General features: G+C 44.0%; 3 protein-coding genes, 1 non-coding gene and 1 pseudogene across 4 annotated transcripts; 2 read left to right on the top strand and 3 right to left on the bottom strand.

Annotated features, from left to right (window-relative positions):
• The first annotated feature begins 5865 nt into the window (after positions 1-5865).
• LOC128579670 (josephin-1-like) lies at positions 5866-6743 on the top strand (annotated as a pseudogene).
• Positions 6744-40828: 34085 nt separating this feature from the next.
• Positions 40829-49652, bottom strand: LOC128579671 (high mobility group protein B3-like; the record flags this gene model as incomplete). Its single annotated transcript, XM_053581662.1, has 2 exons — positions 49087-49652; positions 40829-40869 (listed from the first exon to the last, which is right to left on the bottom strand). Coding segments are annotated over exons 1-2 (576 nt in total), but the record flags the coding sequence as incomplete, so codon positions are not given.
• An 8452-nt stretch (positions 49653-58104) lies between these two features.
• On the top strand, positions 58105-116105 carry TICRR (TOPBP1 interacting checkpoint and replication regulator). The gene is made up of 22 exons (XM_053581663.1): positions 58105-58822; positions 63849-64128; positions 65642-65880; positions 67212-67446; positions 69090-69219; positions 77244-77383; positions 78573-78791; positions 86205-86356; positions 88026-88126; positions 89012-89105; positions 89198-89277; positions 89449-89688; positions 90489-90585; positions 102266-102323; positions 102639-102785; positions 106408-106498; positions 108019-108077; positions 108909-109043; positions 109649-109806; positions 111979-114076; positions 114225-114350; positions 115264-116105. Exons 1-22 carry the CDS (start codon positions 58169-58171, stop codon positions 115374-115376), a joined length of 5646 nt encoding a protein of 1881 aa, XP_053437638.1. The 5' UTR covers positions 58105-58168; the 3' UTR covers positions 115377-116105.
• On the bottom strand, positions 78871-78977 carry LOC128579972 (U6 spliceosomal RNA). The gene has a single exon (XR_008378338.1). It is a non-coding gene; the product is annotated as a U6 spliceosomal RNA (small nuclear RNA).
• A 226-nt stretch (positions 116106-116331) lies between the features above and the next one.
• Positions 116332-136435, bottom strand: KIF7 (kinesin family member 7). Its single transcript, XM_053581657.1, has 19 exons — positions 136172-136435; positions 134713-135064; positions 131658-131858; positions 130946-131336; positions 130263-130785; positions 129610-129726; positions 128942-129166; positions 127445-127557; positions 126892-127007; positions 126572-126724; positions 123597-123799; positions 121737-121934; positions 121224-121349; positions 120936-121112; positions 119761-119976; positions 118602-118808; positions 117679-117877; positions 117437-117583; positions 116332-117212 (listed from the first exon to the last, which is right to left on the bottom strand). The coding sequence occupies exons 1-19, from the start codon at positions 136244-136246 to the stop codon at positions 116884-116886; spliced, it is 4068 nt and encodes a 1355-aa protein (XP_053437632.1). The 5' UTR covers positions 136247-136435; the 3' UTR covers positions 116332-116883.
• Positions 136436-143527: the final 7092 nt, after the last annotated feature.

The raw sequence follows: 143527 nt of genomic DNA, 5'->3' as shown, positions 1-143527 counted from the left end.
CAAATCCAACCCAGGCCCACCAAACAACAATGATGGCTGCAACCAAAAAAAAAAAAGAAAAAATGCTACTGGAACAACTAGAGGAAATGCAATAAGAATGGTATGTTAGCTAATGGGATTTATCAACGTGCCAGCTTTCTGAGAGTCATCGTAATACTGTGGTTATATAGATGACTGTTCTTGTCCTTATGAGATGCCTGGTTTAAGGGTAAAATGCCAATGTCTCCACTACACACAGCATATATAGGAAGGAGATGAAACAAAAGTGCATCCAGGTTCTGTTGGTTGAAAAATTTGTAAAACAAAAAGTTGTGGAGCTGTCAGCTGAAGTTTCTGATACCTACTAGGAAATATCTGACTTCCCAAGGCCTGGGGCAGAAGCCACAGAATCATAATCCCAAGGAGAATGCTGCATACTCTCTGCCTGATTACAGTTCAAACCCAGCAAGGCCCTCTGTGTTCCATACAGCACAGACCCAGCACATCCCAGGCGCTCAGCACCTACCCCATGCTCAGCATGGTACACTGTACAAGCCACCCAGACATCAAGATGTGGCCTCTGCTCTTTCAGTGCACCTGGGTCATGGGAACCTTCTTTTACTTCTTCCTGCCACTGCAGAGTTTGCTGCACACTCACAGTAGTCCAAAAACTCACAACAAACCTGAGGGCTCCCAGGGGAAAGTGGATGCAGAAAGTCGTAACCAGTAACCTCCAACAACTGTTCCTAGGAGCCAAGCACAAAGCTAGGCCTCTCTGGCCAACACTGTGTCTTCTCCACACCAGCTGACCGTGCAGGGAAGGATTTTCTTTCCCCACAAGGTGGAAACTCTGGTTAAGAAAGGTCAAATCACTTGCCTAAATTCACAAAGCTAGCAGCATATCTGGAAAAGGACGTAACAGCGTAACATGACCTCAGCTGTGGAGAGGTTTGAAAGCTGGCTGAGTGGGAAGGGCAAGCCAGGCAGACAAAACCACTTGAATAAAGATGTGAGGGAAAGAAGGTATAGGGCAGGGTCTCTCAGTTTCAGCACTTGTGACACTTGGGGCCTGACGATCTATGGTGGAGACTGTCCTCTGTATTGTCAGCACCCCTGCCTCTACCCACTGTATTGAGTGGTCAGCAGCACTGCCACCCAGGTTGTGACAACTAAAAATGTCTCCAGACATCGCCAAATGTCTCCTGGGGGTTAAAATCATGCCAACTGAGAGGCACTGGGGAAGAGCATCTACATTCTGCTCTAAGTAGAAGGGCAGCTCCTGCCTGGCACAGCCCTGCTCTGCCCCGAGGGTGAGAAGGTGGACAGGGCCTAGCGTGAGCTCTGTACTACTTCCGCGGGTTTTTCCTGCAGGAGCAGAGCCAGCTCTGTATGAGACCATACAGTCTCACCTCCATTTCTGACTTAGGCTACCATGATGGGTAATTTGATGTGTCATCTTAACTGGGCCACAGGGTGCCCAAACATTTAGTCAAGTGTTATTCTTTCTGAGCATGTGTATAAGGGTGTTTCTGGATGAGATCAACAATTATATCAGTAGACTTGGTAAAACAGAGCACCTTCCCCAATGTGAGTGAGCCTCATCCAATCAGTTGAAAGCCTGAATAGAACAAAAAGTTTGACCCTCTGTCAAGTAAGAGGGAATTCCTTCTGCCCAAGTGCCTTCAAGCTATGCTGTCAGAGTTTTTCCTTCCTTCAATCTCAAACTAAAGCCTGGGCTCTTCCTGGGTCTTGAGCCTTATGGTATACTCAGACCAGAACTGCACCATCAGTTCTCCTGGGTCTCCAGCAGTGCTGACTACAGGATCTCAGGACTGGTCAGTCTCCATAATTGTGTGAGCCAATACCTTAGAATGAATTTCTCTCTCTCTCTCATGTATAGTTGGCCCTTAAACAACACATGTTTTAACAGCAGGGGCCCATTTATATGTGGATTTTTCAACAAAAGTTACACCAAGCGTGCCTGCCTCTCCTACCTCTCCTCCCACCACCTCCACACCTTCTGCCTCTGACACTCCTGGAACAGCAAGACCAACCCCTTATCCTCCTCGTCAGCCGAATCTGAAGATGATCAGGATGAAGACCTTTATGATGACGTATTTCCATTTAATGAATAGTAAATACATTTTCTCTTCCTTACTATTTTCTTCGTAACGTTTTCTCTAGCTTACTTTATTGTAAGAATACAGTATATAATATATATATAACAGACAAATGTGGTCAACAATAGACTATTAGGAGTCGTGTTTTGGGAGAGCCAGAAGTTACATGAATTACATGCATTTTTTTTCAAGACAGAGTCTCACTCTGTCACCCAGGCTGTATGCAGTGGTACGATCATAGCTCGTGAGCTCAAAAGATCTTCCCACTCCAGCATCCAAAGTAATTGGGACTACAAAATGTCCTCCCACACCTGGCTGATTTAAAAAAAATTTTTGTTTTAGAAATGAGATCTTGCTATAATGCTCAGGCTGGTCTTAAACACCTGGGCTCAAGCAATCCTTTTGCCTTGGCCTCCCAAAGTGCTAGAATTACAGGTGTGAGCTACTGAACCCAGTCTAAAGTTATATGAATTTTTTTTTTTTTTTTTTTTTAATTTGGCCGGGGCTGGGTTTGAACCCACCACCTCCGGCATATGGGACCGGCGCCCTTACCCGCTGAGCCACAGGCGCCGCCCAAGTTATATGAATTTTTGACTGTGCAGTTGGTCAATGTCTCTAATCACCATATTCTTCAAGGGTCAACTGTTTATATATTATAAACACACACACATATATACGTATATATGCGTGCTATTGTTTGAACATGCCCACCAAAACTTATGCTGAAATTCAATTGCCATTGACAGTACTGGGAGATGGAGTCTTTTTTTTTTTTTTTTGTCTCATTTTGTCACCCTTGGTAGAGCGCTGAGGTGTCACAGCTCACAGCAACCTCCAGTTCTTGGGCTTAGGCAATTCTCTTGCCTCAGCCTCCCAAGTGGCTGGGACTACAGGCACCTGCCACAACACCCGGCTATCTTTTGTTGCAGTTTGGCCAGGGCCAGTTCAAACCTGCCACCCTCAGTATATGGGGCCGGTGCCCTACTCACTGAGCCACAGGCACCGCCTGGGAGATGGAGTCTTAAGAGGTGATGGAGTCATGAGGGCAGAGCCCTTGTGAATGGATTAACACTGCTATCCCAGAAGTGAGTGAGTTCTGGTAAGCAAGTGAGTTCTCACGAGGGCAGCTTAATATAAAAGTGAACTCAATTTGTCCTTGTACTGTCTGCCATTTTCAGACACAGTGTGAAAGCTTTGTCATATGGTCAGGCAGGCCATTTCTCAGCCCCAGAACTGTAAGATTAAGATGTAAACCTCTTTTTATTTTTTATAAACTTTATTCAAATTAATATGAGGGTACAATATTTAGGCTACATTGTTCTCACTTCCAGGGCAAAGTTCCACTTGTAGAAGAGCCTCTCACCCTGGGGAGTGCACTATACACACTCACAATGTGCACATTAGGCAAGATCAGGCTTCAGCTTACCTCCACCCCCAAATAGGACTATAACAACGTTTTATTGTTCTTAAGAACATGCAATTGTTCATACATTGATTTCATATTAGTATGAAGTACACTGGACATCCATTTTTCTTGCAACACTTTACTAAGAAGAATATATTTCTTTTTCTTTTTTTTTTTTTTGAGACAGAGCCTCAAGCTCTCGCACTGGGTAGAGTGCTGTGGCATCACAGCTCACAGCAACCTCCAACTCCTGGGCTCAAGTGATTCTCCTGCCTCTGCCTCTCAAGTAGCTGGTACTACAGGTGCCTGCCACAATGCCCAACTATTTTTTTGGTTGCAGCCATCATTGTTGTTTGGCAGGCCCAGGCTGGATTCAAACCCGCCACCTCAGGTGTATGTGGCTGGCTCCTTAGCCGCTTGAGTCACAGGCACCAACCCAAGAAGAATATATTTCAACTCCACTCAGATAAATGTAAAGTCTCCATCTTTTTGATGGCTGAATAATATTCCATGGTATACATATACAACAGTTTGCTGATCCATTCATGAATTGATGGGCACTTAGGGCGTTCCACGACTTGGCAATTATGAACTGAGCTGCAATAAACATTCTAGCGCAAATGTCTTTGTGGCAAAATGATTTTTGTTCTTCTGGGTAGATACCTAGTAATGGGATTGCAGGATCGAATGGAAGATCTACTTTTAGATCTTTGAGGATTCTCTATACTTCTCTCCCAAAGGACTGTATTAGTTTGCAATCCTACCAGCAGTGTAGAAGTATTCCCTTTTCTCTACATCCATGCCAGCATCTGGTGTTTTGGGACTTTGTGATGTGGGCTAATCTTGCTGGGGTTAGGTGATATCTTAGAGTAGTTTGGATTTGCATTTCTCTGATGATTAAAGACAATGAGCATTTATTCATGTGTTTGCTGGCCATTGTCTATCATGTAAACCTCTTTTTAAAATAAATTACCTCATCTGTGGCATCCTGTTATAGCAACAGAAAACTGACTCAGACTACACACACATACATGTATATACACACACAGCAGAACCTCTATAAATTGACCACCCAAGGGACTGTAACTAACGTGTCAACATATGGAAATGGTCAATGTAAGGAACTAGGCCTACTGTACTGACATGTACATGTGGTGCATGTCTGGTCTATGAAAATTAGGTCAACTTAAGGAGGTAGTCAATGTACGGAGATGGTCAGCTATGGGCAAAAAACTTGAACAAGGACTTCGCAAAGGAGGGATCTAAAGGGCTAGTAAGCATCTGAAAAGGCATTCAACACCATTAGTCATCAGAGAAATGCCAAATAAAATCTCGTGAGATTCTACCATGCTCTTATCAGAATGGCTTAAAATGATAAAAGACTGACGGGAGGGTTGATGACATGGGGCTAAGGTGAGGCCATGCCCACCCACCCACCGGCCTTCCAGCGGGGTAGGTGTCAGCTCTCAGCTCCTGGTGGCAGCCAGCCATGGGCAGTGGTGAGAGGGGGAGAGTCTGTGCCTTCAAGGGAACCATGCCCTGTGGGGCCCTGCCACACTGAGGGGATGGAGGACTGACCCGAGGCCCTGGCACGGCTCGCTATCCCACCCTGGTCAGCCCTTGCTAGCTGCTCGGATCGTCCGCTTTATCCACCACCATCCTAGGCCTTGTCTTCCAAGTTGGTGGCATCATAGTTCAAAAGGAATGGAAGAAAAGGAATGATGTGACCGATTCTGTTCAGTACCCCTGTGTTGGGGCCTAGTTGGCATTTATAAAGAGGAAAATAGTGTTTTTTCGGAAGGGGGGATGGGGCGGAAGGGAAATAAGGTCTTATGTTTTATATGTTTTTTTAAGAAATGCTGCACTTAGTGGTGACGAAATACCTGTAAACAATGCTAAGGGTTATTTTTCTTTTGAGAAGAGAGAAAACATGGATTTCCCCCCCCCTTTTGATGCCAACCTTTTCTAAATTATGGACACCAGAGAATAAGGTGGACTTCAGGAATTTTGGAAGGACTGAGAAACTTACATTCTTCCTCAGGAGGGAAGAGTGTGGTGTTTATTAGCCCTCTCTGGAAGCTAACATGAAAGGGCCAGGTGCAGTGGCTCATGTCTGCAATCCCAGCACTCTGGGAGGCTGAGTGGGGATGGATTGCCTGAGCTCAGGAGTTCTAGACCAGTCTGAGCTAGAGCAAGACCCCTGTCTCTAAAACTACCCAGGAGTTGTGGTGGGTGCCTGTAATCTTAGCTACTCAGGAGGCTGAGGCAGGAGAATAGCTCAAGCCCAAGAGTTTGAGATTGCTGTGAGCTGTGAGGGTGACAAAGTGAGACTCTGTCTAAATAAATAAATAAACAAAAAACATGAATTGCGTGCCATGGAAAGGAGACAAGTCCAAATCAGAACTGTTGGAGCTGCTCAGGGCAGCACCCCCAACTACCACGAGAAACAGCTCAGGGAGTCTTTTTTTTTTTTTTTTTTTTTTGAGACAGAGTCTCACTTTATCGCTCTCAGTAGAGTGCGATGGCGTTACAGCTCACAGCAACCTCCAACTCCTGGGCTTAGGTGATTTTCTTGCCTCAGCATCCTGAGTAGCTGGGACTACAGGCACCCACCACAATGCCTGCCATTTTTTGTTGCAGTTTGGCTGGGGCCGGGTTCGAACCCACCACCCTCAGCATATGGGGCTGGCACCCCACCCACTGAAGCACAGGTGCCACCCAAGCTCAAGGGAGCTTTGTGCTCTCCATGCCCTCAATGACATCTTCCAGGACAGCAATGCCTTCACCCAGGAAGCATGTCAAGAGATTTTCCAGAGGTTGCCTCCAAACACCAGGGTGACAACTCGCAAAAAGAGCATGCTGGAAAATAAAACTATGATGTGAGTGTCATTATGGCAGCACTTCAAACCAAAGGCTACAAAGCTATTTGGTGGGACAATCTCAGGGATGTTGGTGTCGTTGTTCTCACTAACATCATGGACTTCATTATGAATCTGCCCTCCAGCCTATGCTGGGGTCCCCTGAAGTTACCTCTCAAAAGTCAGCACTGGACTTGTGTTCAAGAAGTAGGAGGGGCCTACTGTAACCTTGACTGTAAACTTTAGACGCCTGAGTGGATTGGGGGCGAAAGCAAGCTTAGGAAATTTCTAAAACATCATTTTCCAGGAAAGAATTGTGAACTCCTGCTGGTGGTACCAGAAGTGGTGGAGGCCCATCAGAGTTGGAGGACTGATGTGTAACACGGTTCTGCCCAACCTTGCCCTTGCCTCAGCCTCTTCGGCCCTCTGTAGTGTGCTGTGGCCTCTGCTGTGGGTCTGCCCTTGCCTCTTCCCCAAACATTTCATTAGGTTTTTCCCCTTCAGATCTGACGGTGCAATAGGACAGATACATGGACTGTTACAAGAACCACCCAGTGTTTTGTTCCTGAGAAAGGAAGGAGGGAGCTCTGTACATTAAGGGCAGTGATCACAAACCCCTGTTTTATTTAAGAAAGAGAAAGCAAGGCAGGTAGGAGTCCTAGCTTGTTTCCCCTTTCTGTGAGGCCTTGACACAGACTCTGCTGGAGTGTCACTGCTGCTCCCGACTCACCTGGAGATGCCGCCTCCCCTTTCCCTCCTGTCACATCACCTGAAGACACAGTATGCACAAACCCCGTGTGGCTGGCTTGTAGGACTCAGAGTAAAAAGTGTCTCTCAGGAAACCATCTCCAAAATCTGGCAATGGCACATGCCGTCTCCTCTTACCCCCAGTTTTAAGGGTGATTTATAGCCAACCTGGGTGTTCAAATGAAAAGTTCTCTAATCAAAGCTATGTGGTTGAATCCCACAACATTCTAGTGTGACAAGTGAGATGGATGCCTAAGAGGATGTGGCTAAAGCCACATTGGGACAGGCCTGGGGCAGCTTCTTCACTCTAGTTTTGTCTCTACTATTTCACTACATTGATTTTGGGAGGTTCTGGGGAAAAGGAGTAGTTTTCCAGTTGACCCCAGTCCATCTTTGACATGAAACTCTGCTGGTTTGGGATAGAGTTGGGGAAGGAAAGTATTGTGAAGATAAGCTTCTCAGAGTTTAACAGCAGTCCGAGTCACCGTCGTGACAAGCAGAGCCCTCAAATTGGGTGGTTATGTGCATTGTTGTAGGACCTGGGCTTCTCACGTTCATGTCGCTTCCTTTACAAATCTGCTGGGGATTGACCCGCCCCTCTTGAAACAGGTGTAGGCCACTTTTCTCCTGTAACTTTGGAAAATAGGAGAAAGGGAGGAAAAAGTATCATACTTAGAAAGTAGGGTGGGGGGGGGAGTAGTATACCACACACATGTCACCAACATGGTTGTGGTTGTGTCAAGGCAGGTAGGCAGGCAGGGAGGACCCACTAGCCCTTAGAGGTCAGTGGTCTTGGCAGGTCTGAGATCTGCCCCACTGGCTAGACATATCTCCAGCAGCAAGCCCAGCTTAGGACTTGCATGTCAGTCCTGAGCAAGCTCAATGGCATGACGCTGAGGCTTTCTCCCCACTGTGACTGGAGCGCATGTTTACACCAGCACTTTCTGCACATGTATCTTCAATCCAACAAGGCCATCTTTTATGCTGAGTAACAGAAGTCACCAAGCGGCTATTGCATTATTCCCTCTCAACACCTGGCCATTTTCTACACCATTTTCTACACCAGACCTGCTTGACACCACAGGAAGCTCTTTACCCCTGCAAAGTGACATTCCAACCACCACCAGCCAAAAGTTACAGCCAACCTTGCTGACTGTCACAGCAGGTCCTTGGGTCTATTGGCACTGCCTTGTAGCAAGCCATTTCCTGGGAAAGGGAGCCTCCTCTCCACAGGCTTGGGCCCGTGAAAATGGCACTTCAAAAGGAGTCCTGTTCACTTGGAGTCCATGAGCCAATGGGATATGCAAAGATGCTTAAACACGTCAGGGCTGGTTTCTCTGTTCATATCCAATTCTGGTGCCTAGGACTAGGGACCAGTGCTGATGCCCAAGGGCAGAAAGCCTCACTTTAGGAAGGGAGCACACCTGACCCTGATGCCCAGGCTTTTTGTTTGTCTTGCTTTTATTCCCCTTTTTCGTTGGCCTTGTGCTGGGTTTGTTTATAAAAGATGTATTTTGTTTAACCAAAATTAAAAATGGAAGACTCTGTATATATTTTTTTAAAAAGACTGACAATAACGAAAGTTGTTTAAGACGGAGCAACTGGAGTCCTCATACTAGTAAAAGCCAAGCATACACTCTGGGAGGCTGAGGGAGGTAGATTGCTTGAGCTCAGGAGATTGAGACCAGCCTGAGCAAGAGCAAGACCCCTGTCTCTACTGAAAGAAAAAAAAAAAGAAAAAGAAAAAGAAAGGAAACCAGCCAGGTGTTGTGCCAGGGCCTGTAGTACAGCTACTCAGGAGGCTGAGGCAAGAGGATCACTTGAGTCCAAGAGTTTGAGGTTGCTGTGAGCTGTGATGCTACAGCACTTTACCCAGGGTGACAAAGTGAGACTCTGTCTGAAAAGGAAAAAAAAAGAAAAAGCATATTCCATCCTAATTCACAGCTATTCCACCCTAGGCATTTATCTAGGATGTGGTGGTAGTTACAGTTTAAACAGTATGCAGGCAGCAAGGGGATAGTCTGTGGAGTATTTAATACAGTAATAAAAATGACTAAAAGTCAATCTTCTTTTTTCTTTTTAATCTATTGCTGCATAACAAATCACCCCAAAATGTAATGGCTAAAATAGCAATAATTTTTTTAACTTGTCATAATTTTTGTGGATTTGCAAGTGTCTTGTCAGGCAGCTCTTGCTTGAGATCTCTCATGCCTTGATAGTTGTAGTCATGTATCATCTAAAGGCTTGGTTGTGCCTAGAGGTCCATTTCTAGGGTGACTCACTCAAGTGGCTGCAAAATTGATGCTGGCTGAGCACCCCCAGGGGACTCAGTTCCTCTGAATATGGGTCTGTCAACAGAGCTGCTTGAATGTCTTCTGGCCTTCCCTAAATGAACCATTTAAGAGAGCAAGGTGGAAACTACAATGGCTTTTCTTACCTTGCCTTGGACCATAATCAATTGGTAAGTCCAGCCCTGATTTGACAAACCAGTGGAGAAGTCCAGGAAAGAAGAATACAAGGATGTGGGGAAGGGTTATCATGGAGGCTGGCTACTATACATGGTGTCTTATTTAACCCTGTATCCTCAGCCAGTGTCAGACAGCCTTGCACACTGGAGACTCTGAGTGCTTGCTGGATTAACATGCAGTAGAATAGGAGGATGGGCCTTGTCTGCGTGGCTCCTGCTGGGAGGACCAGGGAAGTGTAGCTCACACGGAAAGAAGGACCCACAGACTCCTGCAGGCCCTCCTGCCTGGATTGCGGGTTGTGGGGGTGAGGGAGTTGGGACACAGGCCGCCTCTTACCTGTAAGAACAGAAGCCCTGAGAGGAGTCTCAGCTTGCTCTGCCCCTAGGACCAATAGCCAGAGGTGTGCCCCATGGTGTTGTGCCCCCCCAAACCTGGCACCCCTCTGTGCTGAACTGAGGAAGACACCAAAACATGCCCTGGGCACAGGCAGATGAAGCCAGCAGATGTAGGATGAATCAGAGGTTGAAAGCACAGGAGAGGGTGAAAGTCAAGTGGGTGCCATGTCCCACTTTGTTTTTCCCACTTCCTTCATAGGAACTTAAGGTGGGCAGGGCGTGGAGCTATGGAGCATTCAGGATGCATTCAGAGGCTTTGCTGGATGGACACAGAATAGAATAGAAGGATGAGACTTGCCTGTGTGGCCACTCCATTGGTGACAATGACAGAGTATGGGAAGGAGACAAAGGCCTATGCAGCCATGCTGATTCCAAAGTCCTTAGCATCCCCCAACCTTAGGGTCCTCTTTCCCTAATGGCTCTGGTGTGTGCTTCCCAGCAGCTCTTCCAGATTCTGCTTCATCCTAGCAAGATCCCCACCTTATTCCAGTTCTTTCCAACCAGCTTCCCCACTGGCTGCTCCCTTACGATTGCTTCCCTCCAACCCCAAATCCATCTTCATCTCTCCTTTTTTGAATATAACATATTAAAGCACTTTTATATTACACAATACAGGCTTATGTGTTCTGTCTTTACACAGTTGCAATGGGTCTCCTTGCCCTTGCTCCAGTCCTCTTATCCTGATCTCCAGCTCCCACATCCAACCTCAGGTTGACTCATCCTGAAACCGACTGTCTAAGGTCTATCTTCCCATGGGATACCTTTTGGAACAGTTACCGGGAGCAAGTTCAAGCGGATGGGATTTATCCACAGAGGCAATCAATGTTCCTTATGAGCTAATAACCTCTGAATGGGTATTTAGTCAAATTATGATCCCAAAACAGAAAGTAGGCAGTGACCGTAGCTCAGTGGGTAGGGCACCAGCAACATACACCCAAGTTGGCAGGTTCGAACCCGACCTGGGCCAGCTAAACAACAATGACAACTGCAACAACAACAAAAAAAGGCTGGGTGTTGTGGTGGGTGCCTGTAGTCCCAGCTAGTTGGGAGGCTGAGGCAAGAGGATTGCTTAAGCCTAAGAGGTTGAGGTTGCTGTGAGCTGTGATGCCACTCTGTCTCAAACAAACAAACAAACAAAAATGGAAAGTAGATCAGAGTGCCCATGAGGGTCCACGGTAGAGGAGGGAAAGATTCCAAAACACATCCCTGCTTAAAGGTGTGAAGTCAGATTTAAAGGGCCTACAAAAGAAGGGACAAACCTAAGTACAGCTTTCTAGCAGAAGAAGAGCTGTCCTCCTACAGAGCAAGAAGGCAAGTTTTTCTGCATTTTTTAAAACCTTGGGGATAAAAGAAAAGACACTGGATTAAACACAACAGGAAGGACCTGGACTCAAAATAAGGAAGAATTGCCAACCTAATGGTGAGAACTAAAGAACCAGGGCATGACCTGGCAGGAGAAGCTGTGCACGCACCTCAGAGAAGTCTTGAGCACGGAAACAGGCCCTGACTCACTTGCATCTACGGGGTGAGCCAAGGCCTGCACTCAGGACTACTGCCATTCATCACGGGGTCAGGTGAGCCAGGCTGCCATGAGGGAGTGGCATGAGAGGGTCAGGGAGCCCACCCCAGCCAAGGAGGGCTTCTGGCCAGAGTTGGTTTTATGGAGCAGGAGGGCTAGTTGGGAACTTGATGCACGAACCCACTTGCCCCTGAAGATCGGGATCTTGTCCATCTTCTTTCCTGACCAATTCTGTCTTGTGCTTCAGGATTTAGTGCAGATATCACCTCCCCCAGAAGGCCCTCCTTCAGGGCTTTGAGCACACAGCATGAACTCTGGGACTCACCGGCTTCCCTCTCTGACCACAGGTCCTTTGAGGAAGACTGTGGGTGCCTGGCAGGTGCTTGGGAGATGTGGAGGGAATGAGGGAGGAAGGGAAAGAGAAAGGGAAGAGGAAGGAAAATAGTAAAGAAAGGAGAGAAACTTCTGTGCTCAGAGGTTACACAGACTCCCAAGGATCACTCCTGCTCAGTGGACACTGGCTTCACCAACAGCAACACCGGCTCTTGGCAGCTGGGACTCTGGGCTGCAGCCCTGCAGGCCCAACTCAGAGACAGGCTCAGTCCAGGGTGGTGGGGCGCTGAGCATGGGAGCGGGGGTTATGGAGGGTGTGATGCACAGGCCGACAAGTGAGGACAGACAGCCCTGGGGGCCAAGGGAGAGCCGGGCAACAGGTAAGTGTGTGAAAGCCTATATTAGATCAAGCTCTTGATTGTATCTGCTTGATTCACATTATAACTCCAGAGCTGTGTTCTTAGAGGGAAATTTAATTTAATGCTCTTCACGAAATGACAATAGTATAATTGCTTCTCCTGATCATAAATAAAACCCATTGCAACAAATACAAAGAATACAAAAATGACCTGAAATCCTAGGGATAACTTTTGTCAACATTTTGTTGCATAGCGTTGTAGAATGTATATATATTTTATGTATTTACATATTAATTTTTTAATGTATAAAAGACTTTTTTTTGAGACAGAGTCTCACTATGTCGCCCTTGGTAGAATACCGTGGCGTCATAGCTCACAGCAACCTCAAACTCTTGGGCTTAAGCCATTCTTTTGCCTCAGCCTCCCAAATAGCTGGGACTACAGGTGCCCACCACAAAGCCCAGCTATTTTTGTCATTGTAGTTGTCATTGTTTGGCAAGCCCAGGCCAGTTTCGAACCTGCCAGCCCTGATGTATGTGGCTGGTGCCCTAGCGCTGAGCTATAGGTGCCACCCTATAAAAGACTTGTTTAAATAAAAAAATGGAATCATACTATGCATACAACACCTAGTGGGTTCGGTTTTTTTTTGAGATAGGGTCTCACTCTATAGCCCAGGCTAGAGTGCAGTGGCATCATCACAGCTCACTGCAGCCCAGGCTATTCTCTAACTCCTGGCCTCAAGCAATCCTTCTGCCTTGGTCTCTCAAAGTCCTGTGATTACAGGTGTGAGCCACCATGCCCAGGCCATTTTTATTTTGAGACAGGGTGTCACTCTGTTACCCTGGCTGGAGTACAGCAGAGCTATGATAGTTCACTGAAGCCTCAAACTTCTGGGGTCAATTGATCCTCCTGCCTCATCTTCTCAAGTATCTGGTACTAGAGGCATGCACCACCAAGCCCAGATAAATTTTCTTCTCTTTTATAGAGAAAGGCTCTCACTATATTGCCTAGGCTGGTCTTGAACCTTTGGCCTCAAGTGATCTTCCTGCATTAGCCTTCCAAAGTGCTGGGATTATAGTCAGGAGCCACCACGCCCAGTTTACACAGTGTTATAACCTGCTTTTTTCCCCACCCAGTAATGCTTTATGCACAATTTTCCATACCAGTAAACAAAATTTCACATTATTATAGTGGCTGTGAATATTTTGCTTAATAAAGGTACCATCATTTGTTTAACCTCTTTGGCCTAAATGGATTCTCCCCTAGTTTTTAGCTATTAAAAACAACTTTTGGAAAAACTTAACCTCGAGAACATCATTAAAAACAAAAACAAAGGGCGGCGCCTGTGGCTCAGTCGGTAAGGCGCCGGCCCCATATACCGAGGGTGGCGGGTTCAAACCCGGCCCCGGCCAAACTGCAACCAAAAAATAGCTGGGCGTTGTGGCGGGCGCCTGTAGTCCCAGCTACTCGGGAGGCTGAGGCAAGAGAATCGCTTAAGCCCAGGAGTTGGAGGTTGCTGTGAGCTGTGTGAGGCCATGGCACTCTACTGAGGGCCATAAAGTGAGACTCTGTCTCTACAAAAAAAAAAAAAAAAAAAAAAAAAAAAAACAAATATCCTATAAAAGTTAGATGAAAAAAATCAGATGTGATTTTGAACAATAAGTTTTGGAAATAACTTCTTTGTAAATAATCAACCACATCATTCATTAAGTCAAAATATTATGGGGGAAACAAAGAATTGGGCAATGTCTGAGACTGAGGTCACCGAGGTTTCATTTTGAAAGGAATGCTGGGATATTGTTTTGCAAAACAGACTTCTCTAAATGCAGTTGTTTTGAACAATCTGCTCTTGGAATCTTTGGTCTGTCAACAAACACTAGGGATCTTTCTATCCTCAGGCACTATGCTAGGCTCTGGGAATGCAGCAATGAATGAGACCCATACCTTACCCTCTTCACTATTAGCTTTAGTGGAGAGGCATAGGGGGTGGTCATACCTTCAATAAAGACAGTCATCTGGGTCTGTAAGAGCCAGCCTTCTTCCTTCCTTCTGTGTCCCTGGGCACTGACTCCCTGAAGTCTCATTCCCAGGAATGGGAGGATACTTTAAACAATCAGAATGCTGGAATCCTTGGCTTCCTATTAGCAGCTTCTTCATGATAACCTGTTCCTCCCTGAACACAGGTATAAACCTGCCATCAGACCATTTGGGCACATTGTGTTTTCACTACCATTCTTGAGATCAGACAACTTTCAGATTTGTTTTCATGAGGCTAAAAGAGAGCATAAAAGTCACCTTGTCCAATTAACCTGGACTGCTGAAGCTTGACTCTTCTGTCAACCTGAAATAATCAAAAAGATCAGAATACAGGGTTGGTTGGTTGGTTGTCTTGTTTGTTTATGAGACAGAATCTTTTTTTTTTTTTTTTGAAGTTTTTGGCCAGGGCTGGGTTTGAACCCACCACCTCTGGCACATGGGGCCAGCGCCCTACTCCTTTGAGCCACAGGTGCTGCCCTATGAGATAGAATCTTGCTCTGTCACCCAGGCTGAGTGCAGTGGGTGATAAGCTCACTGCAGCTTCAAACTCCAAATCTCAAGAGATTCTCCCACTTTAGTCTCTCAAGTACCTGAGATTACAGGTGTGAGTCACCACACCCAGCCTCAGAATACAGTATCAAGAATTTATTCAAAAGTAAAATAAAATAAAATATCTTATTCAAACGAAGATCTGCCATCTGGAAGGCAAAGACTCCAAAGAAATGAGGTCAGTGCTCCCAAGTTAAAAGTTAAGTTCCTGCGTGTATAGGCAGAAAACAAAAAAATTAAACAGGATTACACATTTTCTATACACAACTGGTTTAAGAGTTACAACAAATTAGTTATAGTCTGTTTTCTTTCTCTAGGGCTTGTTTTCTTTTCTTTATTGCTGGTTTTCATTTTCTTTCTAGTTTAAAAGAGTGTTTTTAACATTCATTCCCTCATAAGACAACACAGAGGTCTCTGTGTAAGAGAGGTGAGAAGGAAGTTTCTATGACGAAGATCAGCAGTGAAGTGGGAAGGGCTCTTCCCTGGCACCCATAGTCATTTAAACATTTTATAAAATAATGAAGGTAAGGAAGAAGGCTTAATCTATAACACAGAAACAAAGTTCACAGCCTTAGTCACAGCCGTCTATCACAGGACTCAGGCTCCATAATAACATTCTTTCAAGGCTCAACATAATTTCAATTTCAACAGCTTAGATTTTTTTTTTTTTTTTTTTTGTGGTTTTTGGCCGGGGCTGGGTTTGAACCCGCCACCTCTGGCATACGGGACCGGCGCCCTACTCACTGAGCCACAGGCGCCGCCCCGATTTTTTTTTTTTTTTAATTTGGGTTAATATGAGAGTACGTACGTTTAGGTTACATTATTTGCATTTGTAAGGCAAAATCCAAAGTCTGAGTTGTAGCTGAGTTCTTCATCCAGGAAGTGTGCCATGTACCCCTACACTGTACTTGATAGGTGGGAACTTACCAGATCCTTTCTTCCCCCTTCTTGAATTTAATTGTTTTTCTCTTGTGTAAGCCTGTAGTTGTTGATTTACTGGTTTCAGCTTAGTACTGAGTACATGAGATGCTTGCTTTTCCATTCTTGAGATACTTTATTTAGGAGAATGTTCTCCAAATCCACCCAGGTAAATAAAAAAGATGTAAAGTCTCCATCTTTTTATGGCTGAATAAAAATACATACTCCATGGTATGTATATACCTCTTATTAATCCACTTATGGGTTGATGGGCACTTGAGTTGTTTCCATGTCTTTGCAATTGCGAATTGAGCTACAAATGTCCTTATGGTAAAATGATTTTTTTTCTTCTAGTAATGGGATTGTGAGATCACATGGGAGGTTTACTTTAGGTTCTTTGAGGATTCTCCATACTTCTTTCCAAAAAGGGTGTACTAGGGCAGTGCCTGTGGCTCAGTCGGTAAGGCGCCGGCCCCATATACTGAGGGTGACGGGTTCAAACCCGGCCCCAGCCAAACTGCAACCAAAAAATAGCCGGGCGTTGTGGCGGACGCCTGTAGTCCCAGCTACTCAGGAGGCTGAGGCAAGAGAATCGCTTAAGCCCTGGAGTTGGAGGTTGCTGTGAGCTGTGTGAGGCCACAGCACTCTACCGAGGGCCATAAAATGAGACTCTGTCTCTATAAAAAAAAAAAAAAAAAGAACCAAAAAGGCTGTACTAGTTTGCAATCCCACCAACTGTGCATAAGTATGCCCCCTCTCCGCACCCATGCAGCTTTTGGACCTTGTGATGTGAGCTATTCTCACTGGTGTTAGGCGCTACCTCAAAGTAATTTTGATTTGCATTTCTCTGATGATTAAGGATTATGAGCAATTTTTCATGTGCTTGTTGGCCATTTGTCTTCTTGGGAAAAGTTTCTGTTTATGTCACTTGCCCATTGATTGATGAGTGGTTTGCTTTTTTCTTGTTGATTTGCTTAAGTTTTCGTATATTCTCGTCACTATTTGTCCAATTCATAACATATGAATATCTTCTCCTATTATGAAGATTGTCTATTTGCTTTGCTGATTGTATCCTTAGCTGTGCAGAAGCTTTTTTATTTTTTTTATTTTCTTGAGGCAGAGTTTTGATGTCATTAGAGGGCCATGATGTCACAGATCACAGCCACCTCTAACTCTTGGGCTTAAGCGATTCTCTTGCCTCAGCCTCCCAAGTAGCTGGGACTACTGGCGCCCACCACAACGCCCAGCTATTTTTGTTGTTGTTGCAGTTGTCATTGTTGTTTAGCAGGCCCGAGCTGGTTTCGACCCCCCCAACTTCAGTGTATGTGGCCAGTGCCCTACTTGCTGAACTATGGACACCACCTATGTGGAAGCTTTTTAACTTGATCAGGCCACATTTATTTATTTTTGTTGCTGCTGCAGTTGCCAGTGGGGTCTTCTTCATGAATTCTTTCCCAAGGTTGATATCCTTAAGAGTTTTCCCATACTTTCCTCTAGGTTTTTTTTATCATTCCATGTCATAGATGTAAATCTTTTACCCAGCATGAGTTAATTTTTGTAAGTGGTCAGAGGTACATGTCCAGTTTCAGTCTTTTGCATGTGGCTAACCAGTTCTCCCAGTATCATTTTATTAAATAGGAATTCTTTTCCCTAGTTTATGCTTTTGTTTGGATTGTTGAAGAACAGATGGTGATATGAGCACGGTTCCATCTCTAGGTTCTCAATTCTGTTCCATACATCTATGTCTCTATTTTCATGCCAGTGCCATGCTGTTTTGATCACTATAAACTTGTAGTATGACCTGAAGTCTGTAATAAGATGCCTCCAGATTTGTTTTTATTTCATAGAATTGTGTTGGCTATTCAAGGCTTTATTTGTTTGTTTTGTTTTGGGTTCTTAACAGCCTAGATTTTGAATTACTTATTTTCCTATATCTGATCCCCATCCTGCCCCTCTAGAGGTGAGAAGTACTTTATCTTTAAGGTAGCCCAATTAATTATTCATTGGATACTTCTGAATATTTACTGACCTATTCTATAAAACAGTATGTATTGAGTGCTTACTATATGCCTAGAAATAAATCAGTGAATAAAAGAGATAAAACTGGGCAGCGCCTGTGGCTCAGTGAGTAGAGTGCCAGCCCCATATACTGAGGGTGGTGGGTTCGAACTGCAACAAAAAAATAGCCAGGCGTTGTGGCAGGTGCCTGTAGTCCCAGCTACTCGGGAGGGTGAGGCAAGAGAATCGCCTAAGCCCAAAAGCTGGAGGTTGCTGTGAGCTGTGATGTCACAGCACTCTACCGAGTGTGACAAAGTGAGACTCTGTATCTTTTAAAAAAAATTCTTACATTGTAAATCTCTCCTTTATTTATTTATTTATTTATTATTTTTTAAGACAGAGTCTCAAGCTGTCGCCCTAGGTAGAGTGCCATGGCTCACAGCAACCTCAAACTCTTGGGCTTAAGTGATTCACTTGCCTCAGCCTCCCAAGTAGCTGGGACTACAGGCACCCGCCTGGCTATTTTTTGGTTGTCATTGTCATTACTGTTTGGCAAGGCCGGGCTGGATTCGAACCCTCCAGCTCTAGTGTATGGGGCTGGTGCCCCAGCTACTGAGCCCATAGGTGCTGAGCCAAATCTTACCTTTTAATAGCATGAGGCAGAGAGGACAAACATTAAGCAAAATGCATAACTTATGGAATGCTAGAAGTTAATAAATGCAAAAAAAGAAGAAAAAAGGAGTAGACTAAAAGGGATCAGGAATGGCAGGGATTGAGCTGCAAAATTAAATAACACATTAGCAAGTGTTATTAAGTGTTAACTAATAAGCTAAGTTTATAAGGTCACAGAATTCCAGGTCAGTGTAAAAAAATGAAATATACTTCTTTATATTAGCAATAAACAATTGGAAATTGGAAAAAAGTAAACATTATTTATAATAGAACCGGGAAACATGAAATACTTAAGTATAAATCTACCAAAATATGTCAAGGTCTGTTTGCTTAAAATTATAAAACTCTAATGAAATAAAGAAACATTTTTTAAAATGAAGAAATGTACCATGTTCATGGATTAGAAGATTCAATATTGCTAAAATATAAATTCTCCCCACACTAATTTAGATTCAATGCAATTCTAATGAAAAATTCCAGCACATTTTTTTGTTGTTGTTAACAGTTAACAAGCTCATTTTTTTCTTTTGAGACAGAGTTTCACTCTGTCACCTGGACTAGAGTACTATGACATCATAGCTCACAGCAACCTCAATCTCTTGGGCTCAAGCAATCCTCTTGCCTCAGCCTTCTGAATATCTGGGACTACAGGTATGCATCACTATGCCCCCCCTAGTTTTTCTATTTCTTAGTAGAGGTGGGGTCTCACTCTTGCTCAGGCTGGTCTCAAACTCCTGAGCTCAAGCAATCTACCTGCCTCAGCCTCCCAAAGTGCTAAGATCACAGTTACCATGCCTGGCCTAACAAGCTGATTCTAAAATTTATATGGAAAAGCAATGGAACTAGCATGAGCCAAATAATTTTGAACAAGAATAACAAAGTTGGAGTATTTACACTACTTAACTACTTACTTTAAAGCTATAACAGTGAAGACAGTTTGCTAATGCTGAAAGGATAGTATAGATCAATGAAACAAAATAGAGTCCAGAAATAGACCCACACATATACAGTTAACTGAATTTTGACAAAGGTACAAAGGCATTTCAATGAAGAAAAGAATAAACTTTTAGTCCATCCATGGTGGCTCACTCCTGTAATCCTAGCACTCTGGAAGGCCAAGCTGGGTGGATCACCAGAGCTCATGAGTTTAAGACTAGCCTGAGCCAGAGCAAGACCTCATCTCTAAAAATAGCTGGGTATGTGGCCGGTGTCTATAGTCCCAGCTACTCGGGAAGCTGAGTCCAAGAGTTTGAGGTTGCTGTGATCTGTGACACCACAGCACTTTACTGAGGGCAATAAAGTGAGACTCTGTCTCAGAAAAGAAAAAGAATGAACTTTTCAACAAACAGTGCTGGAATAATGTACATCTTTATGAAATAAAACAAACATCTCATATTACTTACAACATTTAACTCAAAATGGATAGACTTAAATGTAAAATCTAAAATTATAAAAATTCTCAAAGGAAACAGGAAAAAAATCTTTGTGACCTTGGGTTATGCAAAGATTTCTTAGACAGGACACCCAAAACATGATTCATACATTTTTGTTTTGATAAATTGTATCTCATCAGCTCAGCGCCTATGGCTCAAGCGGCTAAGGTGCCAGCCACATACACCTGAGCTGGCAGGTTCAAATCCAGCCCAGGCCCACCAAACAACAATGACGGCTGCAACCAAAAATAGCTGGGCATTGTGGCGGGTGCCTGTAATCCCAGCTACTTAGGAAGCGGACAGGAGAATCACTTGAGCCCAGGAGTTGGAGGTTGCTGTGAGCTGTGATGGCACAGTACTCTACCCAGGCTGACAGCTTGAGGCTCTGTCTCAAAAAAAAAAAAAAAATTGTATCTCATCATATTAAGAATTTATGACTCTCAAAAGACCCTGTTAAGAGAATGAAAACATAAATGACAGCCTGGAAGAAAATATTTGCATGTTACATATATGATAAGGGATATAGTACATATCTGATAAGGTTTTTTTCTATATCTAAAATATAGAAAGAAAAACTCAATAACATAGTTCCTCAAAAAATTAAAAAGAGAATTACGATATAATCCAGTAATTCTATTTCTGGGTATATAATGGAAAGAATTGGAAGCAGGGTCTTGAAGAGGTATTTGTACATCCATGTTCATCACAGCATTATTCACGACAGCCAAGAGGTGGAAGCAACCAAATGTCCAATGATGAATGAATGAAGGAAAATGTAGTATATACACGTAATCATCTATCATTCAACCTTAAAAAATAAGGAAATTCTGACATATGAGACAACATGGATGAACCTTGAAGACGCAATGCTCAGTGAAATAATCCAGTCACAAAAGAACAAATAACTGTGTCATCTCACTTATATGGGGTACCTAGAGCATGCAGATTCACAGAGACAGAAAGTATGACGGTGGTTGCCAGGGGGAGGCAAAATGGAGAGTTATCGTTTCATGTGTATAGAGTTTCAGTTTTGGAAGATGAAAAAAGTTCTGGCTTGATGGAGGTGATGGTTGTAAAACGATGTGAAAGCATTTAATATCACTGAACTATATACTTAAAAATGGTTAAATTGGTAAATTTTATGTTATGTATATTTTACTTCCATTTAAAAACTCAAAAGGAAAACATCTGTGGGAGCAAAGACAGGCACTGTTAAAATTAGTATTGGGAGTGAAGTTGGGGAATTAAGTGGGGGGCAGGTAGGTGAGAAACAGTAGTGGAGAGGTGACTTTCACTGTGTTCCTTTTATTGTCTTTTCAATTCAAAACATTAAAAATATAATAAATCCCAGCTACTTGGGAGGCTGAGGCAGGAGAATCGCTTAAGCCCAGGAGTTGGAGGTTGCTGTGAGCTGTGTGAGGCCACGGCACTCTACTGAGGGCCATAAAGTGAGACTCTGTCTCTACAAAATAATAATAATAATAATAATAATAATAATAAAAATGTTTAACGTTATTCCTGGAATTGAGCAAAAAAAAAAACCTGTCCTACAAGTGTGTTGAACAAGTTAAATCTCTTCTTTAAGTGTCATTCCTTGAACACTTTGAGATAATATTCTGCTCTCTCTGAGCTTCCCCTGCAGCAGCAAGGCACTGAGCACTGAGGGAGTGTCTGTTTGTGGGCTCTCTGGTGGATGTTTGTAGTTTGGGACTATCAAGCATCTATTCCATATGTAAGAAATCCAACTAGCCCAAACTGTCACACTACAGAGGCACACGAAGGTGCCTTCAGATAATGACAGACTCATCCAACACCTGACTACAACTGCATGAGAAGTGCCCAGATGACCTGCCCAAACATATGACCCCAAAATGATGGCTTCAAACAGCCATGTGTGGAGATCATTTTTTATGTAGCAATAGAAAGTAGGAAAAAGAAACTCTTGCTCGCTTGATTTCTTATCTTGCCCCACAGAAAACTGTATATTTTCATCAATCAGAAAGATAACAGGGTAAAAGGCAAGGAAACCTACATTTATTGAGGCCTACCACAGAACAGAACCTCTTCTTTTCTTTCTTTCTTTTTTTTTTTTTTTTTTTATAGAGACAGAGTCTTACTTTATCACCCTCGGTAGAGTGCTGTGGTGTGACAGCTCAGAGCAGCCTCCAACTCCTGGGCCTAGGCGATTCTGTTGCCTCAGCCTCTTGAGTAGCTGGGACTACAGGTGCCCACCACAACGCCTGGCTATTTTTTTGTTGCAGTTTGGCTCGGGCCAGGTTCAAACCCGCTACCCTCAGTATGTGGGGCCGGCGCCCTTCCCACGGAGCCACAGATGCTGCCCAGAACAGAACCTTTTCAAATCCCATCTGGTATAACCCTCAGGATTCAGTGAGTTAAGGATAATTATTCACCTCTTTTTATTTTTGAGACAGTCTCACTCTGTTGCCCCAGGCTAAAGTGCCGTAACATCATAGCTCACAGCAACCTCAAAATCCTGGGTTCAAACAATTCTCTCACTTCAGCCTGCCCAAGTAGCTGAGACTACAGATGTGCATCACTATGTCCCTCTAGTTTTTCTACTTTTTAGTAGAAACAGGGTCTCACTCTTGCTCAGGCTGGTCTTGAACTCTTGAGCTGAGGTTCCACTGGCCTCAGCCTCCCAGAGTGCTAGGATTACAGGCATGAGCCACCACCCCCGGCCTCAATTATTCACTTTCTAAAAAGACGAAGTTGTGGTTCAGAGAGGACAAGGCTGTCAGACTGCAGAGACAGTGCTCTTTCCGCTAGATCAAAGCACCCAAAAGCAAGACTAAAGGAGCAATAGGCAGGCAGGAAAGTTTGCTTTAACAACACGGTATGGCTAGGATAAAGATTACCAGAGCTATGTGATAATTTTAAAGGGATAAATCATCCATATTGCTTCACCCACACATTAGTCAAGTGGCAGTTGGAATGTGCAGTCCATGAAAAGGTGCTGAGGAATCGGCGGCACCCATAGCTCAGTGGGTAGGGTGTCGGCCACATACACCGAGGCCAGCAGTTTCGAACCCAGCCCAGGCCGGCTAAACAGCAATGACAACTGCAACAAAAAATAACCAGGCGTTGTGTACTACAGCAGGCGCCTGTAGTCCCAGCTACTTGGGAGGCTGAGGCAAGAGAATCACTTAAGCCCAGGAGTTTGAGATTGCTGTGAGATGTGACGCCACAGCACTCTACCAAGGGCGACGTAGTGAGACTCCGTCTCAAAAAAAAAAAAAAAACAACTCAGTGGAAAAGGTGCTGAGGAATGAGAGCTTTCCTAGAACCTTCCTGGAAATTTCCAGTGCTTTGATCCTTGCAAATCACCTCCATTAGTTCTCAGAAACTCTGGGAAGACCTGGGCTGAGCCCTTTGGGTGGTTAACTGTGAGATACTGGGTGAATTCCTGCCACGAGCCCAAGTGCTTTCTGTATGTTATCCATGATCCTGCGAGATTGACATCATTATCCCCGTGACAGGTGGAGAACCAGTCACAGGTGTTGAAGTTGTTTGTCCCAAATGTTACACAATGAAGGAGTGCAGGGCAAAGAAGTGACCAAGTGGAGCAGAGTAGGGTGGAGAAGGCAGACCCCAGGCAGTGGGGCCCTGCTGGCATGGAGCCCTACAGCAGAGCCTCAGTGATCCCCTCAGAGAGCTCCTGCAAACTGGCCAGAGGAAGGGGAACTATCAGAATGTGGGGTCCCCTGAAGATATGGAATCAAAGACACTGGAGAAGGAGTGGTGTCCTCATCAACCCATGGTGGGACAGAATCCCCAGGGATAATGTCTTGCCTACATTTACTCCTCGGCTAGGAGGGACTGTCTGATCTAACCCCTGGATTCAGACTCAGATGTAAGGCAACTGCAGCCAGAGAGAAAAAGGGACATGCCCAAGGTTACCCAGCTTGTCAGGACCAAGATGAGACAAGAGTTCCTATCCCCAACTCTGGGGCCAGTGCTCTTTCAGAGTCACCTTGCTGTGCTCTGGGATTAAACTTGGGCTTTAACTAGGGTGACCTTTTAAATTATCATCCAAACCAGAATGAGAACAGGCATTATTAATAATTATACCAGGACATCAGGCATCAACAGGTCTGCCCCAGGCAAATGTGACATATAGTCACCCTAGCATGACAGCTGAATGCCACCCACTTGCCCACCAGGAAACCGTCTCTGTAGCCTTATGGGGAAAGACCCTGACAACCTGTCATCACCCTCCACACCAAATGAGGGACCAAAGATCAAGCAGCCCTGAGGATCTGGCTTTTCCAGGGGCTCTCAGGGTGCCCAGAACTGGCTGCTCCCTAACTGTCCTTTGTCTCTGCCTAGAACTGTGTATGCATAAACAAAGGCCTCATTTGTACTATCCCCACCTATGTGGGGTGCTGGGGTGCTGCCCACTATGCAGCAAAGCTATCCTCATTGTAAAGCTGTGAACAGGGCCCTCCTGCATAGTGCAAGACAGTGGGGGAAGCTCTCTTCTGGCCTGTTAGCCAGGTGACAGCAGAAACTTCTAGGATGTAAGAAGTACATCCAGTGGCTTGGGCTAGCTATTCTATTTCCTTCCCCACACTTCGGCCCTCTCAATAGTCACCATATTCTCAAATTTTACTGTATGCACAGAAACACCAGAGACCTTGTTCAATTGCATATTTTGATTTAGAAGGCCTGTACAGCCTGAGATCCATTCATCCTTCCTTCCTTCCCAGTTCCCTTCCCTTCCTTTTTTCCTTCTCTCTTTTTAAGTGATGTGGTCTCACTCTGTCACCTAGGCTGGAGTACAGTGACATGATCATAGCTCACTATAGGCTGAAACTCCTGGCTGAAGCAATCCTTCCACCTCAGCCTCCTGAGTAGCTAGGACTATAAGTAGCTATGCCTGGCTAATTTTCTTTTAATTTTTTTCTAGAGACAAAGTCTCACTTGTCTTGGACTCCTGTTTTCAAGTGATCCTCCCTACTCAGCCTCCAGAAACGCTGGGGTTACAGGCATGAACCATTGTGCCCGGCCCTAGATACTGCCTTTCTAACAAGTTCCAGGTGATACCAACACTGCTGGCCCTCCTTGCATTCATGTGGCTGCGTCTTCTTCTTCTTTTCTTTTCTTTTTCTTTTTGAGACAGGGTCTCACTCTGTTGCCCCAGGCAAGAGTGCATGGTGTCATAGCTCACAGCAACCTCAAACTCCTGGGCTCAAGTGATCCTCTTGCCTCAGCCTTGCCAAGTAGCTGGGACTATAGGTGCCTGCCACAATGCTTAGCATAAAAGGAAAATGACAACTTATGATTACAGTTCTGAAGGAATAAAGTAGAATGCTATAGGAGAGGTAGATAAGAGGGACCTCTTTTACTTATCTATTTGTTTATTATTTTTGAGACAGAGCCCAGCCCTAATTGCTAATCCAGCAATGGTGAACAAATAAAACTTTCATGGTTTTACGTCACTAAGTTCTGGGGTTGTTCGTTATACAGTGATAGATAACTGATACACTGAAGTATGTCTCTGTTAGAGCTGGGAGGAGGACTCTTTTTTTGGTAACTTATACCCAATATTTAATTAATAATTAATTTTTTGAGACCAAGTCTCACTTTGTTGCCCTTGGTAGAGTGCCATGGCATCACAGCTCACAGCAACCTCAAACTCCTGGGCTTGAACAATCCTCTTGCCTCAGCCTTTTGAGTAGCTGGGACTACCGGCACCTGCCACAACACCCATCTATTTTTAGAGATGGGGTCTCACTCTTACTCAGCCTGGTCTCAAACTCCTGAGCTCAGGCAATCTACCTGCCTTGGCCTCCCAGAGGGCTAGGATTACAGGTGTGAGCCATCGCACCTGGCCTAATCCAAAGCTCTTTACTCCTTTTTTGTCTTATCCACACCCAGCCTGTATACCTAGTATTTTAAATTTGTGAATGAATAAACTAACCTGGATCTGTCTGATTGTAAAGCCCATAAATCTCTGCTCCACCACCCTGTTCCTGAACAAGTTGCTCACCTTGGTATAGACAGGTCAAGGTAGGACATGTAATCCAGCCTAGGCTAATCAGTGCTTTCTAGTCCACAGTGACTAATGAAGGGATGAGTATGTGACCTATGCTAATCCAATCAGATTGAAACTCAGGACTTTCACTGAGAATTCTGGGAAAACATCTTCTCTTCCCAGTCGATACAAAGGATAAATATACTTAGCAATGACTTTCAAAATTTGACTAATCAGAATAGACCAGTGCAGGAAGAAAGGACTTACAGGCCTGCAGCTATTCTGGGCCTTACTCATTAGTTGCATTTCGAAATGGTCCAGGGTGGCTTTTGGATATTCTAGGACTGTGGCTATTTACTGATGAGTACAGAGGTTTTCTAACATTATAACTATTGGTATCAGTATAACAGTGTGTAATTCCATCAGTCCTGTGTGTAGTCCTGAGAGCTGCTGGACCATGCAAGTGGTCCTGGGAAATACACAGAAAGAAACCAGGCCCTGGTCAGAACATTTAAGCCATGGTTTATCTAACACTTAAACTACTGTTGAGGTTTTCAGTCACATGAGCCCAGAAATGTCATTTTTGTGTTAGCCCATGGGGTTGGGCATTCTGTTGATTGTAATTATCAGGATCCTAACTGACAGGCCTTCTTTCTTTTGGAAATATAACTGTCCTTGAAGGGCAATTAGATGATCCAGATACTCTTAAAACGAACCCAAGTTTAAACTAGACCAAGAGAGGACTGAGTCCCTGGGCTGACTCACATCACTCCCTGCAGAATTGCTTTTACTCTCCCATGCTGTAAAGAAATGCTTTATGAAACTCATTACTGAGACTATCAGAAAGATGTTCTTGACTACGCAGGGGTCCTCAAACTGTGGCCTGCGGGCCACAGGAGGCGGTGTGATTGTATTTGTTCCCGTTTTGTTTTTTTACTTCAAAGTAAGGTATGTGCAGTGTGCATAGGAATTTGTTCACAGTTTTTTTTTTAAACTATAGTCCGGCCCTCCAGCGGTCTGAGGGACAGTGAACTGGCCCCCTGTTTAAAAAGTTTGAGGACCTCTGTGAGGGTGGGGCTCCCCATTTCACACAGCATCTTTCTGGACTTTTAGCTGTGTATCTCCTAAGCTGCAGATAAATTTTCTACCACATGGGCGCTATAAACTATAACTAAATAGTTTTTCCTTTTCATCTTGGCTGCCAGGAAGCGTCACACCAAATATGTAGCCACTTGCAACAAAAATGTACAACTCCATGGCATATCTTTTTATAGTAGCTTCATTCCTGATTCTATTTTATGTCCTTATCCTTGTTTTACCCTATCATAGTCTTATATAGTCACTTACTTTTGACTTATATAATCTTGCTGCATTTTATGTATCCCTATATGGAAATAGAAGCTATAATCTTAAAAAATCACTTTGATTTAGGTTTGGTTAAAATGAAAGGAAACTACAGGGAGGTGTACTGTTATGTCAATTATTATACTTTGAATTTCAGTAAAGAAAAAGGAAAGGGGGCATGGAAGAATATTAAATTCCAAGCATCTCAACAGCATAAAGAATCAAGACATCAGACAGGTGGGAGGAAGCTCTTTTTTTAAATTTTAAGCCACTGACTCATTTAGGCTCTGCCAAGAGGAAGCAAGAAGTCTGGTGAGCAAATTTATACAGAGTTACTCCTGAAGTGGTTATTTAGTGTTAAGTACAGACTCTGCATACCTAGGAAGCCCTTAAAACAATGTATATTATTCATTTAATATAAAAAATGTTTGTGGAAGGAATTGGAATTTGCTCACTCAGGTTATAAATGAACTACAGGTTCTCGTGTTAGAAAAATCTCCTAGATATAGTTTTTCTCTTTAGTGGCTTTGCAAGTTGAAAAAAAAAAAAAAAAAAGTGACTCCAGCAGATTCAAACTGAAATGTAACATAGAGCTTGAGTTCTTGGATAATCTTAGACTAATTTAAGTTCTTTCTAAAACCAGATCTAATACAAATATTAAAATACAAACCAAAAATAATTAAATGAGCACAATTCTCTGTTGACTTAGAAAGTGTTGAAAACTTGAGAGAAATAGCCAATAAAAACAGAGAAGGGGAATCAATGAAGTGTTCCAGAAGAAAGGGAGGGGTTTTCCTTGGGGAAGGGGGCATTGGTCGGGACCTAACAGGAAGAGGAGTGAAGAGACAGGAAAGGAAAAGAGAATTAGGGAAGAAGAGGTTAGAATGTTATGGAATAGGGAGAGAGAAAGGGAACAATGCAGGTGATAGCTACCAAATGGTAGAAGTCTGAAGAGACATGAAAACCTTTTTTTTTTTTTGTGAGACAGAGTCTTACTATGTCGCCCTCGGTAGAGTGCTGTGGCATCACAGCCCACAGCAACCTCCAACTCCTGGGCTCAAGCGATTCTCTTGCCTCTGCCTCCCAAGTAGCTGGGACTACAGGCACCCACCACAACACCCTGCTATTTTTTGGTTGCAGTTGTTTAGCTGGCCCAGCCTGGGTTTGAATCCCCCACCCTCGGTGTATGTGGCTGGCGCTGTAATCACTGTGCTATGGGCACTGAGCCAAGAGATGAAACTTTTGAGCACCTCCAGACATGTGCAAAGTGATGCCTTTGAAAAACCATATCATGGCCTCTGTCTTCATAAAGTCCCATTTGAAGCATCCCACACCTTTGAAGAAAAAGATTTCATAATCCTCCATCCTGCCTGTAACTCATATCTATTGACCCAGCAGGCTCCCACCTGAAGGGAGATTTCCCCACATGTCACAACCAAAGGGAATATTGCTCTTACCCTGCATGTCTTGTTTCTACATTTCCTGGGCATGGAGTAGAAATAGAAAAGGGGAAATCCTATCAGCTAACATTACCTAAAATCCTCCTTATCTATTTCTACTCCTGGAGACTGACTTCTCAGGGAAGCTATGACTCATTTGGATCACTGTAAATGGTAGTTCTCAAAGCATGGTCCCTGGACCAGCAACACCATCATCACCTAGAGGCATGTTAGAACTTAAATTCTTAGGCCCCATGGCTAGGAATAATGTCCCCACCTCCCACCCCCACCAAAGACGTCCTGTCCATATCCTAGTCCCCAGAATCTGTGACTATGTTACTTTGTGACTATGGCACTTTGCAGATGTGGTTAAGAATCTTGACAATGAACAATTATCCTAAATATTTAGGTGGGCCCAGCATAATTGCAAGTGAAAGAGAAGGCAGCAGAATTGGGGACAAAGATATGATGATGGAAACAGAACTCGGCATGATGCAATTGCTGACTATGGAGCTGGAGGAAGGGGCCACAAGCTGAGGAATGCAGGTGCCCCAGAAGCTGGGGCAAGCAAGGAAACAGGTTCTCCCATGGAGCCTCTAAAAGGAACATAGATTGGCCAACACCTGAATTTTAGCCCAGAGAGACTCGTTTTGAATTCTACACTTCTAGAACTGTAAGGTAATAGATTTGTGTGATTTAAATCACAAAGTTTGTAGTGAGTTGGTACAGCAGCCATGGAAAAGTGATACAGGTCCCAACTCAGACCTACTAAGTGGGAGACTCTGCAGATGGGACCCAGCACCCTGTGTTTAACAACCCCCTCAGGGAATTCAGAGGCAAGGTAAAGCTTGAGACCCATTCTTCTCAAATGCTGGTTCTTTTTTTTTTTTTTTATTAAGTCATAGCTGTGTACATTAATGCAATCATGGGGCACCATACACTGGTTTTATATACCATTTGACATATTTTCATCACACCGTTAATATAGCCTTCCTGGCATTTTCTTAGTTATTGTGTTAAGACATTTATATTCTACATTTAGTAAGTTTCACATGTACCCTTGTAAGATGCACCGTAGGTGTGATCCCACCAATCACCCCCCCTCCGCCCATCCTCCCTCAAATGCTGGTTCTTGACCTTCATTGCACATCACACTCATCTGGGTTTTTTGTTTTGTTGGTTTTTTTTAAAACACCAATACCCAATTCTACTCCCAGAAATTCTGGCTTAATTGGTCTGGAGTAGGGTTTAGGCATCCCATTTTCAGTTTGGGGTTTTTTTGTTTGTTTTTGAGACAGAGTCTCACTCTGTCACCCTGGGTACAGTGCTGTGCCATCATAGCTCAGCAACCTCAAATTCTTGGGCTTGAGCAATCCTCTTGCCACAGCCTCCTGGGTAGCTAGGACTTCAGGCACCTGTCACAACGCCCAGCTAGTTTTTCTATTTTTAGTAGAGACAGAGTCTCACTCTTGCTCAGGCTGGTCTTGATCCACCCACCTGGGCCTCCCAGAGTGCTAGAATTATAGCAGACATTCCATTTTCTTTCTTTCTTTCTTTCTTTTTTTTTTTTTTTTTGAGACAGAATCTCATTATGTCACCCTCAGTAGAGTGCTTTGGCATCACAGCTCACAGCAACCTCAAACTCTTGGGCTTAAGTGAGTCTCTTGCCTCAGCCTCCCAAGTAGCTGGGACTATAGGCGCCCACCACAACACCTGGCTATTTTTTTTGTTGTAGGTGTTGTTGTTTGGCAGGCCCAATCTGGGTTTGAGCCCACCAGCCCCCGTGTGTGTGGCCAGCACCCTAGCTGCTGAGCTACAGGCACCTCGCCCAACTATCCCATTTGCAAAAGTTCTACAAAAGATTGTACCACACTGCCCAGCACCTGCTTCCCTTCCGCTTCCTGCTTCTGCCTGTGCTCCCCTCTTCTCCCCTAGATATTGGGTCCCTGATGGTCTTCTTCTTGGCTTAACAGTCAGGGGGGTTTCTTCCTGAAGTGGCAGGGGATGGGTTTGCCAATAGTTCTAATTCAAGAAAAAAATTACATATAATATATAAGAACATATATAAACATTTTAACTAAAATACATAAAAAAATCTAATTAAATAAAATTATATATAATATATTTTAAATATATATACGGGGGTACCAAAAACGTATACATGTAGTATTAAAATTGTAAAACTCAAGTCACATTTGACTTCTGCAATTATAAGAGGTGCTCAAATGTGACTTGTATTCAGCTTGTGTCATTGGTATATATTGAATACATTTTTTCCTTTCTTAAAATGTGTACTTTTTTTGGCATCCTCTGTATATGCACACACGTGTGTGTGTGTATATTTATACATGTATCTGTCATAAACCCAACACTCCAGTGCAGAGGACAGATTTAGTCACACACTCCTAGAAGACAAGGATGTTGGAGAGTGTCCAATCCCACCGCTCCCTTTCCAGCTGGGGAACTGAGGCCCCAAAAGAGGAAGAGTCTAGGCCAAGGTTATAGGAGTGAGGCAGAGAGCCTGGGACAAAACCCAGCACTTTGGTATAAAGCTTGCTGTCCTTTCACCTCCCAACTTCACTCTGATTCTGTTCTCTGTGGTGGAAAATGGAAGACTCCGGACAAGAACCTGGCTTGTTAAACAACAACAAAAATCAAACCACTGCTCACTACACCCTCATTTTCACGCAAGGCAGGATTGTGCTTATGCAGTGAGCAGGTACTGGAACCCTCTGGAGGTGACCTTGAGCTGGGGCCCCAGGGCAGGAAAGATTCTGATCACCCAAGATAAGCAAGATCAGCAGGTAAGGAGAGGCAGCCAGCTGAGACTATCGCACCTGGAACTGGAAAGCAACCAGCCAGGCTCCCACCTGCCTAAGGCAGAGGCGAGGCAGAGAGAGGGAAGGTGAGGAGGGGAGGGCAGCCTGGTGCAAAGACTTGCAAATAGCCCCCTCTCCACTCTTAGCCCCCCCTGGGCTAAGAGAGGCAGGGAACCAGGGGGAGATCAGGTTTCCTGGTCCCCAGTTGCCCTTCTTCACTCTCCCCAAACAGGCATAGGACACTCCCACCATCTTGGAACCCAAGTGGGAATGGGAACTTGGCCTCGCTATAAATGAAAGATTTGGGGAGGAGCAGTAGTGTGGAGTCCTTAAAAGCACAGGCAGTGTTTAGAGTCGCACAGAATTCACCATTTTTAACTGTGTGACCTGGGGCAAGTCTCTGAACCTCTCTTAGCTGGTTTCTTCTGTAAAACCAAGCCAGCCCAGCCTACTGAGGGGCCTGTGGTCCCAGCTACTCCAGAGGCTGAAGTGGGTGGATCGCTCGACCTATCACTCCTTCCTGCCTTAAAAAAATGAGGGTAATTCTATTTTTTGAGTTTTCGTGAGGAGTCTGAGAAATCCACATAGAAGTATGTACTAAGAAAAGGCCTTTTTTTTTTTTGAGATAGAGTCTCACTCTGTTGCCCTAAGTAGAGTGCTGTGGCATCATAGCTTACAGCAACCTCAAACTCTTGAGCTCAAGCCTTAGCCTCCAGAGTAGCTGGAATTACAAGCACCCACCACAACGCCTGGCTATTTATTTTTTTATTTATTTTTATTTTTATTTTATTTATTTATTTTATTATTATTATTTTTTTTTTTTGGTTTTTGGCCGGGGCTAGGTTTGAACTTGCCACCTCCGGCATATGGGACCAGTGCCCTACTCCTTGAGCCACAGGCGCCGCCCATTTATTTTTATTTTAAATGGAGACGAAGGTCTTGCTTTTTGCTCAGGCTGGTCTTGAATCCATGAATTCAAGCTATCCACCCACCTCGGCCTTCCAGAGTGCTAGTATTACAGGCATAGCCACTGCGCCCAGCCCTGGCTATTTTTTTAGAGACAGGTCTCGCTCTTGCTCAGGCTGGTCTCGAACCCCTGAGCTCAAGCAATCCACCTGCCTCAGCCTCTTAGAGTGCTAGGATTACAGGCACGAGCCATCTGCCCAGGTAGAAAACACCATTGTTAAACCAGTCCCACCTTTTTGTACCTGGCCTATGACTGTGCTATGCCCATTTCCTCTCCTGGAAAATGGGGTGGCAGCACCTCCCTGATAGGAGTAAGTGAATTAACAGATCTGAAATGCTCAGGACAGGGGACTGCCCAGAGAGGGCTTCAAAATGTCATTTTGTTTTGGTTGCTGCTGTCATTATTGCTCTTGTTCTGTCTGCCCGTACCCTCAGGAACTCTAGACATAGCACTAGGGCCAGAGAGGTTTTAATCCCCAGAGACATTTAAGATTTGAGAAAACATTATTAGCCTCAAAATATAAAAGGAAAACTGCAAAATGAAAATTAGTGACTATTTTCTCTGTAAAGTACAGATACGTGTATTTCTCCCTATGTGCTATAGGGTGGGTTAGACACATGCAGTTGTGTGAAAGCAGGACTTCCATATGATTTACATTTACTCTGTGCTAAAAGATTTCTATGGATTAGCTGAGTCTTCAAAAGTCCTCTGTGGGGTTGGTACTGTCATCATCCCCATGTTAAGAATAAGAAAACTGGGCGGCGCCTGTGGCTCAGTCGGTAAGGCGCCGGCCCCATATACCGAGGGTGGCGGGTTCAAACCCGGCCCCGGCCAAACTGCAACCAAAAAATAGCCGGGCGTTGTGGCGGGCGCCTGTAGTCCCAGCTACTTGGGAGGCTGAGGCAAGAGAATCGCTTAAGCCCAGGAGTTGGAGGTTGCTGTGAGCTGTGTGAGGCCACGGCACTCTACCGAGGGCCATAAAGTGAGACTCTTGTCTCTACAAAAAAAAAAGAATAAGAAAACTGAAGGTCAAGGAGGTGCCTGTGACTCAAGGAGTAGGGCTCCAGCCCCATATACCAGAGGTGGGGGGTTCAAACCCAGCTCCAGCCAAAAACTGAAAAAAGAAAACAAAAACAAAAACAAAAAAGAAAACTGAGAGTCAGAGAGGGAAGCACATTTCCTTTGGCCACACAGCTGGTATGTGGTAAAGTGTCCCAACTAACCACAGAACCTCCCTCTTAACCACTACACTATCCTACATGCTGATGCTCAAGTGCATCAATTTCTGATGTCCAGGGTAGAACTCCAGATCTCAGGCCCTTCTCCCATTCTCTGCACATCATGAAAGTTTCCAGTAGTACTGTGTGAGCAGAGAGAGAGAGAGAAGGAAGGAAGGCCCCAGTAAGGACTGAAATGAAAATTCTTTATAGCAGCGGTTCTCAACCTGTGAGTCGTGACCCATAGGAACTGTATTAAAGGGCTGTGGCATTAGGAAGGTTGAGAACCACTGCTCTACAGCCTGCTGGAATCAGATTTAATCTGGTTCAAAGAAAATTAGGCTAACAAATGCAATCAGTGTAAACTGGCTTATTGTACCCTCAATGAATCCCCAACAATAAAAAGTTAAAAAAAATAAAAAGAAAATTAGGAATTATGATGTTTCTAGCACATCTGTGTTATGGCTACGAAGTCCTGCAACCATACTTCCTTTATCTTATTTAATTAACAAAAGAAACATGTTTCCATTTTACAAACGAGAGAAGCAGGGTGGCGCCTGGGCTCAGTGAGTAGGGCACTGGCCCCATATACTGAGGGTGGCAGGTTCAAACCCGGCCCCAGCCAAACTGCAACAAAAAATAGCCAGATGTTGTGGCAGGCGCCTATAGTCCCAGTTACTTGGGAGGCTGAGGCAAGAGAATCGCCTAAGCCCAAGAGCTGGAGGTTGCTGTGAGCTGTGACACAACGGCACTCTACCAAGGGTGAGAAAGTGAGACTCTGTACAAAAAAAATAAAAAATAAAAAATAAACAAATGAGAGAAGCAAAATTCCTAGAAATTCAGAGACTCATTCACAGAGCTGGGAAGAGGTAGAATGTGTCAGATCCTGAGCTACCTTCCTAATATCATGATTGTTTAGAAGACATTTTCAAGTGAAAGCCCCCCACTCTGCCCTGAGCGATGACGACCCCAATCAACCGCAAGAGACGGTGCTTGATGCAAACAGCAAGAGGATTTTATTCCAGCATGCTGGGGCTTGACTCGCAACTCTTTTAGGAGCCGAGGAGTCAAGCCCTGAACAGCAGTTTTTACAAGCTTATAAAGGCAAAAACCACAAAGTAGGGAGGAGTAGCAGACATAGCAGGGGCTTTAGGGAGCGGTAGCAGACATAGCAGGGGCTTTAGGGAGGGGTAGCAGATATAGGGGCTTTTCCAGATAAGAAGAACTCTGGTTCATTACTCATCTGTCTTAAGACAAGATCGGCAGTTAAACATTTGCTTAGCTTTTTTCTTTCAGAACCAGTTACCAGTTATCTGCTTCAGCTCGGGGCTATTTCCTAGGACAGTTACAAAAGGTCACATTCTTATGGTAGGGGGCGAGGGGTGCTGCTACATATCTGGTTCCCCCCCCCTTTTTGGATTTGGTAGTACTTTCCTTCATTCCCCCATTTGTTTTTTGGGAAGTTCTAATCATGGAACTTCTGGCTCTATGCATTCATTCTCATGGCTATCGTCCCGGCGGAGAGACTGGTAATGCTGTCTGAGCATTAACACTTGTACAGCATTTACTCTCTCCTGGACGAAGGTGACTATATGGTTGAAAATGCAGGGCCCAAAGGTAAGAATTAGAAGCAGTATGATAAGGGGACCTATTAAACTTGAAACGAGAGTGGTGAACCAAGGGGACTGGTTGTACCAACTTTCAAACCACCCTTGATGGGCCTCCTGGTCTCGTTGCCTTTTTTCCAGTCTCTCCCTGAGTTTAGACATGGAGTCTTTTACCATGCCATAGTGATCTATATAGAAACAGCATTCTTCTCTCAGTGCAGCGCATAACCCTCCATCTTTTAGGAACAGGAGATCGAGTCCCCGTCTATTCTGCAATACTACTTCAGATAAGGAGGACAGTGACTCTTCTAGTTTTGTGATTGATTGTTCTATGGCTTTTAGGTCCTCATCTACGGCTGCTCGCAGTTCTTTGAGATACTGTGGGGTCTGGACAAGCGCAGCCGTTCCTGTTCCTACTCCGGCCGCCACCCCTATACCCATCAGGACAGCTAGGGTGATAGAGACTGATCAGACCCTCTTCTGTCTACGGGGTCGGAGATCGAATTCTACCTTGAAGGAACTCGCCTCGTGGTAGATAACTCTAGGTATTAACTGTATGAGGATACAGTAGTCTGCAGTGGAGTTAAACACTGATGAGGAAATGCACGGGGTTAGCCCTGTGCTGCAAGCCCACCATCCTCCTTTAGGGGGCACTAGATAATAATTGGTAGTGGTTGACGGGCTTTTAATGGTCTGATTACACAGATGCTGGAGATTTTCGGGGATCGTGCCTAGGCAAATGCCTTGCCCAGAGACTGCTGTAAGGGTGATCTTGGATCCCCAGTCACAGGAATTATGGGAGGTGGTATTTTGGAAGATACCTGAGAAGGCGATCCCTTCATAATAGGGCGGGCCTGAGGCTAGACACAACCAGCAAGATTCGGTAAGATTAGGGTTGGAAGTATTAAGGACATTGAAAGCCCCCTGTATTAAGTTAAGGAGTCTCTGCCCGGTGCTTGGAGTCTCCGGGGATGTTACCTGGGGAGACAGTTCCGCAGGCGATGGGGCTGTGCTGGCCCCAGTTAATTGGGTGCTCCCTGGGGTCTGGGGCATACGGGGGGAAATAGGCGGCCTGGCTGGCGGCTGCTGTCCTGAGAGTATGATGTTGGGTCCTATCTGGACAGTGACGGGGGTTTCTATTTTTAATTTGATAAAGAAGGTAAATCCTTTATCCCACCCTGACATATAGAAACGGAATCCCCATGTTCTTCCTTTTAACCAATCTCGGGCTTGCTTCCCTCTCTCCGTGAAGGAAATATTTAGGGGGTTTGACCCTGCCCCGGTACTGCTTCTCTTTACGGTTATTAAGTCCCAAGAGGAAATGGGGTGCCAGGAGGCCTGCCCAGTCATTTCACATCCCCATTGCTTACAATATAAATTTTCTATACCCCCGCATCTGTTGGCCTGGCTTCTCGTTCTCCCGTCCCGGGGACAGATATAGAACTCCGTTTGTCGCATCCAGTGCTGGGCGGGCAAGTTGCCACAGCTAGGGGCGTCTGCAATGTACTGGCCTTGGGATGTGGAGCCTCGGGTAAGTGAGCGCTTTGCCAAATGATGATCAAGGCTCGATGGGACCTCCTCAAAGGTCTCATCGGGGATATCCCAATTATCTAGCCCTGCTATTAAGGCGCAAATATCTGGGGTGAGGGACGGCCACCAGGTCCAAGGAGGGTCCTCTTTTGTAGTACTTCATACTACATCACCAGTCTGAGAGAGAACCTGCCAGGTTAACCTCTGGGGGGCATGGGGATTGGGACCAGAGCTACTTATCACCGGGAGTTGTATCAGCAGGAGCAGGGCTACTGCGGCGGATGCAGAGCTTGAGGGGGTTGTCCGTCTTTTCCACTTTCCACCCGGAGTCTGGCGGCGGTGCTGGTTTGACATGAGACGCGTGGATCCAGGCTGCGATGCCATCAACTTTTACTGCGGTCGGGGTTGTGAGCAGTACTAGGTATGGTCCTTTCCACCGTGGTTCAAGGTTGGCTGTCCGGTGGCGCCAGATGTACACCGAATCTCCAACCTGGAACTGGTGAGGTATTTGCAGATCCCCAGGCTTGTAGGCCTCGATCAGCCGGCTCCACACCTCCTTTTGCACAGTTTCAAGGGCTTTTAATCTAGTGTATAGATATTGAGAGGAGTAAGATTCTGGGGAAGGGAGGTGCTGCATGGCAACGAGCGGGGGGTGAGCTCCATATAGGATTTCAAAGGGGGTCGAGAGTACTAGGGGTGTTGAGAGTACTAGGGGTGTTGCGCACACGGAACAGGGCAAAAGGAAGGAGGACTGTCCAGTCACTAATGCCAGTCTCTAAGGATAATTTAGTCATGGCCTCTTTTAGGGTTCTATTCATCCTCTCTACCTGCCCTGAGCTCTGGGGCCGATAAGCACAATGTAATTTCCATTCAAGCCCCAGGATTTTGGCCAAACCCTGACTAACCTGGGCAACGAAAACGGGACCGTTGTCGGATCCGATTACTTTGGGTAGCCCAAATCTTGGAAAAATCTCTTCTAATATTATTTTGGCCACAGTCTCCCTCTTTGTAGGAAAAGCAGTCTCCCTCTTTGTAGGAAAAGCTTCGACCCATCCTGAGAAAGTATCTATGAACACTAGCAAGTACTTGTATCCGTACTTAGCCGGCTTAATCTCAGTAAAATCTGTTTCCCAGTAGCTTCCAGGGCCATCCCCTCGGAGTCGTTTTCCCTGAGGTAGTGTGCTAGGCTGGGTGTTTACTAATTGGCAAGGTCTGCACTCTTTTACAGCTGCATCAACGAGCTTACTTAATTCTATAATATAGTATGGAGAGGACTGAACAATGGTTTTCAGATGCTTGGGGCCCAGATGAGTTAATTTATGAAGTTGCCTGAGAAAGGTGATTGCCTGCTCCTCAGGGAGGATGTTTTTCCCTTCCGGGGTTTCTCGGATCCCCTCTGGGGATTCTAGGTGGAGGCCTAATCTGTCCATCTTCTCAAGATCCCGCTCTGAATATTTAAAGTTTTTGATAAGGGGGGGTGCTATTTCTTTAAGGCTAGGCCTTAAAGTGTTTTCATATAGCGGTAGGATGTTGAGCCCTTGAGCCACTAGCTTAGCTTCTCGGTCGGCTCTTTGGTTTCCCTCGGCAACTCTGGACCCCTCTTTCTGATGTCCAGGGCAGTGGATTATGGCCACTCTCTTAGGGAGGTGAACAGCCTCCAGTAGACTTAGGATTTCTTCCCTGTGTTTAATTTCTTTTCCTGCTGAAGTCAACAGTCCTCGCTGTCTGTAAATGGCCCCATGGACATGGGCTGTAGCAAAAGCATACCTGCTATAGGTGTATATGTTAACTTTTTTTCCTTCTGCCAAACGTAAGGCCTGGGTCAAGGTGACCAGCTCGGCCTTCTGGGCCAACGTCCCTTCAGGCAGACTACTTGCCCAGATTGTCTGCTTATCGTCCACCACCGCCGCCCCGGCCACCCTTTTACCTTCTATTATGGAGCTGCTCCCATCAGTGAACCAGGTCAATTGGACATCCGGCAGGGGCTGATCACAGAGGTCCCTCCGAGTTCCAGTCTCCTCAGCCAGTACTTCTTGGCATGTGTGTAATACATCCTCCCGGACAGAGGTATCAGGTAGTAGGGTAGCCAGGTTGAGGATGACAGGCGGGCCAAACTGGACTCTGTCTCCATTTAATAGGAGACTCTGGTAGTGTGTCATGCGGGCATTGGACAGCCACCGGTCAGGGGGCTGTCTGATGATGCTTTCTAAGGCATGGGGGGCAATGACTGTCAACTTCTGCCCCATAGTCAATTTGTCTGCATCTTTTACCAGTACCGCCACTGCCGCCACAGACCTCAGACAGGCTGGCCAACTACCAGCGACGGGGTCTAATTTCTTGGAGAGGTATGCTACCGGTCTTTTCCATGGCCCTAAAGGCTGTGTCAGCACCCCTCGGGCCACTCCTCTCTTCTCATCTACGTATAGGACAAAGGGCTTTGTTACATCTGGTAGAGCCAGGGCCGGGGCTGATAATAATGCCTTTTTAATGTTGTCAAAGGCCCGCTGTTGGCTGGCACCCCACTCGAAGGGAGTGCTTTCCTTGGTCAAAGGGTAGAGGGGGGCTGCCAGAGTAGCAAACCCCGGTATCCATAAGCGGCAGAACCCCGCAGTCCCTAAGAATTCTCGCACCTGGCGGGGCGAGCGGGAAACTGGAATCTGAGTCACAGTATGCTTCCTGGCTTCTGTTAACCATCTCTGCCCTCCTCTAGGGTGTAACCCAGGTACGTTACCTCTTTCTGGCAGATCTGGGCTTGCTTGGTGGAGGCTCGATATCCTAAGCGGGCTAGCTCTTCCAGTAACAGTTCTGTGCCCCGATGGTACTCTTTCTTTGTCATTCCAGCTAGTAGTAAGTCATCTACATATTGTAGGAGCATTACCTGAGGGTGGCTGGCGCGAAAGTGAGCTAGGTCTTGGTGGAGGGCTTCATCAAAGATGGTTGGGGAGTTCTTGAACCCCTGTGGAAGTCGGGTCCATGTCAATTGCCCCGTCATTCCAGAGTCCGGGTCTCTCCATTCAAATGCGAAGATGTTCTGGCTAGAGGAGTGTAGTCGGAGGCAGAAGAAGGCATCCTTCAAATCCAGGACGGTGTACCAGATATGGTCTGGAAGGAGAGAGCTTAACAGATTATAAGGGTTAGGCACGGTGGGGTGGATGTCTTGTGCCTGCTTGTTTACTTCTCTCAAGTCCTGCACAGGGCGATAGTCTCCTGTGCCGGGTTTCTTGACGGGTAATAAGGGGGTGTTCCATGGTGACTGGCACTTTACTAGCATGCCCAGCTGTAGGAGACGCTGAATGTGAGGCCTAATCCCTTCCCGAGCTTCCCTAGTCATAGGATACTGGCGCACTGCCACAGGAGTGGAAGTAGCTTTGAGTTCTATGACTATAGGCGGCCTTTCTGCGGCCAGTCCCATTCCGGCAGTTTCGGCCCATGCCCCGGGATATTTTTCTAGCCAGTCATGTATGAGACTAGTCCCTTTCTCCCGTTGCTTTTCAAAGAGTCTATGTTCATCCTCCAAACGCATGGTCAGGGCTGTTACTCTCTTATTTTGGGTTACCTCTGGGCCATCAGGAGTGAAAGTGATCTGGGCTTCCATTTTGGTGAGTAAATCTCTCCCAAGGAGGGGCGCAGGGCACTCAGGGATAATTAAGAATGAGTGGGTTACCCGTCCCACTCCCAGATCTACTGATCTTCAGGTAGTCCATGAGTACTGCTGATGCCCTGTGGCCCCTACAACCCAGGATTTTTTCTTGGAGACGGGTCCTGATGGTTCGAGTAGGACTGAGTGTTGAGCTCCGGTGTCTACTAGGAACTCAACTGGCTTCCCCTCCACCTTAAGTATTACCCTAGGCTCGGGGAGGGGTTCCGAGCCCCGTCCCTGCTAATCTTCTTCTTTCTCTAAGGCCAGTACTTTCTTCCTTTTTTTAGGACATTCCCTGGCCCAGTGCCCCTTCTCCTTACAGTAGGCACATTGATCCTTATCTAACGGGACGCGGTTGCCCAGGCTACCTGACTTAGTTCTACCTTGGGTCTGTTCTTGGCTCTTCTCCCCTACTACTGCGGCCAAAATCCGTGTTCAGTTTTTCTCCTGTCTTCGGTCTCTCTTATTTTCCCTTTCCTCTCTCTCTTTCTCCTTTCTCTGCTCTTTTTCTTCCTCAGTTTCTCTTTTATGGTATACTTTCTCAGCTTCCTTAACTAAATCCTGCAAGGTATAGTCCTGCAATCCTTCAATCCTCTGCAGCTTTCTTTTAATGTCTACAGCTGACTGCCCTATGAAAGTCATAGCCATGGAAGCCCTCTGTCCTTCAGAGGCAGGGTCAAATGGGGTGTAGCGCCTAAAAGCTTCCATTAGGCGCTCAAGAAACACTGAGGGGGGTTCCGTGGCCCCCTGTATTACTTCTCTTACCTTAGCCAAATTAGTGGGGCGTCTTGCCGCTCCATGGAGGCCAGCCACTAGAGCCTGGCGATAGACTGTCAGTCGCTCCCTACCTTCTGCCGTGTTGAAGTCCCAGTCAGGTCTGGAGAGGGGAAAGGCAGCCTCGATGATGTTGGGGAGCTGGGTAGGACGCCCGTCCGCCCCGAGTACATTCTTCCTAGCTTCTAGTAAAATCCTCTCCCTCTCTTCAGTAGTGAAGAGAGTCTGTATGAGCTGCTGGCAGTCATCCCATGTGGGCTGATGAGAGAACATCAGGGACTCTACCACCCCAGTCAGGCGTTGGGGGTCTTCTGAAAAAGGGGGGTGATTAGTTTTCCAGTTATACAGGTCTGCGGAAGAAAATGGTCAGTACTGGAGGGGCTGGAGAGGAGGTGGTCCCTCATCTGTTGCCACCGGCGGGGGGCCGTATGCCCTCAGGGGCAGGGCAACAGTAGTGTCAGGAGACATTCCTCCCCGGCGGTAACTCCTGGTACCTTGTGCGGGCCCCAGTGAAGGTTCCCCCGGAACCGGCCCGGATCCCCCCAGATCTGGCGATGCTGGTCCTCCCTGCCCCCCGACAGGAGCCAAGGCGGGAGGGTATGGGGGAGGAGGAGGCGGAGGGTCGAGGAGAAGATGATCAGTCTGAATTTCCGGGTAGATCTTCTTAGGGGGGGTCCGAGCTGTCGCCCCCTTTTCTGGAACCGGAAGATTGGACAGCGAGCACCAGAGGATTAGACGGGGGCCTGGATGTGGCAGTCCACGGCTGAACCCAGGGGGGCGGATTCTGCACCAGGTCCTGCCAGACTATGATGTAAGGTTGTTGATCCGGATGGGCTCCCGGTCCTCTCTGAAAAACAATCTCTTTGATGGCAAAAATAAGAGATAAGTCAAAGGTTCCTCCTGAGGGCCAGCCAACGTTAAAAGTGGGCCACTCCGAGGAGCAGAAAGTCTGCCATGGGCCTTTTTTAACCTCTACTGACAGGTCACGACCTCTTCTCTTCACTTCAGTCCAATGATCTAGAGTCAAACTCAGAGGGGTTGTCACAGTCTGTCCCATCGTCAGTAGATATGTCAGAAACACAAATAACAAGAATAACAGAAATATTACAGATACAAGGACCTACCTACCACACTTGGTCCCTCACAAGCCTACAACAGAATCAGACGGGTGCGTTTCCTGTAATTTTTGATCGAACAACTGGACTCGATCAGCGCCCTTACAGCAGGAGACAACCAGGCGTCCCTGGTTCTCCTCAGTTCCTGGGGCGTCCCCCAGGATTTCAGCCTGTGGTCCTCTAGGCACGTCTACCGACCACTGTCCGGCCACTCTCATGAGGTGCCAAACGGCTGCAAAATCGAAAGCGTGCACACAAAGTCAAACAAAGGACTGAAGACACAGACCAGACAGTTTTCGGGGTACCCCTTTCTTACCTCCAAGGTCGACTCTGCAGGTGAAGGGTGGTCGTCAAATCCCGGGAGAGCCCCCAAATGAAAGACTTGGGGCAGGACCCCCCACTCTGCCCTGAGCGATGACAACACCAATCAACCGCAAGAGATGGTGCTTGATGCAAACAGCAAGAGGATTTTATTCCAGCATGCTGGGGCTTGACTCGCAACTCTTTTAGGAGCCGAGGAGTCAAGCCCTGAACAGCAGTTTTTACAAGCTTATAAAGGCAAAACCACAAAGTAGGGAGGAGTAGCAGACATAGCAGGGGCTTTAGGAAGGAGTAGCAGACATAGCAGGGGCTTTAGGGAGGGGTAGCAGACATAGGGGCTTTTCCAGATAAGAAGAACTCTGGTTCATTACTCATCTGTCTTAAGACAAGATCAGCAGTTAAACATTTGCTTAGCTTTTTTCTTTCAGAACCAGTTACCGGTTATCTGCTTCAGCTCGGGGCTATTTCCTAGGACAGTTACAAAAGGTCACATTCTTATGGTAGGGGGCGAGGGGTGCTGCTACATATCTGGTCCCCCCCCCCTTTTTGGATTTGGTAGTACTTTCCTTCACAAGGAGCTGGGGATTACAGGGGTGGGGGCAGGCAGGTACTCAGGCCTCCATAAGGCAGTGTGGTAAGTGAGAGTGAGGACAGGAGCAACTAAGGGGCCAGGGACTCAAGGATGAGTGGGAATGAGCCAGGAGATAAAGGCATGGAAGAAAGAATCAGGTGTAAAGGCCCACAGACAAGAGAGAAATGGCTGGTTCTCTCAACAACCAATAGTTCAGACAAGGCGGGAAAGAGAAACTGGCCAAGGACAAGCCATTTATAACCACCACTGACCACTGTCCCAACCTACCAGTCAAACCTCTTAGAGAGCAGCACGAGCTGGGACCTTGCCCCTACAGACAATGCAATGGGATGGTGGGGAGCTTGGCCTGGGATCACCTCTCGATAGCACCAGTTCTTCCTCAAGCTTCAACTCCCTTCCCTTCCTTCCACCATTCAACCATTGCTCAGGGAGGAGTTGGGGCCAAATGAAATCAAAACATTGCCTGCCCCAGCACCTTCCTGTATCCCCCTGATTTCTGTCACAGCATTCTCAATGTGCCTTATGGCCAAACTGGGCCAAGTCATACTGTTTACTTCAATGGTTTTTAAACTTCAATGTATGTTCCATTTGCTGAGAATATTGTTAAGATGTATATCCTTTGGGTGGTGCCTGTGGCTCAAAGGGGTAGGGCGCCAGCCCCATATGCTGGAGGTGGTGGGTTCAAACCCAGCCCCAGCATATATATGTATATCCTTATTTGGCATATCTGGGAAGGGGTCTGATTTTCTCTATTTCAATCATGACCTCAGCGAATGCTGATGTTGCTGACCATGGACTACACTTTGAGGAGCACCATCTAGCCAACTATTATGGAGCTCCTACAGTATGCTGGGCATTGTGCTGGCTACTGCCTATATGTTTTCTAATTTAATAATTCTTATCACCTTCTGAAGTGGAACTTATTGTTTTTAATTTTCAGAATAGGAAACTGAGGATCAAAAAGATTAAATATTTTACAAAGTTAGTAAGTGGCAGAGCTGGGCTTCGAACTTGGGTCTGTCTGACTCTAGAACTTGTACTGGATGTCCTATTCAGAAAGCCTGCTGTGGACTGAATTGTGTACCCCCTAAATTTATATATTGAAGCCCTAGTATGTCTGTGTTTGCAGTAAGGAAGTAATTAGTTTTGTTTTTTTTTTTTTTTGTAGAGACAGAGTCTCACTTTATGGCCCTCAGTAGAGTGCCGTGGCATCACAGAGCTCACAGCAACCTCCAACTCCTGGGCTTAAGCGATTCTCTTGCCTCAGCCTCCCGAGCAGCTGGGACTACAGGCGCCCGCCACAACGCCCGGCTATTTTTTGGTTGCAGTTCAGCCGGGGCCGGGTTTGAACCTGCCACCCTCGGTATATGGGGCCGGCGCCTTACCGACTGAGCCACAGGCGCCGCCCGGAAGTAATTAGTTTTAAATGAGGTCATATAGGTGAAGCCCTAATCCAATAGGATTAGTGTCCTTATAAGAAGAAACACCAGAGAGTTTGCTCTCTCTGTTGTGTTCAAAGCCAAGAAGAAAGCCCTCACCAGGAATTAAACTGGCTGACACCTTGATCTTGGACTTCTAGCCTCCAGAACAATGAGAAATAAATTTCTGTTATTTCAGCCACTCAGCTTGTGGTATGTGTTATGACAGCCCAAACAGACTAAGACTGGGGCCCCACTGCTTACTACTAGTCAGCCAAGGATGCCAATTAAAACAAATGTCTCCTCCTTTATGCAAATGCTGCTCTACCCAAACAGAGCAGGACTGCGGAAGTACCAAAATAATAATAATGATAATGATGATTTACACCTAGGCCAAAGCTAAGTATAGGATTCACAAAATGAACACACAATAAAACAAGCTCAGAACATTGAGCCACCCCAAACCCTTCACCTTAAATCCAAACATGTTTCATGAGGAAACAGGAAATGGTACAACAGTGAGGTACTGTCCACTAATTTGCTGCATGTACTGACATAGCTGAGTCTGCATTCTTGTGGGGTGAATAGGGATAATTAATAAACAAATCTCTGGTCTCTAAAGTTTACCCAAGCTCTCTTAGCTGGGAATTAGTGAGAAACATGAGTCTGGACGATCCTCCTAATGGAAAAACTAAATGCTGAGTGAAATATTAAACGAAATATCTTTTTAAGTAGATCACTGAACTGATAACAAAAGTCAGTAATCCACAGCCTCCAAAACCTGGGGATTAAGGAGCCCCACAGCAGGCTAATATTCTGAGGGTTTCTACTCAGAGACCTTGAGTTTGTACATTAATAGTGATGCCCTGTGAAAGGTCAGTATACAAGTCTCAGTGTCCACCTGTGATGTGGAGGGAAAAAAGATACATATACACATATAAATTTTACTGATATAAAGAATGTGTAGCCACATTATATGTAAATAATAATAAAATATACATTTTTTATTGCAAATTTCATATAGGTAATTGGTTCTTACAAAATACTTCTGCTGATTTTTGCCAAACTCTTGTATTTGTAACTGACGTATCATAGCAATTCACTATAATTCTAACACAAATGTTGATTGACACTATTATTTTAAGGAGGAAAATGAAATGAAACAACAAAGACATGTACCGGCACCTCATTCATTAGTCGATAACGTAAGTTGCTTCTTTGCTGAATCAGATAACTTTCAAATGTTAGAAGACCATTTCCTTGATTATTTTGTGCTATTCACAGTGTAATGGCTATAGATACAACACAATTTTAAATTTGTTGAGTTATTAACATTTTTCCATCACTTTAAGTCCAATCAACAAAACAACCAAGCCTTGATTTGGAGCATTTGTTGATTTCCATGCTGTAAATTCTCCCCCCATGGCTGATTTCAAGCTGCCAATGTGACATCACTAAACACAGAACTGTAACACACACACCACAGTCAGAGAAGGAGGGAATCCAAAAAGCAGCTGGAGAGAAAGCACAGGTAACCTACAAAGAAATGGCTAACTTCTCAACAGCAACAATTGAAACTAGAAGAGGGTGGAAAAATATCTTAGATACCTTAAGAGAAAATGACTGTAAACCAGTAACTCTATGCCCAGTGAAATATCTTTCAAGAAGAATAGTAAAATAGAATCAGTCTCAGACCAACAAAAACAGAGTATGCTACCAAAAAACATCATCATTAAAGAACATACATATATGTTTATAAACATATATGTTTATACACACATGCACACACACACACAGGGTGTCCGTAAAGTTCATGTGCAATTTACCATGTTAAACTATTTAAAATTGCCTATGAACTTTATGGCCACCCTGTGTGTGTGTGTGTTTATAGTTTTTATTGGAAATCTCTAATAAAGTAAATTTATAGAAATATCTTCTAATACAGAAAATGTTAAAAATGTACTTCAGGCATCCCAAATGGAAGAACCGAGATACAAAAACCAATGGTAAGCAAAGACGTTGGCAAATATGTGGCTAAAACAAAGCACATATTGTCCAGATAAAAATATTAAATACTGTGAAACGTGTGTATGACCTGAGAAACAAATTCAAATGGTGCATGAGAATGCCACACAAATTAGATGTGGATTAAAGAAGTCTAAGTTTCCTGTCTTATGGAGAGGAATGTACACATATTGATTGACTTCTGACTTCATTTCTTATGCTAGGTATGAATGTTAAAGAAAAGACTAGGGACAGGCAATTAGCAGGGGGTGAGAAAGGGGAGTTATTTTTTAATGGGTACTGATTTTCAGTTTGGGATGATGAAAAGCTCTGGAGCTGGATAATAGTGACAATTGCACAACAATGGGAACGTACTTAACACTACTGAATTGTACACTTAAAAATGGTTAGTTAAGGGCCGCACCTGTGGCTCAATGGAGTAGGGCACCGGCCCTGCCCCATATACTGGAGGTGGCAGGTTCAAACCCAGCCCCAGCCAAAAACTGCAAAAAAAAAAAAAAGGTTAGTTAAAATGGTAAATTTTATGTTTTATATATGTATAAACATATATATATATGTATGCATTTTACCACAATAAAACACATAAAAGCTAGGGTAACCACTAAAATACCAGGCATAAAACATATAGATTCCAAACAAGTAGGAGAGTGGAGGAGATGGAATAGTAAGTTTTTTTAAAAATCAAAAGACGGCTGGTGCAGCGGCTCACACCTAGCACTCTGGGAGGCTGAGGCAGGCAGATGGCCTGAGCTCAGGAGTTTGAGACCAGCCTGAGCAAAAGCAAGACCCATCTCTACTAAAAACAGTAAAAACTCACTAGATGTTATGGTGGGTACCTGTAGTCGCAGCTACTCGAGAGGCTGAGGCAAGAGGATCTCTTGAGCCCAGGAGTTTGGGTTTGCTGTGAGCTATGACACCATGGCACTCTACCCAGGGAGACAGAATGAGACTCTGCCTCAAAAAAGAAAAATTAAAAAAAAAAATAAATAAATACAGCACTTGGGAGATGGAGGCAGGCAGATTGCCTGAGCTCACAGGTTCAAGATCAGCCTAAGCCAGAGCAAGACCTCATCTCTAAAAAAAAAATAGTTGGGCGGGCAGTGCCTGTGGCTCAACAGAGTAGGGCGCTGGCCCCATATGCCGGAGGTGGCGCGTTCAAACCCAGCCCCGGCCAAAAACTGCAAAAAAAAATAGTTGGGCATTGTGGTGGGTACCTATAGTCCCAGCTTGGGAGGTGGAAACAAGAGGATCACTTGAACCCAAGAGTTTGATGTTGCCATGAGTTAAGACTCTATGGCACTCTACCAAGGGTGACCAAGTGAGACTCTGTCTTTAAAAAAAAACAACAAAAACCAATAAAAATAAATAAATAAATAAATAAATAATCAAACGAAAACAAGAAAGGATGTAAGGTTCAGAGGTAGGCACAACTGAAAAGTGTATTTTTGTTGTCATTTTTTTTAATGGTTTTAAACATGTAATAATGTTTATTTAACTTCAAAAACATTTCATCATTCTAAACATACAAAAAATAACAGAATGTTGCAAATGTGTTTAAGTACAGAAGATTCTTGAACTTTCATTGATGCAGTGGCTCTTTCACTTGCTGCTTTGCCAACAATGAAGAGTTCTACGGTTGGTTTTAAAACAAACAGTTTAAAAACTACCGCACTTAACTAAAAAAACATCCAAACACTTCTCATGCCAGCTCACCCATCTTTGTCCATAGGTAAGAATGGCAGCAGAATGCTATGTCACTATATACAAAAACAAGACAACCTGAAGCTAAATGGACGCCTGCCGCAGTGTCAACAGGTCCAGCTCACAGTGCACGCCCTGAGCTAGGGCCCCTCAGAAGGGCATCTTTCCCCAGGGCCTTAACACCAGGCAAGGAGCAGCAAGAGTTGGTCTCAGTTGTTTTGTTCTTTTTATAAACTATAGATATGCACAGTTGATAACTCAGGATTTCTAGCCAATAACCATATAGTTAACACCACCTTACAAATTTTTAAAAAATGCCAAAAACATCTTTAAATGCTTGTCACACCAACAGCAAAGTGCACAGAGTGAGGAGAACACTCATTTCCAAACATTTTTAAAATGTTCGGAAATATGTACACCTGTGATACAGTTTCAGGGTGCTCCAGACACCTGTGGCCACTTCATGTAAACCACTGACAATTTCTAGAGCACTTTGAGACTACAATATGATCGTGATCAAATTTTGTGATTAAACCCAATGAGGGCAATAGACTTTTCTCGATTAAGAGATGTGTCATTGGGTGGCGCCTGTGGCTCAAAGGAGTAGGGCCTGGCCCCATATACCGGAGGTGGCAGGTTCAAACCTGGCCCCGGCCAAAAACACTGCAAAAAAAAAAAGAGATGTGTCATTTATGGTGCTCTCCTAATCAAGGAGACAGATAAACAGTTTTGTTTTTTTTTTAGATAAACAGTTTTTTATTCATCCTCCTCCTCCTCTTCTTCCTCTTCCACCTTTTTTCCTGGCAACTTTAGTGGGACCCTTTGTGCCATCAAACTTTCCTTTAGACTTATAGTCTACCACACCCTTCTCATACTTCTCCTTCAGCTTGGCTGCCTTAGTGATGTAAGGCTGCTTTTTGCTGTCACTTAAGTTATTCCACATCTCACCCAGTTTTTTTGCCACATCTCCAATAGAGATACCAGGATTTGTAGACTTGATCTTGGGGCGGAATTCTGAATAGAAGAGGAAAAATCCAGACGGTGGCCTCTTGGGGGCATTAGGGTCCTTCTTCTTTAATCCTTTAGCTGGTCCATAATCCTTCATTTCCCAATCATAGCGGACTTTATCAGTCTTTGCCATTTCATCAAATTTAGACTTCTCTTTCCCAGACATTGCCTTCCACCTTTCAGAGCACTTCCTGGAAAATTCTGCAAAATTTACAGGGACCTCTGGGTTTTTCTTCTTACATTCTTCTCTGCATGTCTGCACAAAGAAGGCATAGGCAGACATCTTGCCCTTTGGTTTCTTGGGGTCACCTTTAGCCATCTTGACTGTATTGTTCGCTAGTCTGGGCAGCGCAGGGCACGATGCGTAGCTTGGCCCTGCCCAGCCTCGCGCTAGCTGCCTCCACGAGAGCCGGCTCAGTTTTGTTTTGTTTTGTTTTCCATGACATTATCATCATCACTCACAGCAGCCTCAAACCTCTGGGCTCAAATGATCCTCTTGCCTCAGCCTCCTAAGTAGCTGGGATTACAGGATTGCACCATGATCCCCGCCTAATTTTTCTATTTTTTATAGAGACAGGGTCTCACTCTTGCTCAGGCTGGTCAGGAATTGCTAGCCTAGGGCGGCGCCTGTGGCTCAGTGGGTAGGGCACCGGTCCCATATGCCAAGGGTGGCAGGTTCGAACCTGGTCCTGGCCAAACTGCAATTAAAAAAAAAAAGTTAAGAAAACAAGGAATTGCTAGCCTAAAGCAATCTTCCTGTTTTTGCCTCCCAAAGTGCTAGGATTATGGTTGTGAGCCACTACACTGGCCCAACAGTGTATTGTTTTGAAAACTCTTCAGTTTTAATAAATGTTGTATGTATGAGATATTTTATAATTATACACTTACAATTCCAACTTTCTTAAGAAGGAAAAGAGTTGGAGAGAAATTTAAAAAGGAGACTCCACAAAGGACTAGGGGTGAGGCATGCAAGGCACTAGTGTCAGCACTGAGGTCTGCAGATGAAGGAAAATTTAAACCCAGCCTCGTTTGCCATCCATTCCCTTTCGGTTCTCCCAGAAGAGTTCTCTACTCTTTCATCCTATAGTTTCTTATCTATGGTGACAATGGGGCTGTTACAAGACCCCTGACAAGTCTGTCTCTCTTGCACACTTTTACTTGTCTTTTGTGACATCTAGTAGATGGCTACTAGCCTACAGGTGTTCAAGGTTAGTGCTGACTGGTGGCCTCTGCCTTCCCTTCCCTTTGGAAGTTTGACAGTCTTAGCAAAGAGTTAGGCAATTGGAAGCCTCTTCTCCTGCCCTGTATTCATCACACAGACTATAACTCTGCTATGTGGATAAATGGATGATAGCTGTGGACAAGTACTGGGCCATAGCCTGTTAAGAAGCAGGCAGCACAGCAGGAGGTGAGCGGCCAGCAAGTGAGCAAAGCTTCATTTGTATTTACAGCCCATTGTTTGCATCACTGCCTGAGCTTCACCTCTTGCCAGACCAGTGGCAGCGTTAGATTCTCACAGGAGCATGACCCCTACTGTAAACAGCGCATGCCAAGGATCTAGGTCATGTGTGAGAATCTGAGGTGGAGCTGAGGCAATGATGCTAGGGCTGGCAGCAGCTGCAAATACAGACTATCATCAGCAGAGAGGTTTTACTGCACAGAGACCACAATAAATTAACTGTTTGTAGATTTATAACAAAACCATCCCCCGATCCCAGGTCATGGAAAAATTGTCTTCCACAAAAACTGTCCCTCATGCCAAAAACATTGGGAACCACTCGACTAATGGGAAGCTAATACAGCTAATAATTACAGTGCGCATTTATTCTGTGTAAGTGCTCTGTGTGTAGAATCTCACGTAATCCTCATAGCAACTCATGACAGCTGAGTAGTATTCTCATTCATAATTGACAGATAAAGAAATTGAATCTCCTAGGGGTTAAGTGAGCTGCACACCATCAGAGGAGAGCCAAGCAGTCTTACCAAAGATGTCAGGCTCTGATAGCTCCTTGTGGATGCTTTTCCAGGGTCCTGAATATGCAAGGAGCCATTAAGAACCCTTGAGGATGGTGAGAATAGACCTGTCAGGTGTTCACAGAAAGCTCAGGAAATGTCCCCAACCTCCAGACCTTCTCAGAGTGAAAAATCCACCCAAGAATTAGGATACAATTCTACAAACTCACTTTCCACTTTGCTCCAACCCTTATGAGTAATTAGGCAGTAGGGAACATTTGAATGAGATGGTATGAATTTGGACAAGTCATTTAACCTCTCTACGTCAGTTGAATGGAGATAATCATTCTTACCTCATGCAGTTATTAGGAAAATGAAATATTACAATTATATATGTGCAGTTCCTGGGACAGTGCTTGGCACAGAACAAGCACCATCTAAATGTTGGCTATAATTGTGACTATCATTATCTGCGGGTCACCTCACCCCAGTGACTCCTCCCAAGTGTCAGTATGAATTGTTGCTGGATTGTCTCCACATGAGCTTGGGTGGGTTAAGTTCCAGGTTCAAGTGCCAGAGGAAGGCAGGAAGGAAGCCCCACATGGTTAAGAAGGAGATTGGCCTGTGTGAGCTAAAAATGCAGTGGAATTCTTCCTTCTCCCACTCGCCATGTGTCCTGAGAGGTGCCTTGGCTGACAGAAGGGGACCGGGAGGTGGACAAGTTTCATCCTAGTCAGTATCTGTAGAATTGGGTAAAAGAGCTTTGTTTAGACATGGCTGCTATACATCATGTGGCTAATTATTTGGATAACTCTATGTACTCTTTCTCAGTATCAGAATTTATGGGTATGGGTTTCTTTTCTCTTTCTTCTTCCTCTTTTCTTTCTTCCCCTATATCCACTGTACTTGGTCTTTGGTAATCTTAGGACCACAGAATTAGAGAGTCCTGAGACCAAGGTGAGAGCATCCATTGAGCTCTGGGAGCATCCTGAGAGAAGCATTCATCATAGGAGATTCTTTTTTTTTTTTTTTTTTTTTTGTAGAGACAGAGTCTCACTTTATGGCCCTCGGTAGAGTGCTGTGGCCTCACACAGCTCACAGCAACCTCCAACTCCTGGGCTTAAGCGATTCTCTTGCCTCAGTCTCCTGAGTAGCTGGGACTACAGGCGCCCGCCACAACGCCCGGCTATTTTTTGGTTGCAGTTTGGCCGGGGCCAGGTTTGAATCCGCCACCCTCGGTATATGGGGCTGGCACCCTGCCGACTGAGCCATAGGCACCGCCCCATCATAGGAGATTCTTAAGTTTCAAAAGAACTGAAGGGAAAATCTGCTGGGCTGATTTGTGTTCAGAAGTTCAACTCTCATTTGCCCTGATTAATGAGACTGACTCTTCCTTGCCAAGAAACATGAAGTTAATGCCAGGGTAGATACAACAATGCTCTTTTTGCAGATTTCACAGCAAGAGGGCTCCCTCACTCAGCACTTTCTTGCTGTTGCCTCCCCAGCACCCTGGGCCTCCCACATCTCAGTGGGGGCTGACTCCCGAAATGACTTGATTCAGGGAAATGGACAGCTTGGTTTCCAGGCCATGTTATCTCCCTCACTCTCCACGGTAACAGGCCTAGAGACATTAAATGCCAAACCACCCATAGTTCTTGGCTGCAAACAACAGAAACTACTCTGGTAAGTTAAGTGGTAAAGGCTTTTTGATGCCTCTCAAGGGCAGAAGGACAGGCTTGACAACTGTGACAAGGTAGAGCTGCTCTGAGGAGATACTCCTGCTGCTCCGAGGAGATATCCCTGCTGCCCCTACTAAACAGGGTCCAGCCTGCCTCTCATGTGGCCTATGCAGAGCTCCAGATGCTACCAACAACCTGCCACTGCTGCCTGTGGAAGCTGGTGCTTCTGTCCCCACCCTGTCAAAATGACATTCGTTTTCCAAATCATAGACTCTAAAATTGTATCTGATTGGTGGAGAGCAGATCACATGCCAAAAGCTTCAGGTTTCTACTGTTGGGAGGCACAGACTCAAAAGGTGGAGGATACCTCAAAAGAAGAATGTTTGTGGGCAGCCAAGAATAATCATAAACATTGTATAATAAATGAAGAAAACGGGAAAGGCCACAGACCCCGAAGACAAATTTGTCAGCATTCCCTAAGTGGTAATAACAGAAGGTGACACCAAGACCCAAAGCCCCAGCAATCTCCCCAACAACTGGCCCAACATGCTTTCCAGGCTAACCAGTTTCATCTTTAAAAAAATTTTTTAGTATAGAAAACAAAGAAAAACTAGCCAGGCATTGTGATGGGTGCCTGTAGTCTCAGCTACTCGGGAGGCTGTGGTAAGAGGCCAAGAGCTGAGGTTGCTCCAACCTATGTTGCCGTGGATCTCTACCCAGGGTGCAGGGTGACAGAGTGGGACTTTGTCTCAAAAATAAATAAATAAATAAATATTTTTAAAAAGAATTTTTGTAAAATATACATAATATAAAATGTACCATTTCAACAATTTTTAAGTGCACAGTTCAGTGGTATTAAGTACATTCACATTATTGTGTAACCCCCCACCCCCAGAATGATTTCATATCCCATAGCATAGTTTCATCTTGTAAAACATTCTTCCACTTGACCCTGTGCTTTTGAAGAATGAATGACAACTGGGTTTTTCAGCTCTCCACTCACAAGCCACTTAGCAGCCCTGGAATTCATGGTGTGATAGAAATCTTTCCTCATGCTCCTGTCTGCTGGTCCAGGCCTCACCAGTTTAACCCAGCTTAGGGTTGTGAAACTGCAGGCCCACACTCCCAAATGGGGCAGAGTGGATTCCTGGGGACTGGGACTTTAGCTCCAGGCTTCTCACTGCAATGGCTCTGGCTCTGGCTCTAGTAGGGTAGTTACAATCCTTCCCACCCTCCAGACTGGTGTCTCCATTCCTTCCCATCCCTCTACCCAGGGCCTCATAGCTTTTCTGAGCCTCTATAAGACCCCCCAAGTGCATTTGAGCTCCTTCCTCAAAAGCGAGTCTATGCCTTGCTGGGTGGAGCCGAGGCTGATGGCCATTGGGGTAAAGACTGCTCCAGTCCTGGCTGGCATGCTCTGGTTCCTGCAGCATCACTGCCTCCACAGAAGGTACTTCATCTTTTGAGGAGTGTCAGCCCTGCTCAGGAACCCTCCTGGCTCCCATCCACATTAGCCTCATCTCCTAATGTGCTCCCATGAGGAGACTGGGCTGCCTCCCTAGGGGACCTTCCTTTTGTCCTTGGTTCCCACATCAGTCAATGGACCCAGTGTTCCAGACCATTTCCATGGGACTGTGAGGTGAGGATTTTCTGAGCCTTGTACAGTCCTGATAAGGCAGGCCTCAGCCATGCATCACTGGCTTTGGCCACAGCTCAGCTTCCTTGGCTAGAAAAGGGAAGGCCAGCTCCAGAGGTCTGGGATTATACTGGCCCTTACACATGTTTTGTCTCAGGGGATTAAGGAAGAGAGTAGAGTCCCAGGCTTCAGGCTAGCAGGAGTCAGAGAGATTACTGCACACCTTTTCGAACAATTCTGTGCCGTACTCCACCCTCCACAACAGCCCTATTCTCCCAGTAAGTAGAAGGACACCTTATCAGCCTTGTGATGCCCAGTAACTTACTTAACCTTTCTGAACTATAAAAATGGAGATTAAAAGACAAAACAGAAGGGTTTTTGCTCTTTTTTTTCTTGAGACAGAGTCTCACTATGTTGCCTTTGGCAAAGTGCCATGGCATCACAGCTCACGGCAACTTCAACCTTTTGGGCTTAAGCAATTCTCTTGCCTCAACCTCCAAAGTAGCTGGAACTACAGGAGCTATTTTTTTGTTTGCCCTTGTTGTTTAGCTGGCCCAGGCCGGATTCAAACCCACTAGCCTCAGTCTATGTGGCTGACGCCATAAACACTGTGCTACAGGCTCCAAGCCAAAACAGAAGAGTTTTTGAAGGATTAAATGTGAATGCTCCTCAGAGCAATGCCAGGAACTCAGAAAGTATGCAACAAACCTTATTTTCTTTTTTGCTTTCTTCTTCATAATAGCTTTCCACAATTGCTTTGGCTCTATAAAGGAAGGTAGGCAAGCTGGAAGTTCCCAAAAGGGGCAGGAAAGCCACTGTTGTCTCTTTACGCCCAAAAATACTGCCACAAATGGACAGAAACCACCAGGTCTGAGACCCTGGGCAGAATAGACACTGGGGGCAAATGACTGCTGCAGAGGAGAAACAATGTCCCCAGAAGACCCACCTCTTAACCAGATCCACCAAGGACACATACTCTTTATGTCACTGACAATAAACTCCACAGACCCAAGATCTTAAGACTTGCTTCCCAAATGGAACAGAGTGGTCCAGATACCTTGACTGCTTTTTCTGAGGAGGAGAACAGTTTCATCATCTTCACCTTCAAATGAAAATGAGAGTCTTAGGGAAGTGTACTCACATGCCCAGATCCCACCCCAACCCAGGGCAGTGAGAATCTTTGGGGTTGGATACTACTTTGGGTATTTTTTTTTAAGTCTCTAGTTATTTCTAATGTGTAACTAGAATTAAGAACTACTAGTTTAGTCCAACCTCTTCATTATAGGGATAACAACACACAGGGTTAAAGGAAAAAAAAGGCCCAGAAAGGTTAAAAGAAATAAAATATTTAAAGTGATGGACAGAGTATAGCACAAAATAGGTGCCCAAAAGATGGAAGCTGTTATTATTTTAGTATTTCTATTATTGCTCCAGACAAGGACAGCTTCATAGACATGTACAGTTGCACAAACCCCCACATGTAGAAGGCCCTATGTGCTTGGTTTCCTGCTTTGATGTTGCCCATCATGAAATTTTTAATTTTTAAACAAGCGGCCCTGCATTTTCAGTTTGCACTGCTCCCTGCAAATTATGTGTGATCCTGGGTCATTCAACTCTTAAAAGCAGAGTGGATTATCACTCATTAAAGAAAGATTGGAAACAAGCCAGGACTCAAAAGCTTGCTGGGCATGGGGCAGGGAGGGGGTGAAGCTTCCCCTGGCCATGTCCACTAGCCTGACTCTACTGCCACAGTGCTGAATGCTGGGCCCCTCCATTGCCCAGGGAGGTTCCTTCTCTTGTCCACTACATCAGGGAAGGGAGTTGTCCCTGCATCTCTTGGCGGAGGCAATATAGACTAGTGGAAAGAGACTAGAATCTGGGTCAGAACTTTAGCACTCTCTCTTGACTAGTTGTGAGCTCTCTGAATCTCAGTTTCCTCAGCTGTAAAAGGAAAGAAATAATGCCTGCCTTGCACAATCACTGAGGAGCACCCAGCATCCTGACAGTCACCCTGGGTGCTGGAAATAAGTGAATTCTCTTCCCTTTATTAGGGGAAGGGGAAGCATCCTTCTCCAAAAGAATGGGACTCAAATGTTCCAGGTACAGCCTGTCAGTCACCCAAAGGCCTTTTTCTCCCTGAGAAACCCAACCACAGTAAGTCTTCAGGCTTCTGCTTTTCTCACACAACCTAAGGGCAAGGAGTTCTGGGGAAAGTTTTAACTCTGGAGTGGGAGGTAGGCTCCAGAGGCCTTTGTAAAGTGTTGTTGTTGCTGCCCTCTAGTGGCAATTGTCTGTTTCTGCACAAATTATTAACTTCCCAACTTCCTTTTTGGGAAATAAATGCTTGATAATATACTACAATTTAATTAAAAAAATAAGTTACTGAGTCCCTATACTGTTAGACCCTAGGGATACAAAGACAAATAAAACACAGTTCTTTCCCTTTCACAACTCACAGTTCAGAAAGTGAGGCAGGCCAGGTACAGTGGCTCATGCCTGTGTTCCTAGCACTTGGGGGAGGCCAAGGAGGGAGGATTCCTGAAGACCAGGAGCTACAGACCAACCTGAGCAACATAATAAAACCTCTGTCTCTACAAAAAATAAAATTAGCCAGGCATAGTTGCTGCAAGCTGAGCTGAGGCCGCTGCACTCTAGCCTGGGACAACAGAGTGAGACACTGTATCAAAAAATAAAATAAAATAAAATAAAACGGAGCCAGTTCTCTAAAAAGATCAATAAAATTGACAAATCTAGTCCGGGCTTGGTGGCTCACGCCTATAATCCTAGCACTCTGGGAGGCCGAGATGAGTGGATCGCCTGAGTTCACGAGTTCCAGACCAGCCTGAGCCAAAGCGAGACCCCATCGCTAAAAATAGCCGGGCGTTGTGGCAGGCGCCTGTAGTCCCAGTTACTCCGGAGGCTGAGGCAAGAGGATCGCTTGAGCCTAAGAGTTCGAGGTCGCTGTGAACTGTGACGCCAGGGCACTCTAGCAAGGGCGACAAAGTGAGACTCTGTCTCAAAAACAAAAAAATTGACAAACCTCTAGTAATACTGATAAGGAAAATAGAGGACACGATGACCAATATTAGGAATGAAACAGAGACTATCACTACAGATCCTGCAGACAGCAAGAGGATAATAAAGGAATAAAATTGATAACACCAGGCAGCATACACGACCGCGTACAATTCTCCAAACCCAGCCTCATTCCCAGTGGGGAAACTTCTGGACACGCCCCGAAGCGCCACCTCTTTAAATTTTAAAACGAAGACTCAGGCCAATGAGTGTTAAGTTTCTTCCATAACGCAGCGCCCCGCCCTCAGCCACGGTCTCCACCAATCAAGCCGAGGTTTTCTCCACAGCCCTTCCAATCACCGCCAAAAATGGAAGTTGCTTACGTAATTACGTAAGGCCAGTGACCAATAGAAGCTGAGCTTGGGAACTAACTCTTCCAATAGCAACAGTGCTTGGAGAGCGCGGGAGCCTTTCGACCAGGGCCCCTGAGGGAACAGTGAATGGCGCTGGTTACTTAAGGAAGGGTCTAGGGGGAGAAGGCGCGGGCCTAGGTTGGAGTCCTTCAGGCGGCTGCACCGCCGACATGACGTGCTGTCACAAAGTAATGCTGCTGTTGGATACCGCCGGCGGCGCCGCTCGCCACAGCAGGGTCCGGCGGGCCGCCCTGCGCCTCCTAACCTACCTGAGCTGCCGATTCGGCCTCGCTGGCATCCACTGGGCCTTCAAGTTTTTTGACTCGCAGGGGGCGCGGAGCCGGCCTTCCCGGGTGTCTGACTTCCGTGAGATGGGGGTTCGCTCGTGGGAGGACTTCGAGGAAGAGCTGGAGGCCAGGCTGGAGGATCGCGCCCACCTGCCCGGCCCTGCGCCCAGGGCCTCCCACACGCACAGCGCCCTGATGGAGACGCTGCTGGACTACCAGTGGGACCGGCCCGAGATCACGTCGCCCACGAAGCCGATCCTGCGGAGCTCCGGGAGGAGACTGCTGGACGTGGAGAGCGAGGCCAAGGAGGCCGAGGCTGTGCTCCGGGGCTTTGTGAATGCCGTCTTCCTCCTGGCCCCCTGCCCACATTCGCAGAGGGAGCTGCTGCAGTTCGTGTCCGGGTGCGAGGCCCAGGCCCATCCCCTGCCGCCAACCCCTAAGCAGGTGATGGAGAAGTTGTTGCCCAAGAGAGTCCAGGAAGTCATGATCGCCCGAAAAATCACCTTGTACTGGGTGGATACCACCGAATGGTCTAAGGTAAGGAAACAGTAGTCTCAGATGTAGCGCACTGTGCTCTCCTTCTAACTAGAACTCGGTAGCGTCCACAGAGCAGCCAACAGACCCGGAATGAAGCTAAAATGACCATGTGCCCCTTTAGAAGAAAAGTACTGTGGTCACCAATACTTATAGAAGGAAAGTACTGTGGTCACCAATACGTAGGAACAGATTTCACAACAAAGCGATGGTTCCTCACTGCCTACTAAACATTTAAAGTCTTTCCCAATTTGGGCCCTGCCTGTCTCCCCAGACTTTATTTTCCCACACACAACATGTATTCTAGCATATCAAACCTAGTCTGCATAATCCACAGGTCTTTCTTTTGTTGTTGTTGTTGTTGTTGTTTTTTGAGAGAGTCTCACTCTGGTGCTCAGGCTAGAGTTCCGTGGCGTCATAGCTCACAGCAACGTCAAACTCCTGGGTCAAGGGATCCTTCTGTCTCAGCCTCCCCAGTAGCTGGGACTTACAGGCGCCTGCCATAACGCCTGGCTAATTTTTCTATTTTTAGTAGAGACAAGGTCTGGCTTTTGCTTAGGCTGGTCTCAAACTCCAGAGCTGAGGTGATCAACCCGCCTTGGGCTCCCAGAGTGCTAGGATTATAGGTATAAGGCACCACACCCAGCCTAATCTGCAGTTCTTTACTCCTTGTTTGTCTTACCTTGTGCTGTTCCAGCTGCTTGGGATGCTAGTTTTCACTCTTTGTAAGCCAGTCTAAACCTCACTCATAAGGCTTTGCCCAAATGACAACTACTCTGATTTCCAGCACTTTTCTGGGATGCTCCTACCCCATTATGTTCCAATTGTGCACATCTCTCACCTTTCTTTTAGTCTAAACATACCTCAAAGGCAGACACCAGGTCTTAACACATTATATCCCCCACAGATGTGTGTTGAACATTGTAGGTGTTCAATAAATACTTCCTGACTAAATGAATAAATTCTTACAAACTTCAAGTGATAAATAATTAATTTGAATTTTTGTAGAGCCATCGAGGCCCCCTGCTCCTGTTAAGTGCTATGAAAAGTTTATAGTTTTACCTTTGTATTCTTCATGTCGCCTTATTTAGTTAACCAATGTTCATTGAGAAGCCACTAACATTGAGTACTTACTTAATACACAGTTTTAGTTGCTGGGAATATGGTAGCCAAAGTGGAGCTTATATTTTATATTAAACAGATAAGCAAGTAAGTAATATTATTTCAAATTATGCTCTGAAGAAAATACAGCTGGGTGAGGGGGTAGAAGGTGTGTATTATATAAAGGATGGTAATCTGGGAAGGGCTTTTTGAGCAGAGACTTAATGAATGTGAAGGCTGGGAAAGAACATTCCCGGCAAAGAGAAGAGCAGGTGTAAGGATTTGAGCTGAAAATGAGTTTTGTTTATTTCAAAAACAAAAAGACAAGGAGGAGAGCAGTATGAGAGGACTCTACAAGACCAAGTCCTAAGTGCAGATTTTGTTCTAATTAATAGGTAACCTTTGGAAGGTAGTTTAACCAGGCAAAAGATGTGATTCCACTAAATCGAAACACATTTTTAAGATTACAGGTGAAAAACAAGCAGGTGCTTAAGCCAAATAATGATACTGTATTATCAATACAAATAATGATACTGTATTAAAATTTCCAACATGCCTTCACGTACAAAGAAAGCCCCCCTCCCCAGGTCATGGCAAATGCAAAATAAGGCAGCAGTAGTTTGTTAAAGAAGAAAAGAAAAAGACAAAATTTAAGGGAATGATAAACATTTGATGGGGAAAATGTAGTCCTAAAAATTAAAATCTGTTTAGGCAGCAAATCAAGTGTTGGGCACAGTACACAATACATATATAAGTGCTCAATTGAGATAATTTATCACATCAAAGATTTTATTATGGAATGATAATATTTCAAATACCGGCCGCAAAGAAGTTTTAGTGAATGGGGCTTGGAGATTTTCTCCTTGTTTCCTTTTTCTCTCTTTCTTTTTGGAACAGCATTGAAATAAGTTGGTTGACTTGATCTTTTTAAAGATCTGTGGGGATGGTTCTTCTCTGAGACTTTCCTTCTTTCATCTGCCATATATTTTCTCCTAAGAATATGCCCATCAGCAGGCAATCTTAAGCTTTTCTGGTATTTTCTTCTGCTGAAGATCTGTCTTTTCCTGTTCAAAAGCCTCTGCCTAGGCACGTTGTGAAAGCAAAAGGGAGTTTAGCCTCTTACCTTGGAGAGCTCTCAGTATATAGAGTGGGAAGAAAGGAAGATAAAATCCAAGTCCTGTCTTAGGAAGCTCATGGTCTGGGAAGAAGAACCGGGAGAATTAGAACCCGGACTCAGACTGGAGGTGGAGGGTTCCAAGCACCAAAAACACTTTCAAAAATATAGGATAGAATTGGCTCGGTGCCTGTAGCTCAGAAGCTAGGGTGCCAGCCACATACACCAGAGGTGGTGGGTTCAAATCCAGCCCGAGCCTGCCAAACACCAATGACAACTTCAACCAAAAAATAGCTGGGCATTGTGGTGGGCGCCTGTAGTCCCAGCTACTTGGGAGGCTGAGGCAAGAGACTCACTTAAGCCCAAGAGTTTGAGATTGCTATGAGCTGTGATGCCACACTCTACCAAGGGCCACAAAGTGAGACTCTGTCTCAAAAAAAATTATAGGATAGAATAAAGGATAGGAGACCCCGACACATTTTTAACTTTTTGCCTTTGATTTATTCAACACATTTGTTACATACTTGCCAGGTATTCTGGGGGCTGAATACACCATTAGGGAAAAACAGATGTGGTCCCTGATCTCTTGGAGCTAAACAGTCTAGTGGACATTTACAAATCACCAAATTTGAAACTATCAATAGGACATGTCTGTCACTTACCCCATGATACCATACAAATGAAAAATGTAACCATATTCTGTAGTACTATTTGTATCATTTTTTATCATGCGTGTTACTATAGTTTGAATATTCGTCCCCTTCAAGACTCATGTGGAAATTTAATCTCCAAAATGGCAATATTGAGAGGTAGTGCTTTTCTTTTTTTTTTTTTTTTTTTTTTTTTTTGAGACAGAGCCTCAAGCTGTCGCCTGGATAGAGTGCTATGGCATTACAGCTCACAGCAACCTCTAGCTCTTGGGCTCAAGCAATGCTCCTGCCTCTGCCTCCCAGGTAGCTGGGCCTACAGGCGTCTGCCACACGCCTGGCTATTTTTTGGTTGCATTGTTGTTTGGCCGGCCCAGGCTGGATTCGAACCTGCCAGCTCAGGTGTATGTGGCTAGCACCTTAGCCGCTTGAGCCACAGGCAGTAGTGCTTTTAATAGATGATTGGGGCATGAGAGTTCTGCCCTAATGAATGGATTAATCCATTCATAGATTAATGTGTTAATGGATTAATGTGTTATCATGGGAATGGGGGTGGTGGTTTTATAAGAAGAGAGACCTGAGCTTTGCCCCCTTTCTGTGTGATGCCCTGCAGCACCTTAAGACTCTTCAAAGAGTTCCTATCAGCAAGAAGGCCCTCAGCAGTTAGGGACCCCTGACCTTGGACCATCTTAGCCTCCATCACTATAAGAAATACATTCCTTTTCTTTATAAATTACCCAATTTCAGGTATTCTGTTCTAAACAATAGAAAACAGATTAAGACGTGTATATATTTTTAATCAGAAGTTAATGCTCTTTTCAACTGTTATTAATGTTTGAGCTTAGCCTTCATTTGATAAGCAGGGTTGTTTTGGTTTTTTGGGGTTTTTTTTTTTTTTTCAGCTGGTCTCTTAGCTGAAGCAATTTCAACAAATTTTTTGTGTGCCTTTGGCAGAAAATCCTAATCAAGATCTATGGCCTGTGAACTAGCTTACTCTTTTCCCTACACAGCAGTGAACACCGGAAAACAGGGATGGTAACAGCCAACACTAATTCATTAATTAATCTATTACAGGTTGGTATGCACAACTGAAACAAAAGTTTCTCAATAAACATTGTTTATCTTTGTTACATGTGATATTTTCTACTGTGCTCTGATATTTTCTATTCTGTTCTTTTTAAATGCCTCTTAATTGTTTTAATCACCCCATTCCTGACTTTTAAGATCCTAGACATGGTGCATAGAGGTTGCTCAGTAAAAGTTCATTGAAAGAAGGTTGAAGAATCAGGATGTGTGAAGGAGTGAGGCAGGGCTTTTACAAAGAGCAGGATTTGAGCTAGATATGGAAGTATATAATAAGCATTCAATTGGTGAAGAAGGAAAGGTAGGCATAGGAAATAAAATCAGCAAAAACATAGACACATTATAAATTGTGACATGCTCAGGAAATAGTAAATGGTTAAGTATGCCTAGAAAGCAAGAAGGAAATAGAAGTTATGTATTCCAAAAGGTTGTTTAGGATCAGTTGTGTAGGGCTTTATGGCTGTGTTAAAGAGTTACTTTACCTGGAAGAAGTGGGAAGTCTCTGAAAGGTTTTAGAGATGTAGAATGATCATATATGTAGTTTGGAAGAATACTTAGAGCAATGTGGAGAAAAGATGATGAGGGTTTCAGTTAAAACAGTGAAGATAGTACAGAGAAACCTGTTTGTTCCCTACACTGACCTATGGGTAGACAAGTCAAAGCAGTGGTCACTGTCTGGGGAAGGAGCTTCTGCCTCACCCCCATGACACCTGGCTGTTGCCAGGTGTCTAATCAGAATTATTTTTATTAATATATAATGATTTGGTGTTCTTTCTGATTCTAATATTTTATGATTTATACCCAGTGATTTGCATCACTTCTGTTCCTTGACAGAAAATACAAATGAGTGCTATTTTCACTAAATAAATGCTTTCTTGAAGACATATTATGTAGTAATTATTTTCTGTGGTTGTACTATTACTGGATGCTGGCCATTATTTGTATTTGGTTTAAGAAATACGTTAATTGTATAATTTGATCCTTCAATGTTGAAATCCATTTTACTTTCTCCTGATTTCTTTAGCTTTATTTATGAATGCCTAATTTTTAATAACCTGAGGTTCTTTTGTCATTTTTATTTTAGTTGTGGGAATCCCCAGATCACCTTGGGTACTGGACAGTTTGTGAACTGCTCCACCTTAGAGGAGGTACCGTCTTGCCATCTGAATCGTTCACCCAGGATTTTACTAAAGCTAGGGAAATACTGCTCATGGGTGAAAGAAAGCTGTCAAGTGAACCTCACTTCTCTCCATGGATTTCAACTCTGCCAAGTGATGCTACCTTAAACCGCTTGCTCTATAATTCTCCTGGGTATGAAGACTCATTTCCAAGAATAGAAGGAACATTATTTCTCCCTGTTGAAAGTAAGCAAATCATATTTTAGGATTTTTTTTGTTTGTTTAATCTCAATTACATTAATTTCTTCAAGACAGATCCATGTTTTTAACTTCTTTGGCATATCCCACAGCCTAGGCAATCACTGAATGCTTGTAATGGAAAGAATTAAAAGATCTCTAAGCAAAATCAGAGACTGCATAGGAAAAGTTTGAACTCTAATATAGTACAACTGCCAGCCCATGCACAAAAAGACCAGTGGATGATTTTAAAGAGTTTCCCAACTGTTCCCAAAGAAGGTTGACGGTTGACATTGTTCAGGTGCCCAAGTGCATGGGTGGTAATATTGAATTGCCTTATAGAAGTTGAAGACCATAAAGATACAATGTTTGACTAAGAAAAAAAATCAATTAGTCTACAGAAACCAAAAATGATGCCTGTTAACGGGAAAAGCCAGCACGGTGGAATCTTTGTAAATTTGCTTCATTGTGTGATTCTCTAGGCTGAATCTCATTCATTTATTTATTTTTTTGAGACAGAGTCTCATTATGTTGCCCTCAGTAGAGTGCCGTGGCGTTATAGCTCACAACAACCTCAAACTCTTGGGCTTAAGTGATTCTCTTGCCTTAGCCTCCCAAATAGCTGGGACTACAGGCACCTGCCACAGCACCTGGCTATTTTTTATTGTAGTTGTCATTATTGTTTAGCTGGCTCCAGCCAGGTTTGAACCCACCAGCCTCAGTGTATGTGGCTGGTGCTATAATCACTGTGCTACGGGCGCTGAGTCTGAATCTCATTTTTCAATACGTTATGTATTCACACAGAAATGATATATATTTTTTTTTTTTGTAGAGACAGAGTCTCACTTTACTGCCCTTGGTAGAGTGCCGTGGCGTCACACAACTCACAGCAACCTCCAGCTCCTGGGCTTACATGATTCTCTTGCCTCAGCCTCCCGAGCAGCTGGGACTACAGACACCCACCACAATGCCTGGCTATTTTTTTGTTGCAGTTTGGCCAGGGCTGGGCTTGAACCCGACACCCTCGGCCTATGGGGCCGGCGCCCTACTCACTGAGCCACAGGCGCTGCCCCACACAGAAATAATATTGCATAGAGATATAAACTATGTTGTACACTGTGTGCGGCTAAAGGAATTTTCAGGAGTAGTTTTGTTTCAGCATTTTCATCATACATAGTCTTTAGAATTTAACCTTGTAGATATGATGATGTACTGTATTTTATGGGTTTAAAGAGCAGTGTCTTTCTTATAAGTAGTAAGTATTGCTTGAGTACTTACTTCTAAGCCATAATTATTGACAAGTTCTGACATCACATCTTGCCCTTGTAATTCCCTTCCTTTATAGCTTTTCCTCTACTAAATGAACTTGCTGTGATAGATTGTTGGCAACAAAATGAGGGTTAAAGTGTGAAGTAAGTGACAGTACCTCAACTAGCAATCTGATTTTTTCCCCTCTACTGTTAAATCTCTTTTTGGTAACTATTTCTTGTGTTAGAACTTTAATATTCTTTAATTCTAACAGGCAAAGAGATTAGAGAAACATGGACAGTCACCCTAGAGCCCTTGGCTATGCATCAGAGACATTTTCAGAAACCAGTCAGAATTTTTCTAAAAGGCTCAGTGTCTCAGTGGTCTCTCCCAATGAGCAGCACTTTTGGGACTGACAGCTGGATGCTACAAAGTTCAGAGGAGAACACATCAAATCAAAAGCTGTTATTTCAGCAGCTGGTAAGCAGGCTCACTGCTGAAGAGTTACATCTGGTAAGTATCCTCTACATGATGTTATTCTTGGCTAATTAAACACACTAGGAAAGTGAAATAAGTGTGTTATGGAATGCCCTAATATAGTCTCAGAAAAACTGACATTTTTGCTAATAATATTATCAACATTGAAGCATAATGATGACAGTGCTCTTTAATGAAGAAACCATTGATAAAATTCTATGTACCCAGAATCCAATTAAGCTAAATGACATTCACATAGGGAAAAAGGCAGTCAGCCAGATGCAATGGTTGTATTATGGTACTGAGGTGATTTCTTGCTATTTTTAAAGCTTTTATGTTAAGTAAAGAAAAAGCTACTATACTAAAACATTAGATAGTAGTAGTAGTTACACAAACTTAAAAATGTTTTATGAAAAGAAACATGTACCTACCTAGATTTGATTTATAGGTGATAATTATTTTTAAACTACTAGCAAATTCCTTACCTTACCTTGTCTTGTGCCTTAATAATCTCAGGGGGTATCTCTATTCTGGATCACATTATAAAACATTCTAGAGAAAAAACAGTGAGGTTATTGAACTGATGCTGTTCTAAGAGTTAAGTGCTCTGAAAAAGCACGTGGGGCTGGAGAGACAGTGATCTGGATTAGGTCTTTACTGCCCACTGTATGTCCCTTTTTTTTTTTTTTTTTTTGAGACAGAGTCTCTCTGGTGTCACAGCTCACAGCAACCTGAAACTCTTGGGCTCAAGCGATTTTCTTGCCTCAGCCTCCCAAGCAGCTGGGACCACAGGCACCAGCCACAATGCCCAGCTATTTTTTGTTACATTTGCCATTGTTCGTTAGCTGGCCTGGGCTGAGCTTGAACCCGCCACTTTTGGTGTATGTGGCTGGCACCATAACCACTGTGCTATGGGCGCCCAGCCCAGACAAGTCTCCTAATAATAATATTGCCTCAGGGTTAAGTGCATGGGTTTTGAAGTCACATATGCTTGGGTCTCTTCCTTTACTAACTAGGTAACTTTGAATAAGTACTTCTTCCTCCTGAACAATCCTTTCTATATAAAATTGGAATAATAATCATTTTTACCTCAGACTGGTTGTGAGGATTCAGAGAGCATATAATAAGTTTTACTAAATATAACTGGTAATATGAGGTTTTTCTTATTTGTAAATTGAGAGATTGGGACTATTTGATTAGTAAATCTCTTCTACCTCTGGTAACCATAAAGCCTATCTTTTGTAAAATTTTCTCTTTACATTAATAATCATTGGGAAAACTGTTATTCTGTCTTTTACTAACTACATTCTTCTTTAGGCAAGCATATTGACAAAAGTATTCTCAACTAATTAGAACTTCTTATATAGGTTGCTGATGTAGATCATGGTGAAGGCTGGCCCCCTGTCACTGGAGTTATTTCCCCGCTCTCTGCCAATGCTACAGTTCTCACCATGTTCCGCACAGAGGAGACTCACTTTCAAAGACATTTTCATCAAACATCTGTGGTCCAGGGCCCTCAGGATACAGCTTCCCTCTTCTCAGGTGTTATGGATTGTGTCTTGAATCAGATTGATAATTCACTTGAAGATCTTGCTACTTCTGGTAAGCTTCTGAACCCAGTAACTACACTTAATTTTAGCCAAAATGCTGAGAAGCAATTAGCCTATTACTCATACAATCTAGGGCGGTTTACAGTCTTTTCCAGCATCAGAACTTTCTCCCACCATGCATTTACTAGAAACACACTATTTTATAAGGCAGATAAAAGCAAGCTACAATACTTCAGGCAGTTTAAATTATCATTATTTATAGAAATCCTGAGGAGGCCAAAGGTTCCATAAGACCAGTTTGAAATCAAAGTCATAAGGTGAAACTTGCTTTTTTTTTTTTTTAATTTATTATTGGGGATTCATTGAGGGTACAAGAAACCAGGTTACACTGATTGCATTTGTTAGGTAAAACCCTCTTACAATCATCTGTGAAACTTGATTTTTAATACATTTAATAATGATTGCTTGTAAAACTGTAGTTATTCTATCTACCTTTTAATTCATTGCATTGTTACTATTGTTTTTTTCCTTTTATTATTATTATTATTATTATTATTTTATTGTTGGGGATTCATTGAGGGTACAATAAGCCAGGTTACACTGATTGCATTTGTTAGGTAAAGTCCCTCTTGCAATCATGTCTTGCCCCCAGAGGGTGTGGCATGCACCAAGGCCCCACCCCCTCCCTCCTTCCCTCTCTCTGCTTGCATTGTTACTATTATTATCCTTGTTTATGCTAGGTAGATTTAAATATATATAATCAACTTGATATTTCTTTTATTCACTTATTCAGCAGATTTATTGAGTACCTACTAATGAATTTTTTCAGTGAGACTTCCTGAATGTATGGCATTTTATTTGGGGCCTTGTGTGGGCGTTTTATAATTACTGAGTTTACTGAAGTTTCTGTTAATGTCTCCCAACCCCCATCTCCATTAAGCTTATTCTTTTTTTTTTTTTTTTGCAGTTTTTGGCTGGGACTGGTTTTGAACCCGCCACCTCAGGCATATGGGGCCAGTGCCCTACTCCTTTGAACTACAGGTGCCGCCCAACCATTAAACTTTTCTAAGAGAACCTACCCATATGTTCCCCTACACTCTACAGTTCTATGTTGCTGTTATACACATATTACTATATTATTTATTCTTTACAAAAGCTATTTCAAAGTGGTACATTTTTAAGAATAGAAAAACAACATATTTTAACCTATTTAGAGGAACATTTCAGAAATAAGATGAGTGGGTCAGTGAGTTAGTCATAAACAGGATACTTTGGAGAGCTGTTCTGCAAACTGTTCAGGATTCTTGCCCTTGGGCTCAGAGAATTTGGACTTAGGCAGAGAAGACTGCAGGGATTAAGATGCTAAAATACCTCCCAGTTTCCAGTTCTAACCCTATAGGTCATGCCTTTTTGGCAGTTGTTGAAAAGTCAGGTGGAAAAGTATTCAATCGGGGATGAGCAAACACGCAAGTAAAATAGCTTTCTGAGTCAAAAGAAAAAAAGAAAAGGAGTGGATTTGTTGTCAGTAATAAGAACAAAAGACTTTAAACTATGTTTGCACATTTTTCATGACAAGATAGGCCTACAGGAAGTTGGTGATACGGATGAATGAATGTTGATAAAGATGCCACTTTGTTTGTCATTTTTGTTGTAATGGCTCTTTCCTCTCTTGCCTCTGTTCCATTGTTCCTATAGCTCCTACTGTTCCAGAGTGGGCCCAGGAGGAGATCCATCGCACTATTCCCTGGAGTCCAGCTGTTGTGGAGAAGTGGTTTCCTTTCTCTAATATCAGTGGTGCCAGTTCAGATTTGATGGAGTCATTTTGGTAAAACTTATATCTTTCTGGGTATTGATTATTAAAGTCAACTTTTTTTTTGAGAAAAAGAAGAGTTTGTTGGCTGGGCGCAGTGGCTCACACCTGTAATCCTAGTACTCTGGGAGGCCAAGGTGGGTGGGAGACCCCGTCTCTGTTAAAATAGAAAAACTGAGGCAGGAGGATCATTTGCGCCTAGGAGTTGGAGGTTACTGTGAGCTATGGCACCATGGCACTCTAACCAGGGCAACAACTTCAGACATCGTCTCAAAAAAAAAAAAAAAAAAGAAAGAAAGAAAGAAAAGAAAAGGTTGTTAATTTTATGGCAAATGAGGAGGGCGATAGACTAGCATCTCAAAAAAGTCAACTTTTGGGCGGCGCCTGTGGCTCAGTCGGTAAGGCGCCGGCCCCATATACCGAGGGTGGCGGGTTCAAACCCGGCCTCGGCCAAACTGCAACCAAAAAATAGCCGGGCGTTGTGGCGGGCACCTGTAGTCCCAGCTACTCGGGAGGCTGAGGCAAGAGAATCGCTTAAGCCCAGGAGTTGGAGGTTGCTGTGAGCTGTGTGAGGCCACGGCACTCTACCAAGGGCAATGAAGTGAGACTCTGTCTCTACAAAAAAAAAGTCAACTTTCTTTTTTTTTTTTTTTTTTTTTTTAGTTTATTGTCTTTGAATTTTTTTTTTTTTATTGTTGGGGATTCATTGAGGGTACAATAAGCCAGGTTACACTGATTGCAATTGTTAGGTAAAGTCCCTTTTGCAATCAAAGTCAACTTTTTTTTAACAGATCACATTCTCTAAGTATAATCTAATAATATTAAAAACAAACTAATTAAAAAGTAAAACATGCCCATACTTAGTACATATTATAGGAGTATGTTCGATAATATATTAACAATGCATAAGTATATACATGCCCAAAAGTCTAAAAATTATCAATTAAAGAAATTATCAAATATTTTCTAACACTCATGTTCTGGGTATCAGAAAGTATTTAGAATTAAGTATCAATGAAAATAGAAAATATATGGTGTGCTCTCACCTAACGGGCACACCTCTTGGTTGAGGGGCACAACTGCAGCAGGGACCTTACCTAACAAGTGCAAACATTGTAACATAATCATTTATACCCTCATAATAATCTGAACTTAAAGAAAATAGCAAACCTGTGTAATGCAGCTGAAGTTATACTTAAAGGAGTATTTATAGAATTAAATGACTATTTTGTAAAGAAAAAAGTTAAAATCCAATTACTAAGACTCCAACTTAACAATTAAATAAGAGAGCCCTCACAAAAGAATGAAGGCAATAAAGATAAGAATAGAAATGATTTAAATAGATAACAAATAATAGCAATCATCAGAATGACATGGTTCTTTTAAAAGCTAAATAAAATAGGTTGGGTGGTGGCTCATGCCTGTAATCCTAGCATTCTGGGAGGCTGAGGCAGGAGGATTGCTTGAATTCAGGAGTTCAAAACCAGCCTGAGCAAAAGCGAGACCCTGTCTCTGCTAAAAATAGAAAAACTAGGCTTAGGGCCTGTAATGCAGTGGTTATGGCTCCGGCCATGTGTACCAAGGTTGGCAGGTCCTAACCTGGCCTGGGCCAGCTCAACAACGATAACTGCAACAATAACAACAAAAAAATAGCCAAGCGTTGTGGCAGGTGCCTGCAGTCCCAGCTACTTGGGAGGCTGAAGCAAGAGAATTGCTTAAAGTCTAAGAGTTGAGGTTGATGTGAGCTGCGACGCCATGGCACTCTACTGAGGGCGACGTGAAACTCTGTCTCAAAAAGAAAAACTAGGCTTAGCACCTGTGGCTCAAGCAGCTGAGGCGCCAGCCACATACACCTGAGCTGGCAGGTTTGAATCCAGCCTGGGCCCGCCAAACAACAATTACAGCTGCAACCAAAAAATAGCCGGGCATTGTAGTGGGTGACTGTAGTCCCAACTACTTGGGAGGCGGAGGCAGGAGAATCACTTGAGCCCAGGAGTTGGAGGTTGCTGTAAGCTGTGATGCCATGGCACTGTATCCAGGGTGACAGCTTGAGGCTCTGTCTCAAAAAAAAAAAAAGAAAAGAAAAACTAGCTGGGTGTTGTGGTTGGCACCTGTAATCCCAGCTACTTGGGAAGCTGAGGTAAGAGGATCCCTTGAGTCCAGGAGTTTGAGGTTGCTTTGAGCAATGATGCCATGGCACTCTACCCAGGGTGACTAAGTAAGAGTCTGTCTCCAAAAAAAGAAGAAAAAGAAAGAAAGAAAAGCTAAATAAAATAATCTATAGCAATATTGAGCAATGTTTTTTTTAAAAAAAGACAAATAATATTAGAAACGTAAAAGATACAACAGAAAATCAGACTATTATTAAGAGATAAAGTTGAGCTTTATTTTTTTCACACAGATATTTGGTTGTTCCAACACCATTTGTTGAAAGACAATCGTTTTCCCATTGCATTACTGACATACCTTTGTCAAAAATCAATTGACCACCATTGTGCATTTCTAGACAGAGGCCAGAAACTATATTAATATCACATTGTCTTCAATATTGCATTATGCCACTATCACATATTGTAGCTTTGGAAGAGCTCAGGAGGTCCTCTTTGTTTTTTGTTTTTGTTTTTTTAGAATTGCTTTGATTATTCTAAATCCTTTGCATTTTCATATAAATTCTAGAATCAGTTTGTCAATTTCCACAAAAAAGCTGTTGGAACTTGGACTAGTAGTGCATTGAATCATAAATTAATTTGGGAAGAATTGACATCTTAACCTTGAATCATCTAATTCTCTAATCCATGAACATAGTACATGTCTCCATTTATTTATGTCTTTCTTTAATCTCCCTCAGTGTTTTATGTACAGATCTGGCCCACAGTATTTTTTTAAATTATATTTAACTTTTTTTTTTTCTTTTTTGAACAGAGTCACCCAGGCCAGAGTGCCATGGCATCAGCATAGCTCACAGAAACTTGAAACTGCTGGGCTCAAGCAATCCCCTTGCCTCAGCCTCCCAAGTAGCTGGAACTATAGGCACCGGCCACAATGCCCAGCTAATTTTTTTTTTTGTTTTTAGTAGAGGTGGGAATCTCACTTTTGCTCAGGCTGATCATAAACTCCAGAGCTCAAGTGATCCTCTCGTCTTGACCTCCCATAATGCTAGTATTACAGGTGTGAGCGACTTCACCTTGCCAATCTCTTACGTATTTTTATGAGATATAAATAGTGAAGTTTTTGAAGGAGGGTGATTCTTTATAGAAAATCCAAAGTATTCTACAGGCAAATTATAAAGTCAATAATATGCCAACAACAACTAGAAATTTTTATTTACAGAAAAGGATATAATTTATGTTAACAAATTGTTAAGGTACTTAGAATAAATGTAGCAAAAGATCAGTAAGAATAAAGGGCTAATAACAAAACAAGTGCACTTCAAAACAAAAATTTTTAAAAAATGAGTGCACTTCCCCCTATGAAATATCAAGTTGCCATAAGGCTATTGTAAATACACAAGTGTGCTATTGGTGCAAGGCTAGGCAAATAGACCCACAGAAGAGAACAGAGAATCCAGAAAGTGACCCACACATACATGGGAACTCAGCATATGACAAAGGTGGAATTATAAATCAGAGAAAGAATAGAATTTTTTTTTTTTTTTGGCTGGGGCTGGGTTTGAACCCACCACCTCCGGCATATGGGACCGGCGCCCTACTCCTTGAGCCACAGGCGCCGCCCAGAATAGAATTTTTTTAATTTACTGTCACATCAGTAAATAGTGATGTGACAATTGGCTATCTATAAGAAAAAAATAAAAATCAGATTTCCACACAGCATACACAATAATACATTTCTAATAGATTAAAATACTACATATGAAAAGTAAAACTTTAAAATTCTTTTTTTTTCTTTGGCCAGGGCTGGGTTTGAACCCACCACCTCTGGCATATGGGACCGGCACCCTACTCCTTGAGCCACAGGTGCCACCCAAAACTTTAAAATTCTTAGAAGGAAAAAAGATCTAAGAGAATATAAAGGTAAGGATAAAAGTGTTTAGGTGGGCTTTTTTTTGTTTTGTTTGAGATAGAGTCTTACTGTGTTGCCTCAGGCTAGAGTGCCATGTTGTCAGGCTATCTTACAGCAACCTCAAACTCTTGGGTTCAAGCAATCCTCCTGCCTCAGCCTCCAGAATAGCTGGGACTACAGGCACCTGCCATAATGCCTGGCTAATTTTTCTGTTTTTAGTAGAGATGGGGATCTCTTGTTTAGGCTGGTCTTGAACTCCTGAGTTCATAGTATCCTGCTGTTTCAGAAGGATGGAGCTCTTAAGACATAAGAAAATTCAAACTGGGGTGGTGCCTGTGGCTCAGTGGGTAGGGTGCCGGGCCCCACGTACGGAGGGTGGTGGGTTCAAACCCGGCCCCGGCAAAACTGCAACAAAAAATAGCCAGGCAGTGTGGCAGGCACCTGTGGTCCCAGCTACTCAGGAGGCTGAGGCAGGAGAATCGCCTGGGCCCAGGAGCTGGAAGTTGCTGTGAGCTGTGACCCCATGGCACTCTACCAAGGGTGACAAAGTGAGGCTCTGTCTCTACAAAAAAAAAACAAAGAAAAGAAAATTCAAACCTTGGCTGAGTGCCTATAGCTCAGCAGCTAGCATGTCAGCCACATACACTGGAGCTGGCAGGCTCGAATCCAGCCTGGGCCTGCCAAACAACAATGACAACTACAACCAACAAGTGGCCGGGTGTTGTGGTGGGTGCCTGTAGTCCCAGCTACTCGGGAGGCTGAGGCCAGAGAATTGCTCAAGTCCAAGAGTTTGAGGTTGCTGTGATCTGTGACGCCACGGCACTCTACCCAGGGCAACAGCTTGAGACTGTCTCAAAAAAAGAAAGAAAGAGGCTTGGCGCCTGTGGCTCAAGCGGCTAAGGCGTCAGCCACATACGGGTTTGAATCCAGCCCGGGCCCGCCAAACAACAATGATGGCTGCAACCAAAAAATAGCTGGGCATTGTGGTGGGCGCCTGTAGTCCCAGCTATCTGGGAGGCAGAGGCAGGAGAATCGCTTGAGCCCAGGAGTTGGAGGTTGCTGTGAGCTGTGATGCCACGGCACTCTACCCAGGGCGACAGCTTGAGGCTCTGTCTCAAAAAAAAAGAAAGAAAGAAAAAGAAAATTCAAACCAAAATGGAGAAAATTGATAAATTTGAGTATGATGAATTTTTAAATGTCTATATCGTTAAAGACAAAAGATAAGTCATGGACTTGGGTATAGCTATAATCCATATAAGCAACAAAGGACTAGTATGCAAATTAGTATAGAGCTTCTAAAAATCAATAAGACAAGGGATTCAATTGAAATTGAGTAAAGAATGCAAATAAAATAATTCACAGAGAAGAAATCAACAGGCCAATCATTTGAAAAGATACTCCGTTCAGGCAGACAGAAATTAAACCCACAGTAAGAAAAAACCCAACAGATTTATTTTATACCTATTAGATAGTCAAAAATTAAAGAATAATTTGAAAATTTTTGGTAAGCAGGAACTTCACATACTCTGATACCCAGCAATTCCATTTCTCTCTCTTTTTTTTTTTTTTTTTTTTGGAGACAGTGTCACTATGATGCCCTTGGTAGAGTGCTGTGGCATTACGGCTCACAGCAACCTCCAACTCTTACCTCAGCTTCCCAAGCAGCTGGGACTACAGGCACTCGCCACAAGGCCCTGCAATTTTTTTTTTTTTTTTTTTTTGGTTGCAGTTGTTTAGCTGGCCCAGGTTGGGTTCGAACCTGCCACCCTTAGTGTATGTGGCTGGCACCATAACCACTGTGCTACGGGTGCTGAACCCAGCAATTCCATTTCTAAGTATCTATACTAAAGTAATTCTAGCATAAACACAAGAAAACTATACTGTAATATTCATTAATAGTAAAAAAGTAGGAAGAACCAACTGGCCTTCAGAAGGGAAAAGAATAAATAAAATATAGGATAGTCATATAGTAGAATATTAGATATAGATTAGTTAAAAAGAATAAGCTAGACTATTTATATGCATATGGAAAACTCTGGAAAAACCAGTACAATAAAAATTGCAGGCTCAGCACCTGTAGCTCAGCAGCTAGGGCACCAGCCACATACACCGGAGCTGGCAGGTTCAAATCCAGCCCAGGCCTGCCAAACAATAATGACAACTGCAACCAAAAAATAGGTGGGAGTTGTTGGAGGCGCCTGTAGTCCCAGCTACTTGGGAGGCTGAGGCAAGAGAATCGCTTAAGCCCAAGAATGAGGTTGCTGTGAGCTATGATGCCACGGCACCCTACCGATGGTGACAAAGTAAAACTGTCTCCAAAAAAATATAAAATTGCAAAAAGCTGATATATATGTAAAATTTAGGACATTTGAAATAACAATTACGGTGGTTTGTTCTGTGTGTGTCTTTAAAATAAAAATCTAGGAATGCATCTAGGAAGAAGAGGTAGTGTGGGACTTTAGCTGTGTCTATAATACTTAAAAAAAAAAGATCTTTAAGAAAAGATCTGGGGTGAATCCTGTGGCTCAAAGGGGTAGGGTGCCAGCCCCATATGCCGGAAGTGGCGGGTTCAAACCCAGCCCCGGCCAAAAACCGCAAAAAGAAAAAAAAACAGATCTGAGGCAGATACAACTATTAACAGTATTTAATCTTAGTGATAGGTAACATACTTGTCTACTTCATATTGCTTTCTATAGTTTTCTATTTTTAAGGTCCATATATTTTTAAAAGTTAACAGCAAAAAACAAAACAGACAAAACCTCCTTGCTGTTAAAGGAAATAAATACCAGCACACTTAGGAAAGTTCTTCCCAGTTCGGTTGCTCATGTTTGCAATCCTTATATTCTGGGAGGCAGAGGCAGAAGGATCCCTTGAGGTCAGGAGTTCAAGACCAGCCTGAGCAAAAGCAAGACCAAGACCCCATCTTTACAAAAAATAGAAAAATTAAACAAGCAATGTGACATATGTCTGTAACACTAAGGAACTCCTTGAGCCCAGGAATTTCGGGTTGCAATAAGCTACAATGATGTCACTGTACTCAAGCAGGGGTAACAGAGTGAGACTCAACAACTTTGAGACAGAGTCTCACTCTGTCACCCTGGGTTATAGTACCATGGCATCATCATAGCTCATAGCAATCTCAAACTCTTGGGTTCAAGCAATTCTCTTGCCTCAGCCTCCCAAAGTGCTAGGATTATAGGCATGAGCCACCACACCTGGCCAAAAAATTTTTTAGGAAGAATTCATCTGCTCAAACTGGCTGTGTGTATGAAACTGATAGCCTTAGCTCATATTCTAACCTATAATACCTTAACTCCTGGCCACAAGTGATCCTCCCACTTAGGCCTCCCAAAGTACTAGAATTATAGGCTTGAGCCGCTATGCCTAGCCAACGGCTATCTATACAACTGATGTTACCATAATTTCCTCCCTTTTTAGTCAGATAACGTTAGATGATGGAGGATATTGAAATACAAATAATACATTTTTAATGTGCCATTTTCATAATTTTCTTAGTGATTGATATTTAGCTCTGGTGGAAAAGCATGTAATAACTAATCATCCTGCCTGCCCTACTTCCTCATTTTCTTATCAATCTCAAATTAGTTTCTTAACAATGTGAAAGAATTATTCTGAAGTCACCGTAATGCTTATTACACTGTATTACATGATTTTGTACTTTAGTGTATGGAAACTGAGTAAAAAAAACTGTGGAAGCTCAGAAGTAAAATAGTTGCCATAGTTAGACATGTACCCTAATTCATAAAGAATCCTATTAATGAAAAGATTGTGTATAATAATTCATAGTTTTATGAGCAAGGCAACTGTGTCCCCTAAGTTTGTTCAAATTGAAAAGGAAAGGAAGGACATTTTCCCTCCTGAGAAAGTATTTTTGAAGATATCTTGTGGAAATATCTTTTGATTAGCTTTTAAAAGGATAATAGTTTTTGCTGTTTTATTTTGAAAGCATTTTGAAAAATTAGAATTTTGGTTTTATCCTAGATACTTTGTCTTTACAGGTTACTACAGGCTGCTCCAGCTGATAAGGAAGAGTCTTCCAAAACTGAAAATGAATTAACACATTACCTTTCCGAGTTCTACCAGAGAAAATCTCGTGAAGAATCCACTGTAGCTAATCAAGAAGACAGCAAAAAGAAACGTATGCATATAGTCTTAAGAAAGGCTATTTCTTAAGGCAGTCTTTTGAGACTGTTACTTTAAAACAATGACATTCTCTGAAATGAGGTTAAAATAGTAACCGAAAAAGGACAAATTTTTTTTTTTTTTTTTTTTTTTTTAATTTGGCCGGGGCTGGGTTTGAACCCGCCACCTCCGGCATATGGGACCGGCGCCCTACCCGCTGAGCCACAGGCGCCGCCCCAAGAAGGACAAATTATTATATTGCAAATTTAAAAGTAATTGTTAGGGGTGGCACCTGTGGCTCAGTGAATAGGGAGCCTGCCCCGTATACCAAGAGTGACAGGTTTGAACCCAGCCCTAGCCAAACTGCAACAAAAAATAGCCAGGCATTGTGGTGGGCGCCTGTAGTCCCAGCTACTTGGGAGGCTAAGCCAAGAGAATCACCTAAGCCCAAGAGCTGGAGGTTGCTGTGAGCTATGACGGCACGGTACTCTACCGAGGGCGACAAAATAAGACTCTGCCTCAAAAAAAAAAAAAAAAAAGTAATTGTTAGTCTGATAGTATTTTTAAAAAGATCACCCACAATCCTACCTTCCTAATGATTATTTCTAATTGTAACAAATTTAAATACAACTTTATATTCTGCTTAAAAATATTTGTTCATCCGCTACCTTGCCTTTTTAGTTATCATTCTATCTCATTGCTTAACAAAATTTACAAAATTCTCTGTTATTGATGAACATTCACATTGTTTTCAGTTTTTATCATTATAATACTACAGTATGCATCATGCATATAATTTGTTCTTTCAGTCATTTCCTTAGCATAAGTTTCCAGGAACAAGTTACTATGTCAAAGAACATGAAAACTGGCTCTTAATGCAGATTCCTAAGTTGTCTTTCAGAAAAGTTTCATGCAATTCCGTGGCCATTGGATCACACCCAAATGAGTGTGTTATTTGCCTTGTGGGGAAGAAAATCATCTAATCATATCAAGATGTTTAGTTCCTAAACTTCGATTAAAAGAAGGGCTGTCTTTCTACCCTGTGTGTGGGGTAGAAAGAGATGTAAGAGCTCACTAATTCAGATCATTCTGAAGAGATATACTTCATTTTGATATTCCTTCACAGTAATCTGAATTAAAGTAGTTCTTGATTCCACAAAGGTGAAAAGTAATTTACTCTTCTTTCCCTGATGTTGTTTTGGAAGGAGGTGTCCCTTGTACTCCAGTGAGGCAGAAGATGAGTGCCATGTGCCGTTCCTTAAAGATGTTGAATGTTGCAAGGCTGAATGTAAAGGCTCAAAAGTTACTACCGGATGGCAGCCCTGATGTGGCTGGGGAGAAGGGGATCCAAAAAATCGCCAGTGGAAGGACAACAGATAAATTGGAAGACAGAAGAAGAACACTAAGAAGTTCTAAACCTAAAGGTATTCCTCTATTCTATAGCATTTTGGAGTCTTAGTCTATGTTTACTCTTTTATATCTTTCCTATTTTTTTTTTTTTTTTTAAATATGGAACGCTTCACGAATTTGCGTGTCATCCTTGCGCAGGGGCCATGCTAATCTTCTCTGTATCGTTCCAATTTTAGTATATGTGCTGCCGAAGCGAGCACATATCTTTCCTATTTTTTAATAAATTTTAATTATATCTCTTAATTAATTTAGTAAATATCTGCTACATGCCTAAAAGTGTGTTATGGTGAATATAATAAATAATAAGATAATGTCTATGGGCCAGGTGGCTGGCTCATGCCTGTAATTCTAGCACTCTGGGAGGCCGAGGCGGGTGGCTTGCTTGAGCTTATGAGTTTGAGACCATCCTGAGCGAAAGCGAGACCTCATCTCTGCTAAAAATAGAAAAACTGAGGCAGGAGGCTTGCTTGAGCCCAAGAGTTAAAGGTTGCTGTGAGCTGTGATGCCACAGCACTCTACCCAGGGCTACAGCTTGAAGCTCTGTCTCAAAAAAAAAAAAAAATAGATAATGTCTATGATGTAGCTACAAATATAAAACCAATGAACTAATAAACTAATATGTTGGCATATTAATACATATAATAAACTAATGAAACAAACATATAAGAGAGGACGAGTCTAAAACAAAATATGGCTATTTTGGAAATAAAGACCAGACTAGGAGTTGGGAAAAGGAAGGTCAGGACTGGAATAGGCTGTGGAGGCTTCTAAGGAACTACTTCCAAGAATGAGCAGAGTTAGAGGGCAGAAAGGTAAAAGGAAGACCATTGGGGAATTAGCATAAGCAAAGTCACAAAGAAAAAGGACCAAGGCTAGGTCATAGGACAAGTGGTTAAAAAAGTTTTACATTTGTGGGCTGGATGTGGTGGCTCACATCTATAGTCCTAGCACTGTGGGAGGCTGAGGCGGGTGGATTGCTTGAGCTAAGAGGTTCAAGACCATCCTGAGCTGGTGATTTGTGAGACCCTGTCTCTACCCAAAAAAGCCAGGCGTTGTGGTGGGCACCTATAGTCCCAGCTACTTGGGAGGCAAAGGGCAAGAGAATTGCTAAAGGAAGAAAAGGGAAAAAAAAAAGCTTCAAAGTAAGATGAGTAAAAGCCAGTTGAAATTGAAAGCAAAATTAAAAAAAAAAGTTTTACATTTGTGAATAAAGGAAGAGGAAAAAATGAAAAAACTTTGCAAGTATTCTGAGGCTAGGTTATTGAGGTCTTTCAAAGGTGCTTAGAAGAATTTAGTCCATCAGCTTTTGTTTTCATTTTTGTCTCCTACCTTCCCCCCAGCCCTTGTTTTTTGAGACACAGTCTCAAGCTGTCACCCTGGGTAGAGTGCTGTGGCATCATAGCTCACAGCAACCTTCAACTCTTGGGCTCAAGTTATCTTCTTGCCTCAGTTTTTCTATTTTTAGTAGAGATGGAGTGTTGCTTTTTGAACTCGTGAGCTCAAGCAATCCACCTGCCTGGGCCTCCCAGAGTGCAGGGATTACAGGTGTGAGCCACCATACCTGCCCCCCACCCCTTTTTAATAGATTATATATTATGGTGTGTTTCGTATTCTCAGGGTACATTTTTAACTCACAATGACGGTGTAAGTTCCATAGCTTATAAACTTTGGGCAATAATCACATGATGTCACCTTTGCATTGTTTTGAAAATTCTGTAATGAAAGTTTTATGCTCCTTGAAAGACTTCTTTTCCCCCCAGTGGAATGCTAGCTCCCTAGATGATAATCAGTTTGAGTGGTATAAAACATCTTTAATAAGTTAGTGAAGATATGTAAAAGGTGGGTGTTATACATCAAGGCAGAACAAAAACAATAGTACTTAAGAAAATGTGACAATAACATAATTCCTGGACTAGGTTCTATCTAGAAATAGACATGTATAACAGTGGTAAAATGATTTTTTACAAAGGTGCCCTAATAATTCAGTGGGAAAAGGATCATTATTACAACAAATGATTTTGCAACAACTTGATACCTTTAGAGGAAAATAAAATTTAATATTCCCTTTTAATTGATAGTATTTTGGATTTCTGCTATATTTTTTCTTGTCTAATATTGTTTATACCTTTATCTCATTTTTTAAAATTGTTCAATCTTGCTCTTGATTACTCTTTTATTACTCTATTTTATTTGGCTTTTCAAAGAACCATCTTTTGTTTCTATTGACTGCTAGTGTTTATTTTCTATTTAATTCATTTCTGTTCTTAGAATGTTCTTTGTTATTCCCTGCCTTCATTTTGTTGGTTTATTCTCTTATGTTACTTCTTGTGGTAGACCCTTAGCTAATTATTTTTAAATTTATATTCTTTACAAAAATAATTGTTTGAGTCTATAAATTTTCATTTAAATATATATTGAGCTGCATTATGCATGTTCTACTTTCATGATACTTCTAAGTATTTTCTGACATCTGTGGTATAAGGGAATATTTTATAATTACCCTTCAATATTTGGGGTTGTATTCAGATGATGTAGTCTGTAAGATATTGATTCTTTTTTGTTGTTGTTGAGACAGTGTCTCACTCTGTCATCCGAGTAGAGTAAGTACAGTGGCGTCATTATAGCTCACAGCAACCTCAGACTCCTGGGCTCCAGGGATCCTCCTGCCTCAGACTCAGGAGTAGGTGAGACTACAGGCGCTTGCCATGAAGCATGGCTGGGTTTTTTTATATTTTGTGGAGACTGAATTTCAAACTCCTGAGCTAAAACAATCCTCCCACCTCAGCCTCTCAGAGAACTAGGATTATAGGTGTGAGCTACATGCCCAGAGATATTAATTCTTTAATTTGCTGAAACTCTGGGCTAATATATTGTCAGTTTTGTTAATATTCTTTGTGTACTTGAAAATAATGTGTATTTTCTAATTGTTGAGTATCTGGTTCTATACATGGCCATACATCAGGTTTATTATTGTTTCGAATATTCAGCATTCTTAATAGTTTTTCTGCTTTTTTGATCTATAACTGAGATGAGTGTATTAGATTTCTACAATGTAGATTTGTCAAAATTCCATTGTAATTCTGTGAATTTTTGCATCTTATATTTTGAGGCTTTCTTATTAATTTCATAGATGTTCATAATCATTTATGTCTTCCTTGTGATTATGTCTCTTGTCAATGAATAATAACTATATATTCCTAATAACTTCATGCCTTATAGTTTATTTTGCCTAATATTAATATAGCTACACTAGCTTTCTTTTGGTTAGTGTTTGCCTCAATGTTTTTTCTATTTTTAAAATGGGGAATCAGTCAGCTGACCTTGCTGAGTAAGAGGAGAAGGGAGAAGGTCGATTCACTTTTTCCTTATCTTCAATATTTCTTTTTCTTTTTTTTTAGACAGAGTCTTACTCTGTTACCCTTGGCAGAGTGCTGTGGCATCATCACTGCTCACAGCAACCTCAAACTCTTAGGCTTGAGCAGTCCTCTGGCCTCAGCCTCCTAAGTAGATGGAACTATATGTGTGCATCACTCTGCCTGGCTAGTTTTTCTATTTTTAGTTGAGACAGTGCTTGCTCTTGGTCAGGCTAATCTTAAACTCCTCAGCTCAGATGAGCCACCCGCCTCAGCCTCCCAAATTGCTAGGATTATAGGCGTGAGCCACTGTGCCTAGCCTTCAATATTTCTTTGTCATTATGTTTTGGGTATATTTTTTGTAAAGAACATAAAAATTTTTTAAATCCAATCCAACAGTTTCTATCTTTTAACCACCAAGTTTATTTGTAAAGTAAATGTTTATAATCATTATGATTACTGATAAATTTGTGTGTATTTCTGGGATTTTGTTTGTTTATTTGTTTGTTTTTTGAGACAGAGTCACAGTGGGTAGAGTGCTCTGGCATCACAGCTCACAGCAACCTCATACTCGTGGGCTTAAGTGATTCTCTTGCCTAAGCCTCCCAAGTAGCTGGGACTACAGGCGCCTGCCACAGTGCCCGGCTATTTTTTTGTTGCGATTTTCACCGTTGTTTAGCTGGCCGGGGCCAAGTTCAAACCTGCCAGCCTAGGTGTATATGGCCAGTGCCCTACCTCTGAGCTACGGGTGCTGCCTATTTCTGGGGTCTTATTTTGTGTGTTCTACACTGGATCTTAGCCAAAAGTCTGAGAAGTGATTATTTTCTGTTTTCTATGTACCATGTTTTTTCTGTTTCTTTTTTTCTTTTCCACAATTCTATGGGATTAATAAAGTTTTCTTTATTCCTCTTTTTCTCTTCTTCTTCTTTTTTTTTTTTTTTTGAGACAGAGTCTCACTCTGTCGCCCTGAGTAGAGTGTTATGGTGTCTTAGCAACACAGCAACCTCAAACTCTTGGGCTCAAGTGATCCTCCTGCCTCACTTTTTCTTGTTTTAGTAGAAAGGGTCTCTCTCTTGATCAGGCTGGTCTTGAACTCCTGAACTCAAGCAATCTGCCTGCCTCAGCCTCTGAGAGTGCTAGGATTATAAGCATGAGCCACCACACCTGGCCTCTTCTTTTTGTCTTCTGCTAGGTTTGGAAGTTATAGTTTCTTTTCCATGTTGATTATCCTTAATTTTTTAAATAGATTTTATTTTTTTAGAGAAGTTTTAGGTTCATAGCAAAATTGAGCATAAATTGCGAAGAGTTTCAGTAGACACCCATCCTCCTCCCTAACCTCCCCCATACCACAGTGGTGTGTTTGTTATAACTGATGAACCTACACTGACATACCGTTATTACCTAAAGTCCATAGTTTACATTAGGGTTTATTCTTACTGTTGTATATTCTGTGGGTTTTGGCAAATGTATCATTATACATTGTATTATACATGTATTCACCAAGTATCATACAAAGTATTTTCCTTGCCTTAAAAATAAAAAATTTTCTGTGCTCTGTCTATTCATCCCTCCCTTTATCCTTTCCGCCTAACCGGTGGCAACCACTGATCTTTTTACTGTCTCCATAGTTTTGCCTTTGCCAGATATTACATCTTTGGAATCATACAGTATGCAGCCTTTTCAGATTGGCTTCTTTCACTTAGTGATATCCATTGAAGTTTCCTCCGTGTCTTTTCATAGCTTGACCAACATTCCATTATCTGGTTTATCCCTTAACTGTGGAAAGGCATCTTGGCTGCTCCCAAGTTTTGAATATGCCACAGTTTATTTATTCATTTAACTGTGGTAATGTTTTTTTAATTTCAAATTCTACTTGTCACATTGCTGGTATATAGGAAAGTAATGGACTTCTATATATTAACCTTTTACCCTATAACCTTGCTTTCATCATTTTTCCAGTTTTATTTGTTTTTTGTTTTTTGAGACTGAGTCTTACTCTGTTGCCCTGGGTAGAATGCTGTGGCACGATCATAGTTCATAGGAACCTCAAACTCTTAGGCTTAAGCAATCTTCTTGCCTCAGCTTCCCGAGTAGCTGGGACTATAGGCACCTGCCACAATACCCAGCTAGTTTTTCTATTTTTAGTAGAGATGGGGTCTCACTCTTGCTGAGGCTGGTCTTGAACTCCTGAGCTCAAACATTCCACCCACCTTGGCTTCTCAAAGTGCTAGGATTATAGGCATGAGCCACCATGCCCAGCCATGTCCAGGTTTCTTATTGATTCTTTCAGATTTTCTACAAAGATAATCATGTCATCTGTGAACAAAGTTTTTTTTTCCTACCCTTAAATTTTAACTTGTTCCTGTGATTTGCAGAGCCTTAAAATCAATCACTTATCTCTGTACTTTCCTAATCTTGACATTATTGACATTTTGGACCAGATAATTCTTTGTTGTGACAGCATCCCTGGCTTCTGTATACTAGATGACAGCAACATTCCCACCCCCACTACCAGTTGTGACAATCTAGCCATAGCCAAATGTTTCTTTTTTTTTTTTTTTAATTTTTTTATTAAATCATAACTGTATACAATGATATGATTATGGGGCATCATACACTCACTTCATAAACCGTTTGACACATTTTTATCACAGTGGTTAACATAGCCTTTCCGGCGTTATCTCAGTTACTGTGCCAAAACATTTACATTCTACATTTACCAAGTTTCGCAAATACCCCTGTAATATGCACCACAGGTGTGATCCCACCGATTCCCCTCCCTCTACCCCCCCCTTTCCCACTTCCCCCTATTGTTAAGTTGTAGCTGGGTTATAGCTTTCATGTGAGAGCCCCAAATTAGTTTCATAGTAGGGCTGTGTACATTGGGTATTTTTTCTTCCATTCTTGGGATACTTTACTAAGAAGAATATGTTCCAGCTCCATCCATGTAAACATGAAAGAGGTAAAGTCTCCATCTTTCTTTAAGGCTGCATAGTATTCCATGGTATACATATACCACAATTTATTAATCCATTCGTGGATCGATGGGCACTTGGGCTTTTTCCATGACTTAGCTATTATGAATTGGGCTGCAATAAACATTCTGGTACAAATATCTTTGTTATGTTGTGATTGTTGGTCTTCTGGGTATATGCCCAGCAGAGGAATTACAGGATTGAATGGCAGATCTATTTTTAGATCTCTGAGTGTTCTCCATATATCTTTCCAAAAGGAATGTATTAATTTGCATTCCCACCAGCAGTGCAGAAGTGTTCCCTTTTCTCCGCATCCACGCCAACATCTCTGGTCTTGAGATTTTGTGATATAGGCTAGTCTCATTGGAGTTAGATGATATCTCAAAGTAGTTTTGATTTGCATTTCTCTGATGATTAAAGATGATGAGCATTTTTTCATATGTCTGAAGGCCGTGCGCCTGTCTTCTTCAGAGAAGTTTCTCTTCAAATCCCTTGCCCAGCCTGCGATGGGATCCCTTGTTTTTTTCTTGCTGATGCGTTTGAGTTCTCTGTGGATTCTGGTTATTAAACCTTTGTCAGAGTTATACCCTGCAAATATCTTCTCCCATTCTGAGGGCTGTCTGCTTGCTCTGCTTACTGTGTTCTTAGCTGTGCAGAAGCTTTTTAGTTTGATCAAGTCCCAGTAGTGTATTTTTGAAGCTGCTTCAATTGCCCGGGGGGTTCTCCTCATGAAATGCTCACCCAGACCAATTTCTTCAAGGGTTTTCCCTGCATTCTCCTCTAGTATTTTTATAGTTTCATGTCTTAAGTTTAAATCTTTAATCCAATGAGAGTCTATCTTAGTTAATGGTGAAAGGTGTGGGTCCAATTTCAGTCTTCTGCAGGTTGCCAGCCAGTTCACCCAGCACCATTTGTTAAATAGGGAATCTTTTCCCCACTGGATGTTTTTAATTGGCTTGTCAAAAACCAAATGTTTCTTGGAAAGAAAAAAAATCTCTCCCACTTGACATCTACTGGCTTAAACATCTACAAGATTCCACTTGACATCTACAAGGACTTTTGGGCTGGATGTAATAATCAATTTTACTTTTTTTCACAGATTTCAAAACTGAAGAAGAGCTACTATCTTACATACATGAAGATTACCAAAAGGCTGTGGCCACAGGGGAAATCAAGCTGTATTCATGTGCTCAGAACATGATTTCAACTATTAAAATGTTCCTAAAATCAAAAGGCACTGAAAAATTAGAAGTAAGAGTCCAGATGTTGTTGTTTGTCATAGATGTAGTGGTTGCTTGTTGTTGGTGGGTTTGGTTCATGTGTCTTAGAAAAATGTCTGTTTCGTACATGATTCAAAATGATGAAAAGAATGAGTATAATTCTAGATCTTGGAAGGTGGCTATGGTTTGTTTTGGTTTTTTGAGACTGAGTCTCACTTTGTTGCCCTAGTAAAGTGCTATGGCGTCATAGCTCACAGCAACCTCAAACTCAAGCAATCCTCTTGCCTCAGCCTCCCAAGTAGCTGGAACTACAGGTACTTGCCACAACACCTGGCTATTTTTTTAGAGACAGGGTCTCACTCTTACTTAGGCTGGTCTTGAACTCCTGAGCTCAGATGATCCACCCACCTCAGCCTTCCAGAGTGCTAGGATTATAGGTGTGAGCCACTGTGCCAGGTCTGTACTTTTTTTTTTTTTTTTGCAGTGTTTTTTTTTGGCCGGGGCTGGGTTTGAACCCACCACCTCCAGCATATGGGGCCAGCACCCTACTCCTTTGAGCTACAAGCGCTGCCCCTGTACCTTTTTTTTTTTTTTTTCCATTTTTTTGGAGAGATGGGGTCTCACCCTCAGGCTGGTCTCAAACCCCTGACCTCAAGACATCCTCCCAACTCAGTCTCCCAGAGCACTGCGATTACAGGCAAAAGCCACCGCACCTGGCCTAGCATCTGTACTTTTAGAAAGTTCCCTAAATTATTCTTATGCAATGGGAGAGTTACAGAGCTCTGTTTTAGACCATAGCCATTATTTTTATTCACGTTCAGTGACAAAAGTTGGGCTACTTCTCTAAAGTAAACAAGAGGATTTGTTTATAATTAGGCTTCTCAGTGACTACTTCGTGGAACCTTTTAAGACAGTTCAAATCTGTAGACTTCTTTTATCCATGCCCATCTGCTCTCAAATACTTTTTTTTTTTTTTTTTTTGAGACAGAGCCTCAAGCTGTTGCCCTGGGTAGAGTGCTATAGCATCACAGCAACCTCTAGCAACTCCTGGACTCAAGCGATTCTCTTGCCTCAACCTCCCAAGTAGCTGGGACTACGGGCGCCCGCCACAACGCCCAACTATTTTTTGGTTGCAGCTGTCATTGTTGTTTGGTGGGCCTGGGCTGGATTAGAACCTGCCAGCTCAGGTGTATGTGGCTGGCGCTTTAGCCACTTGAGCCACAGGTGCCAAGCCCAAATACCTTTTTTTTTTTTTTTTTGAGACAGAGTCTTCACTATGTTGCCCTCGGTAGAGTGCTGTGGCATCACAGCTCACAGCAACCTCAAACTCTTGGGCTTAAGCGATTCTCTTGCCTCAGCCTCCCAAGTAGCTGGGACCACCACAGGCACCCGCCACAACGCCGGGCTATTTTTTTGTTACAGTTGTCATTGTTGTTTAGCTGGCTGGGGCTAGGTACAAAGCAGCCAACCTTGGTATATGTGGCCTGTGCCCTACTCAATTGAGCTACAGGTGCCTCCCATATTCTTTTTTAATATGCCAAAGAAGGGTATTCATTTTACTCTTTTCATTCAGATGAAAGAAGAAGGCAATTTTTAAGGGAATATTCTTCCCTTCTTAGAACATTAGTCAACTGTTAAAGAAATTAGAAATAATGATGAGTAACTTAATATTCTCCTATATAATGATTTTGTATTTTCAGGTAAACTGCCTGAATCAAGTAAAAACTAACCTCTTAAAAACTAGCAAAAGTCTTCGACAGAATCTACAAAAAAAACTGGATAAGGAAGACAAAGTCAGAGAGTAAGTAGCTACTTTTTTTTTTAACCTTTACTACAGAACAAAACCCCAAGATTTGCTTATATCCATTTAAAATAGATTGCTAATTGCTTACAGATGCTTTCATAGTTAAATTTTATAATGTTCTAATGTGTGGTTTGAGTCACCCATTTCTCTAATAACTATATCGGTATTTAGAGAAGGCATTGGCTCTTCCCCTTTAGGGTGGTTCCTTCCTTCCTTCCTCCCTCCCTCCCTCCCTTCTTTCTTGACAGGGTCTCACTTTGTCACTCAGGCTAGAGCATAGTGGCATTATCATTGCTCACTGCAATCTCAAACCACCCCTGGGCTCAAGCAATTCTCCTGCCTCAGCCTCCTCCCAAGTAGCTGAGACTACAAGCACCTGTCACTGTGCCTGCCTAATTTTTCTATTTTTAGTAGAGACGGGATCTTGCTCTTGCTCCATCTGGTTTCAAACTCCTGACCTCAAGCAATCTGCCTACCTCGGCCTCCCAGAGTGCTATGAGCCACCATGCCCAGCCAGGTTGTTGTTTCTTATATAAATAGATCTGTGCTTAAGAAGGGAGCCTTCTGTTAAGTACTATTCGAAGTAGACTTGCGGGGCGGCACCTGTGGCTCAGTGAGTAGGGCTCTGGCCCCATATACTGAGGGTGGTGGGTTCAAACCCGGCCCTGGCCAAACTATAACAAAACAAAAAATAGCTGGGCTTTGTGGCGGGCGCCTGTAGTCCCAGCTACTTGGGAGGCTGAGGCGAAAGAATCACCTAAGCCCAAGAGCTGGAGGTTGCTGTGAGCTGTGACGCCACGGCACTCTACTGAGAGTGACAAAGTGAGACTGTCTCTAGAAAAAAAACAGAGTAAACATGAGCAAGTATTTTTCTCTCTCGAGGTGCCAGCTTCAGGTGTTTCTTCGTTTGGAGATGTGTCTGCAGTGCCCTTCAGTATATGAAAGTACAGATGATATGGAACAGGTAGTAGAGGAGGCAAGTATACAACTTAGTGCCCTTGGGAATACCCTGTATGCTTTCAGCTTCTCTCTAGAGGGCATAAGATAATTCTTTAAAATCTACTTCAGGTAACGGATTTGCTGCGCATGGTGTGTTTAACTGAGGACTCAGCATATCTAGCAAAGTTTCTGGAGGAAATTTTGAGATTGTAAGTTTGATGGCTACTAACTTAACTTTAAAAATGTTTTATCAAGAACTATGCATTTGATATTATCTCAGAATTGTAGAATTGTAAGGGTTATTTCTTAAGCTGGGTGAGGGAGGGAATAGAGAAAATGAGATGTAACTCTCTTTCATATTTAACCATTATCTTCCACAGGTATATTGACTTTATCCCAAAGACACTTGGAACTCTTTACAACAGCCTAGGCTTTGAGATTCCCCAGAAGTTGGCTGGTGTCCTTCCTCCAGACTTTTTCAGTGATGACTCCATGACACAAGAGAACAAATCACCACTTCGTTCTGTGCCCTTTTTGTCAAGTGCTCATAGATCCGTGTCAGGCAGCACTGAATCTGACCAACTGGAAGAGCTTCGTACCAGATCAGCTAAAAAGAGAAGGTAAGAGCTCAAGAAATCGAAGGAATTACTTCATTGTTATAATCCTGACAAAAGTATGTTTAAACCATGGTCCAGTTGTCTTTGTCTGTAAACTTTATTAGATTAATACTTTACCTTTTGTTTAAATCACAGAAGTCCACTACTGGAATTCCTAACAAGGAGCATCTGACACTATTATCTAGGGAATATACAGCCATATGTTGCTTGATAATGGGGGTGCTTCCTAAGAAATGTGTCACTAGGTGATTTTGCCATCATGCGAACATCATAGCATATACTTACACAAACTTAGATAGTATATGTATTTTTATTTATATGATTTTTTCATATGGAAACCAAATGTCTCAGGACCATTACTGAATATCAGGCATTTCCCCTACTTGATCTACAATGCCAATATCAAATGCTATATATCAGGTTTCTAATGGGACTGCTGTCATACATGGGGTCATGAGGGAAATGCCAGTTGCACATGACTTTACTGTGTAGTTTACCAAGCTTTTCTTTACTATCCACATGAGGTCTCCAGGAACTAGGAGCCTTTTATGAAATAAGGTTAGGATGTCAGCTTACCTTTTAAATTTCCCTTGATGCTTTTCATTGTTCATAATTAATTTAATTTATAGGAATTACTTTTGGAAATTCTGGGGTCAACTTGTTTAGTTATAAATCTAGGCCAACCTCAAGATAACTGGCTTTAAATACTATTTTAAGACCCTAGTTCCATTTAAATGTTGCTATATATAAACTCTTTCTAGACTTGAGTGTTTTGACTGTTTTTTGTTTTCCATTTTTAAAAGGAAAAATGCATTAATAAGACATAAAAGCATTGCTGAGGTTTCACAGAATCTTCGACAAATTGAAATTCCCAAGGTGTCCAAGAGAGCTATAAAAAAAGTAAGTAACTCCAATAGATAAGAAATGACACCAAGAGAGTTGACTGCTTTGGCTTGAGCCGACACAATTAATAAGAACGATAAGTAACGTCTCTACTTTTAGAAAATGGACTTCATAAGATGCAGAAATAATATTAAGTGTTCTTATGAATGTTTGTAAAACTATAATCCAAGAAGTAAAGAAATATGAATTTGTTGGGTGGTGCCTGTGGCTCAGTGAGTAGGGCACCGGCCTCATACTGAGGGTGGCGGGTTCAAACCCGGCCCCAGCCAAACTGCAACAAAAAATAGCCAGGTGTTGTGGCGTGCACCTGTAGTCCCAGCTACTTGGAGGCTGAGGCAAGAGAATTGCCTAAGCCCAAGAGCTGGAGGTTGCTGTGAGCTGTGACGCCATGGCACTCTACCGAGGGCGACAAAATAAGACTCTGTCTCTAAAAAAAAAAAAAAACAAATATGTTTGTTAGAGATTAACCGTTTTACCCAGGAGTGTCATAGTTAGCTGTAATATGAGGAAAAACGGCAAGTAAAAGTTAGGAATGAATAAATTGATTCAAAATCTTTAATGTAAATAAGGAAACTCATGAAACAGTAACTAAAATAGTCACTGAAAAATAGTACATCATAGTAGGACTTTGTTGCACACCAGCCAGTACTTTCAGTAAGTTAAATTTTACTTCAATAATAAGACAGTCCCACCTTATCTGCAAGGGATATACTCAAAGACTCCAAGTGGATGCCTGAAACTGGATAGTATTGAATGAACCCTGCATATACTATTTTTTTCCTATACATATCTACCTATAATGAAGTTTAATTTATAAATTAATATAATAATAATAAATAATAATAAAAGAGAATAACCGTAGCCATGTACTGTAAGAAAAGTTATATGATGGTTTCTCTCAAAATATTATGGTATTATTTTTTGGGAGTTTTTTGTTTGTTTTGAGACAGAGGCTCACTGTGTCGCCCTTGGTAGAGTGCTGTGGCGTCACAGCTCATAGCAACCTCAAACTCTTGGGAATAAGCAATTCTCTTGCCTCAGCCTCCCAAGTAGCTGGGACTATAGGCACATGCCACAACACCCAGCTATTTTGTTGTTGTTGTGTGTTGTCATTGTTGATTTTAGCTGGCCCAGCCAGGTTTGAACCTGACAGCCTCGGTGTACGTGGCCAGTGCCCTACCTACTGAGCTGCGTATCGTATTGTTTTATATTCACCCATTTTCAGAGTGTCATTGACTGTAGGAAAGTGAAACCTCAAATAAGGAGGGACTATTAAATTTTTCTGTAGGTTTAAGGATTTGAGGTTTTTATTGGTTGCAGTAAAAAGAACCCTAGCTGGAATCTGTTTACTCAGTGGAATTAATGTCTTCCTAAGGAAAGAAGGGAGACTAAAAATACAATGAAATTGCATTCTGAGAAGAGTTAAAATTCTAGGAGAAATAGTTTTAAAAGTATTAATCATTACAATAATGGTTCTCTGTTTCTAGATGTTTATAGCTGTCCTTTGGAATTGGAGGTGGAATTTCTTTAAAAGAGTGTTCTTCGTCTTACAAGAACTTAAAAGAGTTCTTAAGTGAACTCCCCTATGAATAAAATGCAAATCTTACATAGCTCAGTCTCAATTGAAAGTGTAAAATCCAAGTGGATGGCCAAAAGTTATCAAACCTTTATTCTCACTAGATTTTATTTATTTTTTTCTTTTTTTTAATTTTTATTAAATCATAGCTGTGTACATTAATATGATCATGGGGTACCATACACTTGGTTCATAGATCGTTTGACACATTTTCATCACACTAGTTAACATAGCTTTCATAGCATTTTCTTAGTTATTTTGCTAAGACCTTTACATTCCACCTTTACTAGGATTCACATATACCCTTGTAAGATGCACCGCAGGTGTAATCCCATTAATCCCCCTCCCTCCACCTACCTCCCCCCTCCCTCCCCTCCCTTTCCACGAATGGATTCTCACTAGATTTTAGAGTGATTTGCAAATCTTTCTGGGATTCTTTGAAGTGTTTGTTTTAGATTGGCCAAAATAGTTTGTTTCTTTAAGACAGATTTATTAAGATCAGTATTTGGTTAATAAAGAATGTAAATAAATAAATAAATGTATATACTTTGCTTTGAACTTCTTCCAAAAATAATTTAATTAATGGTCTGTAAAAATTTTTATTTTTTATTGTTGGGGATTCATTGAGGGTACAATAAGCCAGGTTACACTGATTACAATTGTTATGTAAAGTCTCTCTTGCAATCATGTCTTGCCCCCATAAAGTGTGACACACACCAAGGCCCCAGCCCCCTCCCTCCGTTCCTCTTTCTTCTTCCCCCCCCATAACCTTAATTGTCATTAATTGTCCTCATATCAAAATTGAGTACATAGGATTCATGCTTCTCCATTCTTGTGATGCTTTACTAAGAATAATGTCTTCCACTTCCATCCAAGTTAATACGAAGGATGTAAAGTCTCCATTTTTCTTAATGGCTGAATAGTATTCCATGGTATACATATACCACAGCTTTTTTTGTTTGTTTGTTTTTCTTTTTATACCACAGCTTGTTAATCCATTCCTGGGTTGGTGGGCATTTAGGCTGTTTCCACATTTTGGCGATTGTAAATTGAGCTGCAATAAATAGTCTAGTACAAGTGTCCTTATGATAAAAGGATTTCTTTCCTTCTGGGTAGATGCCCAGTAATGGGATTGCAGGATCAAATGGGAGGTCTAGCTTGAGTGCTTTGAGGTTTCTCCATACTTCCTTCCAAAAAGGTTGTACTAGTTTGCAGTCCCACCAGCAGTGTAAAAGTGTTCCCTTCTCTCCACATCCACGCCAGCATCTGCAGTTTTGAGATTTTGAGATGTGGGCCATTCTCACTGGGGTTAGATGATATCTCAGGGTTGTTTTGATTTGCATTTCTCTAGTATATAGAGATGATGAACATTTTTTCATGTGTTTGTTAGCCATTCGTCTGTCATCTTTAGAGAAAGTTCTATTCATGTCTCTTGCCCATTGATATATGGGATTGTTGGCTTTTTTCATGTGGATTAATTTGAGTTCTCTATAGATCCTAGTTATCAAGCTTTTGTCTGATTCAAAATATGCAAATATCCTTTCCCATTGTGTAGGTTGTCTCTTTGCTTTGGTTGTTGTCTCCTTAGCTGTACAGAAGCTTTTCAGTTTAATGAAGTCTCATTTGTTTATTTTTGTTGTTGTTGCAATTGCCATGGCAGTCTTCTTCATGAAGTCTTTCCCCAGGCCAATATCTTCCAGTGTTTTTCCTATGCTTTCTTGGAGGATTTTTATTGTTTCATGCCTTAAATTTAAGTCCTTTATCCATTTTGAATCAATTTTTGTGAGTGGGGAAAGGTGTGGGTCCAGTTTCAGTCTTTTACATGTAGACATCCAGTTCTCCCAACACCATTTATTGAATAGGGAGTCTTTCCCCCAAGGTATGTTCTTATTTGGTTTATCGAAGACTAGGTGGTTGTAAGATGTTAGTTTCATTTCTTGGTTTTCAATTCGATTCCAAGTGTCTATGTCTCTGTTTTTGTGCCAGTACCATGCTGCCTTGAGCACTATGGCTTTGTAGTACAGACTAAAATCTGGTATGCTGATGCCCCCAGCTTTATTTTTGTTACTAAGAACTGCCTTAGCTATAAGGGGTTTTTTCCGGTTCCATACAAAACGCAGAATCATTTTTTCCAAATCTTGAAAGTACGATGTTGGTATTTTGATAGGAATGGCATTGAATAGGTAGATTGCTTTGGGAAGTATAGACATTTTAACAATGTTGATTCTTCCAAGCCATGAGCATGGTATGTTCTTCCATTTGTTAATATCCTCTGCTATTTCCTTTCTGAGGATTTCATAGTTTTCTTTATAGAGGTCCTTCACCTCCTTCGTTAGGTATATTCCTAGGTATTTCATTTTCTTTGAAACTATGGTGAAGGGAGTTGTGTCCTTAATTAGCTTCTCATCTTGACTGTTATTGGTGTATACAAAGGCTACTGACTTGTAGACATTGATTTTATATCTTGAAACATTACTGTATTTTTTGATGACTTCTAGGAGTCTTGTGGTTGAGTCTTTGGGGTTCTCAAAGTATAAGATCATGTCGTCAGCAAAGAGGGAGAGTTTGACCTCCTCTGCTCCCATTTGGATTCCCTTTATTTCCTTGTCTTGCCTAATTGTATTGGCTAGAACTTCCAGCACTACGTTGAATAGTAAAGGTGACAGAGGACAACCTTGTCTGGTTCCAGTTCTAAGAGGAAAAGCTTTGAGTTTTACTCCATTCAGTAAAATATTGGCTGTGGGTTTGTCATAGATAGCTTCAATCAGTTTTAGAAATGTGCCACCTATGCCTATACTCTTCAGTGTTCTAATTAGAAAAGGATGCTGGATTTTATCAAATGCTTTTTCTGCATCTATTGAGAGGATCATGTGATCTTTATTTTTGCCTCTGTTAATATGGTGGATAACGTTTATGGACTTGTGTATGTTAAACCAGCCTTGCATCCCTGGGATGAAGCCTACTTGATCATGATGAATGACTTTTTGATGATAAGCTGTAATCTATTGGCCAGGATTTTGTTGAGGATTTTTGCATCTATATTCATGAGTGAGATTGGTCTGAAATTTTCCTTTTTGTTTGGGTCTTTTCCTGGTTTTGGTATCAGGGTGATGTTTGCTTCATAGAATGTGTTGGGGAAGATTCCTTCTTCCTCAATTTTTTGGAATAATTTCTTCAGTACAGGAATAAGCTCTTCCTTGAAGGTTTGATAGAATTCTGGTGTGAAGCCATCTGGACCAGGGCATTTTTTGGTTGGAAGATTTTTTATTGTTTCTTTGATCTCGGTGCTTGAAATTGGTCTGTTCAGGAGCTCTATTTCTTCCTGGCTAAGTCTAGGCAGAGGGTGTGATTCCAAATATTTATCCATTTCCTTCACATTGTCAAATTTCTGGGCATAGAGTTTCTGGTAGTATTCAGAGATGATCTCTTGTATCTCTGTGGGATCAGTTGTTATTTCCCCTTTGTCATTTCTGATTGAGGTTACTAGAGATTTTACTTTTCTATTCCTCGTTAGTCTGGCCAATGGTTTATCTATTTTATTTATTTTTTCAAAAAACCAACTCCTTGTTTCATTAATTTTCTGAATGATTCTTTTGTTTTCAGTTTCATTGATCTCTGATTTGATTTTGGATATTTCTTTTTTTCTACTCAGTTTAGGCTTAGATTGTTCTTCTTTTTCCAATTCCATAAGATCTCTTGTGAGATTGTTGATGTGCTCTCTTTCTGTTTTTCGAATGTAGGCATCTAAAGCGATGAATTTTCCTCTCAAAACTGCTTTTGCAGTATCCCACAGGTTTTGGTAGCTTGTGTCTTCATTGTTGTTATACTCAAGGAAGTTAATGATTTCCTGTTTTATTTCTTCCTGCACCCATCTGTTATTCAACACAAGATTGTTTAATTTCCACGTCTTTGGGTGGGGTTGAGCATTTTTGTTAGAGTTGAGTTCCACCGTTAGTGCCTTATGGTCTGAGAAGATACAAGGTAAAATTTCAATTCTTTTGATTCTGTTGATATTTGTTTTGTGTCCCAGGATATGATCAATTTTGGAGAATGTTCCATGGGGTGATGAGAAGAATGTATATTCTTTATCTTTGGGGTGGAGTGTTCTGTATGCCTCTGTCAAGCACAGTTGTTCTAGGGTCTCATTTAAATCTCTTATATCTTTGTTTAATTTCTGTTTAGAGCATCTGTCCAGCTCTGTAAGAGGAATGTTAAAGTCCCCTGTTGTTATGGTATTATCAGATATCATATTGCTCAGACTGAGTAAGGTCTGTTTCAAGAATCTGGGAGCATTTAAATTGGGTGCATAGATATTTAGAATTGAAACGTCTTCTTGTTGTATTTTTCCCTTGACCAATATAAAGTGACCATCTTTGTCTTTTTTGACTTTAGTTGCTTTAAATCCACATGTATCTGAAAATAAGATTGCAACTCCTCTTTTCTTCTGAATTCCATTTGCCTGAAAAATTGTCTTCCAACCCTTGACTCGGAGCTTTAATTTGTCTTTTGAAGCCAGGTGTGTTTCTTGCAGACAGCAAATAGATGGCTTGTGTTTTTTAATCCAGTCAGCCAATCTATGTCTCTTCAGTGGGGAATTCAAGCCATTAACATTTATTGAGATAATTGATAAGTGTGGTAGTATTCTATTCATCTTATTTGGTGAGAGTCCATTGTTTAGTTTTATCTTTTGCATCAGTGTGGAGGTTAGGTTCTGTCCTTCTGTTTTTACTTTGCTGCTGGTCCATTGTGGTGGTCAGTGTGCAGAACAGGTTGAAGTATTTCCTGTAGAGCTGGTCTTGTTGTGGCGAATTTCCTCAATGTTTGTATATCCGTAAATGATTTGATTTCTCCGTCAATTTTGAAGCTTAGCTTAGCAGGGTACAGAATTCTGGGCTGGAAATTGTTCTGTTTAAGTAGATTAAAGGTAGATGACCATTGTCTTCTTGCTTGGAAAGTTTCATTAGAGAAGTCTGCGGTCACTCTGATGGATTTGCCCCTGTAGGTCAACTGGCGCTTACTCCTGGCAGCTTGCAGAATCTTTTCTTTTGTCTTGACTTTGGACAGGTTCATCACAATGTGTCTTGGAGAAGCTCGGTTAGAGTTGAGGCGACCTGGGGTCCAATAGCCCTCTGAAAGCAGTGTGTCAGAATCTTTGGTGATATTTGGGAAATTTTCTTTTATAATATTCTCTAGTATGGCTTCCATTCCTCTGGGGCATTCTTCTTCCCCTTCTGGAATTCCTATAACTCATATGTTGGAACGCTTCATAAAGTCCCGTAGTTCTGACAGTGAACGTTCTGCTTTCTCTCTCTTCTTTTCTGCGTCTTTTACTATCTGAGTTATCTCAAGAACTTTGTCTTCTACCTCCGAAATTATTTCTTCTGCATGGTCTAACCTGTTGCTGATACTTTCCATTGCATCTTTAAGTTCCCTAATTGACTGTTTCAGTTCCTTCAGCTCTGCTATATCCTTTTTATATTCTTCATATCGTTCATCTCTTATTTGATTCTGTTTTTGGATTTCCTTTTGGTTATTTTCCACTTTATTAGCAGTTTCCTTCATTGTTTCCATCATTTCTTTCATTGTTTTCAACATGTGTATTCTAAATTCCCTTTCTGTCATTCCTTACATTTCTTCATAGGTGGAATCATCTGCAGTAGCTACCTCATGGTCCCTTGGTGGGGTTGTTCTGGACTGGTTCTTCATGTTGCCTGGAGTTTTCTGCTGATTCTTTCTCATGAGTGGTTTCTTTTATCTGTTTCCTTGCCCTAATTTTCCTTTCACTTCCTCTTGCTCTTTAAGTTCTCGTGCCTGTGGACTAAGGGTTACAGGACCAGAGGGGTGAGAAGGTTGAAGAGCAAAAAAGGGATGAAAGAAAGGAGGACCAAGTGATAAGAAAAAAAAGAAAAATAGAGAAAGGAGAGGGGGTGGGTAAAAGGAATATTGACAAAAAGAGAGGCACAGAAAGAGGGAGACAGAACAATATAGGTGTACAGTAGGGTACTTTGACACAACCTTAAAAAAAAACCACCTTCTGGGGGTGCCCAGTTGGATGGTTCCCTTGAGGTCAGCAGCTCTTTGCTAACCTGATCGGACACAGTACCCCACCTTCACCTAGTAGAGCGGAAAGACAAAAATGCTATAAATCCAACCAAAACAAGCAAACAGAAAACTTTACGGGATAAAATTGGGTGAAAAACCGAATAATAGCAGTAGAAACACTAGCAAAAATGAAGTTCTAATTATTGAAAAAGACAGCAATGGGAAATTATAATTAAACTAGAAAAATTGAGAAAGAAAAAGGATCTGTATGGAAAAGGTTGAAATTAAAAAACAAAACAACATCAACAACATCAAAATAAACAAAAAAGAAAACCCAACCAAACCAAAAAAAAAAAAAAACACAACCAAAAACAAAGCAGTATGTATATGTTATTGAATATTGTCTGGGCAACACGTGGTCTTCTGGGGTATGAGATGTTAATCACAGTTCTGATATGACAGGGTGCTGATTTCTCAAACCCCAGCAGGTAGACACCCTAAATCTCTCTTCAGCCCACTTAAAAGGCACTTTGAACTTGTTCACTTGCTGAGCAGAAGCTTTCCCAGGAAAGTGCTTGTCACTGGAATCACTGCTGAAGTGGCTATCCACTTACCCAGTGTGCCAAAACTGGTCTCACTCTGCCCCTGAGGGTTAGGGCTGCAAAGCCGCTCAGACCCCGCCCTTAGGCTACTTGGTCGCTGGGTTACCAGCTCCCACCCAGTTCTAGCTCTGCGACCCTGAGTGTGGAGCTTGCCAGGGCAGATCGCTCACAATGGCTCCCTGTGATCCACCGCCAAACACCATTAGCTCCTTCTGGCTCAGCAGCTCAGACTGGGGCCCTAGACAACGGCCAAAGTTCTCCGCACTCCCGCTCAGGCTCTCCCCAAGGCAGTTCAACTGAGTGCCAAGTCCAAAGACACCAAAACAGTTCACAGGTAAGGCCTTTCTGGTTTGCAGTCTCGCTGCTACTGAACTTACAGTTGCGGGCAGGTTTAGACGGATTGAACACACGCGACCACTTGCCGGTTTTCCACTGTTTTAGTCCTCCTCTTGGGGTCCAGAAGTCTCTCGCTGACTCCCTGTATCTGCGCAGGGGTGATGATAGGCACATCCCACCAGTCAGAGATGCCTGGAGTTCTGTCTCCCCAGACTCACGGTGCCCAGATGCAAGAAAGCTGTTACTCGGCTACCATCTTGCTCCGCCCCACCCCCCACGCCCCTGTCTGTATAAATTTTTGAGGCACACCTAAGATCTTTTCGTGATGCACGGGTGTCCTATGACACACCATGGGTTGAAAATCTTGGCCATTTAGTTGTTTACCTGAAAGACTAGATGGTAGGTTTTTAATAGAATAAATCTGAGTCCTCTGAAGGATCAATATAGTTAACTCAGGAAGCAGTAAACTAGTAGCATAAGTATAGACGCATAATATTAATTACACGTATACATGTTAATTTCTTTGCATGTCTTAACTCAGGAGAGCGTAGCGATTAAAAAAGGTTTGATCCTGTTGTAGTACCTCCTGGACCTACTCTCCTGATTTTTCTTTCAATTAACAAGGATTCACAAACACTTTCTATAAAGGGCCACATAATAGATGTTGTGGTCTTTGTAGGCCATGTAGTCTCTGTAACATCTACTCAATTATCCTGTGGTGGGAAAGCAGTCAGACATAATATGTAAATAAAACATGGCTGTGTTTCAATAAAACTTTATTTTCAGGGCGGCGCCTATGGCTCAGTCGGTAGGGCACCGGCCCCATATACTGAGGATGGCGGGTTCAAACCCGGCCCCAGCCAAACTGCAACCAAAAAATAGCCGGGCGTTGTGGCGGGCGCCTGTAGTCCCAGCTTCTCGGGAGGCTGAGGCAAGAGAATCGCTTAAGCCCAGGAGTTGGAGGTTGCTGTGAGCTGTGTGAGGCCACGGCACTCTACCGAGGGCCATAAAGTGAGACTCTGTCCCTACAAAAAAAAAAACAACTTTATTTTCAAAAACAAGAAGTGGCCCAGATTTGGTCTGAATGCTGCAGTTTTCTGACCCCTGGATTAGGAAATTGGTTTTATAACATATTTTTACCTTGTAATTTAACTCTCATGAGAGTTATTACCCATCAGTATAAATAATGTTGGATAGTGGCTGGGCACCTGTGGCTCAAGAGGCTAAGGCGTCAGCCACATACACCTGAGCTGGCAGGTTCGAATCCAGCCCCGGCCTGCCAAACAACAATGACGGCTGCAAGGCGTTGTGGCGGGCAACTGTAGTCCCAGCTACTTGGGAGGCGGAGGCAGGAGTATCGTTTGAGCCCAGGAGTTGGAGGTTGCTGTGATCTGTGATGCCATGGTACTCTACCTTGAGAGTAGGGGGACAGCTTGAGGGGGACAGCTTGAAGGCTCTGTCTCAAAAAAATAATAATGTTGGATAGTATTGAATGAACCCTGTATATTCAATTCTTAGTCATTAAGAATTATCACATTTCCAGCAGCACCCATAGCTCAGTGGGTAGGGCGCCAGCCACATACACCCAGGCTGGCGGGTTTGAACCGAGCCCAGGCCAGCTAAAACAACGACAACTGCAGCAAAAAATAGCCAGGCATTGTAGCAAGTGCCTGTAGACCCAGCTACTTGGGAGGCTGAGGCCAGAGAATTGCTTAACCCCAAGAGTTTGAGGTTGCTGTGAGCTGTGATACCACAGCACTCTACCCAGGGTGATAGCTTGAGACTCTGTACCAAAAAAATAAAAAAAGAATTACCATATTTCATGTCTTTTTTTTTTTTTTTTTTTAAGAAACAGAGTCTCACTTTATCACCCTTGGTAGAGTGCCGTAGTGTCACATCTCACAGCAACCTCCAGCTCTTGGGCTCAGGTGATTCTCTTGCCTCAGCCTTCCAAGTAGCTGGAACTACAGGCGTCCACCACAATGCCCCGCTATTTTTTTGTTGTTGTTGCAGTTTGTCTGAAGTCAGGTTTGAACCTGCCACCATTGGTATATGGGGCCAGCACCCTACTCACTAAGCCACAGGTGCAGCCCCACAGTTCATGTCTTACCAGTAAGACCTTGGTTGTATCACAGATTTAAGTTTCCACACATGCAGTAGTTCATGCTTCAATTATTACAGTGGCATAATTGAAAAAACAAATCTTTAGAAATCATTCACTGTTTAGATGTAGCTTGTGTTTAGACTCATGAATCGTCTGCTAGCAACTAGATAGTAGCTATACAGAGATGTTACAGAGAAAGCCACTCTAAATAATTTCTGTGGCTTTTGTATTATCTTTAAGGTATAAAAGATATCTACATAATCATCACTGAAAAGTTAAAAAATATAAAGTTAAAAATTAGAACGTCCCCTATCCCATCCCTTCTTCAAAAGTAATCACCAATGACAATTTGTTGTGTGTATTTCCAGGCCTTTTTCTCTATGTACCAGTAACAAACACCAAATCTTTACACATATCTGTTATATATATACGTATACATAAACATTAAAAAGGCTTTAATTTACTGTATTCTGCTTTTTTCAGTCTTTTTTTCTTTTTTAACATTTTCCCCATCACAGATCTCTTTCTGTGCTGGTACAGGTTGAGTATCTTTTATTCAAAATGCTTGGGACCAGAGTGTTTCAGATTTCAGGGTTTTTTGGATTTTGGAATATTTGCATTATATATACTTGCTGGTTTAGGATCCCAAATCTGGAAATCTGAAATACTCTAGTGAACATTTCCTTTGAGCATTACATCAGTGCTCAAAAAGTTTCAGATTTTGAAGGTTTTAGGATTAGGGATGGCTCAACTTGTATATATAGGTCTTCTTTCCTTATTCTTTTATTGTCTTCACTGGATGGGTATATACTTTTATTTAATTGTTTTATTTTTTAGCGGCATTTAAGATGTCTCAGTTTTACATTATTGTAATGCAGCTGGGAGTGTCTTTGGAACATGACTATTTTTGTGCATTCTAAAGTGAACTGCAAAGGTCAAAAGAGCTTATATGAAATTTTTATTTTATTTTAATGAATGCCTATTTAAATTTTATTTTTGAATGTGTTCATCTTTTAGGAGAACTCTCACCCTGCTCTTCAGCAGCCTGCACACCCAGTGAAAGACGCAGTACAAGGTATACTTTGTTTTCTCAGTGTATGCATTTATCCCCTAGAACAGTGGTTTTCAACCTTCCTAATGCCACAGCCCTTTAATACAGTTCCTATAGGTCACAACCCACAGGTCGAGAACCGCTGCACTAGAATGACAAATTCATTTTGACTGTGCATTTAAGTAGCTGAATACACTTATAAATTGTGGCTTTATATCATAGTTGGTAATGATATTTGGCTTTGTTTTTAATTTCTTCTTTTTATGTTTTCCTTCCCTCACTCCCCCCGTCTTTCCTGCCTTCCTTCTTTCCTTCCTACATTTTTTGTGCTGCTTTCAGAAGTAACTAAAGTTCGAAGAAATCTCTTCAACCAGGAAATGCTTTCTCCTTCAAAGAGGACACTAAAGCAGGGGTTGCCTAGAAGCCATTCTTTGTCAGCTGTGGAAGGTCTAGAGGATAAACTTGACAATTTCAAGAAGACTAAAGGTACTACATGTCAGGGTAACCAAGAAAAAGAGAGTTCTTTCTATAAGTTTGGTAGTAATGGACCCCCTTTTCATTGCCAATTTGTTTGAGTTTTCCCCCTTTTTTGCTTGGTTCAGGCTAAAGATTTGTCAATTTTGTTGCTCTTTTCAACGAACTTGGCTTTGATTTCATTGACTTTTCTCTATTGTTTTGATAATCTCTATTTCATTCTTTTTTGTTGTTATTCAGATAGAGTCCTTCTCTGTTGTCCTAGGTAGAATGCCAGGGTGTCATACCCTGTTTCCCCTAAAATAAGACATCCTCCGAAAATAAGACCTACTTACAGGAAAGATAAGACATCCACTGAAAATAAGACCTAGCGCATCTTTGGGAGCACACCTTAAAATAAGACACTGTCTTATTTTCAGGGAAACAGGGTAGCTCACAGCAACCTCCAACTACTGGATTTGAGCAATTCTCTTACCTCAGATTTCCCACTGGCTGGGACTATAGGTGCCCGCCAGAACACCTGGCAAATTTTTCTATTTTTAGTAGATACGGAGTTTTGCTCTTTTTATTTTTTAAAACAGATGCCACTCACCCTGGGTAGAGTGCGATGGCATCACAGCTCACAGCAACCTCCAACTTCTGGGCTTAGGCGATTCTCTTGCCTCAGCCTCCCAAATAGCTGGGACTACAGGCGCCCACCACAACAACGCCCAGCTAGTTTTTGGTTGTAGTTGTCGTTGTTTGGCAGGTCTGGGCTGGATTTAAACACCCCAGCTCTGGTGTATGTGGCTGGTGCCTTAGCCGCTTGAGCTATAGGCCCTGAGCCTTGGAGTCTCGTTCTTGTTCAGGCTGATCTAGAACTCCTGAGATCAAGCAATCCACCCACCTTGGTCTTCCAGAGTGCTAGCTTTACAGGTGTAAGCCACCACACCCAGCCTCATTATTTCTTTACTTCTACTTGCTTTGGTTTTTTAAAGTGAAGTTTAAATTATTTATTTGAGACTTTTTTTAAGTACAGGCATTTACAACTATATACTCTTTCTGCACCTTTCTTTCTATCCTTCTAGGACTCTCAGAATGTGTATGTTGTTATAAGTGATGGTACCACAGGTGTCTGAAGCCGTTCATTGTTCTTTATGCTTTTTCCTTTCTGTCTCAGATTGTGTAATCTCAATAACTTGTCTTCAAATTTGTTGATTCTTTCTTCTGCCACCTCAAATCTAGTGTGAAGCCCTTCTTAAGAATTTTTTATTTTAGTTATATTTTTCAACTCTGGAATTTTTACTTCTTTTTTATAATTTCTGTCTGTTGATATTCTGTTTGGCAAGTCATCAGTCTCATACTTTTCTTTCATTCTTTAGATATAGTTTTCTTTAGTTCTTGGAAATATATAAAAATAACCATTATAAAGTCTTACTCTGATACATTTAATGTCTGGACTTTCTCAGGGACAAAGTCTATTGACTGACTTATATTTTTTCCTGAGTATGAGCCATATTTTTTGTTCCTTTTGCATGTCTTATAATTTTGTTGATAACTGAATGTTTCAAATAGTATAGTTAGGCAACCCTAAGGATCACATCCACCCCAGGGCCCCTCACCACCTCCCCAAGGTTTGTTGTTATTGCTTTTGTTTAATGACTTATTTGAATTATTTAAATTCTGTATTCTTTGTCATGCACAGCCACTGAAGCCTCTGTGTGGTTGTCTTCTTAATGGTCAGCTAATGATTGGACAAGGGACCTTTGTACATGTTGAGTCATGCCTTCAATACTCAGCCAGGCAGTTTACACCTCCACTTTGCTTTCTGCTTTCCCAGAGCCTTAAGGGTAGCCAGAGGTGACAGCGCAGGGACTTCTCAGGCACAGGCATAGCTCTATAATGCAAATAGACTTTTAGGTACATAGGAATATGTGAGAGGTTTGCAAAGGCCCCTGTGAACATCTCATTCTCTGACTTACCATGTTAAACTTTTTGTCAGCTTATTGTTTACAATAAATGTTATCACCACCTTGGGTAGCTGTGATATTTAATAATTGTTGCTGATTGTAAATGCTCCTCAGGAATGAGTTTCTGAGAAACTGCCAGACAAGTCAAATGATAACAGTTAGCTGAGAATGGGGCTTTGTAGGAACTCCTACCTCATTCTCCCCCATCTAGAGACTGCTGGTTTTTACTGTGATTATGGACTCTTTGTTTTTGGGGGGTTTGTTTTTGTTTTGTTTTGTTTTTTGAGACAGAGTCTCACTATATTGCCCTCGGTAGAGTGCTGTGGCATCACAGCTCATAGCAACCTCAAACTTTTGGGCTCCAGCGATTCTCCTGCCTCAGCCTCCCAAGTCGCTGGGACCACGGGCACCCGCCACAATACCCGGCTATTTTTGTTATTGTTGTTGCAGTTGTTTAGCTGGCCCGGTCCAGGTTTGGACCTGCCACCCTTGGTGTATGTGGCTGGCACTATAACCACTATGGGCGCCAAGCTGGCTCTTGGTTTTTAAGGCTGCCACAGGGCTAGGAAGAGGAGCTAGAGACTAGAGGGTCTCTAAGCTCCACAAAGCTTACGGTACTGAGATTCAGCCATTTTCCTTGAATAAGTACTCCCTAGATTAGTTAAACTCCAGAGTTCTGAAAATGTAAATTTACAGCTATTTTTGCCAGTGTTCTCATTCATGTTACAGAGGAGGATTTGTTTGTAGATCCTCATGTACCATTCCTGCTGTCATTCCTCTTGCTAACATATATATATATATATATATATATTTTTTTTTTTTTTTTTTAGAGACAGTCTCACTTTGTTGCCCTCTGTAGAGTGCTGTGGCATCACAGTTCACACCAACCTCCAACTCCTGGGCTTAGGTGATTCTCTTGCCTCAGCCTCCCGAGTAGCTGGGACCACAGGCACCTGCCAGTCTTACTAATTTTTTTTAACTCACTTTAAATCAATCCTTCCATGAGTAGCCTTTCTTACTACTCTACTGAGAAATTTTGTGCCAGCTAGATTTAATAATTAATATTTGTGGCTGGGTATGGTTGCTCACGCCTATAATCCTAGCACTCTGAGAGGCTGAAGTGGGTGGATTGCTGAGGCTCATCATGAGTTCGTGACCAACCTGAGAAAAGCAAGACCCTATCTCTACTAAAAACAGGAAAACTGAGGCAAAAGGATCACTTCAGCCCAAGAGTTGAAGGTTACTATGAGCTATGACGCCATGACATTCTACCCAGGGTGACAGCTTGAGACTCTGTCTCAAAAAAAAAAAAAAATTAACATTTGTGTGGCATATCAGCATTTTCATGTATTTTATTTCATTTAATCGTAAATACTAGAACTACAGACTAGATAGATAGATATGTTAATCCTATCAAGTAAACACGTTTTATTTTTTTAAGATTGCTTATTAGATAAATAATTTTATGTATACTTGGCTTATGTCATCATTTAATCACTAATAATGATGATAATCTGTTCCGTCATATTAAGTCCTATAAGCACAGGACTTAACCCAAAGGCCATTAAGATCCATTCCAACTAGGTAATAAGTCAGATAGACCTTCATGCTGCTCCCTTTGTCTTACTGCTGCTCCTTGATAAGGTTAAGTGAAATTTATAATTTAGGCTGTTTTCACATTTTAGGTTATCACAAACTGCTGACTAAGAATGTGGCTGAGACTCCAGTACATAAGCAAATCTCCAGAAGACTGCTTCAAAGACAAATCAAGGGCAGGTGAGTGATATCCTTGTCCAGGCTTCTTCATACACCTACATAACAACCTTGTTAGCCACTACTTGCCTTCTCTTGACCTATATGACTTAAATCTTTTTTTTTTTTTTTTTTTTTTTTTGAGACAGAGTCTCATTATGTCACCCCACAGCAACCTCAAACTCTTGGGCTCAAGCGATTCTCTTGCCTCCACCTCCCAAGTAGCTGGGACTACAGGCATCCACCACAAAGCCCGGCTATTTTTTTTTTTTTAATTGTAGTTGTCATTGTTGTTTAGCAGGCTGGGCCGGGCTCAAACCCGCCAGCCCTGGTGTATGTGGCTGGTGCTGTAATCACTGAGCTACCAGTGCCGAGCCATGTCTTAAATCTTAATTGTGTTGTTTATAACCAAAGAGTGTTCTATAAACTCTTTGAAGACAGGCGAACCTTACAGAGTGTATTCTTGTCCGGCCTCTCTTACCTGGCGTAATTTTTTTAAGATTTATTCATGTTGTTACATGCAATGGTTCATCTCTTTATTGCTGAGTAGTATTCCATTCAATGGATATTCCATAATTTTTAAATCCATTCATCTGTTGACGTGGGGAAGTCTAGAAGTCTAGGATCCCAACTTGACCTTTGCTGATGGAGGTATGGATGGGGCTGCAGTTTTTTCCATGGTGATTGGTTGTAGTAGGGTTATTGTCTGAATGTTTGTCTCGCTTGACTGCTCCTTCCCTAGTTCTTTCTTTGGCTTGAGAGAGCTCTTTCCTCAGATCATTTTTTTATTTGCATCTATTGGTGCATCCAGGTTATCAGCTTCTCCTACACCTACTCTGGGGTATATGTTGCAAAAAGAAAACCAAGGGAGCTCACTACACTGTCTATACTAAGGTCCCAAAGTCCCCAGCCAGGATGTTTTCTTTCCGCTTATCAGAGTCGTCTTCTGTTTGTTTTATATTTAACACCACGGGGTTTTTAGCTGTATTTTCAAGGGAAATGGAGAGAAGTGCGCCTGCTTTATCTTGTTAAGAATCAATCTTGATGTTATTTGTATACAGATTTTTACACACTTAGGAAAGTTTATGAGTAAGTTTTAAGAAGTGAGTTGCAGGAGTTCAAGACCATCCTGTGCAAGAGTAAGACCCCATCTCTAAAAATAACCAGGCATTGTGATGGGCACCTAATGTCCCAGCTACTCAGGAAGCTGAGGCAAGAGGATTACTTGAGCCCCAAGAGTTTGAGGTTGCTGTGAGCTAGGACACCACGGTACTCTACCAAGGGTGACAAAGTGAGACTCTGTCTCAAAAAAATAAAATATTAATCTATTTTAAAATAAATTTTGTTGTAAAATTACTTTAAAAAAAAGGAAAATTCTAACCATCTCTCTCTCTCAACAATAATCGTATAAGAGTACTTACTAACATTTTTGTCATCATCCCCTGTGATGTTTGTTACTTTGTTAGATGAAAAGCCATCTCTGTCTTTAATGTACATTAATTACAAGTGATAATGAATAATCTCTATGCTTGCTGTTCTTTAAGATCCTCTGATCCTGGTCCTAATATTGATGTTGTTGAAGAGTCTCCTGAAAAGGGAGGTGGTGAGTGTTACTTTTTTTTTTTTTAGTGCACTTTAGCTTCTATGAAAACCTTTCCGTACTTGCCACTTGGCATATCCTAAGATATTTTGTAGAAATTGTGGTGGCTCTGGGCCACAGTATAGCTCAGTAACTATATAAAAGTAAATGTTCTGTTACCCAGAATTTAGTGAGAATTTCTGGAGAAGAAATAACTTTACACAATAGATTTGGAATTCACAGTTAAGTCTAACCTACATGTTATACAAAGCGCAGGGACTTATTTTTAAAATATACAAGACAAAGGAAGGGTTTTCAAAAACTAACTTCATTTTTAGTTGTCCAAGTAATTCACATTTGTGGTAGAAAAGTCAAAGTATATAGAAGCTAAAATTTCAAGTATCATTTGATAATTCCATAACTCAGAAATACTCTGTAATTATTTTATTATATCTATACAAATGTGTATAACACATACATGTATTTAATATATGTATTGTGTATATAAATATGTGTATAACATACACATATAAAACCTAACCTGCCTTGTTTTTGTAAAAGTCACACCATAATAACTTTTTTTTAACCCTAATTATGCTAAAAGGTGGCAGTTTATGAGACTAGTGAAAGTGACACTAGGTCCTAGTGTGGGTCAGTGTTTTTTTACACCTTTTGGGACCATGTATCAAACCCCTCTTAGCTTTTTAAGAGATACTTCAGAAGCCTCTTAAGCCAATAACTTGCTGAACTTCTATCTTGTATGTGGTGTTATATAAATTTCGCCCATTTTCAGACAACATGAGAAAATATCAAGCTTGTAGTTCTCCCTAGGTACTTATTGTTTTGGCTTTACAGAAATAAGTTTGAGACGAAGTCCTCGAATCAAGCAGTTGTCATTTAGCAGGACAAATTCTGGTTCCTTCTATCCTGTATCTCAGCCAAAGTCTCGAAGTGTGCAAAGAGTCCACTCATTCCAGCAAGGCAAGTCAGGTAATGATACGTGCCCATCTGTCTTCACTAGTCTGTGCTTGGGGAAAAGAAGCATGAAATTTGACATTTCCTTTTTTGACATTGGAGAAGTAGAACGGGTGTGTATAGTTGAGGGTCAAGGCAATAACTAAAGGAACAGTCCATATCCTTTGTAATAAGTCATCCCTTGGATTCATACATTGGTTGTCCAACCTATTGGTATAGATAGTTCATTTGTTTGAGAGGAAATTACCCATAATTTCCACAATATAGCCAAATCCTGAGATATGTAAGTATCCTGCGTGGAAAATGATTATGTTTTTATGTTTTACATTCTTTTATGGACAATTAGCTTGACTAACAGATGTATGTTTTTATATTTATATTTATAAATTAAATTATTTCAGTTGCCTACATTTTGTAACAGAGAAGCAGGGGTTAATATGCAGTCATATTAAAACTTAGGAAGGAAGGTAGCAATCACTGCATTGCTGGCATAATTATTTTCCTCCCCAGTTACTCTCAAAATAATTATCTTCTTTCTTGTATAGACTGGCTGTTTTAGTAGCATTGGGGAGGTAAGAGTTTTGAAAGAATTAAATATTGTTGCTGGTTTTGACTTGCAGATCAAAGAGAAAATTCTCCAGGCCAAAGTATTCGCTCTCCCAGGAAGCTTCTTTTTGGGGCAGTGTCTGAGATGATCAGCCCTTCAGAGAAGGGTTCAGCCAAAATTAAAAGGCCTTCAAGAAACATTTTGGGTTCAGAGATACCTACAGATTACCAGGTATAAAGTTTCTGTAATGTTTAGAATTGTATAGACTTGTAAAACACAAGAGACATGGTCAAAGAAATCACAAAGTCCATTAGAGAAGAGAAAGCAGGTGATGTATAAGTAATAACAGAGATTTGGGATGTTTGGGTTGAGTCAAATCCCAAAGCTCCACAGTGCTGGGGAGGAGATAGAGAGGATCTCATCCATTGTCTTGGCTTCATCTATTATTTATACCATATACTATTTGCATATATACACATATGCATGTAAAATACACTATATATCTATCATATTCTCTCTCTCCACTTATATACACACAGACATACACACATGCCATTCTGAAACATATAATGGTCACTCATCTGTTTCTGTTTCCCCACTCAATACAGTCCCCCATATTAGAAACCCAAGAGTCCTCCTTGATTCCTCTCCCTTCCTGGACATAGCCAGGAAGGGTCAATCAGACCCTTCCCATTTTATTTACACACTGACTCTCATACCCACCCCCTCTTCATCCCTGCAATTCTACTCTGGTTTACTTCTATCTGGAACATTTCAACAGCCTTTTCTCTCAAAATCTATCCCCAAACCAGAGGTCAAAATGTTCTTTCTGAAACATTCCTCTGATTTTGCTTAAAATGTTCGCTTTGCTTAAAATTCTGTAGATACTCTCTGCTAAAGCAAGGTTTTACAAGTTTTCCTAAAATGGAAGCTTTGTGTTCAAAAATAATAATCTTTATTTGGAAACCCAGTAAATTGTTTAGAGGTTGGGGAGGACACAAGCTCTGAGGGACGTTTTTAAAACCACAGATCTCTACAACTAAGGTCAGTCTCCCCTAGTCAGGCCAAGTCCTCCATAGTCTGGTCCCTGCCGGTCTGACCAGCCTCAGCCTTCACCCCATTTCACACTCCACTTTCCCAGCAGCCTCAGGCTGTATATTATTCTGCACAGGGCTGCTGATTTTCACTTTTGTGCCTTTGCTCATTATCATTTTCTATACCTAAAGTCCTCTCTTACCCAGTTTTCTACCCTTTGCCTTCTCTTGCTGATAGCCATTCTTGAAGACTTGACTCACTGTTCTTTCCTCCCTTCCCCCCAGCTGGGTTAGGCCACCTTCTTTTGTGTTCCTTAATGCTTCTTGCATATCCTTGTTATTATGTCAGCCACATTGTATTTTCATCTGTCTATACCCTGCTAAACATGAAATGCCAGGTAGATTCCCTTTTGATACAATCAAGCAAGGTTGTAGAAAACTCAGAGTCCATTAGAGAAGAGAAAGCAGGTGATGTATAGGTAGTAACGATTTGACTTCCTCACCTATTGAAGTTTTGACTAGATTTTTTGCAAGGAGGAAGGGAAAATTTTTGTTGGGGAATCTTTTCTGAGATGTAAACTTTGTTGCTGGGCCTCTTATACATCTGTATATTCCATCCGTATATAACCAACCCATGCATAGTGCCTGGCACGCGTAGGTGTTTAGTAAACACATGTTGACTGAAGGTGAACAGCAAATGGGGTGTCTCCTGGAGGGTATGTTAGGCAAAGGTCAGAAGTGGCTGTCTTGTTCTTTTTTGTTTGTTTGTTTGTTTGTTTGTTTGTTTTTGAGACAATGTCTCAAGCTGTCACCCTAGGTAGAGTGCTGTGGTGTCATAGTTCACAGCAACCTCTAACTCTTGGGCTCAAACTATCCTCTTGCCTCAGTTTTTTCTATTTTTAGTAGAGACAGGATCTTGCTTTTTGCTCAGGCTTTTTGCTTGTGAGCTCAAGCAATCCATCGGCCTTGGCATCCCAAAGTGTTAGGATTACAGGCATGAGCCACCATGCCCAGCCAATAACTGCCTTGTTTAAAGAGAGGGAAGACCTAGTAGATAGCTGCAAGTGGGGAATGATTCAGTTATAGGCAAAGCATGGTTTAGCTGTACTATACAAATTAAGATTATTTGTTCTTAGGAGAACAAACTAAAATTGAATACAGTGTTTGTTCCTAGGAAGTAGACAAATAAAATCTGAGTCATGTTATGGAGAAGGAAATGGATCACTATTTGGCATTTCCAATTTTAGGTTATTCCTTTGGCTGACTGTAAATTTCCCATTTGCTTAATTGTCTTAGATATTACTAAAACACTTTTCAGAGAATAAGGGTTATAATATTCAAACACGGAAATAAACATTTTTCTTTTCAGACTCCCAAGAAGAGTTATCAGAAATCTCCAACCTTTGCTAAAACTACACCAAGAAGATTCCATCATACACCACAAACTCCAGAAAGACTGCAAAAATCCTCTGCAGAAATGACACCTGCAAAGAAGTCAGCTTTTAAAGAATCCTTAAAAACCTCCTCCTTACGTGGCTGTGATTCACCACTGGATTTAAAAATCACTGCTCAAAAAAGGTACTCCCTGACAGGAGAAGGTGCCTTTCTTGAAATGGAGGTGTCAAGAAGTCCTAGAGGGCAAGGTGCTCAGCCACCTGGGCTTATGCTGAATCGTACTTGGCCACACTCAGTGAATTCCAGTCAAGAAAGGCCCTCCTGCCCAGCATCTCCGACTCCACTGACTGCCCAACCTAGGAGTGAGTGTCTGACTCCCATCAGATACTCTCTCAGGACGCCTCCAAGAGCAGCAGCCTTCCTGACAACACCTGAGAATCAAAAATGTCAAAAGCCCTGGGTCCCCGGAGCTTCTGAGGCAGAGAGACCAGGCCAGAAACTAAAGGATAAAGCTATCGAAACCCCAAAGAGACCAGGGAATACAACTATCATTTCTTCCCCACCTATCACTCCAAAAAAACTATTTACTTCTCCTTTATATGGTATTTCCAAGAAGGGTCCATTTAGGAAAACTTTGATAGAGCCTTCTCTCCCTGGAGAACTGGATGGGAAAGAGCCCTGGGTGTCATCCAGGGTAGCTACATCTGACACCATCCCCCCGCCACCCCTTTCAAAAACTGGGAAGCAACGCAGAAAGACTTCTGATCTTGAAAGGAGCTCCCTGGAGTGCCAGCCTGACACCTCTGCTACTCCTGGGGTTGGCACAGCTGACAGCCCCATCGCCACCATAGACTCTATAAAGGACCAGAGAGGGGTAAGCCTGTCTCTTCAATCTTCTCCTGAAAGACAGAGCCACCGAGGCACTGGTTTCAGGAATGACTGGCATGTGTCCTCTCCTTTACTCATTACAAATGATACAGAGTATCTTAGTCTCCTCAGTGAAGGGGAATGCCATGGCAGTGATAACTTGAAAAGTAACATCTCACCAGTAGAAGGTGAGGTGCTAAGGACGGTGGTTGCTGATGAGAAGCTGTCTCTGTCTCACCATGGAATTCCTCCATCTCTTCCTTCCTCTGGGCCTGATTCACCTCTGATGCCTTGCTATGACCTGCGCTATACTGCAGACAGAAGCCAGCGCCAGGCTGCAGCACAACTGGAAAACCCACAGGCATCAGCTTGGCATTCCAGAGCATCTGCCAGCTCGCAGACCTATGAGGTTGAGCTGGAGATGCAAGCATCTGGCCTTCTCAAGCTTCGATTTAAAAAGATAGACCCCAGCTCTTTGTTAGAAGCCCAGGCCATAAGACAGGAGGAGAGCTCTCTAGAAGGCGAGAGCTTCTGCCCAGGTCACAGCATGCCTAGGGGCGGCAGGACCTCAGGCAAACCCGAGCCCACCTACATGTTACCACCTTGCCTCCACCCCTCCCACAGCACGCCAGGCAAGAGTGGAGGGCAGACCTACATCTGCCAGTCCTGTACCCCCACCAGCTGCCCCTCTAGTACTCCTTCTCCCTTTCAAACAGACATTGGGGTTCCTTGGACACCATCCCCCAAGCACAATGGGAAAACAACTCCTGACACAATTAAAGACTGGCCCAGGAAGAAGAGGGCAGTAGGCTGCAACGCTGGGTCCTCCACTGGGTGGGGTGAGGTCAGTACAGACCATCCTGGGAGCCTGTCCCTGTTGGAGCCTGAGGGAAAGGAGCGAGGCCTTGAACTTAGCATCCATAAGACTCCCATCTTAGAGGATTTTGAGCTTGAAGGTGTGTGTCAGCTGCCAGACCAGTCACCCCCCAGGAGCAGTGTGCCTAAGGCTGAGGAAGCTTTCTCCTGGGGACAGTTTGGGTTGAGTTCCAGGAAGAGAATCCTGTCTGTCAAGGAAGAAGCTGAGTGTGGAGCTAAAAGACTCTGTGATAACCTAAGAGAAGACTCAGAAGTTAGTAAGAATGAAGAGAGGTCTCCAAGTATGCAGCAGCTCCCCTCCACGGGAGACAATGAGGTGTTTATTTCTGGTGAGTTTGTTTTTGAAAGTTACTTGCCACATGGTTTCTGTTGGGTAGAGAGTGTGGTAAGGAGGCATTTGGAGCTGCTTCTTATGAAGGCCCAGGCTCCTTGTTCAGGGCTCTACGGACCTTCACTGACCCTGTGGGATCTCTTTAGGTTCCACCCCACCTCGTGGCTGTGCCATGCGGAGCTGCCTCTCTGCCAGTGGTCTCCAGGCTCTGACCCAGTCTCCGCTGCTGTTCCAGGGGAGGACACCTTCCTCTCAGTGCAAAGACCACAGAGGTAATTTGTTTGCTAGAAGTCCAGAATCAAGTTCCTCTCCTGGGGTGACTCCCTGAAGTCTGCTCAGGGTTGCCAGGCAACTCAATTTTGGAGGCAACTTGGGGAATGGCAAGTATGGGATTTTGTACCTGCAATAACATGTATCCTTCCCAGAGAAGTTCCACAGTAGAACTTCTGTGCATGTGAGCAGAAACTCCCTCAAAATCCTACTAGAACAAAATGTTAAAATATTCCATCTTACTGAAGATGGTGCCAGCAGCAGGCATACCACAATAAACTGCTCATCTGTAGTCTCAGAATCTGCACAGGAAGGTGCTCTGAGCAGCACAAATGACAGTATGTTTGGAGCCAACTATTTCCCTGCAAGAGGGTTCATGCCCATGTTTTTTGGCATGAGGGCCGTGGTGGTAAATCAGCCTTCAGACTCAAGGATATCCCTTCCATGATGACATTTAAAAGAACAGAATTTGGGGTACTAACTGCCCTGGTTAGGAACATTTCCTTCTACTGTTAGAACTAAAAGGAGAATAAGAGGTGGGGGAACTTCAGTGGTTCTCGAGGTAAAACTATGATAAAATCATGCAAAATAGCATAATCCTATCTCTTATACCTAAAAAGAAGGCACATTATATCAAACTGGGGGAATTCAAACTAATGGTCTTTTACATTTTTATAATTGCTTCTTGCTGTCAGCTCAGTGAATAACTGTTAAGGGCAAAGGGCCTTGTAAAAAGTATAGGTGACATTGCTACAGGATGAAAGAAACTCCAAGGCAGTGCTGATTTTCTTTTTTTTTTTTTTTTTTTTTTTTTTTAGTGCTGATTTTCTTAAGTCCCTCTATAGTTTAAGCCCATTTTCTTCTGTTCAGTGCTCAGTTACTTCCTATATGCTATCTTTCTCTGCCTTTTCCTAGATGAGGATAGGGATGTATTTCCCTCCACTTCAGAAGAATCTCCTTTCAGCCGAGCATTCTCCAGGAGACGCCCTATCAGCAGAACTTACTCACGGAAGAAGCTCATTAGCTAGTTGTAACCTGTTGGAGGACTTGCAACTACACACACTACTGGACTCAAAAGATGAAGGTGAAATCAGCCAGGACTCCATGGGGATAAATAAATTGGAGGCCTGTTCTCAAGCCTCTTTTACCATGATCAGCTTTCAGATTCCCAATAGAATGCCTTCAGGTTTTCTAATTCCCTTCATGGAATCCATCCACCGCCAGGCCCTGCCCCTTGTCACTGGGAATGTTGGTGGTGAGGCAGAGGGCAGGATAGCTAATATTATAACCCAGGCCCTGGACATCAGGAAACCAGACAAGGAATTCCATTCCTTGGAAGACTGGAATTCCATTCTAGCCCTATACCAAGCAACCTTGGCTGCTTTGTCCCCTGCTTATGAAAATGGAGAAAAGAACCCTTAGGGTCCTGTACAGGGCTGCTGTAAGTCTGGGATACTACAACATGGGCAGTGTTTTGTAAACTCTGAAACCCCTACATGAAACTGAAGGCTGCAGTGGGTAGCAGAAGACATTTTTTTGCATTCCCCATGTAATAATAAAACCATCTCTGGCTCCTCAGCATTCAGTGTATTTGTTCAATGTTCCAGCCTAACCCTAAATGACCGTGGCCCAGCCATATTTTCAGGGTCTGCCCTGAGAGTCAGCCAGTGCACTGCACACTCCTTGTCTATTCATGGGGAATAGTTCATGGTTTCCAGCTAGAGTTCCTCACAGACCAGCAGGGCCAGCCAACCACAGGCGTTTCATCTAGCGCCTAGCTAACAGTGCTGACTCAAGTATCTATCTCCCAAAAGGGTTCAAGCCTAGTGTCTCCAAACTTGATTCTTCCTCTTTTTTTTTTTGGCCAGGGCTGGGCTTGAACCCACCACCCCTGGCATGGGGCTGGTGCCCTACTCCTTGAGCCACAGGTGCCACCCTCTTCCCCTTGTTTTATAAATCAAACGCAAAGTCTAAACTCCCATTTCTTCTTCAGGGACAATTGTTTTTTATTAAATCTTTTCAAGATTGCAAAAATGTGCTAAGAAACTTCCCATTTCCCCTTTTATATATGACCATGTAAATCCCAACTCATTGCCACTGACCATTTTGTGACAAGACTTGGCTGAACCTCAGAACTATGGGCACACACTTACGCCTGAGACCAGAATTATCCTTAAACTCTTGAGGAAGCCAAAAAGTGGCAGTCAGGTCATGCAGCTTAAAGTGGTAGGAATCAACATACTTTTTTTTTTTTTTTTTTTGTTGCAGTTCGGCCAGGGCCGGGTTTAGAACCCGCCACCCTCAGTATATGGGGCCGGCACCTTACCAACTGAGCCACAGGTGCCGCCCCCAACATACTATTTTTAAAAATGAAAAGTCCAGTTCTATTGGCCCAAATTTGTTGACTCCACTTAGTATGAACACAACCTGCATTTAGCATGTGAGGTGAAGACGGCCCTTCACAGAATTAAACCAAGCAACTGCACCTTTCAGTAGGATCAGTCTCCCTCCAAGGCAGGGGTCTGCCCCAGGGACCTAAAGAGGGTTTTTCCGGACATCAATCATCCCTGGGCTGGTTCTTCGTAGCTCCCGCCAGGGCTTAAGCTGAGGCCCAAAGTTCCAGGGCAGGCCCACCACCTCCCGTTGCCTCTGATCCTCAAGAGAGCCCTGCTCTTCACCACTCAGGCTCGACCGTTTCCAGGTCAAGGGTAATGGAGCATGGACCAAGTCCCGCATCTCCTCCCGGGTGCGGGGAACCCCCTCAGCAATGGGGGACACCCAGAGCAGCCCAGGTGCCGGGTGGAGCTCCTCTTCATTTCCAGGGACTTGTCTGCTCTCCAGGCATAGGCTCTTCTTCTCCCCACCTGTCACAGAGAATAACATGTCCTTGTCAGAAACGGAAGTAGCAACACCTTCCCAAAGTCCTACCTTCATGCCCAGCACAATAAGCAACCTGTGAAATGAGCCCATATGCACTCAAGTGAGGGTGGCTTCTCAGCTTCCCTCAAAACAGGAATAAGCCGGACTCCAAAGCAAGGCAGGGAAAGGAAGCCACTGTCCAGCTGGGTGACAGCAGGTTAACAATTACCCCTGCTCTGGCCTACTGTAGTGACACTACTGAGCTTCTGGTGTAGTTCCTGGTTTATCCACATGTGGCGGCTCAGTTCCTTCTCCAGAGCTTGAATTCGGGCCTCGTATTGTCTCTTGCTGTCTGCCAGCCCTTCACCAAGGTGGTCTAGAGCAGAAAGGCCCAGAAGAGGATGGTGAGTGGTGAGGGGCAACAGACAGTGGGCAGCAGAGTCTGCAAGCTGGGGGGCCAGGGCTGCTTGCCTCGACTTTGCTGGAGGAGCAGCTGGACATTCTGTTCGTGCTCCTTCTGCTGCAGGGTCAGCTGGCGGTCCAGCTCCAGCCGCTGCCGCTCCAGGGCCACCTCCAGCCAGTATACTAGCCTCTGCTGCTCCTCCAGCTGCATCTCCAGCTCCGAGAAGGCGACTTGCTGCTGGTGCTGCTCCTCTCGGAGTGTCACCACCTGTCCCAAGACCCAGTCAGCCTCACCCCCCTCCTCCAACCAGGGACAGCAGGTGTTGACAAACTTGCCACCATAGTGCCACATCACTAAGAAATCACCGGGGTCTTTCCTGCTGAGCTAAGACGGCCCCAGATGACTTCTTGGCAGTGTTCTAGTGATCATTTCCAAATGGTCAGAGCTGGCTCTCAGGATGGAACTCATTTGCCAATTTGCCATCTCTACACAAACCCTCTCCTAGCCCCACACAACTGAGCTTCTGGGCAGAACCTCAAGCTGTGGAATTTATCTGGGCCAACCTCAGCGCTGTGGACATTTCAGGCAGATCATTCTTGGTCATGGCAGCCTGTCCTATCTTCTAAGGATGTTTAGTAGCATCCCTGGCCTCTACTCCCACCACTGTACCACTGGGAAAACCAAAAGTATTTCAGACATAGCCAAACATCCCCCAGGGGGCAAACAATGCCCTGTGGAGAACCACTAATCTGGCCAAGGGCCAACCTGAACTTAGCCAATCAGACCAGAAGAGGGGGCAGAGGAAACTGGGTCTTAGTTTCACTAAGTAAAATAGGTTTAAAGAGGACAGTCAGGAAACCCTAGAGACACGTTGGTCCGGATTGTGTTCCCCTATCCGGGAGAAAATAAGATCTTTGCTGGAAGCTACCATCCAACATCCCCATGTGAGTGGCAGAAGGAGGTAGCAAGGGGTTCACGGGCAGTGACCCACCTTGTCAAAATACTTGCAGAGCAGGGCTCTGGTCTCCGAGGATGAGAGGTAGCTGAGCTTGGCCATGAGGTTCATCTCACACTGGGACAGCAATGAGGCCGAAGCATGAAGCACCCGCTGGCGGCATGTGATGGCTTCATTCTTGTACTCGATGGCAGCGTCCAGTGCTTCAATTGCCTCATCCAACTGGAACAGTGTCCGCTCTTCCTGCAGAGATAGAGGCCCGTGTGAAGGGGAAATATGGGCCTCCTATGTCTCAGCACCCACTCTGAACACGAAAATCCTGGGCAGACACGTGACAGTCAACACTTGGCCCTAAGTGTCCCCTCATCCTGACAGGACATCAAGGCTGCTCACTGTCACAGACTTGACCTGAGGTGAAGAAGAGGCTGCTTGCTCAAGTGCATACTTCCTTGAGTGACCTACTCTTGGGAAGCTTAGAATACCCAACATGGGATTGCCATGGATAGCATAAGGCCAGCCGGGTAAGTTCATATAGTCATGCATCACTTAATGATGGGGCTGCCCTCTAAGAATGCATCATTAGGCAATTTCGTCATTTTATATAAATCAGAGTATACTTGCCCAGACCCTAGGCGATGACACACCTGGGCTATATGGTCTAGCAGGTTACTGTACTGAATATGGTAGGTAACAGTAACACAATGGTAGGTATTTGTGTACCTAAACATAGAAAAGGTACCTTGAAAATATGATAAGAATCTACGGGACCACCATCGTGGAAGTGGTTCCTCATTTACTGAAACATGTTATGTGGACATGACTGTATTCATGTGGGTTTCTCTGTTCGGGGAACAGTACATGTGGCCAGGAGGTGGCTAAACATGCTCAGGCCCCCACGGGAAGCTGCACAAGCACGCATGCATATTCTAATACAGCACATGACAAGGCACGCAGGCTCCAGCAGGCAGAGAACCGAGAGGTCACGTGGCCAGTCTGTGTCCCAGACTAGAGAGCTAAAGCAGGACACAGAAGAGCCAGGCCAGCGCTCCCCAGCCTCTACCCTCTCCTCACAGAGTAACTTATTCTACAAGCAGCAAGGCTCAGCGCCCATGGAGGGCCGGGCAAGGGGCTGAAGAGAGCGGGCAGCAGACAATGAGCACAGCAGGGCCACGCGACTGGCGCCCTCACGGCACACCTCAGGTGATAGCAGGCTGCCCTGCTTTAGCTTGCTGTCGATCTCCAGGCGCTGCTTCAGCAGGGAGTCCTTCTCCTGGCGCAGGTTGTCGATCTCTCCACGGATGTGCTGCTGGCTCTGGGCACTGCCCTGCCGCAGCTGCCCACTCTTCTCAGAGAGCTCCTTCTCCAGGTGCTCCAGCCGGCTGGACACTCGCACGATGTCCTCGCTGAGGGCCTGGAGGCAGCACCACCAGGGATTAAGCAAGTAATAGGCACCATCCTCACAGGGCTGACAGAAAGGGCCAGCCCAGGGACTGAATGCTAAGGAGGACATGGGTCCTTCCTTCAGGAAACCTACAAGCCAGATGTTCTGCTCAGATGAAGGCCTCTTTGTTCACAGAAGCTCAGGGACTCATGGCCAAAAGCCTCAGAGATGGCTCAGAGAAGGACACTCAAGCAGAGGGAAGAGGCCCTCCTGATAAGGGACAAATGGGGAGGGGGTCATCACTGAGACCACTGGACTAGAAAGTGATGAGAACTATGAGAAATCAGTAGCCAACCCCCCAGGCCTTTCCAGGAGCTAATGAGGAGGAAGTAAGCACTGTAAGGGCCAAAGGAGGTTATGGATTGCCCAATAGCATTCTGATCCCTCCTGGACTTCAGAGTACTCCATGATAGCAGGAGCAGAGTCCTGCTAACACTCTGGATCTGGAACCCCTTGGGAATCCAGCCCAGCACCCTACAGGAACAGGCTCTGTTTTTGTTTGACACCCCCTATTCCATGGCAACACTGATCCTATTTGACAGAAAAGGAAACTGGTTTAGAAGCTGACTTTCCTGATGCCAGGTGCAGAAGTCACTTTGGCCATGCCACCTTCCTACACCTGCTCTTCCTCATTCTTCCCACCCAGGCCCTAAGTGGGTGGTTAATAAGTGAAATGAATTGCAGAACGGGTACTGGGAGAGATTCTTCTACCCATACATCAGTGCTTATTATGTCATAAACATCCTAGAGCCCCAGAGTTCTTAAGAACCCATGGGATATATAGCCCAGAAGGACAAAGCTTCACCTGTCTGGAACTTCACCTGGCAGAGACATTACCTAGAAGAACCTCATCTGTCTAAACCTTACCTGGCAAGGTTATCACCTGGTAAGACCTCACCTGGCAGCAACGTCACCTATTAGAGCCTTGCCTGGCTGGACTGCAGGCGCTTACTCTCCAGTCCCGTCTTCTCCTGCATCAGGGCCTCCTTCTTGGCCAGGATGGCCTCCCGTTTGTGGAGCTCCTCCCCCAGCTCCTCCAGTGCCCGCCGTTGCTGCAGCACTTTCTCCATCTCCTGGTCCAGCCACTTCTTCTGCTCTTCAATCTTCTGAGGGAGAATGGGAGGCAACTCAGTATCCACCTACGGCTGTGTGAGCCACCACTCAAGGTCCACCGGGGAGAATGGTGCACCCACCAGGCCAGGGCTGCCCGGTCCCACCTGCTGCTGCTCCAGGCTGACCACAGAGCCATTGCTGCCGCTGCGCCTCTTCCTCTGGAAGGCTGCAATCTCTTCTGTCTTGATCTTCAGGATCTTTTGTTGCTGTTCATGCTTTAGCTCCAGCTCCTGGGTGAGGAAGCTCATAAGCAGAGCTGCTTATGGTGCCAGCATCTTAACAAAGCCTCCCTGTGATCCCAAAGCCCACTCTGGAAATCGCCCTGTGAATCGTTCCCCAGGCTCACCTCCCACAAGTCTACCTGGGGACCAAGAAACAGATGCAAACACTTTTCTTATCTCTATGAGATCCCAGTCACCTACATATTTCATCTCATTGAAGTTTCACCTTAGCCTTGAGCTTCCTATAACACTCCAGATGGAAAAACAGACTCAGAGAGACCAAGTAACAAGTTTTAGAAGACGGCATGGAAGACCCTGCCTAGGCTCCCCTGGCTGAGCCCCCAGCTCAGTCTCCTGGCCTGGACAGAGGGTGCCCCACCCCACCATGAGCCTGACCTTGACACGGTGCTGCCGCTTGTTCATCTCTGTCTCTAGGCGCCGCTTCTGCTCTGTTTCCTTGCGAAGCCGCCTCTGCAGCTGCCCCTGCTGCTGCCGCATGAGCTGCACGTTCCTCTCGAGCTCCTGCACCCGCTTCTCGCTCTGGGCTGACAGTGACACCAGCCGCTCTGTTGCCTGCTTCTTTTCCTTCAGTACCTGGGACCCACATAGTTTCTATGGACAGGCTACTTTGAGCCTGGCATAGTGCCCAGCACTCAACAAAGGTGGGAAGGACACAAGGACAGATAAGTGGACAGAGAGACAGATGGAAAAACAAGTAGGTGGATAATAGATGAATAATAAAATACAAATAATGGTAGCTACAATGACATTTACTATGGTACCATACTAAGTACTCTGTATTAAATGATCCCAACAAGCTTAAGAAAAAAGTATAATTAAGGCGCAGAGGATTTAGAAAACTTGATCAAGGACACACAGTAAGCGGAAGAGTGGAGACTCACACCTGAGCAGTCAGGTTCCAGAGTCCAGCACTAAGCCATTCTAATTGCCTCATGGACACCAGAACTAAGAAACGAAGGAATGAATAACTGGTGGACAGTTGCAAAGATGGATAGATGGGCGGAGTCACATATAAGGCAAAAAACAGATGGACAGTGTTGTGAGCTGAATTGTGTCCCCCAAATTCCTAAATGGAAGCCCTAATCCCAGTACTTCTGAAAGTGACTGCATTTGGGGAGAGAGTCCTTAAAGAGGTAATTAAGGTAAAATGAGGCTATATGGGGGAGCCCAAATCCAACAGGACTGGCATCCTTATAAGAGATAACAGGGATGCAGAGACACAAAGAAAAGGCTATGTGAGGACACAGCAAGGTGGCCATCTACAAGCCAAGAAGAGAGGCCTCACGAGAAACCAGACCTGTGGACACCTTGATGTTGGACTCCTAGCCACCAGAACCATGAGAAAACAAACTCCTATTGTTTAAGCCACCCAGTCTCTAGTACTTTGTCATGGTAGCCTTAACAAACTAACACATACACATGAGTTAGTAAAACAGAATGGAAGGGTGGATAGACACATGGATAAATGGACAGTTGGTCAGTCAACTGATAAAAGGCTGGAAAGATGGATTAGAGGAACCATTGGACTGATGGGCAGACAGACAAGGGAGAACGGGATGGAGGGTAAGTGAGTGGAGAGATGAAAGGTGGATAGGTGGTTGGAGGGAAGTGAGGGCTGCATGCTGAAGGGCAGGTTTCTTTAGATGCCCACCCCTCACCCTCTCATTGGTCTCCTAGGTGGTGATCAGGCAGTACCTGCCCTCCTTATTTCTGCTGTTTAAAGCTGAGCTGCGTTCCAGGCATGGTGGCTCATACCTGTAATCCTAACACTCTGGGAGGATGAGGCAGGAAGATCTCCTGAGCTCAGGAGTTTGAGACCAGCCTGAGCAAGAGCGAGACCCTTATCTCTAAAAATAGCCAGGCATTGTGGCGATCGCTTGTAGTCCCAGCTACTTGGGAGGCAAGAGGATCACCTGAGCCCAAGAGTTTGAGGTTGCTGTGAGTTATGACTTTACCTAGGGTGACAAAGTGAGACTCTGTCTCATTCATAAATAAATAACTAAATATGAGCTGAGAACCCAGATTCAATATGACACCAGCCTCACACTGGAAGTCTAGGGTGGGAAGGGCTTATCACCGTCAACTAGGGCTGGAACACAAGGACCTGAGCATGTATAGGTTCTACAAAGGTTCCACACAGCCTGGGCCTTAAGGCCCACACGTCCTGATCTCAGGGACCACAGCCTAGGAAGTCAAAGATGCCTACATCCTTTACCCTGAGGCCCTGATACTGACCTGCACCTGGCTCTGGGCTGCAGCAACTTTTTTGCGGAACTCCTGGAGCTGAAACCGCTCACCAGCATTATGGGGCTCCTTGCCCTCCAACTCTCGCAGCTGCCTTTGGCCTTCACTCAGTTCAGCCCGCACCCGCTCTGCCTCCTGCTCCAGCTCCCGGATGCGCAGGCTGTGCTGGCGGTTCAGGGCCTGTGCTGCCTTCCCTGGAAGAAAGCAAGCTGTCAGGTATGCTCCACCCAGAATGCCACCTATTCGTCCTCCAGGAGCTTCCCCAGCCCTTGGACATATGCATGGATTTTGCCAAAACTTTGTATCACCAGTACCATGATTTACTTGAATATTTTTCTTCAAACCAACTCACTTTTTTTTTTTTTTCAGACAATCTCAATCTGTTGCCCTGGGTAGAGTGTTGTGGTGTTACAGATGACAGCAACCGCAAACTTTTTTTTTTTTTTTTTTTTTTTTTTTTGCTGGGGCTGGGTTTGAACCCACTACCTCTGGCATATGGGGCTGGTGCCTTACTCCTTTGAGCCACAGGCGCTGCCCAGCAACCTCAAACTTTTGTGCTCAAATAATCCTCTTGCCTCAGCCTCCTGAGTAGCTGGGAGTACAGGCACCTGCCACCACGCTTGGCTAGTTTTTCTATTTTTAGTACAGACGGGGTCTCACTCTTGCTCAGGCTGGTCTTGAGCTCCTAAACTCAAGCAATCCACCAACTCAGCCACCCAGAGTGCTAGGATTATAGGTGCCATGTCCAGCCCCCAACTCACTTTAAAAAAGACCCTTATCCATTACAATGACCCAAGGAAATTACAGCTTAACTAGTTTTACTTTTACCTAATACATGCTAAAATAAATACATAACTTGAACCTGCATATAATTGTCTAGATCTAACTTTGTCTTGTAGAAAATCTGGAGGACAGAGGAACAAGTTAAATGACACCTCAAGGAAGCAAACAGGTAAAACATTTGGGGTTTGAAACACTCTACAGGATGACTGTGAAGAGGTGAGAGAAGGGAGATCTCAAAGATCTCAGAAGCAAATACAGTCAGCCCTCCATCGCTGTGGGTTCTGCATCCAAGAGTTCAATCAACCAGGATGGAAAATATTGGAAAAACAAAGTAGATGGTTGTGTCTGTACCAAACATGCACAGACTTTTTGTCATTATTCCATAAACAATACATATTAACAATGACTTACGTTGTAGTAGATGTTATAAGTAATCTAGAGATGATTTAAAGTATCCAGAAGGATGTGTGTAGGTTATATGCAAATACCACACCATTTTATATCAGAGACTTTGAGCATAGGAGCATTCTTGTACCTGTAGGAGGTCCTGGAACAAATCCCCATGGATACCAAGGGTCAACTGTATAATGTGTATGTAGAACAAGTCTGGGGCCAATCTAAGCAATCTAGCTGCAAACAGACACTGCTGAATTATCCTGGGAATGAGCTTATACTCTGGGCATTCAGAGGACATTAGTTTTGTTAGATGTGCTAATGGCATTATAGTTAGGTAAAAACATCCACATTTTTAAAAAGGCATACTGGAAGGTATAAGGATAAAAAACACGCAGTCTAAGATTTGCTTCAAAATATTTTGGCAACGGTCAGGTACAGTGGTTCATGCCTGTAATCCTAGCACTCGGGGAGGCCAAGGAAGGACCATTGCTTGAACCCAAGAGTTTCGGTTGCTGTGAGCTAGGCTAAGACCACAGCACTCTAACTCGGGCAACACAGTGAGACTCTATTTCAAAAAGGAAAAACAATCAGCAAAGAAAAAAGGGGGAGGTAAAACAAATGTGGAGAAATCTCGGTAACTGCTTAGTCTGGATGATGGGTATTATGGGGGGTCCTTTCCCTTCTCTGGGTCTTATGGGGTCCCCCCATAATACCCATCATCCAGACTAAGCAGTTACCGAGATTTCTTATATGTGGGTTTGAAAATTTTCCAAATGAATTCTACAATAATAAATCCATAACTGTTAAAAAGACTCCACCTGGTTACCACTGCACCTTTACTCATATCAGCAGTAGTAAACTTAGGGACACCAGGTCCTCAGTCATACTCACTGTATACTCTGTGCCCAGCATGATGCCTAAGACACAGCAGCTACTTGATAAATAAAAAGAGGTACTACTGGGCGGCGCCTGTGGCTCAGTCGGTAAGGCGCTGGCCCCATATACCAAGGGTGACGGGTTCAAGCCCGGCCCCGGCCAAACTGCAACCAAAAAAAAAAAAAATAGCCAGGCGTTGTGGCGGGCGCCTGCAGTCCCAGCTACTCAGGAGGCTGAGGCAAGAGAATCACTTAAGCCCAGGAGTTGGAGGTTGCTGTGAGCTGTGTGAGGCCACAGCACTGTACCGAGGGCCATAAAGTGAGACTCTGTCTCTACAAAAAAAAAAAAAAAAAGGTACTACTGAGAGCCACTCTAAGCACTGTCTGAACTAACTCATTTAACCCTTATAACATCCCCTGAAGTAGATACATTTACTATCCCCATGTTAGAAATGAAAACACTGGGGTGGTGCTTGTGGCTCAGTGAGTAGGGTGCCGGCCCCACATACCGAGGGTAGTGGATTCAAACCCGGCCTCGGCCAAACTGCAACCAAAAAATAGCCGGGCGCTGTGGCGGGCACCTGTAGTCCCAGCTGTTTGGGAGGCTGAGGCAAGAGAATTGCTTAAGCCCAAGAGTTTGAGGTTGCTGTGAGCCGTGTGAAGTCATGGCACTCTACCGAGGGCAGTAAAGTGAGACTCTGTCTCTACAAAAAAAAAAAGAAAAGAAATGAAAACACTGAGGTCCGAGGGGTCCATAAGAGGAGGAGCTGGGTATCAAACCAGGTCATCTGGCCCCTGCTTCTAACCACAATATTGAACCCTCTCTAAAACAGTGTGGGAAAAGAAATCAACAAGAATTCCCACCCATCCCCATCACCAAGTGGGAGGCCCAGCCCTGCACCCACCCCTCACCTGTACGGACCAGCTCGCCAATGAGCTCCTCTTTCATGCGGATATTGATGGCCAGCTCTCGAATCTTCTGCTGGGCCTGGGCCAGCCGCCATTCAGAGGCTGTGGCACTGGGGGCTTGGCGAGTCTGAACCAGGGCTTTGTTCCCACCAGCCACTGTAACAGGCAGACTGTCAAAGACTACTGCCCCATTGACAATGGGGGAAACAGAGGAGTAAAGGGGAGGGACGTGGCCAGGGTAGGGGCTGCCAAGGATGGTGCAGCCAGCCCAGGACCAGAGAAGAGAAGGGACAAAGGGGCCCTCTGCCCACCATCCAGCTTACCTCTGGGCCGTGGGATGGCCACATCCAGCTCTTCAAGACAAAGCTCTGGGCCCTTCCTGTTGGGTGGACTCCCTGGGTGGACCCCCACCCTCTGGCTCCAGTTGCTGATTCCATTTCTGAAGGACAAGAGCAGAGTCCACACTCCTCCCCTGCCCTAGCCCAGCCAATTCCCAGGGATGGAAGGAGGAAGAGAGGCCACTGGGTCTTCCATCTTCCAGAGTCAATGTAACCCTGGGATGTAAGTCTGGCCAAATCAGAGTCCAGGGGCAGAGCTTAGGAGGTACAGGGCAACTGTTGGCACATGGGCCACCTTAGAGACTGAGAAGCAGAAGGCCTGGGCCTCCCTGTATCAACCCACTCCAGTAAGCCCTCCTGGTTCAGAGCTTCCAGCCCTTGTCCTACTCTCCCCTAGAGTTGGCTGGGGCAGTGTAGGTGAGGACTCCCTGAGACCTGAGATCCTTCCCCCACTGCTGCCGGGAGAGGAGACAGTGAGTCCTCATCCTGCATAGGCCCAGGCTCTGAGCAGGTCCTGGTCAGGTTAGTTGCCACTCACCTGCGCAACTGCAAGGTCCGCCTGGGTGGCTCCTCTTCCTCATCCTCCTCTGCTGATGCAACTGAAGAGCCACTTTCCAGTCTATCCATCTCAGCCTCCCTGCCATTTGTCACCTGCAAGGGGAGTGAGCCATTTCCCAGCCTGAGTCTTTGTTCCTACAGACTCAGGAACAGTGCCTTGCATGCCTTCCTCACACTTCTACTTCCTCAAGCCCAGCCTTACCTTCAAAATCTAGCTCAAACGACACTTCTGGGAACCTATTTTTATTTATTTTATTTTATATTCCATTTTATTGTTTTATTTTTTTTGAGACAGAATCTGACTCTATGCCCTGGGTAGAGTGTGATGGCATCATAGCTCACAGAAACCTCAAACTCTTAGGCTCAAGTGATCCCCTTGCCTCAGCCTCCTGAGTAGCTAGGACTATAGGGACCCACCATAGCACCCAGATAATTTTCCACTTTTAGCAGAGACAGGCTTGTTCAGGCTGGTTTCCAACTCCTGAGTTCAGGCAATCCACCTACCTTGGCCTCCCAGACAGCTAGGATTACAGGCGTGAGCCACCATGCCCAACCTTGGGAAGCCTTTTTAATTTGTTTGTTTTTTTAGAGACAGAGTCTCATTTTGTCACTGCCAGTAGAGTGCCATGGCATCACAGCTCACAGCAACCTCCAGCTCTTGGGCTTAGCCGATTCTCTTGCCTCAGCCTCCCAAGTAGCTGGGACTACAGGCACTTACAACGCCTGGCTATTTTTTTGTTGAAGTTTGGCCGGGGCCAGGTTCGAATCCACCTCCTTCAGTATATGGGGCCAGCGCCCTACTCACTGAGCCACAGGCACCACCCAAGCTTTTTTAATTTCAAGCTGGAGCAGAGCTTCTGTCCTCCCCTCTCTCCACACTGCTCCTGTTTTCTGTGGTACCTGGCACTTCTTGGGTGACAATCTGGCCTATCTTATCTACAGATCATCTGTACCCAAGTCCTATTTCACCAACAGTACCCTGACAGAGCAGAGAGTACACAACAGACTTCTCCCAAGGGCTTTTAGAGCGTAGATGGCCAGAAGCTTTCAGGAAGAGGAGGAACCTTTGTCCAAAAGGCTTCAACTGGCAGAACTAGAAGCAGGAGACCAAAGCTCAAGCACAAGGGAACTTGCCAAAAGAGCCACCCCAGGGCAGAGGGGATGGCCTCAGAGGTGATGAGCTCTCTGTCTGCAGAAGTGTGAAAGTTTCTCTCTGGCGTGGGAAACCAAAACCCTCTCTGTAACCTCCCCACTCTAAGCAATCTCCACCTATCCCCAGCATGCCCTATGGCACTGGACCCTTCTGAGAAGCCTCGCAGTCACCCAAATCTTGACCTTTCTTCTAGGGACACCAAAAGCAGCACCTAACATTGCCCACTCATGAAAGCACAGAAAGGGATACATGTCCCTCATCACTCTGCCCCTGCTCAACTGGTCCAACAAGGCCCAGAAGATACCCAGCCTCTCCCCTCCTCACCTCTTCCTGCTGCTCAGAACTACCATCTCCAAGGAGGCAGGCAGTGGGCACCATGTCCAGGACATGGGCATAGGCACCACCCAGGGGGGCAGTGTGAGGCCGAGGCATAAAGGATGAGGGTGGCAGCCCCTGCAGGAGCCCTGGGGGCCCCCAACCAGGCCACACCAGCTCTAGCTGCAGCCGGAGCTTCACCATCTCCTCCTGCTGCTCCTGCAGCCGGTCACTCTGCAAGACAAGGTCCAGGTGCTGAGGGGGCATGGATGGCAGGGACAAGGATGCCTTGACAAGCAAAAGTATAGGAAACTGAAGAACAGGTCGACAGCTACCCCAACAACTCTCAGCAATGCACAAATTCAGACCCAAACTCCCACCTGACCCTGTCACCACCTTATCACACGCCCATAATGCCACCCGGCTAGCCCAACCACTGCCACCAGAGGGCGCAAAGAGCAAAGTCAATCATCTCCTCTCCATCCATCCACCACCCAGCAAAGCTATCCTACTGGGCAGTCCCACACACCCACCCGCTCACCCCCACACTTGCGCTCTTGCTGTGCACCCTCTAGATCCCCACCCTGACTCCTTCTCATCCTCAGAAACTTGGCTAAGATGTCCCCTCCTTCTTCCTTTGAGAAGCCTTCCCTGCACTGTGGTAGGGGCGGCCCCACCTGCAGTTTGTACTGCTCCATGGCGTCCTCCAGTGCAGCCAGAAAGTCTCGGTTCTCCTCCTCCAGACGGGCTACCTGGCTCTGCAGGATCAGCAGTTGCTGCGCCCCCTCATCTTCCTATAGGGCAGGGCATAGGCGCTTTAGGGATAGGCGGCGGCAGGGCAAGCTGGGACCCCCTGGCCCTCTGTGCACTCTGCCACTGGCTCATCTAGCCCTCCTTCCTGCCCACTCTGTTCCAAGCCCTGCCCACAATGGGGTTCAAACTCACTGGTGGGGAGAACAACCCAGACCAGACCCTCCTGGCCTTAAGCCCCCTCTGCAAGCCATTTGGGCCATCTCTTGTAATTATTAACCATGTTTTTATTAATAATAACATAACCACTGTTACTAGAACAACTTAGTCCTCACAGCATGCTAGACACTTGTTACACCTGCCCTACAACGCTCCTGGAAGGTAGGCGCTAAGATTACATCTATTTTACCGGTGGCGCCCCTAAGATACAGTGACATTAAAGGAGTGACCGCAGTCATTATCAGAGGCCTCTGAGTCCCGAACATCCTAATGGACACGGGGTCGGGGCAGAGCTGGTTGTCTGAAGACCCTCTTCCTTCCTTCCTGCCCTCTTCCCCGAACACATGAGGCCATTGGCCACCTTTCTCCCGCCGGAGGGTCCCTGGGTAGCCTGGTCCTCGGCGGAGGCGCTCTCAATACCGCTGTCGGGCCCGGAGGCGGAGCTTAGGGCACTGCGCTCGCCCTCGACAGTGCACAGCCAGTCGCGCACCTTGCGAGCGGCCGCGCCGGGCAGCCCGGGCTCCGCCTGCAGCTCGCAGAGGAGGCTGTACGCGGCATCGGTGCGAGCCCGGTAGTGCGCACACTCCGCGCCCAGGCGCGCAGCGGCCGCAGCAGAGGTGGCGGCGGGGCCTCGGGGGCGCTGTCCACGGTGGATAATGCGGGTCTCCGAGCGATGGCGCGGGGGCCGCCGTGTGCTGGCCGCCACCTCGTCAGGCGCCCGTTCAGCCTCCGGCCGCCAGTTGACCGCGGCACGGTTGCGGATGTTCTGGGCGCGGCTGGCGTAATTAAGGGTGTGGAGGGTCTCGTCAAAGTCGGAGGAGGAGGGACTGATGCAGGCGATCATCACTGTCTTGGCGTTCCCGCCCAATGAGTCCTTGAGTATCCTGAGGGCGCCAGAGCCAGGCGTCAGGAGCCCCAACGCACCGGGCAACCCTAACCCGGCACCACCCCTCAGCGTGGCTCCCTGAGGACAGGGACCTCGGACTTTGTGTGGGCGTAATGTCTCCCACCCCCATGCCAGATAGGAGCCACGGGGTGGCTCACCGGGTGATCTTGGAGTCACGATAGGGGATGTGGCTGCCTTTGCGCTGGGGATCCCCCAGGGCGCTAATGACGTTGCCCAGCGCCAGGAGGCTGCTGTTGATCTGGATGCTCTCCTTGAGCCTCTCGCCAGAGCTACCAGTCTTCAGTATCCTCTCTGAGCCCGCGAGGTCCACAAAGTGGAACTTGGAGATGAGCACCTGGCCAGCAGGGCGGGGCAGGCGGCTGGGGGCACGCCCCCGCTGCTCCAGGGTCACCGTGAAGACTGTGTGCGAGCGGCTGGACAGGCGGTTGAGATGCGTGGCCCCCGTGTGCCGCGCAGCATTGCCCATCTCCAGGAGGCTCAACACCTCGTCCAGGCCCTCTACGTCCACCTCCTTCACCCCACACAGCACTGCAGGCAGGAAAGGCTGTGAGGCCCAGGGCAGGGGTGCTGGGACTGACCAGCTCCCCCACTAGCCCTCCACTTGCTGTTCCCGAGCCAGGTGCCCCTTCCCAGGCCCAGGGGCCTTGTCCATTGTATGCCTCTCACTCTGAATACAGAAGTATATACTGAACTCAGTGGAGATAAAGAGACACTAAAGCTAAACCTCTAGAGCTCAGGATTTTCATGGAAGAAGTACCCCTCTCAGCAGGTAAGCCACCCCCTCAGGCAGGTGGAGCCTCCCCAAACTGGATGCCCCATCAGTCAGGGGGAAACTCCAGAGTTCCTCACCAACATTTCCGCGCTCATCTTCCCGAAGCTGGATGTCACGGCTGGCAGTGCCCACCTCGAGCAGGTCTCGGAATTCCTCCTTGTACACTTCTAGGTAGGACACGTGCACCAGACAGTCAAGCAGGTCATTCTCATCGATAAGCTTGAAGGCTTCTGCCATGGCCCTCGGGATGATGCCCTGTTCATCCTCATGAAGGGAGGCTGGGGAGACATCACAGGGCCTCCTGCCACTGTGCCTTCAATTGACAGGGCCCAAGGCCCTTAGGCCCTTACCAAAGCTGGAGAATGGTGCTCTGGAATGGAGAAGGCAGCAGCAGAGACCAAGAAGGGATGGGCAGCCTAAGCCAGGCCACAATCCAGGGTGGTCAAGCAGAATTGCAGAATTTAAGAGTTAGAAGCAACCTCTCATGGTTCATTCAACCCCTTTCATGATACTAGCATCACCAACAGATTAGCAGATACCTTCGATGACTCCCTGGGACAGGGAGTTCATTATAGGCCATGCTCAGTTATCTAAAGGGCCTCCTAAATTTATCCCAAGGAAGTAATCAGAGAACGTTCAAAAGAGCACTCTTCATGACTTCAAAAAACACAAACATCCTCAGTATCCATCCTAAGATCCAACAGGAAATCTGGTTAAATAAACTGCTTTATATTCACAATGGAAAGCCAGGCAGCCATAAAAAATTAGACTGAAGGGCAGCGCCTGTGGCTCAGTCGGTAGGGCGCCGGCCCCATATACCGAGGGTGGCAGGTTCGGGCCCGGCCCCTGCCAAACTGCAACCAGAAAATAGCTGGGCGTTGTGGCGGGTGCCTGTAGTCCCAGCCACTCGGGAGGCTGAGGTAAGAGAACTGCCTTAAGCCCAGGAGTTGGAGGTTGCTGTGAGCTGTGTGAGGCCACAGCACTCTACCAAGGGCCATAAAGTGAGACTCTGTCTCTACAAAAAAAAAAAAATTAGACTGAAGAATATTTAATGACATACAGAAATCTTCACAATACACTGCTAATAAAAAAAAAGACACAAAAGAATGGGTACAATATAATCTCATATTTTAAAAGTATAATCATTTTTATAGAGAAAGAAACTGGAATGCTAACAGGATAAGTGATTTCTGAAAATCAAGTTTTATTTTGTGCATGTGTTTTTCTGTATTTTCCTAATTTTCTTCAGACAAGTATGCTTCTATAACAGCTATGCTTGAACATTCTCTGAATGCCTATGTCTCTCCAAATTTTAAGTATTAAAATCCTGACACTGTGAGAGAACTGGGGCCTTGGGGCAGGGCCTGTGGCTCAGTGAGTAGAGCACTGGCCCCATATACTGAGGGTGGTGGGTTCAAACCTGGCCCTGGCCAAACTGCAACAAAAAAATAGCTGGGCGTTGTGGCAGGTGTCTGTAGTCCCAGCTACTCAGAGGCTGAGGCAAGAGAATCACCTAAGCCCAAGAGCTGTGAACTGTGACACCACAGCACTCTACCGAGGATGATAAAATGAGACTGTCTCTACAAAAAAAAATAAAAAAGAAAGAACTGGGGCCTTGAGATGATTAGTTCATGGGGGTGTAGGCCCCATGAATCAGATTAGTGCCCTTATAACAGAGATCCCAGAGATACCCCTTCTCTCTTTCATCATGTGAGTTTTGAGAGAGAAAGAGGCAACCTATGAAGAACTCATAAAACAGGCCCTTGAATCTGCTGGTGCCTTGAACTTGGACTTCCTGGCCTCCAGAACTGTGAGAAATAAATTTCTGGGCTAGATGGTGTGGCTGTAATCCTAGCACTCTGAGAGGCTGAGGTGGGAGGATCGCTGGAGTTCATGAGTTCAAGACCAGTCTGAGCAAAGCAAGACCTGGCCTCTATTAAAAATAGAAAAATTAGCTAAGTATTGTGGCAGGTGCTTGTAGTCGCAACTACTCAGGAGGCTGAGGCAGGAGGACCAGTTGAACAAGGAGTTTAAGGTTGCTGGTGAGCTAGGGAAGAGGAGGGGAGAAGAAGGGAGAAGAGGAGAGGGGAAGGGGAGGAAGGAGGGAGGGAAGGAAACAAAGGAAGGAAGGAAGGAAAAGGAGGAAGGAAGGAAAAAAGAAAGAAAGAAGGAAGGAAAGGAAGGAAGAAAAAAGAAAAGAAAGATAGAAAGAAAAGGAAGGAAGGAAAGGAATGAATGAAGAAAGGAAGGAAGGAAGGAATTTCTGTCTATAAGAAAGAAAGAATGAAAGAAAGAAATTTCTGTCTATAACCTAGTCTATGGCACTCTGTTTGAGCAGCCAGAAGGGAACAAGGAGTAACCTAAGAAAAAGTAGGTGGCGCCTGTGGCTCAGTGAGTAGGGCGCCGGCCCCATACGCCACGGGTGGCGGGTTCAAACCCAGCCCCGGCCAAACTGCAACAAAAAAATAGCCGGGTGCTATGGCGGGCACCTGTAGTCCCAGCTACTCGGGAGGCTGAGGCAAGAGAATCGCTTAAGCCCAGGAGCTGGAGGTTGCTGTGAGCTGTGTGATGCCATGGCACTCTACCAAGGGCCATAAAGTGAGACTCTGTCTCTAAAAAAAAACCTAAGGAAAAGTAGTTCCTACTATTTAAAAGGAGCTACTCATTCAATTGGCCCAAAGCATCTCTCTGAAAACTCTGTGCACAGCCTCACCAAACCCCCTGTAACCTGACTATGCAGAAACCAAAGCTGCTTACAAAACAAATACCCCCCATTCCCAAATGCTCCAACCAGAACATAGATTTATGACCCTTAGTAGCCATCCTGCCAACCTCTACAGGTTGCCACCTTCCCATGCCCTTGCTCCCCTGAGGTCCCCAGAGCCGGGAAGAATGGCCCCATCTCTACAAAGCTGAGGCCACTCACCTCCAACCCTTCCTTCCTGCCCTGTCCAAAAGTTGATGTGGCTGGTGTCACCCTGGACTGCAGATCTGTCCAGGAAATCTAGTCTCCCTCCCCCAGACCCCCACCTTCAACAGAGACTGGAGGCAAGAGTATAGGGGCAGAAATTCAGGAAGACACAAAGACAACCCCCCCAAAGTGGACACAAAGGTACAAACAGGGTCACTCACCCACACTGGCCTCCCCCATGGTGTACGTCTTTCCAGAGCCTGTCTGACCATAGGCAAAGACAGTGGCATTGAAGCCTTCAAAGAAAGCCTCAAGGAGGGGCTGTACACAGGCCTGGTACACAGCTTCCTGCCCAGTGTCCTCTGCCAGCACCACATGGAAGCCAAAGTGGCGGTCACGGCCCAGTGTGACTCGGCCCTGCTCTGGCTCCACCTGCAGGCAGCTCTGATGCCCATGCAGCAGCTCCTTGGGCAGCAATGGGCGGACTCGTAGGGCCACCCTCACAGGGGCCTCCTCTGCCCCTGGTAGCCTCTGGGCCTCCAGCCCCATGCTGAGGGTGCACTGTGTCAGGCCCTGTGGAGAGAGGAAGAAGCCCTGCCATTAGCACCTGCACACCAGGGGCTAGACTCACCCTGCAGGTGACCTGAAGCCCGACCATGCAGCTCCTGACCTTGGAGGGATGGCAGGAAGGTGGTTAACCTCTGTGCCCCGCCTGGTGCCCAAATGCTGCAAGAACCATGATACATGTAGTCCTCTGGGTAACACTTCATGGCTCCATCACTGGTCAAATAAGGTCCTACCTCCTCCTCTTTGACACCCAGGGACCTCAGTGTTCAGCTGCACTCTTCCCCTGTCTCCTGTGACACAGTACCACACCATACCAGGACACACTTTTCCTAATAGCCACTAGTTAACTACCATACCTTGCGTCAGCTTCATAAGAAAAATCAGCAGATTCTTCAATACCAAGCTCCCACCACACACCAACCCCTGTACCGCCGCCATCCGCTTATCACCACCTTTGCGCCACTATCAGATTACACTTGTATCCCTCCACCTTCTGGACCTGGAGCTGAAAAGCAGGGGCCCTCTTTGTCCCCTTCACGCTGTATCACCGGCGCCCAGCAAGCAGTGAGTAATAATCTCCATCCAAGGAACTTTCCCCACCCCTCCTCCTCTTAACGCACTCATCTCCAACCTCCGACCCGTCTCTTTATTACTTTCCGTTTAATCGCCCTCAGCACCTGTACCCGCTGGTTAGTTCAATCATCCAGTCCCAGCTGGGGACCCGGTCCTGGGCACGCTTCTCTGCGGGACCTCCGCCCACCCCAACTCCGGCCCCCGCTCGCCGCCCCGAGGGCGTCGCGCAACTCCGCAGGCGCCAGTGGGGGGGTCCCGGGCGGGAGGCGGCGAGCGTGGCCGGGGACTCCCGGAAAGTTTCAAGAAGCGATTACGAATGAGGGCCCGAGCCACGCAGCCTTGGCGCTCGCACCTCCTGGCCAGGCCCGGGATGCCGATCTCAGCCACGGTCCACAGAGGGAACTCCTGCAAGCCGAGCAACAAGGCGACGCGTGCCACGCCAGGAGCGTCCAGGCCCCGGCCCGCGCCGGAGGGAGCGAGAGCGCGCCAGCTCCACCAGCCGCGGCCCTCGCCCTCCACTCTCCCCAGGCCCACCCCCACCTGCCCGGGTACGAGCGAAGTCCCTGCCGCGCACTCCAGCTCCCGGGCCGGCGCGGCGCGCTCCGATGCCGTCATCGGGACCCCCGCGCCCAAACCATCCCTCCCCGCCCGCAGCCCCGCCCGCCCGGGAGTTCGGGGGCGGAGGCGCGAGCCGGGCGGCGCCGGGGAGGCGGCCCGCAGACAGATGCGGCGGGCCTGGGCCTGGAGAGGGAATGTGTCTTAGGAAGGTATCTCCTTACTCTCTAGGCGTCGTCTCCAAACCCGGCACCGGGCATTCCTGGCCTCAGCTTCTTGGTCAATCTCGGTTTTCTACTCCCAGTCCCAAACTGCGCCCCCTGCACAAGAAAATCCGGCAGAAACTTTCATCTTCCCACACTTAAGAAATGTTTCCTTAAAGACTCACTTTCTAACATTTTAGCATTTTTGAAATTGAGTTGTGTCAAGGGAAACTTGGCACTGGGAGATGGGTGGCCCACGTGCCTGGAGGATGGTGTCTTCACTCACCTCTGATGTATTGTTTGCATTGGGAGCAACCATACGTGGGTGAATTTTAATTATAAGCTGAAAACATACTTGTCACCTAAAACGTGACAGAAAACATTTAGAAAAATAGAACTCATATACGTGGGTCACTATAGAAATTTTGAGACAGACGTTGTTATGGTCCATTATTTCACTTCCAAGTAACACAGACCACAGCTTCCTTTCTGATTAACCCATGCAAGTTTCCATTTGCTCAACTTATTGGTGTTTCAAGGAGAGCTCCATTTGTTTGCATCCATGTGGATTTTACATTTCTTGGTTTTTGTAATGATCCATAGAAGCTTCTAAAATGAGAAGAAACATGCATGTGTTGAGGGCAGCTTAGGTGACAATGGAAGGATATTTCATTGGCCAACATATCAATTCAGTGAAAGAAAACAGCTGATGGTTCATTGTTCATTTCCTTATGGGGATGCTTCCCTTTGTTCACTGGAACAATATATGGACATTGGCCTCAGAGCCAACTACAGTAAGAGACATATATGCCCACCCCCTGATAGGTTCATTGTGGTCAAACAAGGGTGTTCTTTGAGGCTTCCATTCACTAAAATAAATCATTTAGGGATGCATCTTCTGTGGGTAACTACTAAAGCTTTAAGACAGTGTTGTGTTCCATTAGTTCACTTCCAAGGAATACATTTGACAGCACCGTACCTCTTTTTTTAAATTCTTTTAAATTTCAAATTAATATGAGGGTACAGATTTTTAGGGTACATTGTTTTCATTTATAGGATTCAATTTGTAGTTGAGCCCTTCACCCAGGGGCCATGCTGAACACCCTCACATTGTGCACATTAGGTGAGATCCCACCAAATGCCCTCCTTCCTCCCCTCTCCCTCCTTTCCCCTCTCTCTTGCTAGACTATATTTGTGTCTCATCATTCCTGTCGGCATTTAGCTGTCTATATATTGGTTTCATATCAGTATTGAGTACATTGGATATTTTTTTCTCCATTCTTGAGATATTTGACTAAGAAGAATGTGTTTCAACTCCATCCAGGTAAACATAAATGGTATAAAGTCTCCATCTTTTCTTTTCTTTCTTTCTTTTTTTCTTTTCTTTTGAGACAGAGTCTCACTTTGTCACCCTGGGTGGAGTGCCATAGCTCATGGCAACCTCAAACTCTTGGGCTCAAGCGATTCTCTTGCCTCAGCCTCCTGGGTAGCTGGGACTAGAAGCACCTGCCACAACACCCGGCTATTGTTTTAGGTCTCACTCTGACTCTTGCTCTGGCTCAGCCTGGTCTGAAACTCATGAACTCTGGCAATCCACCTGCCTGGGCCTCCCAGAGTGCTATGCCTCCAATCTTTTCTTATGGCTGAATAGTATTCCATGGTATACATATACCACAGTCTGTTAATCCTTTCATGGGTTGATGGGTATTCAGGTTGCTTCCATGACTTAACAATTGTGAATTGAGCTGCAATAAACGTTCTGGTGCAAATGTCTTTGTGATAAAATGATTTTTGTTCTTCTGGGTAGATAGATCCCACAGGGATCTAATGGAAAGTCAACTCTTAGTTCTTTTTTGTGGGGGTGCTATTAAATGGAAGCTTTATTATAACTACTAGTCGTACATGATACATTGCACTTATGAGTGCACTTTGATTCCTATCTTCTCTGATTAAATGAAAATCTTTTTATTTAATTTTTTATTTCAAATTAATATGAGGTTACATATTTTTAGATTATATTGTTCTCACATCCAGAGTAAAGTTCCAGTTGTAAAAGAGCCCCTCCCCCATGGGGTGTGCTACACACCCTCGAAACTTGCACATTAGGTAACATCCTGCCTCATGCCCTCCTTCCTTCTGCCAATCATCCTCCCCATCCTCTCTTCTGCCCCCTCCTCCCCCTGCTCCTGTATTAGACTATATTTGTGTTTTATTGTTCATATGAGCATGTAATTGTATATATATTGATTTCATATTAGTATGGAGTACATACTATTGGGTATTTGTTTTTTCCTTCTTGCAATACTTTACTAAAAAGAATGTCTTTCAACTCCATCCAGGTAAATGTAAATGATGTAAAGTCTCTACCTTTTTAATGGCTGAATAATACTCCATATTATATGTATACCACAATTTGTTAATCCATTCATGGGCTAATGGGCACTTAGGTGGCTTCCATGACTTGCCAATTATGAATTGAACCGCAATAAACATTCTGATGCAAATGTCTTTGTGGTAAAATGATTTTTGTTTTTCTGGGTAGATACCTAGCAATGGGATTATAGGATCAAGTGGAAGGTCAACCTTTAGTTCTTTGAGGATTCTCCATACTTCTTTCCCAAAAGGTTATATCAGCTTACAGTCCCACCAGCAGTGTAGAAGTGTTCCCTTCTCTACACATCCACGCCAGCATCTGCAGTTTTGGGACTTTGTGATGTGGACTAACCTTACTGGAGTTAGGTGATATCTCAGAGTGGTTTTGATTTGCATTTCTCTGATGATTAAAGATGATGGGCATTTTTTCAGATCTATTGACCATTCATCTGTCATGGGGGATTGGTTGCTTTTTTCTTATTGTTTAATTTGAGTTCTTTGTAGAATCTAGTTATCAAGCCTTTGTCAGATTCAAAACATGCAAAAATCTTCTCCCATTCTGAAGGCTGTCTCTTTACTTTGTTTGTGGTTCCCTTAGCTGTGCAAAATTTCTTAGCTTGATCAAATCCCAGTCATTTATTTTCGGTATTGCTGAAATTGCCAAGGGGATCTTCCTCATAACGTTTTTTTCCCAGGTCAATATTTTCAAGCATTTTCCCCACACTCTCTTCGAGAATTTTTGTTGTTTCTTGTCTTAAATTTAAATCTTTTATCCAGTGAGAATCAATTTTTGTCAATGGTGAGAGAAGTGGGTCCCGTTTCAGTCTTCTACATGTGGATAACCAGTTCTTCTAGCACCATTTGTTAAATAGGTATTCTTTTCCCCAGTGCACATGTTTGTTAGGTTTATCAAAGATCAAATGACGAGGCTCAGCACCTGTATCACAGTGGTTACGGTGCCAGCCACAGACACCGAGGATGGCGGGTTCGAACCCAGCCTGGGCCACCTAAATAACAGCTAAACAACTACAACAAAAAAATAGCCAGGCATTGTGGCAGGTGCCTGTAGTCCCAACTACTTAGGAAGCTGAGGCAAGAGAATGTCTTGAGCCTAAGAGTTTGATGTTGCTGTGAGCTGTGACACCATGGCACTCTACCATGGGCAACATAGTGAGACTCTGTCTCAAAAAAAAAAAAAAAAAGGAAAGAAAAAGATGAAATGACCATATGTGGCTGGATTAATCTCTAGATTCTCTATTCCATTCCATAGATCTAGATCTCTATTTCTGTGCCAATACCATGCTGTTTTGATCACTATAGACTTATAGTATAACCTGAAATCTGGTAATGTGATGCCTCCAGATTTGTTTTTATTTCTAATAATTAAAAATAAAACTTTTTATTTTATAAAATAAGAAACTATTCATGTTTTTTTTCTGGTTCATTATGAATCCAAGTACTATTTTTCTTTTTTTTTTTTTGAGACAGAGCCTAACCACTGAGCTATGGGTGCCAAGCCATGAACCAGACTTTTAGCTAAGAATCCTCCACACTTGGGCGGCGCCTGTGGCTCAAGGAGTAGGGTGCCGGTCCCATATGCCGGAGGTGGCAGGTTCAAATCTAGCCCTGGCCAAAAACTACAAAAAAAAAAAAAAAAAAAAATCCTCCATACTTTGGGGGTGCCTGTGGCTCAAAGGAGTAGGGTGCCAGCCCCATATGCAGAAGTGGCATGTTCAAACCCAGCTCTGGCTAAAAACTGCAAAAAAAAAAAGAATCCTCCATACTTCTTTCTATAAAGGTTGTATTTGTTCACAATCCGAACAGCAGTGCAAAAGTGTTCCCTTTTCTCCACATCCATGCCAGCTTCTGCAGACTTGAGACTTTGTGACGTAAGCTAATCTCACTGGAGTTAGGTGATATCTCAGAGTGATTTTGGTTTTTCTTTATATTATTTATGTTTTTTTTCCCCTGTGGAGACAGTCTTATTTTGCCCCCTTTGGTAGGGTGCAGTGGTGTCACAGCTCACAGCAACGTCAAACTCTTGGGCTCAAGTTCTAGCCTCAGCCTCCTGAGTAGCTTGGACTACAGGCACCCGCCACAATGCCCAGCTATTTTTAGAAACAGTGTTTTGCTTTGGCTCAGGCTGGTCTTGAACTCCTGAGCTCAGGCAATCCACTCGCCTTGCCTCCCAGAGTGCTAGGATTACAGTTGGGAGCCACGGCACCTGGCTTCTCAGAGTGGTTTTGATTTTCTTTTTTTTTTTTTTTGTAGAGACAGAGTGTCACTTTATGGCCCTCGGTAGAGTGCTGTGGCCTCACACAGCTCACCGCAACCTCCAACTCCTGGGCTTAGGCGATTCTCTTGCCGCAGCCTCCCGAATAGCTGGGACTACAGGCGTCCGCCATAACGCCCAGCTATTTTTTGTTGCAGTTTGGCCTGGGCCGGGTTTGAACTTGCCACCCTCAGTATATGGGGCCAGCACTTACTCACTGAGCCACAGGCACCACCCAGATTTATGTTTCTTGATGTTTGTGTATCTCAACTTTCACAATGAACAGTAGAAACTTCTAAGAGGAGAAGAAACATGCTTGCAGTGCCATCAGTTTAGGTGATAATTGAAGGATATTTCATTGGCAAACACTTTAATTCAGTGAAAGAAAACAGCTAATGGTTCATTTGTTTCCTGGGATGCTCACATTTGTGTACTGGAACAAGCTTAGATTGTGCATCTCTACCTGATTTCTTTTAGTGACTGGAGATCCTTTGAGAGTGCATCTGTTTGAACAGTACAAACTTATGATGGAAGGGCATGCATGCCCCTCTTACTGTAGTTGGCTCTAAGGCAATCTTAGATTTAGTGAGTTTTAATACATAATACCAAAATAATCAACAACAAAAAATTAATAACATGGATGTTACAACATTAAGAATTTGTATTCTGTGAAAGACCATGTTCAGAGAAGTTTGGAGAATAAAAAGACAAGCTGCGGCTCAGTACCTGTAGCTCAAGCAGCTAGGGCGCCAGCCACATATACTGGAGTTGGCGGGCCTGCCAAACAACAATGGCCAACTAGCCAAATAACAATTACAACTACAAAAATAGCCAGGTGTTCTGGTGGGTGCCTGTAGTCCTAGCTACTTGGCAGACTGAGGCAAGAGAATCCCTTAAGCCCAAGAGTTGGAGGTTGCTGTGAGCTGTGACTCCACATCACTCTACCCAGGGTGACAGCTTGAGACTCTGTCTCAAAAAAAAAAAAAAAAAGACAAACTGCAAACTTACAGAAAATATTTGCATGTCTGGGGGAAATTTTGTATTGAAAACATACGAAGACCTCTTAAAACTCAACAGTAAGGGGTGGCGCTTGTGGCTAAGTGGGTAGGGCGCCAACCCCATATACCAAGGGTGGCGGGTTCAAACCCAGCCCTGGCCAAACTGCAACCAAAAAATAGCCAGGCGTTGTGGCGGGCGCCTGTAGTCCCAGCTGCTCGGGAGGCTGAGGCAAGAGAATCGCTTAAGCCCAGGAGTTGGAGGTTGCTGTGAGCCGTGTGAGGCCACAGCACTCTACCGAGGGCAATAAAGTGAGACTCTGTCTCTACAAAAAAAAAAAAAAACCACCTGAACAGTCAGAACACAAAAAAAACCCAGTAAAAATGGATAAATATCTGAACAGACACTTCACCAAAGATACATAGATGACAAATAATCATACCTCAAGATCATGTATTATTAGGGAATAGCAAATTACAACAAAGAGCACAGCACAGCTTTTAGAATTGCTGGATTCTAAAAAATGACAAACCATTGCTAGAGGGAAAATAGGAATTTTCATTCATTGCTGGTAGCATGCATAATAAGAGTCACCTTGGAAGACAGTGCCAGAATATGCCACCCCCAAATATTCCTTTCTTTCCTTCCCTTCCCTCTCCTCCCTCCCTTTCTCTTTCTTTTTTTGAGACAGAGTCTCACTCTGTGTCCTGGGTAGAGTGCCTTGGCATCATCAAAGCTCACAGCAACTTCAAACTCCTGGGCTCAAGTGATCCTCTTGCCTCAGCCTCCCCAGTAGCTGGAACTATAGGAGCCCACCATGACACCCTGCTAGGTTTTTCTATTATAATAGAGACGGGAGTCTCACTCTTTCTTAGGCTGATCTCGAACTGCTGAGCTCAAGCCATCCACCAGCCTTGGCCTGCCAGAGTGCTAGGATTATAGAAGTAAGCCACTTCACCAGGACTGCTTTTTTCTTTCTTTTTTAATTTTTTTTTTTTTTTGCAGTTTTTGGCCAGGGCTGGGTTTGAACCTGCCACCTCCGGCATATGGGGTCAGCGCCCTACTCCTTTGAGCCGCAGGAGCCACCCCTCTTTTTTTTTTAATTTTTAAAATTTGTTTTTGGGTTGTTTTAAGACAGTCTCACTCTGTTGCTGGGCTAGAGTGCTGTGGCTGTTAGCCTAGCTCACAACAACCTCAAACTCCTGAGCTCAAGGGATCCTCCTGCCTTAGCCTCCCAGAGTGCTGTGATTACAGGCATAAACCACCTTACCCGGCTGGCAAAATACTATTTTTTCCATAAAGCCATAAGGGTGTGGGCAGTATAAACCTAAACTTATGCACAAGAGCTTTCCTGTAGCTCCATGTGAAGAAATAATATCCCAACTTCCAACGTGCCTACATTTTGGTTCTGGTGATCTCTAAGAATTACTGAGTCTGATGCTGCATCTCTGCTCCTCATCTGATGTAGAGATGGCAAGTGAAGTGTCCAGATGATCA

This window comes from Nycticebus coucang, chromosome 2 (assembly GCF_027406575.1).
Source record: "Nycticebus coucang isolate mNycCou1 chromosome 2, mNycCou1.pri, whole genome shotgun sequence".
Taxonomy (NCBI): Eukaryota; Metazoa; Chordata; class Mammalia; order Primates; family Lorisidae; genus Nycticebus; species Nycticebus coucang.
Note: the sequence above shows the minus strand (reverse complement) of the source record. Positions and strands in the feature narration are given on the sequence as shown.

Coding starts and splice junctions, on each gene's coding strand:
- TICRR (XM_053581663.1), top strand. CDS start 58,169: ATGACGTGCTGTCACAAAGTAATGCTGCTGTTGGATACCGCCGGCGGC. Junction 89,106..89,197: donor TGGAACAGGTAGTAGAGGAG/GCAAGTATACAA, acceptor AATCTACTTCAG/GTAACGGATTTGCTGCGCAT. Junction 89,278..89,448: donor CTGGAGGAAATTTTGAGATT/GTAAGTTTGATG, acceptor TATCTTCCACAG/GTATATTGACTTTATCCCAA.
- KIF7 (XM_053581657.1), bottom strand. CDS start 136,246: ATGACGGCATCGGAGCGCGCCGCGCCGGCCCGGGAGCTGGAGTGCGCG. Junction 121,935..123,596: donor CAGCCCAGAGCCAGGTGCAG/GTCAGTATCAGG, acceptor TGTGGGTCCCAG/GTACTGAAGGAAAAGAAGCA. Junction 117,213..117,436: donor TACAGTAGGCCAGAGCAGGG/GTAATTGTTAAC, acceptor TCTCTGTGACAG/GTGGGGAGAAGAAGAGCCTA.